General features: G+C 47.9%; 1 protein-coding gene across 1 annotated transcript; it reads left to right on the forward strand.

The window, feature by feature from the left end:
* Positions 1-34,477: 34,477 nt before the first annotated feature.
* Positions 34,478-101,886, forward strand: SMU1 (SMU1 DNA replication regulator and spliceosomal factor). The gene is made up of 12 exons (XM_075337789.1): positions 34,478-34,597; positions 35,862-36,072; positions 36,250-36,402; positions 38,352-38,462; positions 39,647-39,775; positions 47,079-47,198; positions 51,056-51,172; positions 59,032-59,159; positions 67,507-67,633; positions 86,196-86,363; positions 86,540-86,692; positions 101,516-101,886. The coding sequence occupies exons 1-12, from the start codon at positions 34,572-34,574 to the stop codon at positions 101,612-101,614; spliced, it is 1,542 nt and encodes a 513-aa protein (XP_075193904.1). The 5' UTR covers positions 34,478-34,571; the 3' UTR covers positions 101,615-101,886.
* The last annotated feature ends 26,332 nt before the right edge of the window (positions 101,887-128,218 follow it).

Below are 128,218 nucleotides of genomic sequence, written 5' to 3' on the forward strand. Positions count from 1 at the left end.
TGCATGGAGTTAATTAAATTCAGGGGATAACCCCTTTCCAAAAAGCGTTGTTTGGCTAACGAGATGTCGTTGGGGTCACACAATTCGTGACGCACATCCGGCCTCGTTAGCGACGTCGTTGCGTGTGAAACGCACGAACGACCATTAAACGATCAAAATGACTCACCTAATCGTTGATCATTGACCGGTCGTTCTAATCCTGATTATTGTTGCTGTTGCAGGACACAGATTGTTCGTCGTTCCTGCGGCAGCACACATCGCTATGTGTGACACCGCAAGAACGAGGAGCATCACCGTCCCCGCGGCCGCCCGCAATGAGGAAGGAAGGAGGTGGGCGGGATGTTCGGCCCGCTCATCTCCGCCCCTCCGCTTCAATTGGGCGGCTGCTTAGTGACGCCGCTGTGACGCCGAACGAACCTCCCCCTCAGAAAGGAGGCGGTTCGCCGGCCACAGCGACGTCGCTAAGCAGGTAAGTATGTGTGACGGGGACTAGTGATATTGTGCGCCACGGGCAGCGATTTGTCCGTGACGCACAACCGACGGGGGCGGGTGCTTTCACCAGCGACATCGCTAACGATGCCGCTGTGTGTCAAGCCCGCTTTAGTGTGTCCATGTCTTGTATGTGTTGCATGGGAGTATATTGTATGTGTTTTTAACTGAGATTAATAAAATTAGTATTTTAGGGGTTTTGTTCTTCGGTAGTTTCCGGTGTGAAATCTGTAATACTTTAGTTATATTTTATCTTTATATACATCATGACGACTAGTGGGGAAAATAAGTATTTGATACACTGCCAATTTTGCAAGTTTTCCTACCCTACAAAGAATGGTGAGGTTTGTAATTTTTATCATAGGTACCCTTCAATTGTGACAGACAAAATAAAAAAATCCAGAAAAAAATGGTATGATTTTTAAATAATGCATTTGCATTTTACTGCATGAAATAAGTATTTGATACAGTAGAAAAACTGAACTTAATATTTGGTACAGAAACCTTTTTGTTTGCAATTACAGAGCTCAGTCATTTCCTGTAGTTCTTGACCAAGTTTGCACACTCTGCAGCATGGATTTTGGCACACTCATCCATACAAATCTTCTCCAGATCTTTCAATTCTCAGGTCTTTCACTAGGCAACATTGAGTTTCAGCTCCCTCCAAAGATTATCTATTGAGTTCAGGTCTGGAGACTTGCTAAGTCACTTCATTACCTTGAATTGCTTCTTACGGAGGCATGCCTTAGGCGGGCTTTGCACGCTGCGACATCGGTAACAATGTGTTACCGATGCTGCAGCGATAGTCCCGCCCCCGTCGCACGTGCGATATCTAGTGAAAGCTGCCATAGCAATTATTATTGCTACGGCAGCTTCACACGCACATACCTGCCGTGCGACATCCCTCTGGCCGGCGACCCGCCTCCTTCCTAAGGGGGCGGGTCATGTGGCGTCACAGCGACGTCACACGGCAGGCGGCCAATTGAAGCGGAGGGACGGAGATGAGCAGGATGTAAACATCCCGCCCACCTCCGTCCTTCTCATTGCAGCCGGGAGGCAGGTAGGTGATGATCCTCGCTCCTGCGGCTTCACACACAGCGATGTGTGCTGCCGCAGGCGCGAGGAACAACATCGCACCTGTCGCTGCACCGGCATTATGGAAATGTCGGAGGCTGCAGCGATGATACAATAACGACGCTTTTGCGCTCGTTCATCGTATCAAAAAGGTTTTACACGTTGCGATATCGACTGCGACGGCGGATGTGCGTCACTTTTGATTTGACCCCATCGACATCGCACGTGCGATGTCGCAACGTGCAAAGCCACCCTTAGTTGCCCCGGTTGTATGTTTTGGGTCATTGTCATGCTGGAAGCCTCAGCCACGACCCATCTTCAATTCTCGTACTGAGGGAATCACAGCCGACAGGCCCTACTCCATGACCCGGCGGTGTCAATAAAGATGGAGGGGTTATTTACAGGGGAGTAGAGTTTGTATTTGTGATGCCACCTGTGGTTTGCGGCTACTATAGGAGCTGCCACTGCAGGAGGTATCCTCTGGGGCAGATGGTATCGCAGCTCAGTTGGTGCAGCTCTCCATAGGCAGAGCTCAGGCCCCAGGGATGTTGAGAGTAGTAGTTTCCTGCTGCCGTGCAGCTAAGGCAAGGATAGGGCGCGGGAAGAATTTGACGACACAGGGGTTGCAGTCAAAGTTCTTTACTCACTGAAGTATCACTGCCTCTGGAGTGCGGAACTCCGCTGTCATGGGCTCCAGCCAATCCTGGATAGTTCGGAAGCCAAGGCCGGTGCTTCTCCCTCTGTGTCCTTCCTTTTGGGTGTCCCTCCACCCCAGCGTCTGGCTAGTGGAACGGGTCACGGGTGCCTGTCGCACTCCCCGTGAGCCCTGGGATCCCTCTTTCTATCTGGGAACCCGGGTTGAGTGCTCCAGCTCCAGACCACGGGTCCCTGGCTTTTCTGAGTGCTCTTCCTATCCGTGTCTGTTGAGTTCCTCCTCCTGTCTCCTCTCCTGTGTGTGTGTGTGTGTGGCAGTTGTATGCACTTTTGGACAAAAAACATATATAAAAAATAAAAAATAAAACATTTTTCACTTTTTTTTTTCTCTGCGCCTTTGAGCATACAATTCTTTCTACTACAACTCTTGCCTTGTGTTCGTTGTGTCAGGTATATGTACTTCTAGACAAAAAACATATAAATCAAATATATAAAAAATAAATATTTTTCAACTTTTTTTTTTTTTTTCACTGCGCCTTTGCGCATACTACACAGTCTAAATAATAGATAGATCTGCGACCAGTAGGCTATAGAACATAACCACATCTCTTTGGCCCATTTTCATGCGTTTATAAGATCAATGTGTATCTAAGTAAATATCTTCCTTTTTGGCAATTTTTCTAGCGTTGTGTTTTACCGCGCCTTTACAATGTGAGTGCTAATAAGAATATCTGAGTATGACATACATTGTAAGGCCTTATACCATAACCGCCACTATTTGATTTGCCATTAGTAACTATGAGGGTCTTTCATATCTGAGAAGTGGTGACTGTGTTATATTCATAATTTTTTTTTTTTCACTTCTGCTGTGCATCTGAGCTAACACTCCTCTTTGAATATCACTAGCGCTGTGCCTGTCACACTTGCGTTACGTAAGCATCACACCATGTAATCATGAGGGTTTTGTCACTCTGAAATTTGGTTATTCTAAAATGTTTATAGTGTTGCATCTCCTGCACATGCGCATTTAAAGCATTACTTTCCCATATTGCTTTTCTCGCGAATGCGCAGTGCAAACAACAAAAACAACGCGATAGGTCTGAATCACTTGATTCAGCCAAGATGGCGGCCGCCATCAGCTTAACTATGCGCCTTGCCTCTCTAAAGCTACACACTGGTAAGTGATTACCAATAATGATGTCAGTTAAATAGGGCACACTTTGAATGGTTTTTTGCCCCTTTCTTTCCCCTGAGGAAGCCACTTCCCAAAGTGGCGATACGAGAGGGGTAGGGTAATCACGCCAGAACCCATCCTCTCTGCACTATCAGACCGGTTAAGTAATCTGCCTGGGCTAGTCTATGGATTTTTATAATGCACTATTTGGGGCATTTGGCCCTCTGTAGGCTTGCCTACATATTTCTGCCAGAGTAGCAGTGCTTTATGGGATCTCACATTTTGCTTGTTATTTTGGCCTTCTCAGTATGTTACCATTGATCTCTTGCTAGGACTGCTATTTTATATATTGCTTTATCGCAGGTATTCTAAGCACTATCTGGCTTAGTGAGGCATTGTATTACCTGGTCTGCCTTAGGTGTGAACAGTGTGCCATTGTGCATTTATTCAGTACTGTTTCCCATATACTGTGTATATACTTCCATTTCCCAGCCATTTTTTTGGTCTATATAAAACTGACTACTATCAGTCGGTATAGTATTATATCTTATTGGAGTATTTGATACACAAATTTGCACTTGTCCCATCTATTCCAATAGTGTTTAGTTCACACAGGACTAAGCCCTTGACCTAACCTTATATGTATTGTATTGTACTATAGCAGGCCAATACTAATTTGTTAGTCTAGCCAATGTGATTATATCCTTGCTATAGCTGTAACTGCATTAGTATATGTATTCTATCGGTCCCTTAGGCATTGACCTATCTATGTCTCTTCTGAGGAGCTACATGTGAACATTGCTATTCTGTATTTATTTTGCATCTTTTTTCCAGATACTATGTATAGTTATAGGCCTTAATTAATAAACATTTGTTTTTTTTTGCCTACCGGTTTCATTATAGAGAGGTTCCTACAAGCATTTTACATGCTATTATTTCCTCATAGAGGGTTCTGACTTTGAACTGTATGCCTGATTGGCTTTTTTAATTGTTTTTAATCTACATTTCTTGTGTGTCCCACACTGCCAGTGTGTTCGGTAGTGTGGTTTCTGTGCTTTCAAATAAAGATTATGTATCTATTTAATACATGTGTTTGGTGATCCCTTTTATGGTATACTCTTTTTCTTGATGGTCTTGTGTGTGTGGCCAGACATCCCCTGAAGATGCCCCGCCCCCGGGTAAGCTGGACTAGTGGGCAGGAGCCCCATGCCTCATGATGGCCACCCCACAGCATCCTGCCCTAACCCAGTCCCAGTGGGAGGGCAACTGACTGTGTGTTGTATGGATTGTGGTGTTTACCGGTAATGACCTCCTCCGTACCTGGGATGAATACCGCACCTCAGCTGAGGTGCAGTACCCAGTGGTGACTGAAGCCTCAGGGCCGCCACACTCCCCCACAGCGAATTCCAGCACATCCGCGGGCTGGAAAGAAAACAATACAGTAGTTATAACTGCAAAATTTTGTTATGCTGTAAAATATTAACATTTCTTCCCTTTATGGGAAGCACGGTTTCATAAACATTACAAACTCACATCATCATCTACATTAAGACAAGTAAAACCTTTAGTATGATAAAATGCAATAAAACATTAGCTTTTTTCACCCTGAATTGCTCTGACCAAGTGCAACAAACTAGTAGAAGACAAGCAGTATGGGGAATCTGCCTCAAACCCCCAACGTAGGCTCTGGGCGTGCTTCAGAGTGTTCCAAACCACTCTTCATTATTTCTGCATGCACGACAGGTTTTGGGGTCCTATGGTCATATTAATTCTGGTATGGAGCACAACAGGTGCCAATTATGTACAAGGCAGTCCTGGCCACACATAGTCCAGTGGCCCAGATGTCCATTTTACCCACACACTTATCAAAACACTATCAGCATACTGTTAAATAACTATTTACATTTCCACATTTGCTTCTTACTATCTTTTGGCTTCGGGTCTGCGGCTTCCCGGTTCAGGGTAGTCCACATGTCCAGGCATGCCGTAACTGAGGACAGGAGTCTGTGTCTCCTGGTCGCAGGACGCAGTCTTTGGTGTGAGCTGCTCCATCTCCTCATCTTTTATGAGCTCTGATTTTAGTGCACGCCACATTACCGGTGTTGCCGCTGGACAGCCAGGGGTGCATATTGCTTCCAGCTTCAGGTTGTTGGTTGCCAGGGCTCGCACCCAGTCCATCTCCTGCGCAGGAACTTTTTCCTCCTGATTCAACATGTTCTTTCCCCCCTGGTTTCTCTTGGGGAATCTGGGGTTAATTCCTCACCGCTGCAGGGGTGGGGTTTCCTTTCGTGCACTTTGCTGGGTTTCCGCACACAATGGCACACTCCCTCTTCCTCCCGCACCGCGTGGTTAATGGTGATAGTTGTTTTTAGAATATGCGTTTTTACACAGTTCTTGAAGGTGCACAGTACCAGTGATTGCGGGCACGAAATACTGTTTGTGACGCTAAGTTGACGTGGTATTCCCCTTTCTATCTGGAAACCCAGTCGAGCGCTCCAGCTCCAGGCCACGGGTCCCTGGCTTTTCTCAGTGCTCTTCCTATCCGTGTCTGTTGAATTCCTCCTCCTGTTTCCTCTCCTGTGTGTGTGTGTGTGTGTCTCCAGACTCCCCCTGAAGATGCTCCGCCCCCTGAATAAGCTGGACTAGTGGGCAGGAGGTCCCATGCCTCATGATGGCCACCCCCAGCATCCTACCCTAACCCAGTCCCAGTGGGAGGGCAACTTACTGTGTGTTGTATGGATTGTGGTGTTTACCGGCAATGACCTTCTCCGTACCCGGGGTAAATACCGCACCTCAGCCGACGTGCAGTACCCTGTGGCGACTGAAGCCTCAGGGGCACCACATATCAAATGCTTATTTTCCCCAATATATATATATATATATATATATATATATATATATATATATATATACATATACATATATATACACAGCTCCGGCAAAAGTTGAGACCACTGCACAGTTTTATAAAAAGCAGCTTCTCCACATGTCTGATAGCCATTCCGTTCCAGTATTAGTTGAATTCCAAGCAGAGTACACCTTTACTAGCAGAGGGATACAGTGAGCATCATGTTGCCTCCATCCTTAAAATTTCTAAGATGGTAGTCCATTACAACAAGGTCAAGCAGCAGACATTGGGAACAACAAAGCTACAGTCCGGCAGAGGGCAAAAGCGACTCTCCACTGACTGGGATGACTGTCATCTCATTCGAATGTCACTCAGCAACTGCAGGATGACATCAAGTGACCTACAAAACTGGCAAATAGCAGCTGAAGTGAAGTGCACGACAAGATTAGTTCATAACAGGCTCCTAGAGGCAGGGCTCATATCATGTAAAGCTAGAAAAAAGCCTTTCATCAATAAGAAGCAATGGAGAGCCAGGCTGAAGTTTGCCAAAGACCATAAGAATTGGACCATACAGGGCTGGAGTAAGATAATCTTCTCTGATGAGTCTAATTTTCAGCTTTTCCCAACACCAAAACACAAGATTGGGTGGACAGAAACAAACAGCAAATGAATCCCTTAATTACTCCAAAAAATTCGGCAAAAACGCATGGACAACCAAAGCTAATCAATTTATCTTGGCATCCTCGTTGTGTGGTGCATGAAAAGGTTTTAAGTATGGGATTGACTTTTTCTCCTAGCAAGGCTGTTGATAAGTTTACTTTAATTAAAGATCTGCATCTTTTTGTTAGGAAGATAATACTGAAAAAGTTACATGCTAAATCTGAAAGCACAACTGACTTTAAAGGGAACCTGTCATCAGATTTTTCTGTATTAAACCAAAAATATCACCCTCTGCAGCTCCTGGGCTGCATTCTATGAAGTTGCGCCTTGTTGCTGGCCCCCTTTTCAGACCTCCAAAACAACTTTATAAAATATTTACCTTTTCATATGCAAATTAGTTTGGTTGGCCAGATGGGCGGGCTCTATATTGCCTTCTGTCCCCCCGCGGGCTCTATTTCGCCTTCTGTCCCCCTTCCTGCCGCTGTTTGCCGTCCCTAGTCTTGATTTGCATGGATGACGACAGCCCCGTCATCCTCCACGCTGATGCCGAAGTCTCGCACAGGCGCAGTTAGAAGTGGACAATGTCGCGGGTCTGAGCAGAAACTATCCCTCTTGCGCGCCGGTGATGTATTTGCGCAGGCTCGAGATTATACATCATAAATCAGATTTGAGGATGTTAAAAATCAAAGCAATTGACAAGGTGGATCTACACATTCGGGGTGGGAATCTCTTTAAAGCACTCTCAAGAAGAGAGAGCTGGTGAATTTACAAATTAGGTTCCATTAGCCCAGTGGGTTTGAACGAAAGTTTTGGGTTTTCTAGTTATCTTTAATAGGATAAATTTGACCTCAGGTTGTGGATTTTTTAATGAGTAGTGTTTCGATTCAGGGACCAAGGAGGATCAAAAAAGTAACCAGAGTGGCTGGAACCTTAACAGACTGCAGACCTAATCCTGACACACAACTCGAAGTAGCAGTGGGACAAGGCTACGATGACCTAGTCGTCTCGACACAGCCGGAGAACTAAATATTCTCACAGATAGAAATATAAGAATTGCTAATCTGCCTTGGAGCAATCCCCAAAGATATAGATAGCCCCCCACATGTAAAGACTACGGTGATATAGGAAAACACAATACAAAGCTAGAAAAACAGGTTCAGCAAAGGTGAGGCCCAAACTATCTTTATAAGAAAGGATAGGAATGAGTACTGTCTGCAGCCGTAACAAGCCTAATAAATACCAGCAGTCTGATATGGCAAAAACCCTAAGACCAAACGGCCTCTCCCCCACTATATCAGCACTCTGAAGTTACTGGGATCCAAAAAACACTAATATAGATAAGGGACTGAATTAATACCAAGCATGACAAAACATAATACATTGCAGAATCATGGAGCTGGTTATACAGACACGCCCAGCAGGGAATGATCCAATTCCACCAGGAACTCCACACAAGCAAAATAGGAATCAAGGATTAGTATTAAAGCAGAAAAACAACAGGAAAGTGGAAACAAAAAGCAGGGATACAAGACCAACTTATCTGAGAGGAGTTCTGGTAGAGATCAGGGCTGGTTTCAGAATGTCCTTATAACACTCTGGATATCCATTGAGCACCGGCAAGTAACAGGAGAAAACTACTCAGCTATATAGCCCAATCAGAGAGACCTAATGGCCAGTCCTCCACAGGTGGCTTTCATTCCACAAATCAACTGCACCACCAGCACTGACCACAAGAGGGAGCCCCAAACTGGAAAATGTATTCACAACAGGGTAGGGTGTTTGTATTTTTTAACATGTTCTTTGCATTTTGTCTGAGAAATAATATTTGCTCATTTGTTTATGTATATATATTTGTTTCTATTTATACAGTTTTCTACTCTATAAGTGTGTGCGTTTTCGATGGTGCGATGATGCCCCTGGGCCTTTATTGAAGCCTAAACAGATATACAGTGACAGATGATGAATAAAAATTCAAGAAATTTCTTCAGGAAAATATTCAAGGAAATTTGATGTAATCTGTATCATTAACATGATTTATATGTAAATTTCATTCTAATATGGTTCAGTATTGTAAAATTATAAGTATAATTATAGCTTGTCATGAAGACAGATTATACTTGTTAAAATATATTTGGTGAAATTAATATGGAAGCAATATGTGAATTAATATTATGTTTGGATGTGGAAGAATAGTTATTGTTATTTCTATGACTGATGGAGCATGTGCATCGAGGGCTTCTTTATGATGGCTAATTTTGCGGAACTATTTATACATCTGCTGTCTTAATGACGGCTGGGTGTGTTGGTGTTGCGGCAGCTGCCATGTTGAGGTTCTCATAAATTGGTCTGCTGGCGGCACTTTTCATCCTGTCATTTATTTTTTCCTTTTTTTTTTACATATCAATAGCTTCTCTCCAGGGCACATGCGTTGGTGTCTGTTATGCTGTTTCTGGGCGGCATACTAGTTCACAATGGGACAAACTGAGATTGGGACGCATGCGCAGGAGAAAGGATTTTGCTGCTCCGAAGCAGATGTACTAAGGCGGGCTTTACACGTTGCGACATCGCTAGCAATTGCTAGCGATGTTGAGTGCGATAGCACCCGCCCCCGTCGTACATGCGATATCTGGTGCTTGCTGCCGTAGCGAACATTATCATTACGGCAGCTTCACACGCACATACCTGCTCGGCGACGTCGCTGTGACCACCGAACAATCCCTCCTTCAAGAGGGAGGTGCGTTCGGCGTCACAGCGACATCATCGCGACATCACTAAGCAGCCGGCCAATAGAAGCGGAGGGGCTGAGATGAGCGGGACATAACATCTCGCCCACCTTCTTACTTCCGCATTGCCGGTGGACGCAGGTAAGGAGATGTTTGTCGTTCCTGCGGTTTCACATACAGCAATGTGTGGTGCTGCAGGAACGACAAACAACACCATATATGCAGCAGTAACAACATTATGGAAATGAACGACGTGACACAGATCAGCGATTTTTTACGCTTTTGCGCTCGTTCATCGTCGCACCTAGGATTTACACATTGCGATGTCGCTACCGGCGCCGGATGTGCGTCCCTAACGACGTGACCCCGACGATATATCGGTAGCGATGTCGCAAAGTCCTCACGATGGGATTGCTATGTAGCGCCAGCAAATCAGATGAATCGCTCAATGATCATGTGACTGCACTCGTCACGGTGTGGAGGCGTCTCCTCCCTGGGATCACTATAGGCTGATCAGTTGCCTAGCAGCGGCACAGCAGACTTCACGTCTCCGGAGAGGAAGTATATATGTTGCTTGGTAACGGCTGGTCAGGTGACGGGTCCAATGTCATGTGACTCTGATTGTGAATACCAGCTGTAACACATACTGACGATCTGGAAGCCGACTATTAGCTAACTATGTGTATAATTAGGTAACTCCTTAGCCTCGACTTCAACCTCCTGATAAAAAGGTTTCCTTGAAACGTGCATCGAGGTGTCTGGGGGTTCTTTTTTACCTTGCTATTGTGTGACTATTGCACTGGTTTCAGTATATGCAGAAGGGCTGGGGTCCCTTATTGTAGGTATCCAGTTTTTGTTTGACCTAGCTGTATTTGATTTGCAACTAGTTGCACCTTTTTTGAACTTGTGTAGCTAGAGTGGTTATTTCACTATAATCTAATATATAAAGCTGAGTGTATGTATGTGTGTATGTCCACTAAAGGAATCCACACCGTCGCATTTACAATTATGAAATTTTGCACAGACACTCCATGTGACCCAGGGAACGTCATAGACTATGTTTTGATGGAAAAATGTAACCCCGCGCTTTACAGTTACTCTCCCAAATCCTGCCTCCATTAAACTGAATGGAGGTCGGAGCTACAGGCTATTAAGGGCAACTGTCAGTGGTTGCTATAGGAACAAAATAAACTGTTAGTATAAGAAGCTTATGTGTGAGGTAATATGATGTCGGTGGAGAGACTGATGCAGAGAGTCAGAAAAAGACAGAGACAGACAGAGATAGACAGGGAAAGAGACAGAAAGATAGAGACAGACAGAGACAGACAGGGAAAGAGACAGATCTGGAAAGAGACAGATCTGGAAAGAGACAGATCTGGAAAGAGACAGACGGGCAAAGAGACAGATGGGCAAAGAGACAGACGGGCAAAAAGACAGATGGGGAGTGAGACAGACAGACACACATAGAGACAGACACAGAGGTAGAGAGAGACAGACAGACACAGAGATGGAGACAGATAGACTGATATAAATACAGACTGAAAGATAGAAAAAGACAGACAGAGATGTAGACACAGACAAGGAAAGAGACAGACAGAGAGACAGACAGACAGCGACATACAGATAGAGACTGGGAGAGAGACAGAGAGACAGTTACTATCCCGGGCAACGCCCAGGTTCTACAGCTAGTCCAATATATAAAGCTGAGTGTATGTGTGTATGTATGTGTGTATGTATGTGTGTGTGTGTGGGTGTATATATATGTCCGCTAAAGGAATCCGCACCGTCGCATTTACAATCACAAATTTTTGCACAGATGCCTCATGTGACTCAGGGAATGTCGTAGACTATGTTTTGACAGGAAAATTTAACCCCGCACTTTACAGTGACTCTCCAAAAACCTGCCTCCATTAAAGTGAATGGAGCCTAGAACTACAGGTCATTAATAGGAGCTGTGGGTAGTTGCTATAGGAACAAAGGACATTGTTAGTATAAGAAGCTTATGTGTGAGGTAATATGATGTTGGTGGGGAGATGGATAGAGAGAGACAGAGAGAGACAGACAAAGAGAGAGACAGAGACAGACAGAGTATGAGACAGAGAGATAGAAACAGACAGAGAGACAAACAGAGACAGATAGGGACAGAGACAGACCTGGAAAGAGACAGATGGGGAAAGAAACAGAGAGATAGAGACAGACAAAGAAAGAAACAGACAGACAGAGACAGGCAGACGGGGAAAGAGACAGACGGGGAAAGAGACAAACGGGGAAAGAGACAGACGGGGAAAGAGACAGACCTGAAAACAGATGGGGAAAGAGAGAGACAGACAGACATAGACACAAAGATAGAGAGAGACAGAGAGAGACAGATAGACTGATACAAAGACAGACAGAGAGATAGAAACAGACAAACAGAGACAGACACAGACAGACAAGGAAAGAGATAGACAGAGAGACAGACAGACAGCGACACACAGAGACTAGGAGAGAGACAGAAAGACAGTTACTATCCTGGGCAACGCCCGGGTACTACAGCTAGTTGTGTATAATAATTGGCTGATCCCCATTTATACTTATATTTTCCCTATTTATTGATGGTTGCCAAGTGATATTTTTTGAATATTTATTCCTTTCTATATACCTTTGTAAAAATATTTATTGGAGAGTGGTAGTAGAGTTTACACATTTATTAATACGGTCAATATTGAATAATACGGTATTTATTAAGGGGTGTTGGATGTTTACATATATACTCATTCCACCAGTGCAATATATTAATATTTAATTTTTGGGGTGGGTGTGGGGATTTTGTTCTGTCTATGACTTTTTAAGTATAGAGTATTTACATATAATAATTTGATATTTTGTGGTCAGTTTATTTATTCACGTCCCTAATAATAATTTTTTTTCCCCCTTATTGATTTTCTTGTGTGGCTTTGTCTGTTTTTTTTTTTTAAAAATGTGTGTTGATTAAATAAATGTTGATTTTTTTTTTTGCAAAAATAAAAAAGAATAAAATGGTATAATATACTCGTTTTTCCTGTTGTTTTGATTATATATTTGGTATTGCTGCATTCAGAAACGCCCAATCTATCAAAATATAAAATCAATCTGATCGGTACACGGCGTGCCGAGAAAAAAAATCCAAACGCCAAAATTACGTTTTTTGGTCGCTGCAAATTTTTTTAAAAAGCAAGAACAGGCGATCAAAAAGTAGCATCTGCACAAAAATAGTATCAGTAAAAACGTCAGATCAAGACGCAAAAACTAAGCCGTCACTGAGCCCCAGATTCCAAAAACTGAAAACACTACAGGTCTTAGAAAATGGCGTCAAAAGCGCTACTCTATTTTGCACAAACTTCTGAATATACCCCTTAGATAAAAGTAAAAGTACACATGTTTTGTATCTATGAACTCGGACCGACCTGAGGCATCATACTGACATGTTAGTTTTACCATATAGTGGACTTAGTGAATAAAATATCCCCAAAACTTTTTTTTTCCAATTTCACCACACTTGGAATTTTTTCCCCCATTTTCCAGTACGCTATATTGTAAAACTAATGATTTCATTCAAAAGTACAACTCGCCATGCAAAAAATAAGCCCTCATATGGCAAAATTAACAGATACATAAAAATGTTATGGCTCTCAGAAGAAGGGGAGCAAAAAAACGGAAACGAAAAAAGGGTTAAGTTGCATTTCTGGACTTTGTGGGTCGGGCCTTCTTTATCTATTCCTCCCCTGGCTGCTTTCTTCCCCTTTGTTTAAATTTTACACAACGGCCACCGGAATAATTCCTATGGCCGGCACATGCACAGTGCTATGTTCACGTTGTAGATGAGTCATTCAATAAAATGTTACTTTTGCAGTTGCTATAGGCAACTAGAACGATCTTACTGGGAGGCAATTTTTATAAATGAGCCCCAGTTACTTCTGCAGTAGCTATAAGCAACAAGATTGATCTTACTGTGAGGTAATCTTCATAAATGAGGCTCCCATTACTTTTGCAGTGGCTATAAGCAACCAGAATGATCTTACTGTGAGGTAATCTTCATAAATGAGGCTCCAGTTACTTTTGCAGTGGCTATAAACATCCAGAATGATCTTACTGTGAGGTAATCTTCATAAATGAGGCCCCAGTTACTTCTGCAGTGGCTACAGGCAACCAGAATGATCTTACTGTGAGGTAATCTTCATAATTGACGCTTCAGTTACTTTTGCAGTGGCTAGAGCAACCAGAATGATCTTACTGTGAGGTAATCTTCATAAATGAGCCCATTACTTTTGCAGTGGATATAAGCAACCAGAATGATCTTACTGTGAGGTAATCTTCATAAATGAGGCCCCAGTTACTTCTGCAGTGGCTATAAGCAACCAGAATGATCATACTTTGAGCTAATCTTCATAAATGAGACCCCAGTTACTTCTGCAGTGGCTATAAGCAACCAGAATGATCTTACTATGAGGTAAGCTTCATAAATGAGGCTCCAGTTACTTCTGCAATGGCTATAAGCAACCAGAATGATCTTACTGTGAGGCAATCTTCATAAATGAGGCCCCAGTTACTTCTGCAGTGGCTATTGTTAGGACCAGGTGGACGGGTAGGCCCAGGAGGTGGATCCACTGGGCTGAACACCTCACCGAGGGCAAGGTGCCCGGTAGCCGGAGCACTACGGGTAGAAGGACAGTCTGTTCAGAGGAGTGGAGTGAAGAAGTCCCTGGGACCACGGAGTCTCTGAAGGTAGTCCGGGTGACGGAGCTCAGGTTCGGAGGCCGAGATGATGTCAGGCAGAATCCGGAACCAACGGAGCGAGGAGGTGGGTCACCACACGGATTCAGGGATCGGAGATGGTATGGACTGACGAGATGGCAGACAGTCACCGTTCGGGGTTCGGGAATCGTCAGGACCGGTTGGCGAGACAGGAGCGACTCTACAAGAGAGATAGGTAAGTATGGAACAAGACATAGGGAGACCTGACTCCTAGCTTAGCAAACACGAAGAACAGGCCCCGCCCACTTGGGAAGGATCCCCCTATATACCCTGTACCTGATTCTTCAATATCCTGTTGGAGGACACTGGCCCTTTAAGAGAGGGTCAATGACCGCGCGCGCGCCCTAATGCGCATGCGCGAGGCCCGGGTGCCAGAAGCCAGAGCAGGGAGCGGTGCACAGGAGGCAGGAGTGCCGGGCTGGCTCAGCGTTGCCGACGGGCGCCGGGAGCGGGGACCGGGCTGCTTGGAGATCGCAGGTGATGGGGCATGGAGGCTGTGGAGCGGGGGACCGGGAAGCAAGGCAGGGGAGCCGAGGACCATGGCAGGGGAGCCGGGGAGCATGGCAGAGGAGCCGGGGAGCATGACAGTACCCCCTCCCCCACGCCCCTCTCCCCGCAACCGGGACAGGAAGGCACGTATCAGGGGAGTACCCACATTCTCCCGGGGTTCCCAGGACCTATCCTCAGGACCATACCCAGCCCAGTCCACCAGGAAGAACTGTCGGCCCCGCACGGTCTTCATGGCCACGATATCCCTTACCGCATAGATGTCATCATCAGCAATAGGAGGAGGAGCAGAACCGGCAGCAGCGGAGAAGGGACCAAGGACAACCGGCTTGAGCAGGGAGACGTGGAAGGAGTTGGGGATTCTCATCGTGGCTGGGAGCTGCAGCTTGTAGGAGACATCATTTATTTTGCCGATGACTTTAAACGGCCCGATGTAGCGAGGACCCAGCTTGTACGATGGTAGCTTCAATCGGACATACTTGGAAGCAAGCCAGACCAGATCTCCTGGAGAGAAACACGGAGGATCCAGACGCCTCTTGTCTGCGTGTCTCTTCATCCGCAGGGAAGAACGTCCAAGGGACGTCTTGACAGAGTCCCAAATCGTTGTAAAGTCACGGACTACAGCAGCAGGGACATCCGAGGAAGAAGATACAGGTAATGGGACGGAAGGCTGAAGTCCGTAAACGACATGGAAGGGAGAGCTGGAGGAGGACTCACTGACGTGGTGGTTATGGGAGAATTGAGCCCAAGGAAGAAGCGTGGACCAGTCGTCGTGATGGGTATTAACGTAGTGACGCAAGAAGGAGGTCAGGATCTGATTGACTCATTCCACTTGGCCATTCTACTGAGGATGGTAGGCTGAAGAAAAGTCCAGAGCCACTCCCAGATGTTTGTAGAGGGCCCTCCAGAAGCAGGAGGTAAACTGAGTTCCTCTGTCGGACACAATGTGTGATGGAAAGCCATGCAAGCGGAAGATGTGCTGTATGTAGGCGTCAGCGAGTTCCTGGGCAGAGGGCAGTCCAGCCATAGGGACGAAATGAGCCATTTTGGAGAACCGATCCACCACGACCCATATGACTGTGTGTCCGGCGGACAAGGGCAAGTCTGTAATAAAGTCCATTGCAATGTGTTGCCACGGAACGGAGGGAATTGGCAGCGGCAGAAGGCGACCATATGGCAGGTGTTTGGGCGTCTTGTTCCGGGCACAAGAGGAGCAGGCTGAGACAAAAGACGCGACGTCCGTGCGAAGGGATGGCCGCCAGTAGTGACGTACAATTGTACTCCATGTTCTCTTCTGACCAGCATGGCCGGCTATTTTTGAGGCATGGCCCCAATGCAACACTTTTTGTCTGTCAGTCTCAGAGACATAGGTCTTCCCGGGCGGTATCTGGGCCAGAGTGACAGGGGCCACCGGAATGATTTTACTTGGGCAGATGATGGGCTGGGATGTATCCTCCTCCTGTTCCATGGGCACGAATGACCTGGACAAGGCATCTGCTCGCACATTCTTATTCGCGGGCCGAAAATGGAACTGAAAATCGAACCTGGCAAAGAACAAGGACCACCTGGCTTGTCGTGGGTTCAGTCGCTGAGCAGACCGCAGGTATTCCAGGTTCTTGTGGTCCGTGTAAATGATCACGGGGTACACTGCTCCCTCCAGAAGGTAGCGCCATTCCTCCAGAGCCAGTTTGACTGCTAATAGCTCTCGGTCACCGATGGTGTAGTTGCGTTCAGGCGCTGAGAAGCTCTTGGAGTAGAAACCGCAAGTAACCATCTTCCCGGAGGAGGACTTCTGCATGAGCACTGCTCCGGCTCCAGAGGAGGAGGCATCCACCTCCAAGGTGAACTGTCGGTTTAACTCAGGACGGTGGAGCACAGGAGAGGAAGCAAATGCCTGTTTCAGGGAGCCAAACGCGGCGTCGGCCGCAGGTGACCAGTCCTTTGGATTTGCCCCCTTCTTGGTCAAGGCGGAGAGAGGCGCAGTCAGGGCAGAGAAGTGAGGGATGAACTGACGGTAATAGTTCGCAAATCCAAGAAACCGTTGAATTGCCTTCAGTCCGGAAGGAGGGGGCCAGTTGAGAATGGAAGAGACCTTCTCTGGGTCCATCTGCAGGCCAGTATCGGAGATTATGTAACCCAGGAAGGGAAGAGAAGACTGCTCGAAGACACACTTCTCGTACTTGGCGTACAGACGATTCTCTCTCAATCTTTGTAGTACCAGCTGCACGTTCTCTCTGTGGGTCTGGAGTTCCGGAGAGAAGACCAGGATGTCATCCAGATATACCAACACACAGACGTAGAGAAGGTCCCGGAACACGTCATTCACCAATTCTTGAAAGACTGCTGGTGCGTTACACAGGCCGAAGGGCATCACACAATACTCGTAGTGCCCATCGCGAGTATTGAATGCGGTCTTCCATTCGTCCCCAGAGCAGATGCGGACCAGGTTGTAGGCACCCCGAAGATCCAACTTGGTAAACACATGAGCTCCTCTAAGCCGATCAAACAATTCGGGGATGAGCGGCAGGGGGTATTTATTTTTTACGGTGATTTGGTTCAATCCCCGGTAGTAAATGCATGGGCGCAGGTCGCCCTCTTTCTTCTTAACGAAGAAGAAGCCTGCTCCAGCAGGAGAGGAGGATCTCCGGATGAATCCCCTTGCCAGGTTCTCAGTGATATAGGCAGACATGGCTCTTGTTTCAGCAGGGGACAAAGGATATATCCGTCGAGGTGGTGTAGTTCCCGGGAGTAGGTCGATGGCACAGTCGTAAGGACGATGTGGCGGTAGTACCTCTGACTCCTTTTTATCAAAGATATCCGCGAAGGACCAATAGGCCGAAGGCAGTCCTGGTAGGGACTCCGGAACCAGAGGTCATCGAATGGGCTGTACAGACTTCAGGCAGTTCTCGTGGCAAGAGGAGCCCCATCGGGTAATTTCACCAGTACGCCAGCTGACCGACGGTTCGTGTGTCCGTAACCAGGGGAGTCCCAGCAGGATTTGATGAGACATGTGTGGGAGGACGTAGAGAGTGATGTTCTCGGTGTGCAGGGCACCGATACGTAGTTCTACTGGCTTGGTGATCCACGAGATGGTGTCAGAAAGGGGTCTCCCATCTACAGAGGCAATCACAAGGGGTTTGTCGAGTGGAGTAACCGGCACCTGGTACTTGTCCACCGTGGCCTGCTGGATGAAATTGCCTGCTGCCCCGGAATCGAGGTACGCCTCGGCCGTGAACCGCGTCTCTCCCGTTGTCACTTGAACAGTCCACGTAACCGGGTCTGAGAGAGTCCCAGCACCTAGGGTGGCCTCTCCTACCAACCCTAGGCTTTGGAGTTTCCCGGCCTCTCTGGACAGGAACGTACAGTTAGGTCCAGAAATATTTGGACAGTGACACAATTTTCGCGAGTTGGGCTCTGCATGCCACCACATTGGATTTGAAATTAAACCTCTACAACAGAATTCAAGTGCAGATTGTAATGTTTAATTTGAAGGTTTGAACAAAAATATCTGATAGAAATTGTAGGAATTGTACACATTTCTTTACAAACACTCCACATTTTAGGAGGTCAAAAGTAATTGGACAAATAAACCAAACCCAAACAAAACATTTTTATTTTCAATATTTTGTTGCGAATCCTTTGGAGGCAATCACTGCCTTAAGTCTGGAACCCATGGACATCACCAAACGCTGGGTTTCCTCCTTCTTAATGCTTTGCCAGGCCTTTACAGCCGCAGCCTTCAGGTCTTGCTTGTTTGTGGGTCTTTCCGTCTTAAGTCTGGATTTGAGCAAGTGAAATGCATGCTCAATTGGGTTAAGATCTGGTGATTGACTTGGCCATTGCAGAATGTTCCACTTTTTTGCACTCATGAACTCCTGGGTAGCTTTGGCTGTATGCTTGGGGTCATTGTCTATCTGTACTATGAAGCGCCGTCCGATCAACTTTGCAGCATTTGGCTGAATCTGGGCTGAAAGTATATCCCGGTACACTTCAGAATTCATCCGGCTACTCTTGCCTGCTGTTATGTCATCAATAAACACAAGTGACCCAGTGCCATTGAAAGCCATGCATGCCCATGCCATCACGTTGCCTCCACCATGTTTTACAGAGGATGTGGTGTGCCTTGGATCATGTGCCGTTCCCTTTCTTCTCCAAACTTTTTTCTTCCCATCATTCTGGTACAGGTTGATCTTTGTCTCATCTGTCCATAGAATACTTTTCCAGAACTGAGCTGGCTTCATGAGGTGTTTTTCAGCAAATTTAACTCTGGCCTGTCTATTTTTGGAATTGATGAATGGTTTGCATCTAGATGTGAACCCTTTGTATTTACTTTCATGGAGTCTTCTCTTTACTGTTGACTTAGAGACAGCTACACCTACTTCACTGAGAGTGTTCTGGACTTCAGTTGATGTTGTGAACGGGTTCTTCTTCACCAAAGAAAGTATGCGCCAATCATCCACCACTGTTGTCATCCGTGGACGCCCAGGCCTTTTTGAGTTCCCAAGCTCACCAGTCAATTCCTTTTTTCTCAGAATGTACCCGACTGTTGATTTTGCTACTCCAAGCATGTCTGCTATCTCTCTGATGGATTTTTTTTTTCAGCCTCAGGATATTCTGCTTCACCTCAATTGAGAGTTCCTTAGACCGCATGTTGTCTGGTCACAGCAACAGCTTCCAAATGCAAAACCACACACCTGTAATCAACCCCAGACCTTTTAACAACTTCATTGATTACAGGTTAACGAGGGAGACGCCTTCAGAGTTAATTGCAGCCCTTAGAGTCCCTTGTCCAATTACTTTTGGTCCCTTGAAAAAGAGGAGGCTATGCATTACAGAGCTGATTCCTAAACCCTTTCTCCGATTTGGATGTGAAAACTCTCATATTGCAGCTGGGAGTGTGCACTTTCAGCCCATATTATATATATAATTGTATTTCTGAACATGTTTTTGTAAACAGCTAAAATAACAAAACTTGTGTCACTGTCCAAATATTTCTGGACCTAACTGTAGCAGGTGTGTGCCCTCTACGCAGTAGAAGCAGAGACCCTTAGCGAGCCGTTCTGCTCGGCGTTGTTCGGACTGCCTCAGACGGTCAATCTGCATGGGTTCGTGGACAGAGACGCCAGACGATGCCGACTGAGGTACGACGGGCTTCTGCGGAGGAGAGGAATGCCGTATCGGACGTCTCTCGCAGGACACCTCTTTGGATCGTTCCTGAAAACGGAGGTCAACGTGGGTGGCTAGTGCAATTAGGGCATCTAGAGTGGAAGGAACATCGCGGCCTGCCAGCTCGTCCTTAATACGACTGGAGAGTCCTTCCCAGAAGGCGGCGGTGAGGGCTTCATTGTTCCACCCCAATTCTGAGGCCAAGGTGCGAAAGCGGATGGCATATTGGCCCACCGTCAAGGTCCCCTGATGTAGCCTGAGGAGTGATGAGGCGGACGCGGCGGCACGTCCGGGTTCGTCAAAGGTGGTTCTAAACGCCTGCAGGAAGTCCTGGATGTTAGCAGTTACAGGGTCTTCCCTCTCCCACAAGGGGTTCATCCAGGCAAGTGCCTTACCCTCCAGATGGGACATCACAAACGCCACCTTGGCTTGGTCGGAGGCAAACAGGTGCAGAAGCAGCTTAAAGTGGAGGGAGCACTGATTCAAGAATCCTCTGCAGGTCTTAGGATCTCCGGCATATCGGGGTGGAGAGGCCAAGCGGAGTTTAGAAGCTTCCGAGGAAGCCGCCACGGGAACTGCGGCCGTGGACTGTGCTGTAGAAGCCTGAGATGCCAGGGACGTGGCAGTTGCTTGCAGCGTGTTCAGGCGGGTATCCACCGAGGACATGAAGGCCAGCATGCGGGACTGGGTCTCGCGCTGTCGTCCGAGTTCCTGCTGCAAGTTGCCCAGCTGGGCCGCTAGTGCTTCGGCGGGATCCATGGCCTGTTCTTACTGTTAGGACCAGGTGGACGGGTAGGCCCAGGAGGTGGATCCACTGGGCTGAACACCTCACCGAGGGCAAGGTGCCCGGTAGCCGGGCTACGGGTAGAAGGACAGTCCGTTCAGAGGAGTGGAGTGAAGAAGTCCCTGGGACCACGGAGTCTCTGAAGGTAGTCCAGGGTGACGGAGCTCAGGTTCGGAGGCCGAGATGATGTCAGGCAGAATCCGGAACCAACGGAGCGAGGAGGTGGGTCACCACACGGATTCAGGGATCGGAGATGGTATGGACTGACGAGATGGCAGACAGTCACCGTTCGGGGGTTCGGGAATCGTCAGGACCGGTTGGCGAGACAGGAGCGACTCTACAAGAGAGATAGGTAAGTATGGAACAAGACACAGGGAGACCTGACTCCTAGCTTAGCAAACACGAAGAACAGGCCCCGCCCACTTGGAAAGGATTCCCCTATATACCCTGCACCTGATTCTTCAATATCCTGTTGGAGGACACTGGCCCTTTAAGAGAGGGTCAATGACCACGCGCGCGCCCTAATGCGCATGCGCGAGGCCCGGGTGCCAGAAGCCAGAGCAGGGAGCGGTGCACAGGAGGCAGGAGTGCCGGGCTGCCTCAGCGTTGCCGACGGGCGCCGGGAGCGGGGACCGGGCTGCCTGGAGACCGCAGGTGATGGGGCATGGAGGCTGTGGAGCGGGGGACCGGGAAGCAAGGCAGGGGAGCCGAGGAGCATGGCAGGGGAGCCGGGGAGCATGGCAGAGGAGCCGGGGAGCGTGACAGCTATAAGCAACCAGAATGATCTTACTATGAGGTAATCTTCATAAATGAGACCCCAGTTACTTCTGAAGTGGCTATAAGCAACCAGAATGATCTTACTGTGAGGCAATCTTCATAAATGAGGCCCCAGTTACTTCTGCAGTGGCTATAAGCAACTAGAATGATCTTACTGTGAGGTAATCTTCATAAATGAGACCCCAGTTACTTCTGCAGTGGCTATAAGCAACCAGAATGATCTTACTGTGAGGCAATCTTCATAAATGAGGCTCCAGTTACTTCTGCAGTGGCTATAAGCAACCAGAATGATCTTACTGTGAGGTAATCATAAATGAGACCCCAGTTACTTCTGCAGTGGCTATAAGCAAGCAGAATGATCTTACTGTGAGGTAATCTTCATAAATGAGGCTCCAGTTACTTCTGCAGTGTCTATAAGCAACCAGAATGATCTTACTGTGAGGTAATCTTCATAAATGAGGCTCCAGTTACTTCTGCAGTGGCTATAAGCAACCAGAATGATCTTACTGTGAGGTAATCTTCATAAATGAGGCCCCAGTTACTTCTGCAGTGGCTATAAGCAACCAGAATGCTCTTACTGTGAGGTATTCTTCATAAATGAGGCCCCAGTTACTTCTGCAGTGGCTAGCTTTTCTTTTAAAAAATAAGCCCTTTAGCCAATGAAACGGTTTGATCCGGGCTTCGGACAGAAGGATGCGTTCAGCATTATATAATGAGTATACAGTGCTGTAGGCTGCAGATCAGGAATACAAGTCTACCCTTTATACGGCTATAGGCATTGGTAATAATAAGGATTGTATTACCATAGTGCATTATGGGATTATACTAAGGACCAGGTTACTGACCCACCCTCTCATTCTTGTGCTAATGATCCTCTGATTTTATGTTTGTATGGAGTATTGTTAATAAAGTCATCATTGGTTTATATACACAAAAAATTGTGTTTTCCTGGGCATTTGGTTTCCGCCAATGGGATCTTCGTAGTTATGTCATACTAGAAGGTGGCCCGATTCTACGCATCGGGTATTCTAGAATTTACGTATTGTGTAGTTAATGTATGATTTTTGTTATATATATATATATATATATATATATATATATATATATATATATGTTGTTGTGTGTAGTTACCAAGTGTTTGTGTAGGGGCTGTACATGTTCTGGGTGTTGTCTGGGTGTAGCGGGGGGTGAGAGCGGTGTTGTTTGTGTGTTGCGTTGTGTGTCGTTATTTGTGGAGCGCTGTGTGTCTGTATCGTTGTGTATGTGTGTTGCGCGGTTTGTGTGGGTGTGTGTGTGTGTTTTGGGGGGAGGTATGTTTTGTGCAATGTGTGTGTTGTGCGGTATGTGCGTATATTTGTGTGTGCCGCGGTGTTTGTGTGTTGGGTGTTGTGTGTCTGCGGCATTGAGTGTGCGTGTGAATCTGAGTGTGCGTGTGAGTCTGAGTCTGAGTGTGAGTGTGCGTGTGAGTGTGCGTGTGAGTCTGAGTGTGAGTATGCGTGTGAATCTGAGTGTGAGTGTGCGTGTGAGTCTGAGTGTGAGTGTGCGTTTGAGTCTGAGTGTGAGTGTGCATGTGAGTCTGAGTGTGAGTGTTTGTGTGAGTCTGAGTGTGAGTCTGAGTCTGAGTGTGAGTCTGAGTGTGAGTCTGAGTCTGAGTGAGTGAGTGTGAGTCTGAGTGTGAGTGAGTGTGAGTCTGAGTGTGAGTGTGCGTCTGAGTGTGAGTGTGCATGTGAGTGAGTGTGCGTGTGAGTCTGAGTGTGCGTGTGAGTCTGAGTGTGCGTGTGAGTCTGAGTCTGAGTGAGTGTGAGTGTGAGTGTGAGTGAGTGTGAGTCTGAGTGTGTGTGAGTCTGAGTGTGAGTCTGAGTGTGAGTCTGAGTGTGAGTCTGAGTGTGAGTCTGAGTGTGAGTCTGAGTCTGAGTGAGTGTGAGTCTGAGTGTGTGTGTGAGTCTGAGTGTGAGTGTGAGTCTGAGTGTGAGTGTGCATTTGAGTCTGAGTGTGAGTGTGCATGTGAGTCTGAGTGTGAGTGTTTGTGTGAGTCTGAGTGTGACTCTGAGTCTGAGTGTGCGTCTGAGTGTGAGTGTGAGTGAGTGTGCGTGTGAGTCTGAGTCTGAGTGTGAGTCTGAGTGTGAGTGAGTGTGCGTCTGAGTGTGAGTGTGCGTCTGAGTGTGAGTGTGCATGTGAGTGAGTGTGCGTGTGAGTCTGAGTGTGCGTGTGAGTCTGAGTGTGCGTGTGAGTCTGAGTCTGAGTGAGTGTGAGTGTGAGTGTGAGTGAGTGTGAGTCTGAGTGTGTGTGAGTCTGAGTGTGAGTCTGAGTGTGAGTCTGAGTGTGAGTCTGAGTCTGAGTGAGTGTGAGTCTGAGTGTGTGTGTGAGTCTGAGTGTGAGTCTAAATGTGAGTCTGAGTGTGAGTCTGAGTGTGAGTCTGAGTGAGTGTGAGTCTGAGTCTGAGTGAGTGTGAGTCTGAGTGTGAGTCTGAGTCTGAGTGAGTGTGAGTCTGAGTGTGCATGTGAGTCTGAGTGTGAGTCTGAGTGTGAGTCTGAGTGAGTGTGAGTCTGAGTGTGAGTGAGTGTGAGTCTGAGTCTGAGTGTGCGTCTGAGTGTGAGTGTGAGTGAGTGTGCGTGTGAGTCTGAGTCTGAGTGTGAGTCTGAGTGTGAGTGAGTGTGCGTCTGAGTGTGAGTGTGCGTCTGAGTGTGAGTGTGCATGTGAGTGAGTGTGCGTGTGAGTCTGAGTGTGCGTGTGAGTCTGAGTGTGCGTGTGAGTCTGAGTCTGAGTGAGTGTGAGTGTGAGTCTGAGTGTGTGTGAGTCTGAGTGTGTGTGAGTCTGAGTGTGAGTCTGAGTGTGAGTCTGAGTGTGAGTCTGAGTCTGAGTGAGTGTGAGTCTGAGTGTGTGTGTGAGTCTGAGTGTGAGTCTAAATGTGAGTCTGAGTGTGAGTCTGAGTGTGAGTCTGAGTGAGTGTGAGTCTGAGTCTGAGTGAGTGTGAGTCTGAGTGTGAGTCTGAGTCTGAGTGAGTGTGAGTCTGAGTGTGCATGTGAGTCTGAGTGTGAGTCTAAATGTGAGTCTGAGTGTGAGTCTGAGTGTGAGTCTGAGTGTGAGTGAGTGTGAGTCTGAGTGTGTGAGTGTGAGTCTGAGTCTGAGTGTGAGTCTGAGTGTGAGTGAGTGTGCGTCTGAGTGTGAGTCTGAGTGTGAGTCTGAGTGTGCATGTGAGTCTGAGTGTGAGTCTGAGTGTGAGTCTGAGTGTGAGTCTGAGTGAGTGTGAGTCTGAGTGTGAGTGAGTGTGAGTCTGAGTGTGACTCTGAGTGAGTGAGTGTGAGTCTGAGTGTGAGTGAGAGTCTGAGTGTAAGTCTGAGTGTGCGTGTGAGTCTGAGTCTGAGTCTGAGTCTGAGTCTGAGTGTGAGTCTGAGTGTGAGTCTGAGTGTGAGTCTGAGTGTGAGTCTGAGTGTGAGTCTGAGTGTGAGTGTGAGTGTGAGTCTGAGTGAGTGTGAGTCTGAGTGTGAGTGTGAGTCTGAGTGTGAGTCTGAGTGTGAGTCTGAGTGTGAGTCTGAGTGAGTGAGTGTGAGTGTAAGTCTGAGTGTAAGTCTGAGTGTACGTGTGAGTCTGAGTCTGAGTGTGAGTCTGAGTGTGAGTCTGAGTGTGAGTCTGAGTGAGTGAGTGTGAGTCTGAGTGTGAGTGAGTGTGTGTCTGAGTGTGCGTCTGAGTGTGAGTCTGAGTGTGAGTCTGAGTCTGAGTGAGTGTGAGTCTGAGTGAGTGTGAGTGTGAGTCTGAGTGTGAGTCTGAGTGTGAGTCTGAGTCTGAGTGAGTGTGAGTCTGAGTGTGTGTGTGAGTCTGAGTGTGAGTCTAAATGTGAGTCTGAGTGTGAGTCTGAGTGTGAGTCTGAGTGAGTGTGAGTCTGAGTCTGAGTGAGTGTGAGTCTGAGTGTGAGTCTGAGTCTGAGTGAGTGTGAGTCTGAGTGTGCATGTGAGTCTGAGTGTGAGTCTAAATGTGAGTCTGAGTGTGAGTCTGAGTGTGAGTCTGAGTGAGTGTGAGTCTGAGTGTGAGTGAGTGTGAGTCTGAGTGTGTGAGTGTGAGTCTGAGTCTGAGTGTGAGTCTGAGTGTGAGTGAGTGTGCGTCTGAGTGTGAGTCTGAGTGTGAGTCTGAGTGTGCATGTGAGTCTGAGTGTGAGTCTGAGTGTGAGTCTGAGTGTGAGTCTGAGTGAGTGTGAGTCTGAGTGTGAGTGAGTGTGAGTCTGAGTGTGACTCTGAGTGAGTGAGTGTGAGTCTGAGTGTGAGTGAGAGTCTGAGTGTAAGTCTGAGTGTGCGTGTGAGTCTGAGTGTGAGTCTGAGTGTGAGTCTGAGTGTGAGTCTGAGTGTGAGTCTGAGTGTGAGTGTGAGTGTGAGTCTGAGTGAGTGTGAGTCTGAGTGTGAGTGTGAGTCTGAGTGTGAGTCTGAGTGTGAGTCTGAGTGTGAGTCTGAGTGAGTGAGTGTGAGTGTAAGTCTGAGTGTAAGTCTGAGTGTACGTGTGAGTCTGAGTCTGAGTGTGAGTCTGAGTGTGAGTCTGAGTGTGAGTCTGAGTGAGTGAGTGTGAGTCTGAGTGTGAGTGAGTGTGTGTCTGAGTGTGCGTCTGAGTGTGAGTCTGAGTGTGAGTCTGAGTCTGAGTGAGTGTGAGTCTGAGTGAGTGTGAGTGTGAGTCTGAGTGTGAGTCTGAGTGTGAGTCTGAGTGTGAGTCTGAGTGTGAGTCTGAGTGTGAGTCTGAGTGTGAGTGAGTGTGTGTCTGAGTGTGCGTGTGAGTGTGAGTGAGTGTGAGTGAGTGTGAGTCTGAGTGTGAGTGAGTGTGAGTCTGAGTGTGAGTGAGTGTGAGTCTGAGTGTGACTCTGAGTGAGTGAGTGTGAGTCTGAGTGTGAGTGAGAGTCTGAGTGTAAGTCTGAGTCTGAGTCTGAGTCTGAGTGTGAGTCTGAGTGTGAGTCTGAGTGTGAGTCTGAGTGTGAGTCTGAGTGTGAGTGTGAGTCTGAGTGTGAGTCTGAGTGTGAGTCTGAGTGAGTGTGAGTCTGAGTGTGAGTGTGAGTGTGAGTGTGAGTGTGAGTCTGAGTGTGAGTCTGAGTGTGAGTCTGAGTGTGAGTCTGAGTGAGTGAGTGTGAGTCTGAGTGTGAGTCTGAGTGTGAGTGAGTGTGAGTGAGTGTGAGTCTGAGTGTGAGTGAGTGTGAGTCTGAGTGTGACTCTGAGTGAGTGAGTGTGAGTCTGAGTGTGAGTGAGAGTCTGAGTGTAAGTCTGAGTGTGCGTGTGAGTCTGAGTCTGAGTATGAGTCTGAGTCTGAGTGAGTGAGTGTGAGTCTGAGTGTGAGTCTGAGTGTGAGTGAGTGTGAGTGAGTGTGAGTCTGAGTGTGAGTGAGTGTGAGTCTGAGTGTGACTCTGAGTGAGTGAGTGTGAGTCTGAGTGTGAGTGAGAGTCTGAGTGTAAGTCTGAGTCTGAGTGTGAGTCTGAGTGTGAGTCTGAGTGTGAGTCTGAGTGTGAGTGTGAGTCTGAGTGTGAGTCTGAGTGTGAGTGTGAGTGTGAGTCTGAGTGAGTGTGAGTCTGAGTGTGAGTGTGAGTGTGAGTGTGAGTGTGAGTGTGAGTCTGAGTGTGAGTCTGAGTGTGAGTCTGAGTGTGAGTCTGAGTGAGTGAGTGTGAGTGTAAGTCTGAGTGTAAGTCTGAGTGTACGTGTGAGTCTGAGTCTGAGTGAGTGAGTGTGAGTCTGAGTGTGAGTGAGTGTGTGTCTGAGTGTGCGTCTGAGTGTGAGTCTGAGTGTGAGTCTGAGTCTGAGTGAGTGTGAGTCTGAGTGAGTGTGAGTGTGAGTCTGAGTGTGAGTCTGAGTGTGAGTCTGAGTGTGAGTCTGAGTGTGAGTGAGTGTGAGTCTGAGTGTGAGTGAGTGTGAGTGTGAGTGTGAGTGTGAGTGTGAGTGTGAGTCTGAGTGTGAGTGTGAGTCTGAGTGTGAGTCTGAGTGTGAGTCTGAGTGTGAGTCTGAGTGTGAGTCTGAGTGTGAGTCTGAGTGTGAGTCTGAGTGTGAGTCTGAGTGTGAGTCTGAGTGTAAGTCTGAGTGTACGTGTGAGTCTGAGTCTGAGTGTGAGTCTGAGTGTGAGTCTGAGTGTGAGTCTGAGTGTGAGTCTGAGTGTGAGTCTGAGTGTAAGTCTGAGTGTACGTGTGAGTCTGAGTCTGAGTGTGAGTCTGAGTGTGAGTCTGAGTGTGAGTCTGAGTGAGTGAGTGTGAGTCTGAGTGTGAGTGAGTGTGCGTCTGAGTGTGCGTCTGAGTGTGAGTCTGAGTCTGAGTGAGTGTGAGTCTGAGTGAGTGTGAGTCTGAGTCTGAGTGTGAGTCTGAGTGTAAGTCTGAGTCTGAGTGTGAGTCTGAGTGTGAGTCTGAGTGTGAGTCTGAGTGTGAGTCTGAGTGTGAGTGTGAGTCTGAGTGAGTGTGAGTGAGTCTGAGTGTGAGTCTGAGTCTGAGTGTGAGTGTGAGTGTGAGTGTGAGTCTGAGTCTGAGTCTGAGTCTGAGTCTGAGTGTGAGTGAGTCTGAGTCTGAGTGTGAGTGAGTCTGAGTGTGAGTCTGAGTGTGAGTCTGAGTCTGAGTCTGAGTGTGAGTCTGAGTGTGAGTCTGAATGTGAGTCTGAGTCTGAGTCTGAGTGTGAGTCTGAGTGTGAGTCTGAATGTGAGTCTGAGTCTGAGTCTGAGTGTGAGTCTGAGTCTGAGTGTGAGTGTGAGTGTGAGTCTGAGTGTGAGTCTGAGTGTGAGTCTGAGTGTGAGTCTGAGTGTGAGTCTGAGTGTGAGTCTGAGTGTGAGTCTGAGTGTGAGTCTGAGTGTGAGTGTGAGTCTGAGTGTGAGTCTGAGTCTGAGTCTGAGTGTGAGTCTGAGTGTGAGTGTGAGTGTGAGTGTGAGTCTGAGTGTGAGTCTGAGTGTGAGTCTGAGTGTGAGTCTGAGTGTGAGTCTGAGTGAGTGAGTGTGAGTGTAAGTCTGAGTGTAAGTCTGAGTGTACGTGTGAGTCTGAGTCTGAGTGAGTGAGTGTGAGTCTGAGTGTGAGTGAGTGTGTGTCTGAGTGTGCGTCTGAGTGTGAGTCTGAGTGTGAGTCTGAGTCTGAGTGAGTGTGAGTCTGAGTGAGTGTGAGTGTGAGTCTGAGTGTGAGTCTGAGTGTGAGTCTGAGTGTGAGTGAGTGTGAGTCTGAGTGTGAGTGAGTGTGAGTGTGAGTCTGAGTCTGAGTCTGAGTGTGAGTGTGAGTCTGAGTGTGAGTCTGAGTCTGAGTGTGAGTCTGAGTGTGAGTCTGAGTCTGAGTCTGAGTGTGAGTCTGAGTCTGAGTGTGAGTCTGAGTGTGAGTCTGAGTGTGAGTCTGAGTGTGAGTCTGAGTGTGAGTCTGAGTGTGAGTGTGAGTCTGAGTGTGAGTCTGAGTGTGAGTCTGAGTCTGAGTCTGAGTGTGAGTCTGAGTGTGAGTCTGAATGTGAGTCTGAGTCTGAGTCTGAGTGTGAGTCTGAGTGTGAGTCTGAATGTGAGTCTGAGTCTGAGTCTGAGTGTGAGTCTGAGTCTGAGTCTGAGTCTGAGTGTGAGTGTGAGTGTGAGTCTGAGTGTGAGTCTGAGTGTGAGTCTGAGTGTGAGTCTGAGTGTGAGTCTGAGTGTGAGTCTGAGTGTGAGTCTGAGTGTGAGTCTGAGTGTGAGTCTGAGTGTGAGTGTGAGTCTGAGTGTGAGTCTGAGTCTGAGTCTGAGTGTGAGTCTGAGTGTGAGTGTGAGTGTGAGTGTGAGTCTGAGTGTGAGTCTGAGTGTGAGTCTGAGTGTGAGTCTGAGTGTGAGTCTGAGTGAGTGAGTGTGAGTGTAAGTCTGAGTGTAAGTCTGAGTGTACGTGTGAGTCTGAGTCTGAGTGAGTGAGTGTGAGTCTGAGTGTGAGTGAGTGTGTGTCTGAGTGTGCGTCTGAGTGTGAGTCTGAGTGTGAGTCTGAGTCTGAGTGAGTGTGAGTCTGAGTGAGTGTGAGTGTGAGTCTGAGTGTGAGTCTGAGTGTGAGTCTGAGTGTGAGTGAGTGTGAGTCTGAGTGTGAGTGAGTGTGAGTGTGAGTGTGAGTGTGAGTCTGAGTCTGAGTCTGAGTGTGAGTGTGAGTCTGAGTGTGAGTCTGAGTCTGAGTCTGAGTCTGAGTGTGAGTCTGAGTGTGAGTCTGAGTGTGAGTCTGAGTGTGAGTCTGAGTGTGAGTCTGAGTGTAAGTCTGAGTGTACGTGTGAGTCTGAGTCTGAGTGTGAGTCTGAGTGTGAGTCTGAGTGTGAGTCTGAGTCTGAGTGAGTGTGAGTCTGAGTGAGTGTGAGTGTGAGTCTGAGTGTGAGTCTGAGTGTGAGTCTGAGTGTGAGTGAGTGTGAGTCTGAGTGTGAGTGAGTGTGAGTGTGAGTGTGAGTGTGAGTCTGAGTGTGAGTGTGAGTCTGAGTGTGAGTCTGAGTGTGAGTCTGAGTGTGAGTCTGAGTGTGAGTCTGAGTGTGAGTCTGAGTGTGAGTCTGAGTGTGAGTCTGAGTGTGAGTCTGAGTGTGAGTCTGAGTGTAAGTCTGAGTGTACGTGTGAGTCTGAGTCTGAGTGTGAGTCTGAGTGTGAGTCTGAGTGAGTGAGTGTGAGTCTGAGTGTGAGTGAGTGTGCGTCTGAGTGTGAGTGTGCATGTGAGTGTGAGTGAGTGTGAGTCTGAGTGTGTGTGAGTCTGAGTGTGAGTCTGAGTCTGAGTCTGAGTCTGAGTGTGAGTCTGAGTGTGAGTCTGAGTGTGAGTCTGAGTGTGAGTCTGAGTGTGAGTCTGAGTGTAAGTCTGAGTGTACGTGTGAGTCTGAGTCTGAGTGTGAGTCTGAGTGTGAGTCTGAGTGTGAGTCTGAGTCTGAGTGAGTGTGAGTCTGAGTGAGTGTGAGTGTGAGTCTGAGTGTGAGTCTGAGTGTGAGTCTGAGTGTGAGTGAGTGTGAGTCTGAGTGTGAGTGAGTGTGAGTGTGAGTGTGAGTGTGAGTCTGAGTGTGAGTGTGAGTCTGAGTGTGAGTCTGAGTGTGAGTCTGAGTGTGAGTCTGAGTGTGAGTCTGAGTGTGAGTCTGAGTGTGAGTCTGAGTGTGAGTCTGAGTGTAAGTCTGAGTGTACGTGTGAGTCTGAGTCTGAGTGTGAGTCTGAGTGTGAGTCTGAGTGAGTGAGTGTGAGTCTGAGTGTGAGTGAGTGTGCGTCTGAGTGTGAGTGTGCATGTGAGTGTGAGTGAGTGTGAGTCTGAGTGTGTGTGAGTCTGAGTGTGAGTCTGAGTGTGAGTCTGAGTGTGAGTCTGAGTCTGAGTGAGTGTGAGTCTGAGTGAGTGTGAGTCTGAGTGTGAGTGTGAGTCTGAGTGTGAGTGTGCATTTGAGTCTGAGTGTGAGTGTGCATGTGAGTCTGAGTGTGAGTGTTTGTGTGAGTCTGAGTGTGACTCTGAGTCTGAGTGTGCGTCTGAGTGTGAGTGTGAGTGAGTGTGCGTGTGAGTCTGAGTCTGAGTGTGAGTCTGAGTGTGAGTGAGTGTGCGTCTGAGTGTGAGTCTGAGTGTGAGTCTGAGTGTGCATGTGAGTCTGAGTGTGAGTCTAAATGTGAGTCTGAGTGAGTGTGAGTCTGAGTGTGAGTGAGTGTGAGTCTGAGTGTGTGAGTGTGAGTCTGAGTCTGAGTGTGAGTCTGAGTGTGAGTGAGTGTGCGTCTGAGTGAGTCTGAGTGTGCATGTGAGTCTGAGTGTGAGTCTGAGTGTGAGTCTGAGTGAGTGTGAGTCTGAGTGTGAGTGAGTGTGAGTCTGAGTGTGTGAGTGTGAGTCTGAGTGTAAGTCTGAGTGTGCGTGTGAGTCTGAGTCTGAGTGTGAGTCTGAGTGTGAGTCTGAGTGTGAGTCTGAGTGAGTGTGAGTCTGAGTGTGAGTGAGTGTGAGTCTGAGTGTGACTCTGAGTGAGTGAGTGTGAGTCTGAGTGTGAGTGAGAGTCTGAGTGTAAGTCTGAGTGAGTGCGTGTGAGTCTGAGTGTGAGTGAGAGTCTGAGTGTAAGTCTGAGTGTGCGTGTGAGTCTGAGTCTGAGTCTGAGTCTGAGTGTGAGTCTGAGTGTGAGTCTGAGTGTGAGTCTGAGTGTGAGTGTGAGTCTGAGTGTGAGTCTGAGTGAGTGTGAGTCTGAGTGTGAGTGTGAGTCTGAGTGTGAGTGTGAGTCTGAGTGTGAGTCTGAGTGTGAGTCTGAGTGTGAGTCTGAGTGAGTGAGTGTGAGTGTAAGTCTGAGTGTAAGTCTGAGTGTACGTGTGAGTCTGAGTGTGAGTCTGAGTGTGAGTCTGAGTGTGAGTCTGAGTGTGAGTCTGAGTGAGTGAGTGTGAGTCTGAGTGTGAGTGAGTGTGTGTCTGAGTGTGAGTGAGTGTGAGTCTGAGTGTGTGAGTGTGAGTCTGAGTGTAAGTCTGAGTGTGCGTGTGAGTCTGAGTCTGAGTGTGAGTCTGAGTGTGAGTCTGAGTGTGAGTCTGAGTGAGTGTGAGTCTGAGTGTGAGTGAGTGTGAGTCTGAGTGTGACTCTGAGTGAGTGAGTGTGAGTCTGAGTGTGAGTGAGAGTCTGAGTGTAAGTCTGAGTGTGCGTGTGAGTCTGAGTCTGAGTCTGAGTCTGAGTCTGAGTGTGAGTCTGAGTGTGAGTCTGAGTGTGAGTCTGAGTGTGAGTCTGAGTCTGAGTGTGAGTGTGAGTGTGAGTGTGAGTCTGAGTGAGTGTGAGTCTGAGTGTGAGTGTGAGTCTGAGTGTGAGTCTGAGTGTGAGTCTGAGTGTGAGTCTGAGTGAGTGAGTGTGAGTGTAAGTCTGAGTGTAAGTCTGAGTGTACGTGTGAGTCTGAGTGTGAGTCTGAGTGTGAGTCTGAGTGTGAGTCTGAGTGTGAGTCTGAGTGAGTGAGTGTGAGTCTGAGTGTGAGTGAGTGTGTGTCTGAGTGTGCGTCTGAGTGTGAGTCTGAGTGTGAGTCTGAGTCTGAGTGAGTGTGAGTCTGAGTGAGTGTGAGTCTGAGTCTGAGTGTGAGTCTGTGTGAGTCTGAGTGTGAGTGAGTGTGAGTCTGAGTGTGAGTGAGTGTGAGTCTGAGTGTGAGTGTGAGTCTGAGTCTGAGTGTGAGTGTGAGTCTGAGTGTGAGTCTGAGTGTGAGTCTGAGTGAGTGAGTGTGAGTGTGAGTGTAAGTCTGAGTGTAAGTCTGAGTGTGCGTGTGAGTCTGAGTCTGAGTGTGAGTCTGAGTGAGTGTGAGTCTGAGTCTGAGTGTGAGTCTGAGTGAGTGTGAGTCTGAGTCTGAGTGTGAGTCTGAGTGTGAGTCTGAGTGTGAGTGAGTGTGAGTCTGAGTGTGAGTGAGTGTGAGTCTGAGTGTGAGTGTGAGTCTGAGTGTGAGTCTGAGTGTGAGTCTGAGTGTGAGTCTGAGTGTGAGTCTGAGTGTGAGTCTGAGTCTGAGTGAGTGAGTGTGAGTCTGAGTGTGAGTCTGAGTGTGAGTGAGTCTGAGTGTGAGTCTGAGTGTGAGTGTGAGTCTGAGTGTGAGTCTGAGTCTGAGTGTGAGTCTGAGTGTGAGTCTGAGTCTGAGTGAGTGTGAGTCTGAGTGAGTGTGAGTCTGAGTCTGAGTGTAAGTCTGAGTGTGAGTGTGAGTCTGAGTGTGAGTCTGAGTGTGAGTCTGAGTGTGAGTCTGAGTGAGTGAGTGTGAGTCTGAGTGTGAGTGAGTGTGTGTCTGAGTGTGCGTCTGAGTGTGAGTCTGAGTGTGAGTCTGAGTCTGAGTGAGTGTGAGTCTGAGTGAGTGTGAGTCTGAGTCTGAGTGTAAGTCTGAGTGTGAGTGTGAGTCTGAGTCTGAGTGTGAGTCTGAGTCTGAGTCTGAGTGAGTGAGTGTGAGTCTGAGTGTGAGTCTGAGTGTGAGTGAGTGTGAGTGAGTCTGAGTGTGAGTATGAGTCTGAGTGTGCGTCTGAGTCTGAGTGTGAGTCTGAGTCTGAGTCTGAGTCTGAGTCTGAGTCTGAGTGTGAGTCTGAGTGTGAGTCTGAGTGTGAGTCTGAGTGTGAGTGAGTGTGAGTGAGTGTGAGTGAGTGTGAGTGAGTCTGAGTGTGAGTCTGAGTGTGAGTCTGAATGTGAGTCTGAGTGTGAGTCTGAGTGTGAGTCTGAGTGTGAGTCTGAGTCTGAGTGTGAGTCTGAGTGAGTGAGTGTGAGTGTGAGTGTAAGTCTGAGTGTAAGTCTGAGTGTGCGTGTGAGTGTGCGTGTGAGTGTGCGTTTGAGTGTGCGTTTGAGTGTGAGTTTGAGTCTGAGTTTGAGTGTGAGTCTGAGTCTGAGTCTGAGTGTGAGTCTGAGTCTGAGTCTGAGTGTGAGTGTGAGTCTGAGTCTGAGTGTGCGTCTGAGTCTGAGTCTGAGTGTGCGTCTGAGTGTGAGTGTGAGTCTGAGTGTGAGTGGCGGCCAATCCGTGCGGGGGGGGGCGGATCCGAGGAGAGGCGAGCGGCCAATCCATGCGGGGGGAGGAGCCGAGGCGAGGCGAGCGGCCAATCCGTGGGGGGGCGGGGCCATGGCGAGCCCAGAGGCCAATCAGCTTTGTGTCACCGTAAGGACACAATTTTGGAGCATGACAGACAGACAGACAGACAGACAGACAGAATAAGGCAATTATATATATAGATATTCCCAGACATACACGTAGAGGCCCATTGTTTCTTAACATGTGCCAAGTATAAGATTGTGGGGGAATAATGTATAGCTATGGTTATCGTTATTTAGTAAGCGCATTATCAGCTGGACCCGTCACACGCACTGTATGAAGCATTAGCGCTCGGCTGCTCAGCCTCCGCCCACATGCGCGCTAATCCCTTGGGTTGTAATGTATAGTACGCCGCTCTTCCTGGGTTTCATGCTCCCCCTAGCGTTCGCACCATACAATTACAGCATAGCGCCGGAAATGACGTAAATGCCGGAGACGGCGCATGTAAGTGACGTCGTTGTTGTGAGTCCGGGCCTACGTTGCTGCTGCTGCACGTACTGTTACACCAGCGGAGTGCGCCAGGGAAGAATACAAGATGTCTATCGAGATCGAGTCGTCCGAGTAAGTGTGGCTCGTAAGAGTCCGCCGCCGTCCAGACGGACCCGTGCGAGCAGGAGCTGCCTGCCGTGTGTGCACAGACGTGGTGGCCGCCATTGACGCCTCATGAGCTGCACTGCATGCTCCGCAGCTATCGTGACAGAGAAAAAAGAGCCTTTGCTTAATCCGTGATTTTTTTTTCCTGTGAGGAGGCCATTACTGCTTCCAGAGGGTTGTCACTTCTATGTTGTGACGCCTGAACGTCCAGTCTGTGTGAGGAGCAGCTCTGGAAGCATGTGAATTTCCTGCTGGTTTCCACATTGCACACTTCTATCATATAGGTTATGCCTGAAAGGGGTTGTCCATTTACAGAAAATAAATCCTGGTCCCTGGACAGTTTGTTATAGAACAACTAATCTGTGCCTTATGCACCCTCCCCTGGTCTCGCACTTAGTCTCCGCTGCTCCCAGTATCTATTATTGACTTCAGCGCTCAATATCTGAGCTCCGCGGCTCTGTCCCGTTTATACAGTCACACCTACTAACGTTACTGGTGACATCATAGCGCTGCAGCCAATATCTGATACTGAGAGCAGTGGAGACGAAGCGCCAGACCAGGGAAGGGTGAATAAAGCTCAGTTTGCCTATACTATCACAAACTCCGTCCGGGGCCTGGGATTGGGATCAGCCCCTTTTAAGGGGTTACTCAGAGCCTAACAATTGATGATACAGGCATAGGATTTTTTTTATTTATTTATAGAGCACCATTAATTCCATGGTGCTGTACACGAGTTACAGTAGACAGACTAGTACAGAGGGAAGAGGGCCCTGCCCTTGCGGGCTTACATTCTATAGGATCATCACTTATATCCATCCCGGGGAGTTTTCGGTTGATCGGTGGGATGGCAGGCAGTGGACCCCCCACCAATCTCTTACTGGTGACTTATCCAAATAGGTTATGAATTATTAGGTCCTGGACAAACCTGTGAACGCTCCAGACAGAGGTCTATGTAGTGCATGGCTCCTTGGCGTTACATTATGTGCACAGCCTCAGACTCTGTGTACACAGGGCATAGTTTGGAGGACTTCACTGGAGGTTACTTTTCAGTCACCAGCTGCATAATTGCCCTCTTACCCAGGAAACCTTTTTTTCTTTTCTTTTTCTCCTGTGGTTGGCTTTTATTTCTTTTTTTATAGCTATCCACTTTCTCCCAATATATTGTGCACTTATGCTTTTTTTCTGCTGTGTTAGTAATACATCCATGTGCTGCCATCTCTTGTTTCTTCAGTGTCATTCGTCTGATCATGCAGTATCTGAAAGAAAACAGTTTGCACCGCACATTGGCAACATTACAAGAGGAGACTACCGTGTCACTAAACACAGTGGACAGTATAGAGAGCTTTGTGGCAGACATTAACAGTGGCCATTGGGATACAGTGTTGCAGGCGATCCAATCTCTTAAATTGCCGGACAAGACTCTTATTGACCTATATGAACAGGTAAGGAGGTTTTCTTTGTACGGGATGTATTTTCTACCTCAAATAGATTAAATTTCTTCAACCGTCATGAACACAGGAGTTTGCAGTGCACTCCTGGGTTAATTATTTGTGGTGGGGATCATATCTCTAGCACTCTTGCATGCTGTATATTGATGTGTGTATACTCTCTCATTGCAGGTTGTCCTGGAATTGATTGAGCTCCGTGAGCTGGGAGCTGCCAGATCTCTTCTGAGACAGACTGACCCCATGATCATGTTAAAGCAGACCCAGCCTGAAAGATACATACATCTTGAGAACCTCTTGGCTAGATCTTATTTCGACCCCCGGGAGGTAAGATTCATATTGTTCTCTGTTACAAAATCTACCAAATACAAGGCATTGATTGTATAAGGAATAGTTAACAGAACTGATTATGTCTAATGCAGTTGTGGCGTAAATGAAAAGTGAACAAGCCCTTTAAGGGGCATAAATGACATTTTGATCACTTTTTAGGGCTGTTTTTGTTTTTTTTTGGGGGGGGGGGGGATTGCAATGTCTGAAAGGAGCAAATCATTTTCTTTCTTATTGATGTGCAATTTACTGTTTCTGTAGCTTTATTTTGAAAGATCAGACCTTTTTGGGGGAGATAATGATATCAAATATTTAAAAAAAATGTTAAAATGTATCTGTTTTAAGTGGGGGTTATAACTATATAAAAAAAATTCACTTTTTTTTCGAGGGATTTTAACTGTTTTATTGCATATACTGCAAAGTCACAGTATTGCAATATATAGCAAAATTGTGGTTCTCCTATGGCACTCAGCCTGTGCCTGAGCTTCACTGGAGAACCAAGATGGCAGTTACGGAGGCCTTCAGCAAGCTCCTTGCGGCTATGGTAATCCATCGGTTCTCTGCGGGCATGTTACATGGTGGGGTGATGAAAGCAATGACGTTATTTAAATGTCACTGTCAAAGATTCAGCGCTGGAGTGGCGCTTTAAATGTAAGCCTCCTTGTCATATACTCCCCTTCTGGAGGCTACACCCTTTACCAACACAGCTCTGGTTCCGCGGCGCTATCTTGTGACTATAACTTCTGACTGGCCAGAAGTTACGTCACAGGCGCTCAATGCTGCATAGATCAAAGCCAGCTCCTTTTGTTGCAGTTACAGGCAGATGCCTGTTACAGTATATCACAAAAGTGAGTGCACCCCTCACATTTTTGTAAATATTTTATCTTTTCATGGGACAACAATGGAGATATATTTTGATACAATTTAAAGTATTAAGTTCTCTAACATCCACCAACTGAATTATGAAAAATATAATGGAAGGGGATACCAGTGGCTCCTGTAAAACTCTAGTGAATTCCATGCCCAAAAGTTAAAGGAAATCTTTCAGCAGGTTTTTGCTAAGTAACCTGGAGCTAGCATGCTGTAAGGGTTAATGCAGACAGTTCAGGCAAACCTGCTTTGTCACACTCCAATCTTTTGTTTATGTGCTATGTTTGTGTAAGCAGCAGGACCCTTATCATTACAGGACTAAAAATTCATGTGCCTGTCAGTCTGGCACACCCCCTGTCGTGACTGACACCTTGCTGCCAATATACAATCTCTATAGAGAGCCTGATGTGGGGAGGACAGCTCTCTCAGCTCTGCTACATGACTAAATCTAAAAATTCTGATTGTATCAGAACGGCTTTACCAGTAATCTAAGTGATACATCGATGGCATCAGAATCTCCTTTCCTACGTTATGCTGTTCTCAAATGAGGTAGCAAAAACCTGCTGACAAGATTCTCTTTAAAGCAGTGCTTAAAAATATTGGTGGCTACACAAAATATTGACAATTTGTCATTTTCACTTAGGGGTGTACTCCTTTTTGTTGCCAGCGATTAGACATTAATGGTTGTGTGAGTTATTTAGAGGGCACCAAATTTACACTGTTATACAATCTGTACACTGACTGCTCTACATTATATCAAAGTGTCATATCCTCTTTGTTGTCCCATGAAGAGATATAATCAAATATTTTAAAGTGTGAGGGGTGTACTCACTTTTCTGATATGCTGTATACAACACAGCCGAGATCTGCGATGAGAGGTTCACCTGCTGAGCAGATTCATGCTTTACTTATCGACTTTTGATGAAAATGTCCATTGTAGGTTATCAAAGGCTTGTCAGTTTTTGAACTATATCAAATAAAGTATTTCAAAAAGACAGAATGCAATTTTTTTTTTCAAAAAATGTATTTCACTTTTATACTTTTTCTGAAGTTGGATGATTTTATTTTGATTCGTGCAGGCATATCCAGATGGCAGCAGCAAAGAGAAAAGAAGAGCAGCCATAGCCCAAGCTCTTGCTGGTGAAGTGAGTGTGGTACCTCCATCTCGTCTCATGGCTTTGCTGGGGCAGGTAAGGAAATGACAAAAGCGTTAGTGTTAGGCCTAAGCCACACGGCGAGAAAATCTGTGCGAGTGGCGTGCGATAAAACATCGCATTTCACTCGGACCAATTCTAGCCTGTGTGTCAGTGCACATGAGCGATTATTTTCTCAGCCCTAATCGGACCGAGAAAACAATCGCAGCATGTTGTGATTGTAGTGCGAGACTCATTTCTCTCGCACCCATTCAAGTGTATGGGGTGAGAGAAAAATCGCACTGCACTCGCGGTACACCGGTATACCGCACGTGCAGAGCGAGACTCACAATAGCCGGCTACGGAGGAGAGAGGGAGAGAAATCCCTCCCTCTCCTCCTCTGTGCCAGCCCGCACTCCTGAGAGCCGGGCCGCCCCTCCTGAGCGCCGGGCCGCCCCCCCGCAGCTGAGGTCCGGTCGGACCGCAGTCGCAGGGATACTAGCATGACACTCAGCTCCTGCTGTGCTGCCAGCGTGAGCCGAGTGTCATGCGAGCATCGCAGTAGTGCCTCGTGTGGCCCCGGCCTTAAACTAGACATGGACCCTGTTCGGCAGCTATAATGAACGGCTTCCGTGTTTCTGGGAAAACTTTCCATTAGATTTTGGAGTGTATCTGTGGACGTTTCTGCTCATTCAGTAAAAAGAACAGTTACGGGCTTATGCACTTATGTTTGATGAGGAGATCTGGTTTGCAGTGCAGATTACAATTCATTCCAAAGATCTTCAGTGTGGTTGAGATCAGGGCATTAATTGGCCGTAGATTGTGCACAGGGGCACAGTCATGCAGAAATAAGGGGAGAATTTTCCTCAAATTGTTGCTATAAACTTGGAAGCATGCAGTTGTCTAAAATATCCTCTATTTTGTAGTATTAGCATTACCAGTCACTTGAAATGAGAAGTTTAGCCCAAACCATGAATTTATACCATACCAATATCCCTCCTCCACCAGATTCTACAGTAGATCACCTACTAGGTGTTCTTCATACATCCACCATACAGATTTGAGCATCAGACTACCAGATGGTGACTTGTGTCAGTCCAGATAGCACTCTTCCACTATGTAGATTCCAGTTCCAGCATGTCTTACGCCAGGAGAAGAAGAAAGGTGTTATATCTCTGATGTAGTAGTTCAGGCATAAAAACAGTGCACGCTTTGTTTCACAAATGAGATCTCTTTTCCAGGCTTTAAAATGGCAGCAGCATCAGGGACTGTTACCTCCAGGAATGACCATTGATTTGTTCCGTGGTAAAGCGGCTGTGAAGGATGTAGAGGAAGAAAAGTTCCCCACTCAACTGAGCAGACACATAAAGGTAAAGTAATGAATATATTTTGCAATTTCTCCACGATGTGTAAGTAAAGTCCACTGTGTTTCTTACAGCCTGAGTATTGCATCTCCGCAGCTCATGAACACAAAAAAACTGCAGCTGATAAAAATGCAAAGAAAAGCCACATGTACAGTGGTGCTTAAAAGTTTGTGAACCCTTTAGAATTTTCCATAATTCTGCATATAAATTTCACTTAAAACTACATGACATTTTTCACAAGTTCTAAAAGTAGATAACTACCGTATTTTTCGGACTATAAGACGCACCGGACCATAAGACGCACCCTGGTTTTAGAGGTGCAAAATAGGAAAATGAAAATTTTAAGCAAAAAATGTGTTCATGAAACACCTGTTATGGGGTGAGGATCTGCTGCTGACACTGTTATGAGGTAATGTCCCCAAATTCTCTACTAAGGTACCCCATCTTGGTAATGATCCTCCTGCCTTGTATATGATCCCCATCCTTGTGTATATGTCCCCCATCTTGATAAATACCCCCATCCTGCGATATGGCCCCATCCTGGTATATGGCCTGCATCCTGTGGCACAGAAAAAAAAATGTTTCTACTCCCCTTTCCTCACTCCCTGCAGCATCGCTCGTCTTCCTGTCAGTGCCAGCAGCAGCGCCGCTGACCTGTGCGGAGCTGGTCACCATTCCCTGCAGCATTGCTTGTCCTCCTGTCTGCCGGCTCGCTGATGTGTGTGGAGAGCGGTGCACTCAGGGATGACGTCATCGCTGTGCGCACCGCTAGTCTCCACACACAGCAGCGGGCCGGCAGACAGGAGGACATCGCGATGCTGCAGGGACTGGTGAGTATACCGTACTTATTCACTGCCCATCATCAGCGCGGGGGGCAGTGAATATAGCCACACATGATCACTCTAGGCTGTAGTTGCCAGGGGTGATCACACGGGCCGGCTGTTTAGCATGCGCACACCCCCCCCCGCCCATCATCCCACCCATCTGTCAGCGTCGGCTTCAGTGCTGAGAGATGATGGGCGGGAGGATGCATGCATATGAAATAAGCGGGCCGATGTGGTCACGGCAGGCACTGCTACAGCCTGTGCATGCTGCCGATGACCCGCTCCACCGCAGCACCCTCATTCCCCGCAGCCATGACCTACATTCAGACTATAATATGCACCCCCCACTTTCCCCCAACATTTGGGGGAAAAAAGTGTGTTTTATAGTCTGAAAAATACGGTAGAACCAAATCGAACAAATAAGTTATATATTAGACTTTTCTTTATCGTTCCTTTTGGGAGACCCAGACCATGGGTGTTTAGCTTCTGCCTCCGGAGGACACACAAAGTACTACACTTAAAAGTGTAGCTTCTCACTCTGAGCTTATACACCCCCTGGTAGCCAGTCCTAGCCAGTTTATCGCTTTGTGTTCAGGAGGTCATACATCCACACATGCATTCTCATCTGATTGTTTGACTTTTGGAAAGAGTTTGAAGAAAAGCGGGTCCATGTCTGGACTCCCGGCATGTCCCTTCTCACCCCACTGTGTCGGCGGTGTTGTTAAGGTTGATTTACAAGGCTGAAGCCTTACATGCCGCGCTCCTTCACCATCCCTTCTGGGCTCTGGCTTGAAGTGGGAGCCAGCACGGTCTCCATGCCTGGCAGGAGTCCGGTCTCCATCCACAGCCCCTTGAGGATTCTGTTGGACCAGAGCAATCATCCCCAGGGACATGGCCCTGCGTCTCAGCAGCTAAGTACCTGAGACGTTTATGTTGGGGGTCCCGGTTCTTTATTGTAAGGGGAGAGTATGCTGTATGTGATTGTTTTTAACTTTTCCGGCGGGTTCTCCAGCTTTTGCCCGAGTACCGCGCCGATGGTGCCTGCTTGTCGGCCTCGCCGCTTAAATTTAGGCCCTGGCTTCGCCGGAGGCCTAGTTTCGTTTTCCTGCCCTCTCATGTCACTCATGCTGGGGGACAGGTTCGGCTCCTCCCGGCGGCCGTTCTACACAGGGGAGGGACACTCCCCACTGCTGGGGCGTCTCTATAGCCCTCCAGTTCCCGCTCTTTTATAGGAACGCCCATAGTCCCGCCCCCTCTCTTCGCTCCGGCGGCCATTTCTCAGGCAGAGTTCACTCTGCTCTGGGACATCCTGCATTCTGCATCTCTGCTGAGGTGCTGCGCTGGGGGACCGGGCTTCGGGATCTGGAGGGCACACAACACCGCGCTCAGCGGTCTGGTAAGCCACAGCCGGTCTCCGGTTGTGGACCTCTGTATATTCTCCCTGGGGTTCATTCTCTGCAAAGCCCCCACTCCAGCAGCATGTCTCACACAAGGAGCAAGGCTCCAAAGCTTTATTCTGCATGCACTGCATGTAAGCTCCTGCTGCCTGAGCCGAGCATTTATCCACACTGTGATGGTTGCTCTAACTTGGCGGTGCCACAGCCTGGAGTCTCACCCCCAGTGGTCTCTCAGGCTGCTGCTGCACCTGTGATTGAACCCCCGGCCTGGGTAGAGTCCTTTTCTAGGTCCATATCCCAGTCATTTGCTGAGTCCATGGGACTTTTGTCCAGGACTTTGATGAATATGCATCAGCCCCCCTCACAGGGTGCCTCTAATACTCTTGACAGAGGACTCCTATCCTCTGACCTCCGTCCATCAGAGCTCACAGAGGATTCATCATCTGATCCCAGACCCCGTCCTTCTAAGAGAAGGCGCAGGGTTTCCTCCCCCTCCCCATCCCACGGCTCTGTCTCAAGAGCTGACTCTCAAGATGAGGAGGATGACCTCACTGGGGGCTCGGAGGCTATGTATCCCATCGATTTCTCTGAGGGTGACTCAGATCTTAGTGATTTGATTGCTTCTATTAATTCTGTGCTGGATCTCAATCCGCCAGTGTCAGAGGAGCAACTCTCTTTGGCAGAAAAACATCAGTTTACCTCGCCTAAGAGAGTGAAGAGTGTGTTCTTTAACCACTCCAGTTTTCAGACCGCTGTGACCAAACCCAGGGCCTGCCCTGACAAATGCTTTCCAAAGCGTGGTTCTGATGACCGGTTTCCATTTCCACCTGAGGTGGTCAAGGAGTGGTCTCACTCCCCAAAGGTAGACCCTCCAGTGTTTAGGCTATCAGCCCGGACCGTTGTCTTGGTGGCTGACGGCACCTCACTTAAGGATTCCACTGACCGTCAGATTGACCTTCTGGCCAAATCTGTGTATGAAGCTGCGGGGGCCGCGTTTTCCCCGACTTTTGCAGCAGTGTGGGCTCTCAAAGCCATCTCTGCTTCTCTAGAGGAGATGCATTCCCTCACCAAGGAATATATGCCTGAGATGGTTACCTTAACTGCTCAGGCTTCAGCTTTTTCATCTTATGCCATGTCTGCCATGCTAGAGGCTGCTCACCGCACTGCGGTGGCTTCAGCTAATTCTCTTGTTATCCGCAGGATTTTGTGGCTTCGAGAGTGGAAGGCAGATGCTTCTTCCAAGAAGTTTCTTGCTGGGCTCCCTTTTGCTGGTTCACGGCTGTTTGGTGAACAGCTGGATGAAATCATTAAAGAGGCTACTGGCGGGAAAAGTACTTCCATGCCACAAACCAAAACCAGGAAACCCGCCCAGGGTAGGAATCAATCGAGGTTTCGTTCCTTTCGTTCCTCCAACTGGTCATCCTCTAAGCCTTCCGCCTCGTTCGCTAACTCAGCCAAGGATCAGAAATCCAACTGGCGCCCAAAAGCGCGTCCACAGAAGACCGCAGGAGGTTCTGCCACTAAGGCAGCTTCCTCATGACTCTCGGCCCGCTCCAGCCACGTCCTTAGTCGGTGGCAGGCTCTCCCACTTTGGCGACGCTTGGTTAAAGCAAGTCTCCGATCAGTGGGTGAGAGACATCATATCTCACGGCTACAGGATAGAATTCTCTTCCAGCCCTCCAAACAGATTTTTTTCTCTCAACTCCCCCCTGCTCCAAGGCCGCCGCCTTCTCGCAGGCCGTGGCGTCCTTGCAGGCAAACGGAGTGATTGTCGTAGTTCCCGCTCAGGAACGGTTCAGAGGTTTTTTCTCAAATCTCTTCCTAGTTCCAAAAAAGGACGGTACCTTCCGGCCCATCCTGGATCTCAAGCTTCTCAACAAGCATGTCCGGGTGCGGCATTTTCGCATGGAGTCTCTGCGATCAGTCATTGCCTCCATGACCCAAGGGGAGTTCCTGGCGTCCATCGAATCCACTCTGACTCCGACTCAGAGTCTCACGTACCTAGGGATGCAGTTCGAGACTTTGCCGGCACTTGTGAAGTTGCCCTTAATCAAACAGCAGTCTCTCCGGCTAGCGGTGTGCTCTCTCCTGAGGCCCCGCCGTTATTCCCTCAGGCGCCTGATGCAGGTGCTGGGTCAAATGGTGGCTTCCCTTTGCCCAGTTCCATCTGCGTCCTCTGCAGCTTGACATTCTCCGCTGTTGGGACAAGCAGCCTTCCTCCTTACAGAGGTTAGTGGCTCTGTCGCCACGGACCAGGACCTCTCTTCAGTGGTGGCTTCGACCCCTCTCCCTGTCCCAAGGGCGCTCCTTCCTGGCTCCGTCCTGGGTGATTCTCACCACGGATGCCAGCCTATCCGGCTGGGGAGCGGTACATCTCCACCACAGAGCTCAGGGCACTTGGACTCCGTCCGAGTCAGCCCTTTCAATCAATGTGCTGGAAACCAGAGCTGTGCTTCTAGCTCTCCTAGCTTTTCACCACCTGTTGGCGGGCAGACACATTCGAGTCCAGTCAGACAACGCGACAGCGGTTGCCTACATCAATCACCAAGGCGGGACACGCAGCCGCCTGGCAATGTTGGAGGTCCAACGCATTCTTCAATGGGCGGAGGACTCCAAGTCCACCATATCCGCAGTCCACATCCCTGGCGTAGAAAACTGGGAGGCAGATTATCTCAGCCGTCAATCCGTGGACGGTGGCGAGTGGTCTCTTCACCAGGCAGTGTTTCAGTCAATCTGCCGCAAGTGGAGCACTCCGGACGTGGACCTAATGGCATCCTGTCACAACAACAAGGTTCCGGTTTACGTGGCTCGCTCCCACGATCCTCAGGCCTTCGCCGCGGACGCTCTGGTTCAAGACTGGTCCCAGTTTCGTCTGTCCTACGTCTTTCCCCCTCTAGCTCTCTTGCCCAGAGTCCTGTGCAAGATCAGAATGGAGGGCCGTCGAGTCATCCTCATTGCACCGGACTGGCCCAGGCGAGCTTGGTATCCGGACCTGCTCCAACTGTCCGTGGAGATGCCGTGGCATCTTCCGGACTGTCCAGACCTGCTCTCGCAAGGTCCGTTTTTCCGCCCGAATTCTGCGGCACTCAAATTGACGGCGTGGCTCTTGAGTCCTGGATTTTGACGGCTTTTGGTATTCCTCCTGAGGTCATCTCCACTATGACTCGGGCCCGTAAGTCTTCCTCCGTCAAGATCTATCATAGGACTTGGAAAATTTTCCTGTCCTGGTGTCGCTCTTCCAGCCATTCTCCTTGGCCATTTTCGTTGCCGACCCTTCTGTCTTTTTTACAGTCCGGTCTGCAGCTAGGACTGTCCCTCAACTCTCTCAAGGTACAAGTCTCAGCTCTATCAGTGCTGTTCCAGCGGCGTCTCGCCCGGCTGGCTCAGATCCGCACCTTCATACAAGGTGCGTCTCACATCATTCCGCCTTATCGGCGGCCCTTGGATCCCTGGGACTTTAACTTGGTCCTCACGGTATTGCAGAAACCCCCCTTTGAGCCTCTTAGGGAGGTTTCTTTGTATCGTCTTTCTCAAAAGGTGGCCTTTCTAGTTGCCATAACTTCTCTCAGGAGAGTCTCTGATTTGGCTGCGCTCTCCTCGGAGTCACCTTTTTTGGTTTTTCACCAAGACAAGGTAGTTCTCCGTCCGACCCCGGACTTTCTTCCTAAGGTGGTCTCTCCCTTCCACCTTAACCAGGATATTTCCTTGCCTTCCTTCTGTCCGGCCCCTGTTCATCGCTTTGAGAAAGCGCTGCATACTCTAGATCTGGTGCGTGCTCTCCGGATTTATGTGTCTCGCACCGCTGCGCTTAGGCGGTGCACCTCTCTTATTGTGCTAACCACAGGGCGGCGCAAGGGTCTCTCTGCTTCTAAGCCGACCTTGGCCCGTTGGATTAGATCGACCATTTCTGGTGCCTACCAGAGTACTCAGGTGCCTCCCCCGCCGGGGATCAAAGCACACTCGACCAGAGCTGTCGGTGCCTCTTGGGCTTTTAGGCACCAGGCTACGGCTCAACAAGTCTGTCAGGCTGCCACTTGGACTAGCCTGCATACCTTTTCGAAGCACTACAAAGTGCATGCTTATGCTTCGGCAGATGCGAGCTTGGGCAGACGCATCCTTCAGGCGGCTGTCACCCACTTGTGAAGTTAGGCTCCGCCTACTTCTTAGTTTTTTCTGTTTATTCCCACCCAGGGACAGCTTTGGAACATCCCATGGTCTGGGTCTCCCAAAGGAACGATAAAGAAAAAGAGAATTTTGTTACTTACCGTAAATTCTTTTTCTTATAGTTCCGTATTGGGAGACCCAGCTCCCTCCCTGTTGCCTGTTGGCAATTTTCTTGTTCCGTGTGTTATCACCGGCTGTTGTCGTGGACAGAGTCTCCGGTTGTTCCGGTTCTTACTCGGTTCTACTTGTGGGTGGCTATTCTCCTTCAGCTTTTGCACTAAACTGGCTAGGACTGGCTACCAGGGGGTGTATAAGCTGAGGGAGGAGCTACACTTTTAAGTGTAGTACTTTGTGTGTCCTCCGGAGGCAGAAGCTAAACACCCATGGTCTGGGTCTCCCAATACGGAACTATAAGAAAAAGAATTTACGGTAAGTAACAAAATTCTCTTTTTTATTGAGGAAAATGATCTAATATCACACATCTGTGAATGGAAACCATATGTGAACCTTTGTTTTCAGTATCTTATGTAACTCCTTTATGCTGCAGTGATGGAATCTCAACCTTTCTGGTAATTGTTGATTAGTCCTATACATCGGCTTAGAGGAAATTTAGCCCATTCCTGTCTATAAATCATCTTCAACTCAGTTCTCTGAATATTTTTTAGAATACACGCTCTCCCCACTTAAACAATGTAAAAAAATGATCCCTGTTCCAATACGCATTCTTATTGTCAGCTATGTGGCTGGAAGAGTCTATTGTTCCACCTAGAAGTAATAAATGTACTGCAGCTTTCTTCAATGAAAACTATCTATTGTACATTGTTACATGTATAATTAAGTGGCTTATCATTTGTGTAAGGTTTTGGTTTTTTGTTTTTGTTTTTTTTTTAATTGAAATGTATAGTTTACTCTTTGCTTTTACAGTTTGGTCAGAAATCGCATGTTGAATGTGCACGCTTTTCACCTGATGGCCAGTATTTGGTGACCGGCTCAGTGGATGGATTTATTGAGGTGTGGAACTTCACAACAGGAAAAATAAGAAAGGCAAGTACTTTGTATATAAAAGAAATGTGTGCTTTATTAACATATGGAAATAAATGTGGGGCTGTGGTCACATCTCGTGATTGAAATATTGTAAATGAGGGGTGCTCACACTGCTGCCTGCACTGCATCTAGTTGTTACCACTGTAGAGATGAACAGACACAGATGACCGCACAGGCAGTGTCTATCACAGTGTGTCTTCTGCATTCCACTCCAGACATCTACCAAACACAGATTGATTCATCAGTCCACCTAGGCTGGCCCTTGCAGAATTACAGTATAGTGAATGGTTTTCTTCCATATTTGTTAAAGGGGTTGTCTCATTAAGAAGGTACATTTTAACAAATAGATCTTGTAATACAAATGAAAAAATGTATTAGTATTTAAAAATAATGTTCCTGTTCTGAGATTTTGTATATGTGTCCCTGTTATGTACTGTGTAATGGCAGTGTCTGACTGTACAGGGACACGGTCTGACCATACCACATCTCCTGGTCCGGGAAAGAAGCAAAAAAGTATGCAAACATTATAGCACAGGATCACAGCTCCTTCTTTCTGTGATGTAAAACCTTTTCCTGACAGTTTTAATAACAAGATCAAGTATTTTTGTCGCATCTCCAGTCCCTCAAGCTCATATTAAATAAAATCGGTGGCATAGGATTTTTCAAGTGCTATTGACCTCTTAATGTCACTGACTTGATTTATGATGAGCTCACAATGCTGGAGATGTGGCAGAAACGCGCACTTATGCAATATGAGACTGGCTGGAGTGTTTTACCTCACAGGCAGCAGAAGCTGTGATCCCATGCTGTCCTGTCTGTATACTCTTTCTCCCTCCCCTGCCCAGAAGGTATGGTATCATCAGACCACGTCCCTGTACGGTCAGACGCAGCCATTACACTGTACATAGCATATTTATAAGATTCTCTCACATTCTTTTTTTTTTTTTTTTTTTTTTTTAACACCCACCCAATTGTGTAATTTATTATTATCCCAAGATCTATTTCCTTAAAATGTAAATTGATTGTGGGGAAAACGTCTCTGAAGCAGACTCTTATAATGCAGTTCTGGACCGAGCAATGTGAAAAGCTGAAAATTGGAGGACATGGGCCATGTTGCTGCCTATGTATTTAACAAACCAACAACAAAATATGCAACCGCATAGAATAATTAAATCTTTATTAAGTAGATAAAAAAAAAAAATATTACAAAAGAATGTCTCAAAACAATGGTAACTCTTACTGTGTCATATAAAATGACCGGACATGACAGATTTTACATCTCATCTGGAGGCGGATCTGGATGTTGACTTGTTCCGGAGGTGAAATTACATGGACTATGCTTATTGGATCACGGCACTATAAAGAGGGATCTGAACTGGGTTTCTACCACTCCTGGAAGAAGCACTACAAATTATTACCGGCAATGACAAAACAATATTTCGAAAATGTTTGAAATGTTTGTACTGGGCTGCAGATTCATCGCTGAAGTAGTGGATATGACGAATCCCATAGATGAGTCTTGAGATACTCCACAATTACTGTTAAGAAAGTGTGGACTGCAACTGTGTCATGTCGTGAGCAATCACTGATTAGTTATTATTAGTCAATAACTTTTCATAAATAAAAAGGTTTATAGGTTTTTGATTATAATAGACATTGCTAGCAACAATACAACTCTGTCAGGGTACTTTCACACATCCGGCTTGAGCTCTGCGGCTCAATCCGGCTGTGCAAGCTATGCAACGGATGCGGTGAAAACACCGCATCCTTTGCATAAGTTTTTCCCTTGCGGCCCGTCCGGTTTTTGCCGCTTGCGGCATGCTACTGAGCATGCGCAGTGGCAAAAACCGCATGCTGCGGCCGGATGCGGTATTTGCCGCATCGCGCCGCATTCGGCTGCCATAGGCATGCATTGAGAGATGCGCCGCATCGGCCGAATGCGGCGCGATGCGTTTTTTTTTTGCCGCACGAAAAAACGTGCCAGGCAACGTTCTATCCGGCCGCCGTATCGGCTAAATCTGCCGCATGCGGCAAAAACCGGATGGAACGCAAGGCCATGCGGCACAATGCGGCACTAATTAAAGTATATGCAGGAAAATCGCAACCGGCAGCAAAAAAAACCGGTTGCGATTTTCCTGCAAAGTGCCGGATTGTGCCGCAGAAGAAAAACCGGATGTGTGAAAGTAGCCTAACACGTGATAAGAATCTGAAAATCAAACACAAAATCAATGCATTACGCGCATAAATAACACCATGTTCAGTGGCATTTTTCTTAAACTGAGACTCCAAAAAAAAAAAGAAAAAAAAAATGTGCTCTTTCTAATGATATCAGAATTAATATATTTTAGGGGTACTCTTTTTGAGAAATTTGACCTAAAAATAGGTAAAATTCGTTTTTTTAAGTTTATCATATGTGGGTGTGAATATTTCCACAAATACATATGCTTTGACCGTGATATTGCAGCAATGCAAAGTCATGTAGATGTTTGGTGTACAGGGCAAAGCACCAGTTACTATTGGTTTTTGGTCTTGAGTTATATATGGGCAAAGTTAGGCATAAATTTTATGCGAGGCGTTTTACAAGCTACTTTGACACAAAATTGCAGCCGATATATTGTTTTGTCATAGCCGGTAATAATTTTATCGTGTTTAGCAGCAAAAGTTGAGTTAGTATGCCAAATTTCAGCATCATAGCCAGTCTAGAACTCTAATGGCTATGTGCCAAAGTTTGCAAAATCCTCTTAGCTGAAGCCGCAGGCTTGGTGGAACCTCCAGTGAAAGGTCAACAGTGCCCAATGTATTTGAGATCTGGCCCTAAAAATTTACAGAACCTCTTTTCAAACAAACATGTACATCCTTATAAATTTTCAACAAAATCGGAGAAGGTCGAGTGGGGACGATTTTTAAAACTGGTCCACTTGATGTGGAATGACCCCTGTATCGGGTCCTCTGAAGCAACAGGGTCCTACTACACTATACAGCAGCTTCTGTGTGGATGATAACAGAGACTGTACATGCAGGTTCTTTATAAACCTGCGACTACACTTGTGTGACCTTTAACACAGGTGCCTATTTATATGCGGGGTTTTGTTGAATATCAGTACAGACTTAGGCTATCAGCTGCAGTTTACCACCACTGCACGGTGGACCCTGACCTTTGATAACTGTTTACCCTCACCCTTTACCATATCAGTAGGTCCATCCGTAACAGAGGGATCGGTTTTTTTTTGTCTTTTTTTTTTTAGACATTATTAGTTTTGTTTTTGTTTTTTTTTAAATACAAAAGATCTACTTAATTATCCTGATTTAATTATTCTATGCAGTTGCATACTTTGTTTTGGTTTGGGAAAGTGGTTCTTTTCCCAATTTTTGTTTGTGCAATTGGTGGTGTACCTATGTATTTATTGTAAAATTTCTATTTCCACCCAGAAGATCACGCAGTCATTTCTATGATCCCTTAAAGGGAATATGTCATCAGGTTTTTGCTCCCCCATCTCAGAGCAGCATAATGTAGAGACAGAGACCCTGATTCCACCGGTGTCACTTACTGAGCTGTTTGCTGTCATTTTGATAGTCAATGTTTTCTCTGCTGCAGATCTAGTTATACTACCTGCAGCAGGCCAAGTATTTTTCTAATAATCTCTTGCTGATTAAACAGTGTTTTTATCAAAACTACACTAAGCAGCCCAGTAAGTGACACACCGCTGGAATCAGGATCTCTGCCCCTACATTATACTGCTCTCAGATTAGGTGTCAGAAACCTGGTGACAGATTCCCATTCATTCTCAGGGATAAAGTTCTACATTGTAGCAAACCAAATATGTAACACTTAGTTTTCTGTTTTACTGTCTCTTTAGGACTTAAAATATCAAGCACAAGATAACTTCATGATGATGGATGATGCAGTGCTATGCATGTGCTTTAGTAGAGATACTGAAATGTTAGCGACAGGAGCACAAGATGGTAAAATTAAGGTACGATCATTTTACATAATCAGGTGACCTATTTTCTTTTTCTTTTACAGTATGCAAGGCAAATATAATATGTAGCAATAGGAAGGAAAACTAACTAAAGTTTCCATGTGCTGGCTCTTACCTTTTTTATTTTCTGGATGTTTGTATCGCTGAACCACACTTGGATGGTTGAATAACAGTATGAGTGCTGTTTCTATAACATGCTTTTATATTTCAGTGTATGGGGATCTACATTGCTGTGCAAAAGTTTTAGGCAGGCGTGAAAAAAAAATGCTTCTTTTACAAAACTAGAACTGTTAGTAGTGTTGTGTTTTTTTTTATGTTACCAAAATGCCAAGTGAATGAACAAGAGAAATCTAAATCAATATTTCGTGTGACCATCATTTACCTTCAATACAGTATGAGTTCTAGACACAGTTGTACACAGGTTTTAAAGGACCTCTACTAGGAGATTCTTCCAGACATCTTGGCAAACCGATTACAGATCTTGTGTGGATGTAGCCTTGCACAAAACATTCTCTTGGTAAAATGGTACACAGACTTGATGAGTGCAGGGCTATGTGAGTCATATCATGACTTCCAGGACTCTTCTACTTTACAATGCAGTTACTGTATTTTTTGCTTTATAAGACTCACCTGATTATAAGACGCACCCCCAAATTTGGTGAAGAAATAGAGAATTTTTTAATAAATGGAGTACGTCTTATAATGCCAGTGTCCGTCTAACAAATCATATAGGGTATATGTCCCTCATACCCCCCCCCATCCTAAAATTGGCCCGCTTAATCTGGATATGGTCACCTTATATAGAATATAGCCCCCTTGTGCTGGCACACATCCCCCAGTGATGCCACATGTCCCCTATGACTGGCACACGGCCCCCTGTGTTAGATATCGCCTCCATGCTGCTGCTTTTAGTAAAATAAACTCTTTCCTTACCTTCTCCAGCACTGTCTTCCCTCGTGTCTCCCTCCATGGGGGTTGAGCTCCTCCTGTCTCCTGCACTTCCTACTTCCTGGTTCTCGGTGCGGTCATTGGATCGGCAGAGCAGAGAAATATCTCTGTGTGCATGATCGCAGCGGCAGCAGGGAGACACGCAGGAGGAGGAGGTAAGTAAAGAGGTTGTTTTTTTTTTTTTATTATTATTTTACTATGGGCAGCAGCATGGGGGCCATAGCTAACACAGGGGTGCATGTGCGATCAAAGGGAGCACAGGCAGATATAATATGCGCCGCTCCCGCAGCCCGTCACCGCGGTGAGGTTTCAGCACCACGGTGATGGACAGCGGCTGTGCATATTATATGAGCGGGAGCAGGAGATCTCCCGCTGTAGCCTTCCCCAGCTCACCAGCCTCCCTCAGCCTCCAGCATGGCTCCAGAGCGGCCCCCACCTCCCCTGGACCCTGCCGTATATAATCCGTATATTCGGATTATAAGACGCACCCCTTACTTTCCCCCAAAATTTGGGGGAACAAAAGTGCGTCTTATAAAGCGAAGAATACGGTAGTTCTTTATGACATTGGCTTATTTCTCTTTGACATTGGAAAAAGTTCAGTGGTGTTGTCAGCTCAGGATTGACAGTAATAAGTGGGACCCAGCAACAGCCGTCTAGTAATCAGAAAAGTGTCTGACCAAAGGTGGTCTGCATGGAAGAATTGCAGCTAAAAGTAATACCTTCAACATGGAAACAAGGCTAAGACTGCACTATGCATGAAAGCATTGTAATTGAGTTTGCAGAAAACTGGCAGCAGGTGCTGTGGACTGATGGGTCAAAATGTGAAATATTTGGCATAACAGCAGTTTGTTTGCAAAAAGCGTTAGAGACAAATACAATAATGTCTGCAGGCAACAGTGAAGCTTGGTGGAGATTCCCTGCTAGTTTGGAGATGCATTTTAGCAAATAGAGTTGGGGATTTGTTCATGGGCAATGGTGTGCGCAGTGCTTAGAAATACCGGCAGATACTTATCCATCATACAATACCATTGCGGAGGCATCAGATTGGCGCTGAACGTTATTCCGCAGCAGGAAAATGATCCCAAACATTAAGAACTACCTTCTTTTAAAGAAGGAGTCCCGGAAGTGATATGGGTTTTACCAAGCGCTGATCTCAGCATTAGGGCACGCTTACAGTAGCATATAAATCGTACGAGTGCAATGTGAGAAAATCTCGCATTGCACTCAGCCCCATGTTAGACAATGCTGCAGCTCAGCTATTATATTATACTAGAAGGTGGCCCGATTCTACGCATCGGGTATTCTAGAATTTACGTATTGTGTAGTTCATGTATGATTTTTGATATATATATATATATTATATTATATTATATAATATAATGTTGTTGTGTGTAGTTACCAAGTGTTTGTGTAGGGCGCTGTACATGTTCTGGGTGTGACGGGGGGGTGAGAGCGGTGTTGTATGTGCGTTGCGTTGTTTGTGAAGCGCTGTGTGTCTGTAGCGTTGTGTGTGTTGCGCGGTTTGTGTGTGTGTGGTGTGTTTTGGGGGAGGTATGTTTTGTGCAATGTGTGGTGTGCGGTATGTGCGTATATTTGTGTGTGTCGCGGTGTTTGTGTGTTGGGTGTTGTGTGTGTGCAGCGTTGTCTGTGTGTGTGGGTGTCTGTGTAGGGCAGTTGTTTGTGGTTCCCAGTGTGTGTGTGTGTGTGTGTGTGTGGTGTGTTATGCAGTGTGCGCGCGCGCGTGTGTGTGTGTTGGGGGGAGGTGTGCACTTCCCATCGTGCTCCATCCCCCATGCAGCGCACCCCCCATCGTGCTCCATCTCCCATGCTGCGCACTCCCAAACGTGCTCCATCCGCCATGCTGTGCACTCCCAAACGTGCTCCATCCACCATGCTGCGCACTCCCAAACGTGCTCCATCCGCCATGCTGCGCACTCCCAAACGTGGTCCGTCCGCCATACTCCGCACTCCCCATCGTGCTCCATCCGCCATGCTGCGCACTCCCAAACGTGCTCCATCCGCCATGCTGCACACTCCCAAACGTGGTGCATCCGCCATGCTGCGCACTCCCAAACGTGCTCCATCCGCCATGCTGCGCACTCCCAAACGTGCTCCATCCGCCATGCTGCGCACTCCCAAACGTGCTCCATCCGCCATGCTGCGCACTCCCAAACGTGCTCCATCCGCCATGCTGCGCACTCCCAAACGTGCTCCATCCGCCATGCTGCGCACTCCCAAACGTGCTCCATCCGCCATGCTGCGCACTCCCAAACGTGCTCCATCCGCCATGCTGCGCACTCCCAAACGTGCTCCATCCGCCATGCTGCGCACTCCCAAACGTGCTCCATCCGCCATGCTGCGCACTCCCAAACGTGCTCCATCCGCCATGCTGCGCACTCCCAAACGTGCTCCATCCGCCATGCTGCGCACTCCCCATTGTGCTGCATCCCCCATGCTGCACCAGCATCAGCCTCTCTGCCCGCAGCATCAGCCTCTCTGCCCGCAGCATCAGCCTCTCTGCCCGCAGCATCAGCCTCTCTGCCCGCAGCATCAGCCTCTCTGCCCGCAGCATCAGCCTCTCTGCCCGCAGCATCAGCCTCTCTGCCCGCAGCATCAGCCTCTCTGCCCGCAGCATCAGCCTCTCTGCCCGCAGCATCAGCCTCTCTGCCCGCAGCATCAGCCTCTCTGCCCGCAGCATCAGCCTCTCTGCCCGCAGCATCAGCCTCTCTGCCCGCAGCATCAGCCTCTCTGCCCGCAGCATCAGCCTCTCTGCCCGCAGCATCAGCCTCTCTGCCCGCAGCATCAGCCTCTCTGCCCGCAGCATCAGCCTCTCTCCTCCCAGCATCAGCCTTTTCTGTCCCCAGCATCAGCCTTTTCTGTCCCTAGCATCAGCCTCTCTCCTCCCAGCATCAGCCTCTCTCCTCCCAGCCTACCCCAGCCTCAGCCTCCCCCAGCATCAGCCTCTCTCCTCCCAGCATCAGCCTCTCTCCTCCCAGCATCAGCCTCACTCCTCCCAGCATCAGCCTCACTCCTCCCAGCATCAGCCTCACTCCTCCCAGCATCAGCCTCTCTCCTCCCAGCATCAGCCTCTCTCCTCCCAGCATCAGCCTCTCTCCTCCCAGCATCAGCCTCTCTCCTCCCAGCATCAGCCTCTCTCCTCCCAGCATCAGCCTCTCTCCTCCCAGCATCAGCCTCTCTCCTCCCAGCATCAGCCTCTCTCCTCCCAGCATCAGCCTCTCTCCTCCCAGCATCAGCCTCTCTCCTCCCAGCATCAGCCTCTCTCCTCCCAGCATCAGCCTCTCTCCTCCCAGCATCAGCCTCTCTCCTCCCAGCATCAGCCTCTCTCCTCCCAGCATCAGCCTCTCTCCTCCCAGCATCAGCCTCTCTCCTCCCAGCATCAGCCTCTCTCCTCCCAGCATCAGCCTCTCTCCTCCCAGCCTGCATCAGCCTCTCTCCTCCCAGCATCAGCCTCTCTCCTCCCAGCCTGCATCAGCCTCAGCCTCCCCCAGCATCAGCCTCTCTCCTCCCAGTATCAGCCTTTTCGGTCCCCAGCATCAGCCTCTCTCCTCCCAGCCTGCATCAGCCTCAGCCTCCCCCAGCATCAGCCTCTCTCCTCCCAGTATCAGCCTTTTCGGTCCCCAGCATCAGCCTCTCTCCTCCCAGCCTACCCCAGCTTCAGCCTCCCCCAGCATCAGCCTCTCTTCTCTCAGCCTCCCCCCTCCCAGCCTTCCCCAGGATCAGCCTCTCTCCTCCCAGCCTACCCCAGCCTCAGCCTCCCCCAGCATCAGCCTCTCTCCTCCCAGCATCAGCCTTTTCTGTCCCCAGCATCAGCCTCTCTCCTCCCAGCCTCCCCCAGCCTCCCCCAGCCTCAGCCTCCCCCAGCCTCAGCCTCCCCCAGCCTCAGCCTCCCCCAGCCTCAGCCTCCCCCAGCCTCAGCCTCCCCCAGCCTCCGCCTCCCCCAGCCTCAGCCTCCCCCAGCATCAGCCTCTCTCCTCCCAGCATCAGCCTTTCTCTTCCCAGCATCAGCCTCTCTCCTCCCAGCCTACCCCAGCCTCAGCCTCCCCCAGCATCAGCCTCTCTCCTCCCAGCATCAGCCTCTCTACTCCCAGCATCAGCCTCTCTCCTCCCAGCATCAGCCTCTCTCCTCCCAGCCTACCCCAGCCTCAGCCTCCCCCAGCATCAGCCTCTCTCCTCCCAGTATCAGCCTTTTCGGTCCCCAGCATCAGCCTCTCTCCTCCCAGCCTACCCCAGCCTCAGCCTCCCCCAGCATCAGCCTCTCTCCTCCCAGCATCAGCCTCTCTCCTCCCAGCATCAGCCTCTCTCCTCCCAGCATCAGCCTCTCTCCTCCCAGCCTACCCCAGCCTCAGCCTCCCCCAGCATCAGCCTCTCTCCTCCCAGTATCAGCCTTTTCGGTCCCCAGCATCAGCCTCTCTCCTCCCAGCCTACCCCAGCCTCAGCCTCCCCCAGCATCAGCCTCTCTTCTCTCAGCCTCCCCCCTCCCAGCCTCCCCATCCCAGCCTTCCCCAGGATCAGCCTCTCTCCTCCCAGCCTCCCCCAGCACGCCGTGCTCCTCTGCCGACACTCACAGATCCGATCGCATACACTCACACACACACCCGATCGCATACACTCACACACACACACCCGATCGCATACACACACACACACACACACACACACACCCGATCGCATACACTCACACACATTGACGATATTACACATACGCGCTCACACTCTTAACATCCGGAGATACCACATGCTTCTGGCCATGTGATCCTCCGGCAGGTCCTGGAAGCTCACAGCACAGTATCGCCGCCGAGAAGCAAGCGATATCCCAGGATGTTGTGAGTGTGTGGATGTGATGTGATGTGTGTGTGAGGTGTGTGTGAGAGTGAGTGTGATCTGATGTGTGTGTATGTGTGTGTGTGTGTGCTGTTATGTGTGTGCGTGTGTGTATGTTCCGCCGCTGCAGGACCTTGATGCGCTGGTAACTGCTACCATGGTTACCAGCGTATCTCGTCCCCCGCTCGCACGGGAGCCCACACCAGCATACGCCGGCCAGCCCCAGCAATGCGAGGGTATGTGTCGGCTGGTTTGGCGGCGTACGCTGATGTGGGCTCCCGGGGGTACAGTACTCACCTGGGAGTCGTGGCTCCGTGACCGTGTCGGTTCGGGGAATGCATGGGGGGGGCGGGGCCAGAGCTAGCGTGCATTGCGTGAGGGGGGCGGGGCGGGGCCGAGTTGCCAATGCCTGCAGGGTGCCGGGACGAGAGGCCAATCTGTGGGGGGGGCGGAGCCTGGGCGAGCGGCCGGCCAATCCGTGTGGGGGCGCAGCCTGGGCGAGCGGCCAATCCATGCGGGGGGGCGGGGCCATGGCGAGCCCAGCGGCCAATCAGCTTTGTGTCACCGTAAGGACACAATTTTGGAGCAAGACAGACAGACACAGACAGAATAAGGCAATTATATATATATATATATATATATATATATATATATATATAGATTATATATAATATATATATATATATATATAATATAAATATTTTTTTCCCTCCTTTTCTGCCCTAAACAGACTAAGGAAAAAAAAATCGCAGCATGCTGTGATTTTCTACAAGATCCGTGTCACTCGCACCCATTCAAGTGAATGGGTGAGAGAGAAACATCGGACTGCATTTGGATGTTATCCCAGTGCAGTGCGATATACGCGCAGGCTGACTATGGAGGAGATGGGCGGATTAACCCCTCCTTCTCCTCCGCAGCGCCTGCCCTCAGCTTCGCAGCGGTGACCCGATTGCAAGATCCGGTCACAGTCGCATGACACTCGGCTCACGCTCGCAGCAGAGCCTGAGCCGGGGGTCATTAGCATATCACATCCGTTGCTCTTGCATCGGATGCCATACCATAATGTGACTCCAGCCTTATAGTCTTTCTGGTATTGTAGAGACATGATAATTTTCACAAGCCTTCATCGACAGAAGATCTGTGATTAGTTCTCCAAGATGTTTGGAAGAACCTCCCTGTCAATTTTCCTTTAAAACCTGTTTGCAAGTGTACAGAGAAGAATTAATTTTTAATGCTGTTTTGAAGACAAATATTGATGTAACTTTAAATTTCTCCATTCGTCATTCACTTTACTGATTGCTAAGAATTAAACTATGAAGTTCTATTTTTGAAAGCATTCTTACTTTGCAGCCATTTTTCCACGTGTGCTGTTAACTCTTGCACAGTACTGTGTGTCCCACATATATGCAGTAGAACTTTCTTTATAATGAACCTTATAACACAGACTCGACGCCGGCTCATGAAAATCATGTTTTGCCCACAGGGGCATGATAACATAAAAAGAGGGATGGCCTTATTAGCATAGGAACAGCTAAGTTTATAAATGCATTTTTATACATTGATTTTAGTAAGCGGCATTATAAACAGCTGGTTAGGCAGGGAATTTTGGTATACACATGTGAATGCTGCTATGTTGGAGGGCATAAAGGATCTGAATGGTTCCCTTTAAGAACAATAAACAAAGTATCACCTGTCCATTACAGTGTAGTTCAAATGTGAGTGGGATAAGGATACTGCAGCTACTTATATAAATCACTTAAACCTATATGTATGTATACAATAGGGATACTTGAGCACCAACTGGTCAGTACTATGTAATATGCTGGGTTACAGAACTGAACAATGAGTGTAAACGTGACAGTAGATTGCAGCATAACACATAGGTAAAATGCTATAATATGTGTCAAATTGCCTGTAGTAGGGACACGGTGCTTATCTTCCAACCTCCACCTGCGTTTTGCATACTATTGGAGGTCTGGAGGAAAGTGCGTGTAATATAGAAGACTAGGAGCTGAACATTTTTTGGGTCATATGATAGATATGGTTTTATTTTGCCTTCTCAGGTGTGGAAAATTCAGAGCGGCCAGTGTTTGAGGAGGTTTGAACGTGCTCACAGTAAAGGTGTCACGTGCCTTAGTTTCTCAAAAGACAGCAGTCAGATCCTCAGTGCTTCATTTGACCAGACTATCAGGTGAGCGACTGTTTTCCAGCTTTCAACCCCCTAACAACACTATTCTAATGCGGGCGTCACATGGGACGATCTATCGGGCGATATGTTGTTGGGGTCACAGTTTTTGTGACGCACATCCGGCATTGTTTGCGACGTCGTCCCGTGTGACACCTACGAGTGACTCCGAACAAGCGCAAATCGGTTACAAATCGTATATCGCTTACACGTCGTTTATTTTTAAAAAATTGTTTATTCGTCTTTGCGCTGGTTGTTCATCGTACCCAGGGTAGCACACGTCGCTCCGTGTGACACCCCGGGAACGATGATCACCGCTTACCTGCGTCCTGCCGGCAATGCTGAAGGAAGGAGGTGGGCGGGATGTTTACGTCCCGTGCATCTCCGCCCCTCCGCTTCTATTGGCCGGCCACTGTGTGACGTCGCTGTGACGCCGAACTTGCCTCCCCCTTCAGGAAGTGGATGTTCGCCGCCCACAGCGGCGTCGCTCAGCAGGTAAGTACGTGTGACGGCAGTTTAACGACTTTGTGCGCCACGGGCAACTAATTGCCCGTGACGCACAAACGACGGGGGTGGGTACGATCGCACGATAGATCGTACCATGTGACGCCCGCTTAAAATTCACAAAGTAAAACCACAATGCCACTACTTATTCACAAATGCAGCGTTCATACTATGAATGCAGTAGTAAAATATATGCATACTAGCTGTAGTACCCGGGCGTTGCCCGGGATAGTAACTATTTCTCTGTCTCTCTCCCAGTCTGTATCTGTCTGCCTCTTTCCCTGACTGCTTCTGTCTGTCTCTCCCAGTCTGTCTCTTGGTCTGTCAGTCTTTGTCGGTCTGTCTTTCTCTGTCTTTCTCTGTCTGCTTCTGTTTGTCTCTCTCTCTGTCTCTCTCTATCACTCTGTGTGTCTGTCTCTCTGTGTGTGTCTGTCTCTCTGTGTGTGTCTGTCTCTCTGTGTGTGTCTGTCTCTCTGTGTGTGTCTGTCTCTCTGTGTGTGTCTGTCTCTCTGTGTGTGTCTGTCTCTCTGTGTGTGTCTGTCTCTCTGTGTGTGTCTGTCCCCCTATCTATCTTTGTTTGTCTCTGTCTCTTTCCCTGTGTGCCTTTTTTCTCTGTCTGTGCCTGTCTGTCTCTGTTTCTCTCCGTCTCCCCATTGACATCATATTACTCACATAAGCTTCTTATACTATGAATGTCCTTTGTTCCTATAGCAACTAATCACAACTGCTATTAATAGCCTGTAGGTCGCAGCTCCATTCACTTTAATAGAGGATTTTTGGAGAGTAACTGTAAAGCGCAGGGTTAAATCTTCCTGTCAAAACATAGTATATGACGTTCAAATTGGGGCATCTGTGCAAAATTTTGTGATTGTAATTGCGACGGTGCGGATTCCTTTAGCGGGCGCGCACACTCTCTCTCACACACACACACATACTCAGCTTTATATATTAGACTAGCCGTAGTACCCGGTGTTGCCTGGGATAGTAACTTTTTCTCTGTCTCTCTGTCTCTGTGTCTGTCTGTCTTGGTCTGTCTTTTTGTGTCTGTCTTTGTGTATTTATTGTATTTATATATTAGCTTTACACACGTGACAAATTGTGTATTAGATAAAAAAAATTACATGGATGTTCAGATAAGTAATATTATATGAACGGTAATGCGAATTCATTGAGTAACGATGCAGTATCTAATTAAGAAAGTTCATAAAAATATAACCTGGGAACCTGAAGACCCACCTCTTCCGACAAGCCTACAACCTGCTGTAACCCTCAGTCTGATATAGCACCGCACAACCAGCTCTACCCTCACCCAGGGCCGGCTCCAGGTTTTTGTGGGCCCTGGGCGAAAGAGTCTCAGTGGGCCCCATCCACACATAGACATGCACAGATACATACACATACAGGCACACGTACACATACTTATTTAAAGAGAAATTCACAAAAACACATAGACATAAATCTAGACACAGTCATATACACTGCCATACATAGATACATATCATACATACACACACACATTATTTTTATATATTTATCCTGTATATATATTTCTAATATTGGGAAGCCGGCAACAGCCTCATTCACCTCCCGGCTTGTCTAACAGACATGGCCGCACATAGGGCACACTAACACTGCTGTATATACATCACAAGAGAGGTCTGGGGTGGGGGGGGACATACAGCACCTGGGTGGAGGGGACATACAACTCTGGGGGTATAGTAGTATGCAGCCCCCATATTGTGTTATGAAGCCCCCATTGTCCTCCATATAGTATTATGTAGCCCCCATATGCACTATGCAGCCCCCATATAGCACAATGCAGACCCAGATAGCATTAGGCACCTTCATGTAGTATACAGCACACATATAGCACAATGCAGACCCAGATAGCATTAGGCACCTTCATGTAGTATACAGCACACATATAGCACAATGCAGACCCAGATAGCAATAGGCACCCTCATGTAGTACACAGCCCCTAAATACCACAGTGCAGAGCCAGATAGCATTAGGCACCCTCATGTAGTACACAGCACCTATATAACACAGTGCAGAGCCAGACAGCACAGTGCAGAGCCAGATAGCATTAGGCACCCTCATGTAGTACACAGCACCTATATAACACAGTGCAAAGCCAGACAGCACAGTGCAGAGCCAGATAGCATTAGGCACCCTCATGTAGTACACAGCACCTATATAACACAGTGCAAAGCCAGATAGCATTAGGTATCCTCATGTAGTACACAGACCTGTATAGTACAGTGCAGACCCAGACAGCACAGTGGAGAGCCAGATAGCATTAGGCACCCTCATGTAGCATACAACTTGTATATAGCATAGCCTGTATATAGCACAGTGCAGAGCCAGATAGCATTAGGCACCCTCATGTAGCATACAACTTGTATATAGCATAGCCTGTATATAGCACAGTGCAGAGCCAGATAGCAGTAGGCACCCTCATGTAGAATACAGTGATTAATACTCAGTGGCGTAACTAGAGTTTGATGGGCCCTGGTGCAAAATTTGGATCGGGGCCCCCCTCCACGTACACCGACACTTAGGGTGCGGGATAATGACACTGACACTCGCGGTACAGGATAATGATGCTGACACTTGGCTCTTACCCTCAGCACCCAGGTTTCCCGTGATCTGAAATCCCTCTATCAGTACCCAGCTTTCCCATGTTCTGATATCCATCTTTCCCTCAGCACCCAGCTTTCCCATAACAGAGTAAAGCTGGGTGCTGAGAGATGTATAGCAGAGCATGGGAAAGCTGGGTGCTGAGGGAAAGAGCCTTTTTTCCCTCAGCACAAAACATTCCCATCCCATACTTGTATCTTTGTCCTCCTTGTATATAGATCTCCAAATACTATAATGGCCCCCACATAGCCTTCCGTATAATATAAAGGGTCCCACATAACCCGTCATATATTATAATGCACCCCCATAGTTCTCCATGTATTGTAATTCACCCCATAGTACTCCATATATTATACTGCACCACAGTCCTCCATGTTTTATAACGCACACCCATGTGTGACCATGTGTAAGGTAGCCTCCATATTCCTCCATTTATTATAATGTAGCCCCCATAGTGCTATATGTATTATAATGTAGCGCCATAAATCATCATATTGTATTATGCAGCCCATACTCCTCCATGTATAATGCACCCCTAGTCCATGTATAAGGTGTCCTTCATGTTTATTATGCAGTCCCATAGACCTCCATGTATCATGGAGCCAGGCCCCTCCAGGCCTCCATGTGTCATGCAGCCAGCAAAATAAAAAACAAGTACCTCTCTTCTCCTTCCAACCCTGCGACTGCGGTAGTTACGCCCCTGCCCCCATATGTCACACACCCTGCACCCCCATATCACACACACTACACCCCCATATCTCACACACCCTGCTTCCCACACAGCCTGCACCCCCATATCACACACACTACACCCCCATATCACACACACTACACCCCCATATCTCACACCCTGCTTCCCATACAGCCTGCACCCCCCATATCCCACACACACACACTGCTCCCCATACAGCCTGCACCCCCCATATCCCACACACACACACACTGCTTCCCATACAGCCTGCACCCCCCATATCTCACACACACACTGCTCCCCATACAGCCTGCACCCCCCATATCCCACACACACTGCTCCCCATACAGCCTGCACCCCCCATATCCCACACATACTGCTTCCCATACAGCCTGCACCCCCCATATCCCACACACACACTGCTCCCCATACAGCCTGCACCCCCCATATCCCACACACACACACACACTGCTCCCCATACAGCCTGCACCCCCCATATCCCACACACACTGCTCCCCATACAGCCTGCACCCCCCATATCCCACACACACACACACACACTGCTCCCCATACAGCCTGCACCCCCCCATATCCCACACACATTGCTTCCCATACAGCCTGCACCCCCCATATCCCACACACACACACTGCTCCCCATACAGCCTGCACCCCCCATATCACACACACACACACACACTGCTCCCCATACAGCCTGCACCCCCCATATCACACACACACACACACACTGCTCCCAATACAGCCTGCACCCCCGATATCCCACACACTGCTCCCCATACAGCCTGCACCCCCCAGATCTCACACACTACACCCCCATATCTCTCACACCCTGCTTCCCATACAGCCTGCACCCCCAGATCTCACACACTACACCCCCATATGTCACATACCCTGCTCCCCATACAGCCTGCACCCCCCATATCACACACAATACACCCCCATATCACACACACCCTGCCCACATATCTCACCCTGCCTGTACCCCAACTTACCCCTCTCAAACACTCTGCACCCCTTCACATGCTTCTGTCACAGTCTGCAGCCCTCATATGCCCCTCACCCTGCAGCCCCCCTCACCCTCATGTCCCCTCTTTTCTTATTACCAGTCATCATGTGTCCAAATCGCCTTCAGTATCTTGCTTTCTGCCGGCCTCCTGTGTCTCCTTCCACACAGTCACATGGGCGTGACATCATCGCAGGTCCTGCAGGATGGAGTATTCCGTCTGCTGTGCAGGTCAGGAGCACTCCTGCAGCTCAGAAACGGCTGGTGGCCTCTCCAGGTCAGGGGCCCCTCTACTGACACTGGGCTCCGCTGACTCACAGGCCGGCCACTACACAGCGGCACTACACATAGGGGCCCGGCAGCCGGCTCTGCAGAGCGGCTGCTGGGCCCCTATGTGTACTAGTGCCGCTGTGTAGTGGCCGGCCTGTGAGTCAGCGGAGCCCAGTGTCAGTAGAGGGGCGGCTCACTTCTCGTTCGCCCGCTGATCCGGTCTCCTCGGCGCGTCGTCCATTGCTGTCGCTCGCTCTGACCTCTCAGCAGGCGCGCAGTGATGACGTCACCGCGGTCCTCTGCAGAGCTGTCAGAAGAACGCCGACAGTCACAGCGGGGAGAATGATAAGAGAGAGAGCGCCGCTCACTCTCTCATCATTGCTCTCAATTGTATCGGCACCTGCGATGCCGATGCAATTGAAAGCTCGATCCTCGGCGGGGGGGCGGTGACAGCGCGGCCACCGGGCCCCCCTGAGTAGCGGTGCGCCACTCCTGCCACCGCGAGTGGGCCCCCCCAGCAGCTCAGGGCCCCGGCATTTGACCGGGTTTGCCGGGTGCTGGCGCCGGCCCTGCCCTCACCTACTGTATCCTCACCTATCCCTTGTAGACTGTGAGCCCTCGCGGGCAGGGACCTCTATCCTCCTGTACTTGTCTGTGTCTTGTATTGTTTATGATTATTGTACTTGTCCCTATTATGTACACCCCTTTCACATGTAAAGCGCCATGGAATTGATGGTGCTATAATAATAATAATCAGAATAATATAAAGATAGTTTTCTACCTTTTGGCTATATGTTCCTAATGTCCAGTGAACTAAATCAACATATCAACATAAGGATGGATAAGTCCTGTTCTATGAGCAGCATATAAGGTCCAAAATATTGGAATATTAGTCCATGCTCTGAACTGTAGCATTTTAGTGACATCACTTGGTACTGCTCCCGTAACCTTCGTGTGGAAGGCACATTATTTGCTTCTCCTTCAGTAGATCTCAGCCGACCTTACATCAATATGGTCCATCTGACATTAAGATAATGCAGCTGAATATGTCGGAAGTTGTCATTTAATATTTTTATGAACATTGTTAATTAGATACTATGCTCTCACTCATCAATATTCTATCAGTGGTATTATTATCTAATATTATAGGTATAAATGTTTGAGTAGCTACAAAACGTACACATTTTGACATTTGAAAACGCAAAAAGCCATAGAAATTATGAAAGGGTACCACATTTTACAAGGTGGCCAATGTTTCGGTCCTCCCATTGGCAATTTTGGTAACCCTTAAATGTGATAAGCGGACAAAGCAATAACTTTTTTTTTTTTTTTTTTATGGCAACTAAGGAATGTCATCGTCATTCGGACATTTTGTGTGTATACTCATTCTACCACTGAGCACCACCATCTACTTGCAGTTGTCGTCATAGCCTTTTTAAACGTTGTTGTCTTGTGAAGTCTATTGTACTGAAGAACTATCACTTCATTACAAATTTGTCCCAGATCCATTTGCTTCTTTGCGCTGTGGTTACAAATTTCCTTTGGTACCCAGTTGGACGCCTTGATGACTAAGAACATTATTACGACTACATCTCTATTAGGGACTTTCTTTCTTTTTTATTTTTTAAGATACCCAGTTTCCCCGAAAATAAGACAGTCTTATATATTTTTTTTTTTGCCCTGAAAAGAAGCACTAGGTCTTATTTTCAGGGGGTGTCTTATTCTCAAGGAGAAATGGTTGGGGGGTAAGTTTACCCCCCACAAAAATCAGACCCCCCCTCCCCCCCCTTCCCAGGATCATCATACTTACCAGCCCCGGGTGTCTGTATGGCTCCCAGATCTCCCAGTGATCACACAGCAGCTGTGCTCTCCTACATCTGACTGACACTTGCATACAGCAGATCTCTCACTCACACATCACATCATGTTCCACATCATTCCTCCATGTGATCTCCCAGCAGCTGTGCTCCCCTGCTTCTGGCCTACACTCACACATCAGAACACAGTCACACATCAGATAGCATATATGTGTATGTGTGTGTGTGTGTATGTATATATATATATATATATATATATATATATATAATCTCTAAATCTCACACACACCTTTCACATCACTCCTCCTTGTGCTTTCCGGTGGGCTCTCCCAGCAGCTGTCCTGCACGCTGTCCTCCTCTGCCTCCTGCCGACACCCACAGATCCAATCGCATACACACACACACGATATCGCACATATGATATGCGTGGCTACACTCACAACATCCAGAGATACCACATGCTTCCGACCATATGATCCTCCGGCAGGTTCTGGAAGTCCACTGTACTGCACAGTATCGCCGCCGAGACGCAAGCGATATCGCTGGATGTGGTGAGTGTGTGGATGCGATCTGTTGTGTGTGTGTGTGTGTGTGTGTGTGTGTGTGTGTGTTCCGCCACAGGACCTTGATGTGCTCACCTGCTCCGGCGTCTGGTGAGTATGATCGGGGGTCTTCTCTCTTATTTCTTTAGGGGGTGACCGCTGTCTATAATGAAGTGTCCTGCAGTGTCTTTAACTCTTTTACCGCTGCATAACTCTTCATTATTGGACCGAGGCTAGGTCTTATTTTCAGGGGATGTCTTATATTTAAGCATCCCTGAAAACTCCTGCTAGGTCATATTATCGGGGGAGGTCTTCTTTTCGGGGAAACACGGTAAGTAGTTTTCGCATAATGTGGGGCTCTGCCACAAACGTATGATTACCAATCCCAGCAAACTTAAAGAGGTTGTCCAGCCAAAATAAACCTTAGTCTACAGACTGAATATGAAAAAATTAACAAAACTCCATCATACTCATTTACCGGCATCTACCTGGCTCCAGCTCTGTGGTCTGCGCAGAGGCAGAAAGTGGTGAAATGACCATTCCACCATCCATCCTGTGATTGGCTGCATCGGGCAGGTTACTTGTACGGCGCCTCATTGAATGTTTTAGGATGACACGCTGTTCAGAGTCCAGCGGCTGATAGAACAATGACATTACCGCTTCTTATCTGTCCCAGTGACAGAGATGCCTTCCCTGGAGTAAGGTTTGGGTTTTTTTTAGGGTTTTTTAGGGTTTTTTTTTTTTTTTTTTTTTTTACACATATGCTTTAAAGAATTAGACTGGTTGTTTGTTTTTTTTCCCCACATAATAACCTTAATATAAGCTCTGTTAAATCATTTGATTATTTATTGTGATACTTTCTTTTCAGAATCCATGGCTTAAAATCTGGTAAAACGCTAAAGGAATTCCGAGGCCATTCCTCCTTTGTGAATGAGGCTACTTTTTCCCAGGATGGTCACTACATTTTAAGTGCGTCCTCGGATGGGACAGTGAAGGTATAGTAAGACAGAAATTATTGGATGAATATTAATTTTTTCAGTTGTAATTTAATAAATAGCATAATATAATGTATACTAGCCTCTGTGGATTATGAATAGACTAGAAATGTCATTGTTGTCCACTCACAGCCTTGTTGAGATGGAGAGATAAATATAGCTACTGGCAAAAATTAAGACCACTTACAAATTTTCAGTTTTTCTGCTTTTTCTCTTTATAGGTATATTTTTGAGTAAAACGTAAATTGTTATTTTAATCTGTAAACTACTGACATGTCTCTGAATTTCCAAGCAAAAAAATTTGTATTTATTTTCTGAAAATGAGAAATGGTCAAAATAACAAAACGATGCATTGCTTTCACACCTCAAATAATGCAAAAATAACAAGTTCATAATGATTTAGAAACAACAATATTAATGTTTTTACCTCAGGAAGAGTTCAGAAATCAATATTTTGTGGAGTAACCATGATTTTTAATCACAGCTTTCATGCATCTTGGCATGCTTTCCACCAATCTTTCACACTGCTGTTGGGTGACCTTATGCCACTCCTGGTGTAAACATTTAAGCAGTTCTTCTTTGTTTGAGGACTTGTGACTATCCATCTTCCTCTTGATTAGATTCCAGATGTTTTCAATTGGGTTCAGGTCTGGAGATTGGGCTGGCCATGACAGGGTTTGATGTGGTGGTCCTTCATTTACACATTGACCTAGCTGGCATGGCGCATTGTTCTGCTAGAAAAACCAGTCCTCCGAGTTGGGGAACATTGCCTTAGCAGAAAGAAGTAACTGTTTTTCCAGGATAACCTTATATGCAGCTTCATTCATACATCCTTCGCAAAGATGTTAGTTTAAATTTCATTACCTAATTTTCAGCTTTGCCCAATACCTGGTCGTCTAATGGTTAGCCGGAGACCTGGAGAAGCGTACAAGCCAACAGTGGCTTGCACCCACTGTGAAATTTGGTGGAGGATCGGTGATGATCTGGGGATGCTTCAGCAAGGTTGGAATTGGGCAGGTTAATCTTTGCGAAGGACGTATGAATCAAGCCGCAAACAAGGTTATGCTGGATAAAACAGTTGCTTCCTTCTGCTCAGGCAATATTCCCCAACTCTGAGGACTGTTTTTTCCAGCCGGACAATGCGCCATGCCACACAGCGAGGTCAATCAATGTGTGCATGAAGGACCACCACATCAAAACCCTGTCATGGCCAGCCCAATCTTCAGACCTTGACCCCATTGAAAACCTCTGCAATGTAATCAAGAGGAAGATGGATAGTCACAAGTCCTCAAACAAAGAAGAACTGCTTATATTTTTGCGCCAGGAGTGGCATAAGGTCACCCAAAAGCAGTGTGAAAGATTGGTGGAAATCATGCCAAGATGCATGAAAGCTGTGATTACAAATCATGGTTATTCCACAAAATATTGATTTCTGAACTCTTCCTGAGAGAAAACATTAGTATTGTTGTTTCTAAATGATTATGAACTTATTTCTTCATCGTTCCTTATGGGAGACCCAGACCATGGGTGTATAGCTTCTGCCTCCGGAGGACACACAAAGTACTACACTCAAACGTGTAGCTCCTCCCTCCGGGCTATATACACCCCCTGGATGACAATCTAACCAGTTCAATGCTTTGTGTTCAGGAGGTCACACACACATGCATTCTCTGATTTTTAATTTTTAAGATTTTTTGATTTCAAAGATATGGAAGAAAAGCGGGTCCAATCTGGACTCCAGGCATGTCCCTTCTCACCCCACTGTGTCGGCGGTGCTGTTAAGGTTGACTTTACAAGGCTGGAGCCTTCACATGCCGCGCTCCTTCACCATCCCCTGGGGCTCTGGCTTGAAGTGGGAGCCATCACGGTTCTCTCTGCCTTGCAGGAGACCGGTCTCCATCCGCAGCCCTGTCAGGATCCTGCCGGACGGAGCGTTTAACCCCCCCTCAGGGACTTGGCCCTGCGTCTCAAAGCTAAGTATTGAGACGTTTTTCAGGGGTCCCGGGTACATTTATTAAGGGGAGAGTGTGTTTTTTGACTTTGCTGTGAATTCCAGCCGGTTCTCTGGGTTTTTCCTGAGAACCGCGCCGACGGTGCCTGCTCGTCGGCCGCATGTAAAAATCTAGGCCCCGGCTTCAGTTGCGGCCTAGTTTCGTTTTCAGCTTCCCCTGCATGTCATTCATGCAGGGGAACAGTGTGGCGCCGCCCACCGGCCGTTCAGCAGAGGGGAGGACACTCCTCTCTGAGGAGATGTTTCCCTCCCCTGTATCTCTCCTTGGCCCTCCGGGTTCCCGCTCTTGGGCTAATCCCCGCCCCCCCTCCTCACTCCAGCGCCATTTTATCAGCGTTCTCACACTGATCGGCGCTGGCTGCTGCAGCTGCACGCTTCACTGGGGGTCCGAGCTGTGGAATCCGGAGGGCACACTAAAACTGGTCTGGTAAGCCACAACCTCTGGTTGTGGGCTTTATTATACACTCTCAGGGGGTCATTCTACAGGAGTGTATTCTTTACTACAGAGGAACAAGCACCTCAGCAGCATGTCTGTCACTAGGAGCAAGAAAGCTGCTAAGCTGTACGCTATATGCACTGCATGTCAGCTCCTTCTGCCAGAACCGAGCACATACCCACATTGTGATGCCTGCTCTAACATGGGGGTGCCTCAGCCTGGAGCCTCCTCAGGGGTCCCTCCGGCTGCTCGGGTCCGGTGGCTGAACCCCCGGCTTGGGTAGCATCTTTTTCCAGAGCTATTTCTTTTTCGCTCCTAATTGGGAGACCCAGACAATTGGGTGTATAGCTATTGCCTCCGGAGGCCACACAAAGTATTACACTTAAAAGTGTAAGGCCCCTCCCCTTCTGGCTATACACCCCCAGTGGGATCACTGGCTCACCAGTTTTGTGCTTTGTGCGAAGGAGGCAACACATCCACGCATAGCTCCACTGTTTAGTCAGCAGCAGCTGCTGACTATGTCGGATGGAAGAAAAGAGGGCCCATACAGGGCTCCCAGCATGCTCCCTTCTCACCCCACTTCATGTCGGAGGTGTTTGTTAAGGTTGAGGTACCCATTGCGGGTACGGAGGCTGGAGCCCACATGCTGCTTCCTTCCCCATCCCTTTTTACAGGGCTCTGGGTGAAGTGGGATTCTATCGGTCTCCAGGCACTGAGACCGTGCTCCATCCACAGCCCCTGGTATCTGCTGGACATGGAGCGGAGTATCTTCAGGGACATGGCCCTGCTACATGGAGGTACTCTGTGTCCCTGTGGGGACCGCGCAGACACACGGCAGCACTGCTGGGTGTGTTAGTGCGCCAGGGACAGCGGCGCTGTCCGCACTAGTGCCATCGCACACCACAGCGTTGCTGGGTGTGTTAGTGTATTGGGTGACTACTGCGCTAACCGCCGCTGCCATTTTTATTTAAGGCGCCGCTGGGATTTGTGGTGCGCCGGGGACTTCCGCGCCGGCCAGCACTGATATGCCGGCTGCGCTTATTAACTCGAGTCCCCGGCTTCTGGGCCTAGTCTCCCTTCGTTACCGCCCACAGGCCTGACAGTCAGGGTAGGGGCGTGACGCTGCATAGCACAGCAGCGCTGAGAGCTGGAGTATGTTTTGCATACTCCACCCCTCTCACTGTGTGCACTGTGAAACCGGATTCCCGCACTTTCTCAGGCACGCCCACGGCTTCCTTCTCTACAAGGACGCCGGCAGCCATTAGTGTCAGTTTCTGTACGATACAGAGACAAGTGTGGAAGACCCTGGCATTCTGATAGTCACACAATCGCTGCAACAGGCGTTAAGCAGCACCTGTGGTGCTAACCCCATTAGTGCAGAAGTGCACTTATAGATATGCTTGTACTATATACATTGCACTGTTTGGTCGCACGTTGTATATACCCTCCTGGATTGTGCGGAGGAGTTATCAGCATATTCTCTGTGTAAAACAAAGGTGCAGAACCACATGTTTTTCTATGCAGCCGGTACAGCATGTACGGCTATACGGCCGGCAGGTTACATAGACCCCCATTATATCCAACTCAGCCGGAGTCTCTGCTAATGGCCAGAGGATGAGGACGGTGTCTGCAGTTTTTACTGACAGATTTTCTGAGACTATGGCTATGATACTAGAAGCCTAGCAGTCCGGACATGTCTCTCACAACATGGGCACTGTTGAATCATTGATCCATGGCCCCCCTCAGTGTGAACAACTAACAGCTCCGGGAATGTCACACGCATCCCAGAGTCACGGCTCTGCACAGACGTCAGTCCCAGACAGCCTAAGCGGGCTCACTATGAGCGGCCCTCGGTTTCATCAGGGTCCTAGCAGAAGGACTCTCTGTGTAATGAGGCGGAAGTAGCGGCTCAGGATTCTGATCATGAGACCGCTCTCAATCTGGATACACCTAATGGTGACGCCATAGTGAATAATCTTATAGCGTCCATCAATAGAATGTTGGTTATTTTCAGCTCCTCCAGTGTAGGAGTCAGCTTCACGTATTTTTCTGGACCACTCTGCCTTCAGAGAGGCAGTCCAGGAACACCACACTTATCCAGATATGTGCTTCTCCAAACGGCTTAGGATACACGTTATCCCTGCCCCCTGACGTGGTCAAGGACTGGACCCAGTGTCCCAAGCGGCATCCTCCAATCTCCAGGCTTGTAGCTAGATCCATAGTTGCAGTGGGAGATGGAGCTGCACTTAAAGATGCCACTGACAGACAGATGGATCTCTGGTCTAAATCCATCTATGAGACTGTCGGCGCACCGTTGGCTCCAGCATTCTCACCCTTGGGGCACTCCAAGCTATTTCAGCTTGTCTTACACAGATTGACACGGTTACACGTACATCTGTGCCGCAGGTGGCATCCTTAACCTCTCAAATGTCTGCATTTGTTTCCTACGCGATTCAGGTTGCCCTAGACTCTGCGAACCGTACGGCAGTAGCCTCCGCTGCTCCGTGTTTTTAAGCAGAGCCTGGTCTGCTCGTTAAGTGAATGGAAGGCAGATTCTGCTTCCAAAAAAGGTTGCTTAACCAGTTGCCTTTTTCTGCTGACCGACTGTTTGGTGAGCGTTTGGATGTAACCATTAAACAGTCCAGGGGTAAGGATTCATCCTTTCCTCAGCCCGGACACAACAAACCCCAACAGAGCAGGAGGCAGTCGTGGTTTCGGTCTTTTCGAGGCTCGGGCAGGTCCCATTTTTCCTCGTCCAATGTGGACTCAAAAGGATCAGAGGAGCTCAGATTCTTGGCGGGCTCAGTCACGCCCAAAAAAGAGACAGTCTGAAAACCCGCTTCCAAGGCGGCTTCCTCATGACTTGCGGCCTCCTCTCTCCGCATCCTCGGTCGGTAGCAGGCTCACCCGCCTTGGCGATATTTAGCTGCCATAGGTCAATGACCGTTGGGTGTGAGACATTCTGTCTCACGGGTACAGGATAGAGCTCACTTCTCGTCCTCCAACTCGATTCTTCAGAACTTCTCCACCTCCCGGCCGAGCCGCTGCTCTTCTGCAAACAGGGTGCACTCTATAGGCAGAAAGAGTGATGACCCCCGTTCCTCTTCAGGAACAAGGTCACGGTTTTTACCCCAAATTATTTGCGGTGCCTATAAGAACGGGCCGTTCCGTCCCGTTCTGGATCTAAAACTGCTCAGCAAGCTCGTGGACACCAGGCGGTTCCGGATGGAATCCCTCCGCCATGTCATCGCCTCAATGTCCCAAGGAGATTTCCTAGCATCATTAGGCATCAAGGATGCTTATCCACACGTGCCGATTGATCCAGAGCACTAGCGTTTCTACGCTTCGTTATAGGAGACGAACACCTTCTGTTCGTAGCTCTACCTTCCGGCTAGCGACAGTCCCACTGGTCTTCGCCAAGGTCAGGGCAGCAGTAGTCACAGTCCTGCACTCTCAGGGTCACTCTGTGATCCCATATTTAGACGATCTACTTGTCAAGGCACTCTCTTAGGAAACATGCCGACACTGCCCGAACGTTGCGCTGGAGACTCTCTAGAGTTTTGGGTGGATCATCAACTTTTTGAAGTCAGATCCGACCCCGACCCTATCGCTAACATATCTAGGCATGGAGTTTTCATACTCTCTCAGCGATAGTGAAGCTTCCGCTAGACAAACAGCATTCACTACGGGCTGCAATCTCTTCTTTAAGAACCAGTCGCACACATTGAGACGCCTCATGCACTTCCTACGTAAGATGGTAGCAATGGAGGCAGTTCTTTTCGCGCAGTTTCATCTGCGTCCACTACAATGTGACATTCTCCGCCAATGGGACGGGGAGTCGACCTCCCTCAACAGAGTCGTCTTTCTTTCTCAGGCGGCCAAGGAATCTCTACGGTGGTGGCTTCTTCCCACCTCATGGTCAAAAAGAAGGTCCTTCCTATCCCCATCCTGGGCGATAGTTACGACAGACGCGAGTCTATCAGGGTGGGGAGCAGTTTTTCTCCACCACAGCGCTCAGGGTACGTGGACTCAGCAAGAGTCCACCCTTCAGATCAATGTTCTTGAACACAGAGCAGTGTATCTTGCCCTACAAACCTTCCAACAGCAGCTGGACAGCAAGCAAATCCGACTTCAGTCGGACAACTCCACAGCGGTGGCATACATCAACCACCAAGGAAGAACGCGCAACCGGCAAGCCTTCCAGGAAGTCCGGCAGGTTCTGATGTGGGTGGAAGACACGGCATCCACCATATCCACAGTTCACATCCCAGGCGTGGAAAACTAGGAAGCTGACTTCCTAAGTCGCCGGGGTGTGGCCGAAAGGGTATGGTCTCTTCACCCGGACGGGTTTCAGGAGATCTGGCGCCGCTGACAGAGGCCGGACGTCGATCTAATGGCGTCACGGCACAACAACAATGTGCCAGCTTCATGGCACGGTTTCACAATCATCGAGCTCTGGCGGCAGACGCCTTAGTTCAGCATTGGTCGCAGTTCCAGCTACCTTATGTGCCACCTCTGGCATTGTTGCCCAGAGTGCTGCGCTAGATCAGGACCGACTGCGGCCGCGCCATCCTCGTCGCTACAGATTGGCCGAGGATGTTGTGGTTCCCGGTTCTGTGGTGCCTCACGGTAGGCTAACCGGGGGCACTACCAGACCAATCAGACTGGCTGTCTCAAGGGCCATTCTTCCATTTGAATTCTACGGCCCTCAACCTGATGGTGTGGCATTGAGTCCTGGAACCTAGTGTCGTCAGGATTACCTCAGGACGTGGTTGCCACCATGAGACAGGCTAGCATACCAACGTCCGCCAAGATTGACCACAGGACGTGGAAGATATTCTTATCTCGGTGCTCGGCGCAGGGTGTTTCTCCCTGGCCGGTTGCATCGTCTATGTTTCCTTCCTTCCTGCAATCTAGGTTGGAAAAAGGGTTGTCGCTCAGTTCCCTTTAGGGACAAGTCTCAGCGCTATCTGTATTTTTTCAGAAACGACTTCCTCAGGTACGCACGTTCCTACGGGGAGTTTGTCGTCTCAGCACTCCGTACAAGCGGCCGTTAGAGCCCTGGGATCTGAACAAGGTTCTAATTGCTCTCCAGATGCCGCCTTTCGAGCCTTTGAAAGAGGTCTCCCTTCCCGCTTTTCTCGGGAAGTGGCCTTCTAGTAACGGTCTCGTCTCTTAGGAGAGTTTCCGAGCTAGCAACGCTCTCATACAAATCTCCCTTCCTGGTCCTTCACCAGGACAGGGTAGTTCTGCGTCCGATTCCGGAATTTCTCCCTAAGGTGGTATCCCACTTTCATATCAATCTGGATATCACCTCACCTTCTTTGTGTCCTCGTCCAGTCCATCAATTTCAGAAGGATTTGCATCTGTTGGTTCTGGTGAGAGCACTCAGGTTCTACTTCCCGCATGGCGCTCCTGCGCCACCCGGATGCACTCTTTGTCCTTGTCGCTGGTCGGCGTAAACAGTCGCAAGCTTCTGAATCCACCCTGGCTCGGGGGATCGAGGAACCAATTCTTGAAACCTACAGTTCTACTGGGCTTCTGGTTCTCTCAAGGCTGAAGGCCCATTCTACCAGAGCCGTGGGTGCATCCTGGGCATTACGGCACCAGGCCACGGCTCAGCAGGTGTGTCAGGCACCTACCTGATTGAGTCTGCATACTTTTACCAAGCATTTTCAGGTGCATACCTACGCTTCGGCAGACGCCAGCCTAGGTAGATAAGTCCTTCAGGCGGCGATTGCCCACCTGTAGGAAAGGGCTGTTTGACGGCCCTATCACGAGGTATTCTTTTACCCACCCATGGACTGCTTTTGGACGTCCCAATTGTCTGGGTCTCCCAATTAGGAGCGAAAAAGAAGAAGGGAATTTTGTTTACTTACCGTAAATTCCTTTTCTTCTAGCTCCAATTGGGAGACCCAGCACCCGCCCTGTTTTCTCGGGGTTTTTCTGTTTTTTCGGGTACACATGTTGTTCATGTGGTATGGTTCAGTTCTCCGATGTTTCCTCGGATTGAATTGGTCTTTAAACCAGTTATTGGCTTTCCTCCTTCTTGCTTTGGCACTAAAACTGGTGAGCCAGTGATCCCACTGGGGGTGTATAGCCAGAAGGGGAGGGGCCTTACACTTTTAAGTGTAATACTTTGTGTGGCCTCCGGAGGCAATAGCTATACACCCAATTGTCTGGGTCTCCCAATTGGAGCTAGAAGAAAAGGAATTTACGGTAAGTAAACAAAATTCCCTTCTTCCCAGTCTTTTGCCGACTCCATGGGACAGCTGTCCCGGACTCTGCTGACCATGCATCAGCCCCCTTCTCAGGGCGGCTCTGCTGCTCCGAGCTCTGCAGAACCCTCAGAGCATGTTTTAGGACCCCGTCCTCCTAAACGGAGACGCAGGGACCCTTCTCCTTCCTCGTCCCACGGCTCTAAATCACGAGCTGAGGGGCAAGGCGAGGAGGATACTTTTACTGTGGGCTCAGACGCTACCTCCATGTACCCCATTGACTTATCTGAGGGTGATGCGGATGTTAGTGACTTGATTGCATCCATTAACTCCGTACTGAACCTCAATCCACCAGCGTCAGAGGAACAAGCCTCTCTGGTAGAGATACACCAGTTTACCTCTCCTAAGAGAGCTAGGAGTACGTTTTTTAACCACTCCAGTTTTCAGGCCACTGTTTCCAAGCCCAGGGCCTGTCCTGACAAACGCTTTCCAAAGCGTAGTTCTGATGACCGTTTTCCCTTTCCACCAGAGGTGGTTAAGGAGTGGGCTCAGTCCCCAAAGGTTGACCCTCCGGTGTCTAGAATCTCAGCCCGGACAGTCGTATCTGTGGCCGATGGCACCTCTCTTAAGGATCCCACTGACCGCCAGGTTGACCTTCTGGCCAAATCTGTATATGAGGCGGCAGGAGCCTCGTTCTCCCCGTCTTTTGCAGCAGTGTGGGCTCTTAAGGCAGTCTCTGCCTCTCTGGCGGAGATACATTCCCTCGCCAGGGACTCTATACCCGAGATGGTTGCCTTAACTTCCCAGGCTTCGGCTTTTTCATCCTACGCCATGTCTGCCATTCTGGAGGCTTCTCACCGCACGGCGGTGGCTTCCGCTAATTCTCTCGCGATTCGCAGAATCTTGTGGCTTCGAGAGTGGAAAGCAGACGCTTCTTCTAAGAAGTACCTTGCTGGGCTCCCCTTTGCTGGGTCCCGGCTGTTCGGTGAACAACTGGATGAAATTATTAAGGAAGCTACTGGCGGGAAGAGTACTTCCTTGCCACAAACTAAAACCAGGAAACCTGTGCAGGGCAGGAACCAGTCGAGGTTTCGTTCCTTTCGTTCCTCTAACTGGTCATCCTCTAAGCCCTCAGCTTCGTCCACTACCTCAGCCAAGGATCGTAAACCCAACTGGCGCGCAAAACCGCGTCCTCAGAAGAGCGGAGGAGCCGCTGCCACTAAGGCAGCCTCCTCTTGACTATCTGGCTGTGCCAGCAACGTCCTTGGTCGGTGGCAGGCTCTCCCACTTTGGCGACGTGTGGTTTCAACACGTCTCCGATCAGTGGGTGCGGGATATCATCTCCCACGGCTACAGGATAGAATTTTCTTCCAGCCCGCCAAACAGATTTTTTCTGTCCATTCCCCCCTGCTCCAAAGCCGCCGCCTTCTCACAGGCCGTGGCATCCTTGCAGGCCAACGGAGTAATTGTTCCGGTTCCCGCCCGGGAACGGTTCAGAGGTTTCTACTCAAACCTCTTCCTAGTCCCCAAGAAGGACGGTTCCTTCCGGCCCATCCTGGATCTCAAGCTTCTCAACAAGCATGTTCAGGTGCGGCGCTTTCGCATGGAATCTCTGAGATCGGTCATTGCCTCAATGACCCAAGGAGATTTTCTAGCATCCATCGACATCAGAGATGCCTATCTGCATGTGCCTATTGCGGTTTCACACCAGCGTTGGCTACGCTTTGCAATCGGAGAGGAACATTTCCAATTCGTGGCTCTCCCCTTCGGGTTAGCCACGGCCCCTCGGGTATTCACCAAGGTCATGGCAGCAGTGGTTGCGGTCCTGCATCTCCAGGGGTTGGCAGTAATCCCCTACCTGGACGACCTTCTAGTCAAGGCCTCATCCAGTGCAGACTGCCAGCGGAGTGTCTCGCTCACTCTCGCCACGCTTGTTCAATTCGGGTGGCTTGTCAATCTGCCCAAGTCCACTCTGACCCCGACCCAGGAACTTGTGTACCTAGGGATGCAATTCGAGACTCTGCCGGCACTTGTGAAGCTGCCCTTAGTCAAGCAGCAGTCCCTTCATCTGGCGGTGCGCTCTCTGTTGAAGCCCCGCCGTCATTCCATCAGGCACCTCATGCAGGTGCTGGGTCAGATGGTGGCGTCAATGGAAGCGGTTCCCTTTGCCCAGTTCCATCTGCGTCCTCTGCAGCTGGACATTCTCCGCTGTTGGGACAAGCGGACCTCTTCCTTGCACAGGCTAGTGGCTCTGTCGCCGCAGACCAGGAGCTCTCTTCAGTGGTGGCTTCGGCCCCTCTCTCTGTCACAGGGACGCTCCTTCCTGACTCCGTCCTGGGTGATCCTCACCACGGATGCCAGCCTCTCCGGCTGGGGAGTAGTATTTCTCCACCACCGAGCACATGGCACTTGGACTCCGTCCGAATCAGCCCTCTCGATCAATGTGCTGGAAATCAGGGCTGTTCTTCTAGCTCTCGTAGCCTTTCACCACCTGTTGGCGGGCAAGCACATTCGAGTCCAGTCGGACAACGCGACAGCGGTTGCCTACATCAATCACCAGGGCGGGACTCGCAGCCGCCTGGCGATGTTGGAAGTTCAACGAATCCTTCAGTGGACGGAGGACTCCAAGTCCACCATATCCGCGGTCCACATCCCAGGCGTAGAAAACTGGGAGGCAGATTATCTCAGCCGTCAAACCGTGGACAGCGGCGAGTGGGCCCTGCATCCGGCAGTGTTCAGGTCAATCTGCCGCAAGTGGGGCACTCCAGAGGTGGATCTAATGGCATCCCGGCACAACAACAAGGTTCCGGTTTACGTGGCTCGCTCCCACGATCCTCAGGCCTTCGCAGCGGACGCTCTGGTTCAGGATTGGTCCCAGTTCCGTCTGGCCTATGTGTTTCCCCCTCTAGCTCTCTTGCCCAGGGTTCTGCGCAAGATCAGAATGGAGGGCCGTCGGGTCATCCTCATTGCTCCGGACTGGCCCAGGCGAGCTAGGTACCCAGATCTGCTCCGTCTTTCCGTAGAAATGCCGTGGCATCTCCCGGTCCGCCCAGACCTTCTCTCTCAAAGTCCGTTTTTCCGCCAGAATTCTGCGGCTCTCAGATTGACAGCGTGGCTCTTGAGTCCTGGATCCTGACGGCTTCAGGCATTCCTTCTGAAGTCATTTCCACTATGACTCAGGCTCGGAAGTCTTCCTCGGCCAAGATTTACCACAGGACTTGGAAGATTTTCCTGTCCTGGTGTCGCTCTTCCGGCCATGCTCCTTGGCCGTTCTCCTTGCCGACCATCCTGTCCTTTCTACAGTCCGGTCTGCAGCTAGGACTGTCCCTCAATTCCCTCAAGGGACAGGTGTCTGCTCTGTCGGTATTATTCCAGCGGCGTATCGCCCGACTGGCTCAGGTGCGCACCTTCATGCAGGGCGCATCTCCTATCATTCCTCCTTACCGGCGGCCTTTGGATCCCTGGGATCTTAATCTGGTCCTCACGGCTTTACAGAAACCCCCCTTTGAGCCTCTTAGAGAGGTTCCTTTGTTCAGACTTTCACAGAAAGTGGTTTTTCTAGTAGCCATAACTTCTCTGAGGAGAGTCTCTGATTTGGCTGCGCTCTCTTCGGAGTCACCTTTTTTAGTGTTTCACCAAGACAAGGTGGTTCTCCGTCCGACTCCGGATTTTCTCCCTAAGGTGGTGTCTTCTTTCCACCTTAACCAGGACATTTCATTGCCTTCCCTTTGTCCGGCCCCTGTGCATCGCTTTGAGAAGGCGTTGCATACCTTGGATTTGGTGCGGGCGCTCCGAATCTATGTGTCACGCACCGCCGCTTTTAGGCGGTGCACCTCACTTTTTGTGCTAACCACGGGTCAGCGCAAGGGTCTCTCGGCTTCTAAACCGACCCTAGCTCGTTGGATTAGGTCGGCCATCTCCGATGCCTACCAGTGTTCTCAGGTGCCCCCACCGCCAGGGATTAAGGCGCACTCGACCAGAGCTGTCGGTGCCTCCTGGGCGTTCAGGCACCAGGCTACGGCTCAGCAGGTTTGTCAGGCTGCCACTTGGTCTAGTCTGCACACCTTTTCGAAGCACTACCAAGTGCATGCTCATGCTTCGGCAGATGCGAGCTTGGGCAGACGCATCCTTCAGGCAGCTGTCGCCCACTTGTGAAGTTAGGTTTTGCCTACTTCTCAGTTTTGTTTATTTCCCACCCATGGACTGCTTTGAGACGTCCCATGGTCTCTGGGTCTCCCATAAGGGACGATGAAGAAAAAGAGAATTTTGTTTACTTACCGTAAATTCTTCTTCCTATAGTTCCGACATGGGAGACCCAGCACCCTCCCTGTTGCCTGTTGGCAGTTCTTGTTCCGTGTGTTTCACCGGCTGTTGTTGTAGACAGAGGTTCCGGTTTTTCCGAGTTTACTCTATCTCTACTTATGGGTGGATGTCCTCCTTCAGCTTTTGCACTGAACTGGTTAGATTGTCATCCAGGGGGTGTATATAGCCCGGAGGGAGGAGCTACACGTTTGAGTGTAGTACTTTGTGTGTCCTCCGGAGGCAGAAGCTATACACCCATGGTCTGGGTCTCCCATGTCGGAACTATAAGAAAAAGAATTTACGGTAAGTAAACAAAATTCTCTTTTTTCTTTGCATTATTTGAGGTGTGAAAGCAATGCATTGTTTTGTTATTTTGACTCATTTCAGAAAAGAAATACAAAATGTATTGCTTGGGAATTCGGAGACGTCAGTAGTTTATAGAATAAGAGAACAATGTTATATTTCACTCAAATATATACCTATAAAGAGAAAAATCAGAAAAACTGAAAATTTGTAAGTTGTCTCTTAATTTTTGCCAGAGCTGTATATACCTCTAATAAGAATCTGGTTAGTAAAGTGTCGGTCCCTTTGATGCGACCAAAGATCTTATTCATCGAGACATGGGCACTTTTTAAAGGATATACTGATAATGGCTTGGTGCCAAATACCACAGGACACCGTAATGGTCTTATTTAGTCTGTTAACGATGTGTGGCCACTAGTGATGAGCAAGCAAGCATTACCATGCTCAGGTGCTTGGTACTTGACAATGAGCAGTTAGGCTGCCCAGACAGGCTTTACTAGAGTACCGGATATAATGGGAGTCGATGGGGAAACTCGAGCTTTTTTTCTGGAAGATCTTCCAGAAAAATGCTAGTGTGTTTCATTGACTTTTATTCAATACTCGAGTCGAGCCCATCCGATCTGCTCGTTTCAAGTACTGATCATGGTAGTGCTTGCTCATCACTAGTGACCACCCTTTTTAATTCAAGAAAACAATAGCCACGTACAAATTAATTAGCAGCGCCTAACTAATCTCTAGCATCCATCTTTCTAGCAAAGGTCCAAACTTCCGAGTTGTGGAATCCCATTTTGCTCTGTTATCTTCTACTTTTGTTGACAAGACACTCTTACCAGCCTTGGGCTATGAACCCCAAACATAGCAAAATACAATGCATTGTGTTCTGGTAATCTTCTTCTATAACTGTTATTTGTTTGTATATGAACCTCCTGAATGGTATAGCGCTGCGGAATATGTTGGCGTTATAGAAATAAAGATTTATTATTTTTTATTATTAACCCCATAGCGACGGCCTAACGTCTCAAGACGTCGGGAAAAACAGGGTACTTATTCTGTTCCGACGTCTTGAGACGTCAGGCCGGAAAAAGCTTGTAGCGCCCCCCCAGTGACGAAAAATCTCAGGGGTTTCAGCTACCGGAGGTAGCTGAGACCCCCAAGATTATGTATCGGGGTGTTTTTTTTTGGACCCCGATAATGTGATCGCCGGTATACACCGTATACCGACGTACACATAAAAAAAAAAATGGCAAATAATGCTGATTTCTTTTTCATCTGACATGATCAAACATGTCAGATGATAAAGAAATATAATCCTCTAGTGCCCCCAAGGCCCCCGGTACCGGAGAGTCCCCCCACCACCCCTACCTTCCCCCCCGGAGCAGTCAAAATGGCGCCGAAGCGCACAGAAAACTGCAGCCGCCGCCGGCTCTGCATTCATTTCCCTCCGATCTGAAATGATCAAACATTTCAGATCGCAGGGAAATGTCCTCCCCTAACCCCTCCTCCGGTCCACCGGAGTCCTCTGGTCCACCGGAGCCCCCTCCGGTTCTCTAGAGCGCTCCCCCTCCCCCCCCCTCCGGAGCATGCAAGATTGCGGCGCGCGGCCGCATTCATCCTGCTCTTTCTGCCGCATTTGACACGTCACATGCGGCAGAAAAGTCGTCCCCAGGTCCCCCAGTCAGTCCCCGGTCAGCCCCATTACCTGGCTGCTGCTCCGTCCCCGCGATCACTCTGCCTCCTAGAAAGCTGGCGGCGCATGCGCAGACAGCGGCTGTCAGCTGGATCCTTGTAAGCAGGGACGCTGACCTTGCTGCTGCGCTGTGGATCGGGGGAGAGTGAGTGCAGTAATCTGCACTTCTGGGGCGGCTGCGGCCTGCTATTTTTAGGCTGGGAAGAGTCCAATAACCATGGCTCTTCCCACCCTGAGAATACCAGACCCCAGCTGTCCGCTTCACCTTGGCTGGTGATCTAATTTGGGGGGGACCCCACGTTTTTTGTTTTTTTTTTTAAAAAAAAACGCCTGGGGAGCCCTCCAAATTGATTACCAGCCAAGGTGAAGCTGTCAGCTGTGGTTTGCAGGCTACAGCTGTCTGCTTTACCCTAGCTGGCTATCAAAAAAAGGGGCGACCCCACGTCGTTTATTTTAATTATTAATTTTTTGGGGGGCTAAATACAAGGCTAGGCACCCTTTAGTGCCACATGAAAGGCACTAAAGGGCGCCAGCTTAGAATATGCAGGGGGGTGGGACGTTATATATGTTTGACATCTATCCATTCATCCATTGTAGCATTTTAGGCTGTGCGCCCACAATCAGGGTTTGCAGCGTTTTGGGCGCAGAGTGTTTTCCCTGCGTCCATAGCGCTGCATTGTGCAGTAGAAGCACAGTGGAAGGATTTTTAGAAATCCTTTGCCCAATGTGCTTCTTTTCTCCGCAGCATAAACCGACCTGTGGTGCAGCTTCCCGAGCCTCAGCATGTCAATTTATGCTGCGGAGACAAGAGTGTTCTCTGCAGGTAGCATAGAGCTCCACAGCAGCCTGAACCCAAATCGTGGGCATGGGCAGCTGCGTTCTCCCGTGGACAACACTCACATCTCTGCAGGAAGGCTGACACTGTGTACTAGACGCCGTGTCGCTGGATCATGGCCACATAGCCTAAAAGTGAGAAATTTGTTGCTACAGCAACATTTTTGTGAAGTACCTGTGGATTCAAAATGCTTACTATACTCTTGAATAAAATCCAGTTTCCAAAATGGGGTCACTTGTGGGGGGTTTCTGCTGTATAGGTACCCAAGGGGCCCTGCTAATGTGACATGGTGCCCGCAATTTATTTCAACTTTTCTAAAATTCAAATGGTGCTCCTTCCATTCCAAGCCCTCCCATTTATCCAAACAGAGGTTTTTGGCCACATGGGGGGTATCCCTGTGCTCATAAGACATTGGATAACAACCTGTGGGGTCCACGGTTTGTTGTTGCCTCTTGAAAAAGTAAGAAATATGATGCTAAAGCAACATTTTTGTGAAAAAAATGAAAATTTTCAATATGGCAACCTAAGCTTATCAATTTCTGTGAAGTACTCTTGGATTCAAACTGCTCATTATGCACCTAGATAAAAGCCTTAAGGTGTCTTGTTTCCAGAATGGGGTCACTTGTGGGGGACCTCCACTGTTTAGGCACCTCAGGGGCTCTCCTAATGCAACATAGCGTCCGCTATTGATTCCAGCCAATTTTGCAGTCAAATGGCGCTCCTTCCCTTCCGAGCCCTGTCATGCGCCCAAACAGTTGATTTCCACCACATATAAGGTATCGCCAAACTCAGGAGAAATTGCACAATAAATTTCATGGTGATTTTTTTCCTGTTACCCTTGTGAAAAAAAAGCTACCTGGTTGAAATAACAATTTTGTGGTAAAATTTTATTTTTTTATTTTCATGGCTCAACGTTATAAAATTCTGTGAAGCACCTGGGGGTTCAGGGTTCTCACCAAACATCTAGATAAATTCCTTGAGGGGCCTAGTTTCCAAAATGGGGTCACTTGTGCGGGGTTTCTGCTGTTTAGGTACCTTAGGGGACCTCCAAATGCAACATGGTGCCCGCAATCTTTTTCAGCCAAATTTCCTTTCCAAAATTCAAATATTGTTCCTTCCGTTCCAAGCCCTCCCATTTGTCCAAACAAAGGTTTCAGACCACATGTGAGGTATCACCGCGCTCATAATAAAGTGGGTAACAAACATTGAGGTCACATTTTTGGAATTACCTCTTGATAAAGTGAGAAAATTGATGCTAAAGCAACATTTTTGAGAAAATTATTAAAATTTTCAATATGACAACGTAACGTTAACAAAATCTGTGAAGTACCTGTGGATCCAAAATGCTCACTATACCCCTAGATAGAAGCCTTGAGGGGTCTAGTTTCTAAAATGGCATCACTTGTGAGGGGTTTCTTCTGTTTAGGTACCTTAGCGGACCTGTAAATGCAACATGGTGCCCGCAATCTATTTCAGCCAAATTTGCTTTCCAAAATTCAAATATTGCTCCTTCTGTTCCGAGCCCTCCCATTTGTCCAAACAGAGGTTTCTGACCACATGTGGGGTATCAGTGCGTTCATAACAAAGTGGGGAACACGTTTTGTGGTCCATTTTGTTGTGTTATTTCTTCTAAAAGTGAATAAATTTGGGTTAGAGCAACATTTTTAGGTAAAATTTAATTTTTGCTTTTTTCATTCCACATTTGCTTTTGTTCATGTGAAGCACCTGAAGGGTTAATAAACTTCTTGAATGTGGTTTTGAGTACTTTGGGGGGTGCAGTTTTTAGAATGGTGTCACTTTTGGGTATTTTCTGTCATCTAGGCCTATCGAAGTCACTCACTTCAAATATGATGTGGTCCCTAAAAAAATGGTTTTGTAAATTTTGATGTAAAAATGAGAAATCGCTGATAAACTTTGAACTCTTCTAACTTCCTAACAGAAAAAAATTTTGTTTCCAAAATTGTGCTTATGTAAAGTAGACATGTTGGAAATGTTATTTATTAACTATTTTGTGTCACAGAAATCTCTGGTTTAACGGTATAAAAATTCAAAAGTTGAAAATTGCTAAATTTTCAAAATTTTTGCCAAAATTCAATTTTTTTCATAAATAAACGCAAAAAATATTGTCCTAAATTTGGTACTAACATGAAGTCCAATATGTGACGAAAAAACAGTCTCAAAATCACCAGGATCCGTTGAAGCGTTCCAGAGTTATAACCTCATGAAGTGACACTGGTCAGAATTGCAAAATTTGGTCTGGTCATTAAGGTGAAAATTAGCTCCGTCACTAAGGGGTTAATATTAGTTGTTGTTGTTGTTGTTATTTATTTACTATTAATAATAATAATAATAATAATAATAAATTATGGTACCTTCCCCTCTCATAGCATTATGGGTGGGTTTTAGCCATTTGTGTTATTACTTACTTAGGCGCCCAAGACCTTTTTGCTGGTTCAGCCGTTGTCCTTCCTTGGAACACGTTTTTGGGCACTCACAACTGCATGCTGGGACCACACCAAAGACCTGTCATTTTCTTTACATCACAATTTTGCTTTTATTAGTCATTTAGACACTTATTTTTGTCGATTTTTCAACTGACCACTTCTTACCTAATATATCCCTCTATAGACAGCAGTGTTGTGGGATAATCAATATTATTCCCTTGATTATTTCAGGCTATAATTGGTGTTGTTTCAGCTAATGCCATATTAATTTCTGAATCTTGTATAACGCTTGATTGTCTCACCATTAAATTTATTTATTAATCCAGGTTTGGAACGTAAAGACCACAGAATGTGCCAATACATTCAAGTCCCTTGGCAGCACTGCTGGAACAGACATTACCGTAAACAGTGTTATCCTTTTGCCGAAAAATCCCGAGCACTTTGTTGTGTGTAACAGATCAAACACTGTGGTGATTATGAACATGCAAGGACAGGTAAGAGTTAAAGTGCTGGAACATGGGTACTATGGGAGCTGCTTTTATCTAAAGAATGAGTAGTAGACATTTGGTTATAACCTAAGCTCTAGGAACGATGAGTTATGGATTGTTCTGGATATGTTGTAACACAAAACTGTAAGCTAATTGTAACTTTTCCATTTAATGCCGCATAGATTGTAAGAAGCTTCAGCTCCGGTAAGAGAGAAGGTGGTGACTTCGTGTGCTGCACATTATCGCCCAGAGGAGAGTGGATTTACTGTGTAGGAGAGGATTTTGTGCTCTACTGTTTCAGCACAGTCACTGGCAAACTGGAGAGAACTTTAACTGTAAGTGAAGACTCTTGTGGCCATGCCATTATTGTAAAATATGAGCACTGTTGTCCATTGTCTAAATCAGTGCTCAATAGTTATTTCTTTTTCATTATCAATATCTTTCCCATTACTGTTCTAAGCTACAGAGAATGTCACAGCCAGTGTCACTATTAGGGCTCGATTCCACTTGTGCATAGCTTCCGATGTGAGAGCATTGGAAGCGATATGCCATTGACCCTCTGCTGTGAGGTCATGCGACTGTGCTGTGATCTTGCAGTCGTATCACAGCTGCGGAGAAGAGGGGGTCAGTACTTTCTCCCTATCTCTGTGTACATCACACTGCGGTCGGATAGCATGCGAGTGCAGTGCGATGTTTCACACGCAGCCATAGACCTGTATGGGTTGTTATGTGTGTGTGTGAGCCGAGACTCGCTGCCAAACGCAGCATGCTGCGATTCATTTCTCATGCCAACATGGCATGTGAAATTATTAATCACAGATGAACACTGCCCCATAGTTTTGCACTGGTGCGAGTGCAATCTGATCTTTTATACGCAAAACGCAAGTGGATCCGAGGACTTATGCTATCACTTCACTATAAGCTATCTGGATGTTGTCATAAGAAGCTTACAGCAAATGTGAAAGACCTTGTAGTTCTAAAGCAGTTTCACACCTGAATATTAAGGCTATTTGCGCACGTTGCATCTTTGTGGTGACAACAAAGATGCACATTTTTGGTCCCTAAAAAACGCTCCCTTGGCATGCATTTCTTGCTGCGTTTTACGGCGTTTTTTACAGCGTTTTTTTGCCCAGTGTGTTTAAGTCAAATCTATTAACTGGAAGGGCTCAAAAACGCTGGCAAAAATACAGAAAGAATTGACATGTTTCATCTTTGTGATCACCTCAAAGACGCAGCCAAAAAAAACTGCACTGTGCGGACAGCAAAAATGAAATGTTATAGACTTTGCTGGGGAAGGAAATGCATGCAGTTTTGGGACCAAAACTGCACAAAAATGCAGCGTGCGCACATAGCTTTACTTCTGCTCTATAGTATCAGAGACCTTGATCTCTTATGTGCCTTTTGTTACTACTAATCCCTGTCTCTACCTCCTTCCTAATGTTAGGGTGAACTCTTGACCAGAGATCACTAGTTGCCTAATGCCTGGCCTAATTGGTATAGACCAAGTGCATGCGTAAATAATTCACACCAGAGAGTCAGATATGATATCTCTTCTTGGTCACAGTAAAAATGGCAGCCAAAGAGATAGAGAAGAAGCATGCGTCCTTTTTATATAGGCTAGCGGCGTACACAAGTTCAGATATACCCATTTAGTGGGACAGTTCGTGGGCTAGCCAATGGGGAGATCAGTGTTGCTGTTGATGGGCGGGTCTGACTTCAGTGGAGGAATCCATGATGTTATATGATCTTTAGGTTGGTCTTCTAGCTTGACCAGGGGTCTTCCCTTATATGGTGGTCTTCGTACATCTGGACATTCCTTGCATTCCAAGCAAGGTGTGGAGAACAGGAAATGGCAGCCATCTTTAAATCGGTGTCGTGTATGATCTGAAACCTGAATTTTGTAATGCAAATCAACATATTTCCCACGATCTCTTGTCAAGAGGTTAATTAAGTATTTCATCTTTTGGCTCTCCTCAACACTATCTCTAGAGGGATGTGTTTCTGGGTCATTCCATGGTAACTTACGTTACATTCACGAGCCAAAACCGGAGTTAATAATGGCTACAGACAGTTCTCTGAAGGCATGCACAAAAATGAGTGAATGTATATTGTACATTGAACTATTCTCAATAGATTTCAACACAGTTTGATTGTTCAACAATAGAAATTAAATACAAAATACAATGTTATTGCTTGGTACCTTACGTTACACGAAAAGTAACGTAAGTTACCAAGCAATAACATTGTAATTTGTATTTAATTTCTATTGTTGAAAAATCAAACTGTGTTGAAATCTATTGAGAATAGTTCAATGTACAATATACATTCACTCATTTTTGTGCCTGCCTTCAGAGAACAGTCTGTAGCCATTATTAACTCCGTTTTTGGCTCGTGAATGTAAAGCAAGTTACCGTGGAATGACCCTTCTCATGCCGGGCAGCAGATTGTGCTGTGTCAGTAGCTCATAAGTGTTTTCTGTGAAAATGGGAAGTAATTTCAACAGGACCTTACATTTTGTAATTAAAGGGAACCTGTCAGGTCCAATATGCACCCAAAACCACGAGCAGTTCTGGGTGCATATTGCTAATCCCTGCCTAAACATCCCTGTATACACTAGCATAGATAGAGATATTTAGAAAAAGTATTTGTAAAGATCTTTTACCATATGCTAATGAGCGAGGGCACTAGCCCCCTGGGCATTAGTTCCCCTGGCTAGTCGGTTCCAATAACAGGTTAGTACACCCCTGTGGGCGTGCTATCATGTTAATGAATGAGCAGCGTCAGAGGATGATCCCACTCCCCTCTCCGCTGTAATCGCGTCTGATGCTGGATTTCGGCTCAGTGCTCATGACCCTGGAGTTTGGGTCATGCACACTACTTCAGTTTGAAGTCAGGACGTGTTCACCCGGCTTCAAAGTGCGAAACTCCAGGTTTCCAAGTTTTCAACTTTTAATGTTTACAAAAATATTCAAGATACAATTGTATACTAATTATTTCTATAGTGCCAATATATTCTGCAACGCTTTACAATTCAGAGGTTCATATAGAAACAAACATAAGTAATAGTTATTGAAGATACAATAATTAAAGCAAAAATAAAGCCAACCTTTCTCCTGAGAGCTTACAATCTCCAATGGAGTGACGTGGGGGTTACACAAAGTTCAAATAGTTATTTACAACGGTCCAACCATCTTTTAAAAATGGGGGATAGATAAAGCTGCATGAACCAGTCATCAGCCAATCTTTGTAATGCATGTGGTATAATCAATAGGGTCATTCCACATCAAGTGGACCAGTTTTAAAAATCGTCCCCACTCGACCTTCTCCGATTTTGTTGAAAATTTATAAGGATGTACATGTATGTTTGAAAAGAGGTTCTGTAAATTGTTAGGGCCAGATCTCAAATACATTGGGCACTGTTGACCTTTCACTGGAGGCCCCCCAAGCCTGCGGCTTCAGCTAAGAGGATTTTGCAAACTTTGGCACATAGCCATTAGAGTTCTAGACTGGCTATGATGCTGAAATTTGGCATACTAGCTCAACTTTTGCTGCTAAACACGATAAAATTATTACCGGCTATGACAAAACAATATTTCGGCCGCAATTTTGTGTCAAAGTAGCTTGTAAAACGCCTCGCATAAAATTTATGCCCATCGGCCATGGCTCCTAGGCGATGGGGCTGCCAGTTCTCGAAAGACAGCATTATTACAATTCTTAATAGGATTAGAATACCAATTCTTAGTGAATTGGTTTTGGTATAACCACCATGGACCAACGCAAGGGTTTGAGTAGTGCAGTTACCATTCATTGCGTATTAATAAATAACACCAAGTTCAGTGGCATTTTTCTTTTCTTAAACTGAGAGACTCCAAAAAAAAATTACAATGATCCTTGTAGAGAAAAATGTGCTCTTTATAATATCAGAATTAATATATTTTAGGGGTACCCTTTTTGAGAAATTTGACCTAAAAATAGGTAAAATTCGGGTTTAAGTTAGTCATCATATGTGGGTGTGAATATTTCCACAAATACATATGCTTTGACCGTGATATTGCAGCAATGCAAAGTCATGTAGATGTTTGGTGTACAGGGCAAAGCACCCGTTACTATTGGTTTTTGGTCTTGAGTTATATGTGGGCAAAGTTAGGCATAAATTTTATGCGAGGTGTTTTACAAGCTACTTTGACACAGAATTGCGGCCGAAATATTGTTTTGGCATAGCCGGTAATAATTTTATCGTGTTTAGCAGCAAAAGATAGAGTTAGTATGCCAAATTTCAGCATCATAGCCAGTATAGAACTCTAATGGCTATGTGCCAAAGTTTGCAAAATCCTCTTAGCTGAAGCCGCAGGCTTGGTGGAACCTCCAGTGAAAGGTCAACAGTGCCCAATGTATTTTAGATCTGGCCCTAAAAATTTACAGAACCTCTTTTCAAACATACATGTACATCCTTATAAATTTTCAACAAAATCGTAGAAGGTCGAGTGGGGACCACTGGTCCACTTGACATGGAATGACCCAATATTGACTTAAGGTGCAAACGCACAGCTTTAGACCCCCTTCACACGCACGTGAAAAACACGTGCGTGTCTTACGTTCCGTTTTTCGGGTCCGTGTTCCGTTTTTTTGGGAGTTTCTCCGGTTCGTGTGACATCCGTGTGATGGCGTATGCTAGCCGTGTGTGTGTGTGTGTGTGTGTGGAATGTCCGTGTGTGCGTGAGATACGTACGTGTAATTTCCATGTGTTGTCCGTGTGAAATGTTCCGTGTGTGATGCACAATATCGATGCTACATGCCCGCTGATAGCAGACAGACAGTGACGTGCGATGAGAATGAACTCGGGTGAACTTCACCCGACTTCATTGTCATACCGCGGCTCTGTCTGTGTGTGGCGTACTGATTAGCGGTCACCCTTGAAGGACTCACTGGTGACAGCTAATCCCCTGAGTGACTGAAGTGAGCAGCGCAGTTAGTGCTGCTGCCACTCAGGCTACCCGCGGCTAGCTGGAGTCCTCCACCCGAAACCGCAACTCACCTGTGACTTCATCATCGTCACTCGGGCGACTTGCTGTCACAGTTGGAGGATCCAGCGGTGGCCGCGAGTAACCTGACTGACGTCATCGCTGATCATGCGATTCACTTCAGTTGCTGTGTGGTGCTGGCAAGAGCGGCGGTGTTCTACTGCAGCTCTTGTCAGCTTCATGTAGCAGAGCTGAGAGCGTTGCGGGACCTCTGTGGATTACACCGGACATGGAGGGGTTTTGGGGGTTTAATAAAGTGGTGAACGAGGGTGTTTTTTATTGTTTATTATTTCAAATAAAGGATTTTTTGACACTGTGTGTTTATTTACTTTAACTTACAGGTTAATCATGGAAGGTGTCTCGGGGAGACGCATGCCGTGATTAATCTTGGACTTAGTGGCAGCTCTGGGCTGCTGCCATTAACTACTTATTACCCCAATTTATTTATTTATTTTTTTACTGCTCGATATTGACACGCCCACCGGCAGCTGTGATTGATTGCCGTGAGACAGCTGTCACTCAGCGTGGGGGGGTGTCTCACTGCAACCAATCATAGGCGCCGGTGGGTGGGGAAAGCAATGAATACGAGATTGAATAATGGGCGGCCGGCATTTTCAAAATAGTAAAAGCCGCCGGAGCTTTTTTAACAGCTGTGTTGCGCCGCATCAGGGATCGGTGAGTATGAGAAAGGGGGAGAGACTGACCGACGGACTGAGGGAGATTGACTAACCTACACAGGAAAAAAAAGATTGACTGACATCGCTTCAAAAAAGCACAAAACGGACACTGACCAAACGGAGATACATCAGTGTCACATACGTGTGCTCACGGACCCATTGAGTTTAGTGGGTGCGTGTTCCGTGAGGAAAACGGACATGCATCTGTGTTTTACGGACAAACAAACGTATCGCACACACGCACCGTATGGAATAACGCACGTATAACTCCATACAATGATTAACATTGCAGTACGTGTGTCCGTGTCTCCGGTACGTGCAGGAACGAACCTAACACGTACCGGAGACACGTGTATGTGAAGGGGGCCTTAATTTGAGGTTAGTCACATCCTAATAAGGCTGGGGCCACACGGGGACTACTGCGATCCCCTTGCATGACACTCGGCTCATGCTGGCAGTACAGCAGAGCCGAGTGTCATGCGTGTGTCCTTGCAACTGAGGTCCGTTCGTGCGAGCAGACCTCAGCTGCAGGGGCCGGGCCGGCACACCGGTGTACCGCGAGTGCAGTGCGATTTTTCTCTCGCCCCATTCACTTGAATGGGTGCGAGAGAAAGAGTCTCGCATTACAATCGCAGCATGCTGCGATGGTTTTCTCAGTCCGATTAGGGCTGAGAAAATAATCGCTCATGTGCGCTGACACACAGGCTAGAATTGGTCCGAGTGGAATGCGATGTTTTATAGCACTCCACTCGCACTGTTTTTCTCGCCGTGTGGCTTAGGCCTTAGAGTAAGGGTTTCAGAATAACAGCTCTTTAGAGGAAACCTGTCACCACATTTTTCTCTATTAAACTAAAATAATCACCTTCTGCAGCTCCTGGGCTGCATTCTAGGAAGGTGCACCTTGGCCCTGACTCCCCTTCCAGACCCCAAAAATAACTTTAAAACTTGGCGTTTAGGTATGCTAATTACCTGTGTTGGCCATATGGGCGGGCTCATTTTCTGCTCCTGTCCCCCCTCCTGCCGCTGATCGCCGTCCTCCTTTTTTGATTGCTATATAATATGTAATTGATATTTAATATGTAGCTGCCTCTTTTTAAAGACCCCAAAAGTAATTTGACAATTATCTCAAAAGCTCCTTAAAGAAGTTGTCCAGTTACCAAAACTGATTTTTTTTTTTTTTTTCCTGATAAATCTTGCTAATATGTGCCTCTCCACACATCTATTATGTTTTTTCAGCAATATTACCTTTTATTGTGCTCTAGCAGTATATCCTCATTGCTGGCTCCAGCTCTGATGGGGTTAATCTCTCTTCTGACTTGCTGGGTTCAGTTCCTACAACTCCCATAATTCTTTGTGGCTCTAGGGCTGTATCTAACACACCACACCCACTGTGTCTAACACACCCACTCTCCTCTCCACCCAAACTCTCCTCCCTGCCTCTTCCTTGTGGATGCACTGAGAGCAATCACAATAGAGACAGCAGAAGCTTGCAGCTCTTCACAACCAGGGGAAGAAGCGTCTATCTTCTGCTTGTTCTCATATAGTTCTTTGTGAGTGTGTGTGTGTGTGTGTGTGTGTGTGTGTGTGTACAGAAATTAATTACCGTATTTTTCACTTTATAAGACGCACCTGATTATAAGACGCACCCCCAAATTTGGTGAAGGAATAGAGAATTTTTTAATAAATGGGGTCCGTCTTATAATGCCAGTGTCCGTCTAATTAGTAATATAGGGTATATGTCCCTCATAGCCCCCTCATCCTAAAATTAGCCACCTTAATCTGGATATGGCCACCTTATATTGAACACGTCCCCCAGTAACCGTTTGCGGGCCCACCGTTTGCGGGCCCACGGGCCCACCGTTTGCGGGCCCACGGGCCCACCGTTTGCGGGCCCACGGGCCCACCGTTTGCGGGCCCACAGGCCCACCGTTAGATATCGCCCCCATGTTGCTGCTTTTAGTAAAAATAAACTCCTTACCTTCTGCAGCAGTGTCCTGTCTGGTGTCACCCTCCTCGGGGTTGAGCTCCTCCAGTGTCTCCTGCACTTCCTACTTCCTGGTTCTAGTGCCAGTCATGTGATCGGGACAGCAGAGAGAGATATCTCTGCGTGCAAGATCACAGCAGCAGGAGGGAGACTGGGCAGACACGCTGGAGGAGGTGAGTAAAGAGTTTATTATTTTACTATGGGCAGCAGCATGGGGGCCATATCTAACACAGGGGGAGGGGGCATGTGTGATCAAAGGTAAGCACAGACAGATAATATGCGCAGCTCCACCAGCCCATCGCCGCGGTGCAGTTTCAGCACCACAGTGGTGGACAGCGGCTGTGCATATTATATGAGCGGGTGCAGGAGATTAAAGGCTGCCACCCGCAGCTTCACAAGCCTCTACCAACCTCCCCAGCACAGCTCCAGAGCGGCCTCCACCTCCCCTGGACCCTGCAGTATATAATCTGTATATTCGGTTTATAAGACGCACCCCCTACTTTCCCCAAATATTTGGGGGAACGAAAGTGCGTCTTATAAAGCGAAAAACACGGTATTAGCCGACGCAACATGTGAAAAAAATAATTGGGGGAAGGGAAAAAAATGAAGGGATCATGAGATTGCTTTTTCCCCTCTTGCCTAGTCTGGTTGTCGTCCGTATCATTCGTGTGGCATGCATTTTGCAGGCTACTTTCACATCAGCGTTTAAACGCAAACCGCATATGACCGGATCCTGTGGATTAAATGTGTAGCGCATGCAACCGTTATTTTACCGGATCCTTCTGCAGCGGGACACAGAATTTATCGGCCGGCACTGGAGTCAGCTGACTCCTGATCTCACAGCCCGCACACGCTGCAATCGATGCAGGTTAACAGCAGTCACTGCCTGCTGCCGATCACGTGTGACAGTGTGCGGGCTGTGTGGTATGGAGTTCAGCTGAGTTCAGATCAGCAGACTCCAGTGTCAGACGATCAGGCCGGGGCCACACGGGGATTACTGCGATCCCCTCGCATGACACTTGGCTCACGCTGGCAGTACAGCAGAGCTGAGTGTCATGCGACTGAGGTCCGACTGTGCGAGCGGACCTCAGCTGCGGGAGGCGGTCCGGCACTCAGGAGAGGCGGGCCAGCGCTGCGGAGGGGCGGGCGGGCCGGCACTGAGGAGGGGTGGGAGTTATTTCTCTCCCTCTCTCCTCCGTAGTCGGCTATTGCGATTCTCGCTCTGCACTCGCTGTACACCGATGTACCGTGAGGGCAGTGCGATTTTTCTCTCACCCCATACACTTGAATGGGTAAAAAAGAGAGTGTCTTGCATTACCGTTGCAGCATGCTGCGATTGTTTTCTCGGTCCGATAAGGGCTGAGAAAATAATCGCTCATGTGCGCTGATACACAGGCTAATATTGGTCCGAATGGAATGCGATGTTTTATCTCACTCCCCTCGCACCGTTTTTCTCGCCGTGTGGCTTAGGCCTTACTTGCTCTGTGTCCCCCTGCATCCATCGCAGCGTGTGCGGGCTGGAGTTCAGCTGAGTTCAGATCAGCTGACTCCAGTGCTGGACTGAACACAGGTGACATCACAGCCCGCACACGCTGCGATGTATGCAGGGGGACACATAACAAGCAATCGGCAGACACTAGAGTCATCTGATTACTTGTTCTGCTGGCTGTGTGGTCAGGAGTAGGCATGAGTGAGCAGTAAAATGCTCTGTCTGGTGCTCGATAGGCGAGACCCATGTCGATTTTCTTTTTTTTTTTTTTTTTTTTATATACAAGTTCATTAACAATAAATAAAAGAAAAACAAACAAACACATAACCCTAACCCTAGGGGTAAAAAAAAAAAAAGGTGTGGGCAGGTGGCATGCTGGGTAATAAGGGGCTATGTTTTACCAGCTGGTATAAAGCCCGAGATTCTTAATGTCAGGCCAAGTTTGACCCGGCCATTAAGAATCTATATATATAATTGCCTTATTCTGTCTGTCTGTCTGTCTTGCTCCAAAATTCTGTCGTTACCGCGACAAGCTTCTCATTGCCGCTCGCCTCGCCTCGGCTCCGCCCCCCCCGCACGGATTGGCCGCTCACTCAGGCTCCGCCCCCACACGCATTGGCAACTCGGCCACGCCCCGCCCCCCTCACGCATTGCATGCCCGCCCCCCGCACGCATTCCCCGAACCGACACGGAGCCCCGACTCCCAGGTGAGTGCTGTACCCCTGGGAGCCCACACCAGCGTACGCCGGCAACCCAGCCGACACATACCCTCGCATTGCTGGGGTTGCCGGCGTACGCTGGTGTGGTCTCCCGTGCGATCGTGTGTGTGCGTGTATGCGATCGGGTGTGTGCGTGTATGCGATCGGGTGTGTGCGTGTATGCGATCGGATGTGTGCGTGTATGCGATCGGATGTGTGCGTGTATGCGATCGGATGTGTGCGTGTCGGTAGAAGGCAGAGGAGCACGGCGTGCAGCACAGCTGCTGGGACCGCCTACCGGAGGGCACAGGCAGAAGTGGGGTGTGCGTGTATACTGTCTGATGTGTGACTGCAGCACGATGGGGGGTGCGCAGCATGGGGGATGGAGCACGATGGGGAGTGCGCAGGATGGGGGATGGAGCACGATGGGGAGTGCACAGCATGGGGGATGGAGCACGATGGGGAGTGCGCAGCAAGCGGGATGGCGCACGATGGGGGATGCGCAGCATGGGGGATGGAGCACGATGGGGAGTGCGCAGCATGGGGGATGGAGCACGACGGGGAGTGCGCAGCATGGGGGATGGAGCACGACAGGGAGTGCGCAGCATGGGGAATTGAGCACGACAGGGAGTGCGCAGCATGGGGGATGGAGCACGACAGGGAGTGCGCAGCATGGGGGATGGAGCGCGACAGGGAGTGCGCAACATGGGGGATGGAGCGCGACGGGAGGTGCGCAGCATGGGGGATGGAGCGCGATGGGGGCTGCGCAGCATGGGGGATGGAGCACGATGGGGGGTGCGCAGCATGGGGGATGGAGCGCGATGGGGGCTGCGCAGCATGGGGGATGGAGCACGATGGGGGGTGCACAGCATGGGGGATGGAGCACGATGGGGGGTGCACAGCATGGGGGATGGAGCACGATTGGGAGTGCGCAGCATGGGGGATGGAGCACGATAGAGACTGCGCAGCATGGGGGATGGAGCACGATGGGGGGTGCGCAGCATGGGGGATGGAGCGCGATGGGGGCTGCGCAGCATGGGGGATGGAGCACGATGGGGGCTGCGCAGCATGGGGGATGGAGCACGATGGGGGGTGCACAGCATGGGGGATGGAGCACGATTGGGAGTGCGCAGCATGGGGGATGGAGCACGATAGAGACTGCGCAGCATGGGGGATGGAGCACGATGGGGGGTGCGCAGCATGGGGGATGGCGCACGATGGGGGGTGCGTAGCATGGGGGATGGAGCACGATGGGGGTGCGCAGCATGGGGGATGGAGCACGATGGGGGTGCGCAGCATGGGGGATGGAGCACGATGGGGATGCGCAGCATGGGGGATGGATCACGATGGGGATGCGCAGCATGGGGGATGGAGCACGATGGGGATGCGCAGCATGGGGGATGGAGCACGATGGGGGGTGCGCAGCATGGGGGATGGAGCACGATGGGGGTGCACACCTCCCCCCAAAACACACACACACACTGCCACACGCGCACTGCACAACACACCACACACACACTTGGAACCACAAACACCGCCCTACACAGACACCCACACACACAGACAACGCCGCACATACACAACACCCAACACACAAACACCGCAGCATACACAAATATACGCACATACCGCGCAACACACACACATTGCACAAAACATACCTCCCCCAAAACACACACACGCACCCCACACCCACACAAACCGCGCAACACACACAGCACCGCACACAGACAACACTGCAGACACACAGCGCTCCACAAACAACGCAACGCACACACAGCGCTCCACACAAACAACACCGCTCTCACACACCCCCACCCAGACAACACCCAGAACATTTACAGCCCCTACACAAACACTTGGCAACTACACACAACAACATCTATATATATATATATAACAAAAATCATACATTAACTACACAATAAATTCTAGAATACTTGATGCGTTAGAATCGGGCCACCTTCTAGTCTCTAATAAAGGGTTAAAAAAAAAATCACAGATAAAAATACTTTATTAGAAATAAATACATAGACACATTAGGGACTCCATGTTTATTACTCCCTCTCACCCCTCCACGATCGAGAGATTTCTGTACTGACCATGCCAGAAGAGGGAGGGAAAAGAGAGGGGGAGAGAAGAGGGGGGGGGGGAAGAGGGGAGAGTATGGGGGGAGGGAGAGGTGCTCTGTCACCAACTTGCTCCACTCTGGGACTTGTTGTGCAGGTGAGAGTGGAGACAGTTGCTACTATGCAGCAGGAGTCAGAGTGGAGACAGTTAGTGACATGTATCATCCGGTCACCTGCACAAGTCCCAGAGTGGAGCAAGATGGTGACATGTAGCATCCGGTCACCTGCACAAGTCCCAGAGTGGAGCAAGATATTGACATATAGCACACTATGTGTCAGAGCAGAGCATGTCACCAACTGTCTCCACTCTGGGACTTGTTGTGCAGGGGAGAGTGGAGAAAATTGCTACTATGCAGCAGAAGTCACCGAGTGGAGACAGTTAGTGACATGTATCATCCGGTCACCTGCACAACAAGTCCCAGAGTGGAGACAGTTAGTGACATGTAGCACACTATGTGTCAGAGCAGAGCATGTCAGGGTCTCCACTCTGGGACTTGTTATGCAGGTGACAGAGTGGAGCAGATTGGTCCCATGCAGCATCCGGTCACCTGTGCTTGCTTGTAGGAGCACATGATCACACTGCCGACACCGCAGGCTTTCGTGACAGCTGAGCACAGCGGGCGGATAGTGTGATCACATACTTACGTGACAGGGGGGATTTCAGCTGAAGAAACCCCCCTCTGCACTCCACACTGGTGCCCCGTACCTCCCACAGCTGACCGATGGTAAGCGGCGCGCTCTGTCTTCACCGCTCCACACTAAAGCTCTCCGGATCCTCCCCTCGAGGCTGGGCTGTGACGTGCGATAGTCCCCGCCACAGCCCAGTCAATCAGTGTGAGTGGCGCCAGCATCCTCTGACGTACCCGTTAAGTTTGAGAGCCCGGAATTGACGAGACCTAAGAGGATACTAGCGGCCGCAGCACCAGGGGGTCATGTGACTGGCACTGAGCATGCAGGATAGCGCCGCTCAGTGCTAGAACTGGAAATAGAAGCCAATGGAGAAAACTCCTATAATAGTAAGTAACACTCATTGAGAAAATAAAAAAATGGGTGAACCACCCCTTTAATGGGCTGCTTGAGCTATTCTCTTTAATTAATCCATCATCAATTAATTAAAGTGGCAAAAAGTCTGGAGCTGATTCCAGGATTGGCATTTGCATTTGGAAGCTGCTGCTGTGAACCCACAACATATGGTTAAAGGAGCTCTCAATGGAAGAGAAGCAGACCATCATTAGGCGACAAAAAAAAAGAAATCCATCAAAGAGCAGAAATGTTAGGGGTGGTCAAATCAATAACTTGGTACATTCTGCAAAAAATAGCGCAGTGGTGAGTTTGGGCACGCAAAATGGCCTGAACAACCACAGAAGACAACAGTGGTGGATGATTGCAGAATCCTTTCCATGGTGAAGAAAAACCTCTTCACAACATCCACCCAAGTGAAGAACACTCTCCAAGAAGTAGGTGTTTCTGTATCTAAGGGGCACTTTGCACACTACGACATCACAAGCCGATGCTGCGATGCCGTGCGCGATAGTCCCCGCCCCCGTCGCAGCTGCGCTATCATGGTGATAGCTGCCGTAGCGAACATTATCGCTACGGCAGCTTCACATGCACTCACCTGCCCTGCGTCGTCGCTCTGGCCGGCGAACCGCCTCCTTATTAAGGGGGCGGGTCGTGCGGCGTCATAGCGATGTCACACGGCAGTCGGCCAATAGAAGCAGAGATGAGCGAGACGTAAACATCCCGCCCACCTCCTTCCTTCCGCATAGCCGGCGTGAGCCGCAGGACACAGGTAGGAGATGTTCCTCGCTCCTGCGGCTTCACACACAGCGTTGTGTGCTGCTGCAGGAACGAGGAACAACATCGTAACATTGGTATTTCCCAATTAATGGAAATGACCGAGGCTACACCAATGATATGATTACGACGCTTTTGCGCTCGTTAATCGTATCATAAAGAATTTACACACTACGATGTCGAGAGCAACGCCAGATGTGCGTCACTTTCGACTTGACCCCACCGACATCGCACCTGCGATGTCGTAGTGTGCAAAGTGCCCCTTAGTCTACTATAAAGAGAAGACTTCATGGGAGCAAATACAGAGTGTCCACCACAAGGTGCAAACCTCTAATCAGCCTTAAAAATAGAAATGCCAGATTAGTCTTTGCCAAAATAAAAAATCTAAAAAAAAAATTGAGCCCAGTTCATGAATAGCATTCTTTGAACAGATGAAACGAAGATCAACCTGTAACAGAGGGAAGGGCAGAAGAAACTATGGAGAAGACTTGGAACAACTCATGATCCAAAGCACACCATATCCTCTGTAAAACATGGTGGAGGCAATGTGATGGCATGGCCATGCATGGGTTCCAATGTCACAAAGTCACTAGTGTTTATTGATTGATATAAAAGACAGAAGCTGCGAGCCAGCGTTCAAAGGAGATTGTGATTTTTATCTATACATAGCATTGCTGATGCACTGCTCTGTATAGCACAAGCGATCGGACGATCGCAGCTTCAAGTCTCCTAAGGGGATTAGTAAATACAGTAAAAGTTTAAAAAAAAAAAAAAAAAAAAACATGAAAAGAGAACACAAGTTCAATTTGCACCTCTTTTGTCATATTGAAAATAAAAACATATACCCATATTTAGTATTGTTGCGTTTATTAAAGTCTGATCTATCAAAATATAAAATTAAGTAATTGGATCAGTAAAGGGCGTAATGAGAAAAAAATATAACCAGCAAAAATTTCTTTTTGGCCACCGGAACATTGCAATGAAATGCAATAACAGGCGATCAAAATATCGTATCTACCCGAAACTAATATCAGTAAAAATTTCAGCCAAAGTTGCAAAAAAATAAGCTCTCCCTTGTACTGCTATGGGGACAGAAAAATAAAAAAATATTGCTCTTGGAGTAAGGGGAAGGGAAATTGAATATGCAAAACCAAAAAAATCGCAAGGTAGTGAAGGGGATAATGAGCAAAATTAACCTCAGTTTTATTGATTCGGCCCTCCACAACAGTCATGGTCTCTTTTGGCCCCTCATGAAAATGAATTGCCCACGCATATTGTAGACTATACTGCAACACACCCTCCCCCCAATGTATGATTTTGGCAATAATTTACGTTTTCGTGACATTGTTCTTTTCTTGTCTAGGTGCATGAGAAAGATGTCATTGGAATTGCCCATCATCCTCACCAAAACTTGATTGGTACCTACAGTGAAGATGGCCTTCTAAAACTCTGGAAGCCATAATAAGAAAACCATCTGGTCTTGTGGAAAGAGACTTTTTTTTTTTTTTTTTTTTATAGATGACAATAGTATTGAATTGTGTTTGCGATTGTGTTTTGTTTTTTTTCTTAGGCAATACACAGCTAATGTGAATATTTTATGTCCAACTATACATTACATTTTTTTTTTTTTTTTGTTTTTTAAACTTCTGAATGAATATGAATACAAATGATCAATTTGCTAAGGTCCTTTCATCATTTTTAACATGGGAAAATATATTTAAAAAATGTAACCAATTCGAAGTTGTCAGTTTTCTTGTCTTCAGATGTATGCGTGTCTACCCCAGATTAGCAACATAAAAAATGCATGCATAGCGTGATGTATGTCATCACTTTTTTTCAGAAATGTTATGTTCTCCTGAAAAATTAAAACCATCAAATTTATCTCAAGTTAGGGGACCTGGCAGTTGGGCCGTCTATTCCGATCTGAGCACATTTCGTGTACTATGAGTCATATCAAACTGTCAAATACAATTTAACATACTAGGGCTTGGATGACATGTCCATGAAAACATAGACCGTGCTCTGATTGGAATAACTACCCTACAGCCAGGTTCTCTGAGCTGTGTGAACTACTCTAAATATGCCTAATGAGACTGCTAGTTCAGGTCAGCAGATTTGAACACTGCTCACGTTTTACGGGCAAGTTAAAAAGGTTGTCCATTTACAAAACTTTTTTTTCTCTCCTAAATCTTGCTATTATGTGCCTCTCCACACAACTGTTGTTATTTCAGCTCTAGCAGCACATCCTCATTGCTAGCTCCAGCTCTGATGGGGTTAATTCTCTCTCCTGAATTTCTGGGTTCAGTTCCTACAACTTCCATGATTCTTTGCGTGGGCTGTAGGACTGTATCGAACACACCCACTCAGCACTCCACTCAGCTCCTCCCTTCTCTCTTCACTGTGTCAGCATGTTATGGAAGCACTGACGGAGATCACAACAGTGACAGCAGCAGTTCCAAGCTCTGCACAACCAGGGGAAGAAAGCGTCTATCTTCTGCTTGTTCTCATATAGGGTGTGTGTGTGTGTGTGTGTGTGTGTGTGTGTGTGTGTGTGTACACAGAAATTATGATTAGGCAGTGCAACATGTGAAAAAAATGAATAATTGGGGAAAAAAAATGATGGGGTCATGAGATTTGCTTTTTCCCCCTCTTGCCTAGTCTCTGTGTGTCGTCCGTATCATCCGTGTGGCATGCATTTTGCAGGCTACTTTAACTTAAAGTGAACCACGGGCGCCCAGGGGCGGCGTCCTGAGGTTTGAAATCCAGCGTTCGGGGGCGGCGTAAATCGGCAGGAGGACAGCAACGTACATCAGGCAGCCCGCCCCCATGGAAGATTAAAGAAATTTGCATACGAAAAGGTACAAGTTTGTAAAGTATTTATTTTGGAATAAAAGGGACCACAAAAACTATAAGAAGCTTCCTAGAATGCAGCCCAGGAGTTGCAGAGGGGGGAACTTTTAGGTTTATAGCTAAATTTCTGATGACAGGTTCCCTTTAAGCGTTTTTATTGCCTAAGGGCAAAAAAAAATGCAAACCGCATATGACCGGATCATGTGGATTGAATGTGCAACGCATGCAACCGCAATTGTTGTTTTACTGGATACTTCTACTTCTACTTTTTATGGCTGCTGCGATGGATGCAGCAGGACACAGAATTTATCTGCCGCCACTGCAGTCAGCTGATCGGGAGTCAGCTGAACTTCTGTTCTCACTGCCCGCACATGCTACGATGGATGCAGGTTAACAGGAGGGGTCAGATTTACTGAATCTGATGGCTCTCGTCAAACACTCTATGCTGCAGAGAACAACCCGTGGGGGGCCCCGTGCGTCAAGGGCCACCCCCACTCCCCGCGCCACCCACGAAGGAGCCTTGTTCGTCAAGGGCCACCCCCGCGCCACTGACGTAGGGACCCTGTTCGTCAAGGGCCACCCCCGCTCCCTGCACCACCCGTGGAGGGGCCCGTTCGTCAAGGGCCACCCCTGCGCCACCCGTGGAGGGGCCCCGTTCGTCAAAGGCCACCCCCGCTCCCCGCACCACCCGTGGAGGGGCCCTGTTCGTCAAGGGCCACCCCCGCTCCCCGCGCCACCCACGGAGGGGCCTTGTTTGTCAAGAGCCACCCCTGCTCCCCGCGCCACCCACGGAGGGGCCCTGTTCGTCAAGGGCCACCCCCGCTCCCAAGTTCTGACACTTGGGGGTCCCGATGGGTTCTCTCGGCTTATGGAGCACTTACTCATGCTGCAAAGAATAACCCATGGGGGGCCCCGTGCGTCAAGGGCCTTCCCCTCGCCACCCACGGAGTCGCCCTGTTCGTCAAGGGCCACTTCCGCGCCACCGACGGAGGGGCCCTGTTCGTCAAGGGCCACCCCCGCTCCCTGCACCACCCATGGAGGGGCCCTGTTCATCAAAAGCCACCCCCGCTCCCTGCGCCACCGACGGGCCCTGTTCATCGTCAAGGGCCACCCCCGCGCCACCCACAGAGGGGCCCTGTTCGTCAAGGGCCACCACCGCGCCACCGACGGAGGGACCCTGTTCGTCAAGGGCCACCCCTGCTCCCCGCGCCACCGACGGAGGGGCCCTGTTCGTCAAGGGCCACCCCCGCGCCACCGACGGAGGGGCCCTGTTCGTCAAGGGCCACCCCCGCTCCCTGCGCCACCCACAGAGGGGTCCCGTTCGTCAAGGCCCACCCCCGCTCCCAAGCTCAAACTCGGGGGTCCCGATGGGTTATCCCGGCTTATGGAGCGCTTATGATGCAGAGCACAACCCATGGAGGGCCCCGTGCGTCAAGGGCCTTCCCCTTGCCACCCACAGAGGGGCTCCGTTCGTCAAGGGCCACCCCCGCTCCCTGCGCCACACACGGAGAACCGTTCATCAAGGGCCACGCACAGAGGGGCCCCGTTCGTCAAGGGCCAACCCTGCGCCACCCACGGAGGGGCCCCGTTCGTCAAGGGCCACCCCCGCTCCCAAGCTCTGACACTCGGGGGCGTCCCGATGGGTTAACTCGGCTTATGGAGCACTTACTTATACTGCAAAAAATAACCCATGGGGGGCCCCGTGCGTCAAGGGCCATCCCCGCACCACCCACGGAGGGGCCTTGTTAGTCAAGGGCCACCCCCGCTCCACCCACGGAGAGGCTCTGTTCGTCAAGGGCCACCCCCGCTCCCAAGCTCTTATATACTCGGGGGTCACTATGGGTTATCCCGGCTTATGGAGCACTTATGCTGCAGAGCACAACCCATGGGGGGCCCCGTGCGACAAGGGCCCCCCATGCGCCACCCACGGAGGGGCCCAGTTCGTTACGGGCCACCCCCGCTCCCCGCGTCACCCACGGAGGAGCTCTGTTGGTCAAGGGCCACCCACCGAGGGGCCCCGTTCGTCAAGGGCCACCCCCGCTCCCAAGCTCTGACACTCGGGGGTCTCGATGGGTTATCCCGGCTTATGGAGCACGCACTTATGCTGCAGAGAGCCACCCACCGAGGGGCCCCGTTTGTCAAGGGCCACCCCCGCGCCACCCTCACTCCCAAGCTCTGACACTCAGGGGTCCCGATGGGTTATCCTGGCTTATGGAGCACTTACTTATGCTGCAGAACACAGCCCATGGGGGGCCCCGTGCATCAAGGGCCTCCCCCGCGCCAGCCACGGAGGGGCCCCGTTCGTCAACGGTCACCCCCGTTCCCCACGCCACCCACGAAGGGGCCCTGTTTGTCAAGGGCCACTCCCGTTCCCAAGCTCTGACACTCGGGGGTCCAAATGGGTTATCTCGGCATATGGAGCACTTATACTGCAGAGCACAACCCACGGACGGGCCCCGTTCGTCAAGGGCCACCCACTGAGGGGCCCCGTTCGTCAAGGGCCACTCCCAAGCTCTGGCACTCAGGGGTCCCGATGGGTTATCCCGGCTTATGGAGCACTTACTTATGCTGCAGAGCACAACCCACGGAGGGGCCCCGTTCGTCAAGGGCCACCCAAGCTCTGACACTCGGGGGTCCCGATGGGTTATCCTGGCTTATGGAGCACTTATTTATGCTGCAGAGCACAACGCATGGGGGGCCCTGTGCGTCAAGGGCCTCCCACGCGCCACCCATAGAGGGGCCCCGTTCGTCAAGGGCCATCCCCGCGTCACCCACGGAGGAGCTCTGTTGGTCAAGGGCCACCCACGCTCCCTGCGCCACCCACCGAGGGGCCCCGTTCGTCAAGGGCCACCACCGCTCCCCACGCCGCCCATGGAGGGGCCCTGTTCGTCAATGGCCACCCCCGCTCCCAAGATCTGACACTCGGGGGTCTCGATGGGTTATTCCGGCTTACGGAGCACTTACCATATCAGAGTCCAGGTCATAGTCGACGCTGCTGCTTTCTCCTCCGTCCTAGTGCATTAGCACCTTGTCATTGTGTTCCCCGTTCACCTTGGAGTTTATGGCGATGGGCGAATCCGTGAACTTATCTGCAACGGACGACAAAGGGAAGAAAGTCAATTTCTGGACACTACTAAACTGAAGCAGAAGAAATTCAAAATTCTAATAAAAATGTAATGTTTAAAAAAAAAAAAAAAAGATGAAGGAACAAAGTAGCTTCACCGAGGGTGACGAGAGCCACTGGCACAAGGATCATCACTCACGTGTATGAGGACAGGCTGTTCACCCCGTTGTTGTCCTCATTGAAGTTGAACATCTTGTTGGGATCCCAACCATTACGCTGCGAGAGAGGAAGGAACAGGGGTCAGATTCACTGAATCTGATGGCTCTCCTCAAATACTCTGTGCTGCAGAGAACAACCCATGGGGGGCCCCGTGCTTCAAGGGCCTCCCCCACTCCACCCACGGAGGGTTCTCGTGCGTACAAGGGCCACCCCCGCTTCCAAGCTCTGACACTCTAGGGCCCCCATGGGTTATCGCCACTTACCATATCAGAGTCCAGGTCAATCAATTTGCTCCTAATTTAGACAAAGTAGATGGAAAGTTTAGCAACGAACTTGTACTTGTGAGGTCTGCCTATTTAATAACATGTGTAATATGTATTTCCGAAACTTCCATTTTATGATTTGCATCAACTAAATTACTTCATTATTTTAGAAGTAACGAGTACATACCGTATTTTTCGGACCATAAGACGCACTTTTTTCCCCCAAATGTTGGGGGAAAGGGGGGGTGCGTCTTCTGGTCTGAATATAGGGCTGCGGCCGGGAATGAGGGTGGTGCGGTGGAGTGGGTCATCGGCGGCACGAGCAGGCTGTAGCAGCCTGCCGTGACCACGTGGTCCCGCTCATTACATATGCATGCCCATCATCCCGCCCATTATCTCTCATCGCTAAAGCCGGCGCTGACAGGTGGGTGGGGTGGGGGGTGCATGCATAGTAAACAGCCGGCCGTGATCACCCATGGCAACTACAGCCTGGAGTAATCATGTGCGGCTGTATTCACTGCTCCCCGCGTGTCATCATCAGCGTGGGGGGCAGTGAATAAGTACGGTACACTCACCGGTCACTTCCCTGCAGCTTCGCGATGTCCTCCTGTTTGCCGCACAGCTGATCTGTGAAGAGAGCGGTGAGCACAGCGATGACGTCATCACTGTGCGCGCCGCTAGCCACGCAGGCCAGCTGATCGGCAGAGAGGAGGACGAGCGATGCTGCAGGGAAGTGACCGGTGACGGCTCCACACAGATCAGCGGCGCTGCTGCCGCCACAGACAGGGGGAGGAGCGATGCTGCATGGAGCGAGGAAAGGTGAGTATAAACATTTTTTTTTTTTTGTGATACAGGATACATGCCATATAGCAGGATGGGTGGGGGTATATAGCAGGATGGATGGGGGTATATACCAGGATGGCAATATATATCAGGATGGGGGTATATAGCAGGATGCCAGTATATAGCAGGATAAGGGCATATACCAGGATGGGGTACATATACAAGGCAGGAGGATCATTACCAGGATGGGGTACCTTGGCAGAGAATTTGGGGACATTACCCTCATAACAGTGTAAGCAGCAGATCCTCGCCCCATAACAGTGTCATGACCACATTTTTTGCTTAAAATTTTATTTTCCTATTTTCCTCTAAAATACGGTAATGAGGTGATCTACACCAATAGTATCCATCCATCTCTTGGACTGGGCACCATCAGTAGTGTTTATTAGGCCCCAGGTACTTTAGGACATCTCAATATTCCTTCTAAAAAGGCAGTCAGGCGCATTAAGTTAACTGGAAGAATATTAAAACATTAAGGAACAGTGTGACAACTACTTATCAGTGCTAAAGGCACCACAAAAGAACACAGCATGGTAAAACTCTTGGTTTTGACCAGTGACAACATACACGGCAAAAATGCATTGTAAACAAATGTACGTTTTGGCTCCAATATCATTCAGATTACATTAAATCTTGCTAAAAAGTGTGTGTGTGTCTTAGGCTATGTGCGCACGTTGCATTTTTTTACCCGAGGAAACGTTGCGTTTTGAACTGCAGCGTTTTCAGTCCAAATTGCATGCGTTCAGCTTCCCCAGCAAAATCTATGAGAAAGCTGAAAAATCAATGCACACACTGTGTTTGTAAACGCAGCGTTTTGGATGCCCAAAATTGCTGCGGGAAAAAAAAGCAGCGTGTCACTTCTTTTGTGCGTTGTAGCAGCGTTCTCCACCCATTGAAATCAATGATGTGGGTCAAAACGCAACCAAAATGCACTTGGACTGCATCTTTGTTGCGTTCTGCATGCTTTTTTGACAAGCAAAACGCAGGTCTTTTCAGTCTCTCTGTCAATGTCGGTCAATCTCTGTCTGTGGATGTCGGTGAATCTCCCTCCCTGTCTGTCGGTCTCTTTCTCTGTCAGTTGGTCGCTCTGTCTGTCTCTCTCTGTCGGTCGGTCTCTCTGCCTGTCCCCCTCTGTCCGTCGGTCAGTCTCTCCCCCTCTCTCATACTCCCCGATCACCGGCACAGCGCTGCACGGCTGTCACACTGCTCCGGCGGCTTTTCCTCTTTTGAAAATGCCGGCCGCTCATTATTCAATCTGGTACTCCCTGCTTTCCCCACCCACTGGCGCCTATGATTGGTTGCAGTCAGACACGCCCCCACGCTGAGTGACAGCTGTCTCACTGCAACCAATCACAGCCGCAGGTGGGCGGGTCTATATCGTGCAGTAAAGTAAATAAATAAATTAAAAAAAAAAAGACGTGCGGATGTGCGGTCCCCCCCAATTTTGATACCAGCCATGGTAAAGCCACACGGCTGAAGGCTGGTATTCTCAGGATGAGGAGCGCCACATTATGCGGAGCCCCCCCAGCCTAACAATATCAGCCAGCAGCCGCCTGGAATTGCCGCATCCTTTAGATTCCACAGTCCCGGGACTCTACCGGGCTCATCCCGAATTGCCCTGGTGCGGTGGCAATCGAGGTAATAAGGAGTTAATGGCAGCAGCCCATAGCTGCCATAAAGTCCTAGGTTAATCATGGCAGGCGTCTCCCTGAGATACCTTCCATGATTAACCTGTAAGTTAAAGAAAATAAACACACATCCAAAAAATCCTTTATTTGGAATAAAAGACAAAAAAAACACCCCCTTTCACCACTTTATTAAAATTGTCAAATACCCCCTCCAGGTCCGACGTAATCCACACGAGGTCCCGCGACGCTCTCAGCTCTGCTACATGAAGCTGACGAGCGGTCACAGACCAGACCATTCTCTGTCAGCTCCACGCAGCAACTGAAGAGAGCCGCGCGATCAGCAATGAAGTCACAAGTGAGTTGCGGTCTCGGGTGGAGGACTCCAGCTGGCCGCGGGTAACTTAAGTGCCGGCAGCGCTGATCACTTCAGTCACTCAGGGGATTAGCGGTCACCGGTGAGTCCTTCACAGGTGACCGCTAATCAGGACGCCACACACAGATAGAGCCGCGGTATTACAATGAAGTCGGGTGAAGTTCACCAGAGTTCATTCTCATCGCGCGACTGTCTGTGTCTGCTGTCAGCCGGCATGTAGCAAAGCTGAATTGCCGGGGGAACGCACTGTCAAAAATGCATCCAAAACGCATGCAAAATGCATGGAAAAAGCATCCAAAATGCATGTATTGTGGATGCATTTTTTTTTTTTTTACAAATGCAGTGTCCAGTCTGCCAGAGGGTGCGTTCTTTTCTGCACTGCAGAGAACGCAACATGCGCACATACCCTAACACTTCTAGGGGCAGCTTATTCTGATGGAGGAGAACGCTGATAGCATCCTTCCTGATCGCTGAAAGACCTATTCTCTCTCTTCCGGACCCTCACTGATCTGTGTGATCAGTGCGGTGCAGGAGAAAAAGATACCAAGACCTGCATGGATGCTGCACGTCCTGTGTAGCTAACGGAACCTTCAGCTCATGTGATCAGTCATATTCCTGGAAGGAATTTCAAAATGTGGTAATGCATAGAGTGGTTGTGTATATTTATGCAATAATCACTAATATTTTGAACATGATAAAATCCATAAATATATAAAGGGTTCATCATGGTGCTAATATTAATCAAAGCTCATTCTATCTGATGTCGAGATCGAATTCCTCTACGGTATATACTATATACATTGATTAACAAGATGACATGATGACTACCTGCTGCCACCACTAAAGTGTACGGTGTATATTGATTTATACTCTATGCAATTCTGTCAGATAATACTCAGTTTCTTCTTGAAAAGGATTGCAATCACAAATTCTTTGGTATTATTATCTTCATTTATTTTGCTTGCAATGAAAAAACACAAAAAAGAATGAAACAAAAATCAAATCATTGATCATTTCACACACATTTCACACAAAACTCCAAAAATGGGCCAGACAAAAGTATTGGCACCCTTAGCCTAATACTTGTTTGCACAACCTTTAGCCAAAATAACTGCGAACAACCGCTTCCGGTAACCATCAATGAGTTTCTTACAATGCTCTGCTGCAATTTTAGACCATTCTTCTTTGGCAAACTGCTCCAGGTCCCTGAGATTTGAAGGATGCCTTCTCCAAACTGCCATTTTGAGATCTCTCCACAGGTGTTCTATGGGATTCAGGTCTGGACTCATTGCTGGCCACTTTAGTAGTCTCCAGTGCTTTCTATCAAACCATTTTCTAGTGCTTTTTGAAGTGTGTTTTGGGTCATTGTCCTGCTGGAAGACCCATGACCTCTGAGGGAGACCCAGCTTTCTCAAACTGGGCCCTACATTATGCTGCAAAATTTCTTGGAAGTCTTCAGACTTCATAATGCCATGCCATGTCAGTTCTCTAATAGTCTGCTGCGCCTGCTACATTAAGATATTTATGGGGTTTGTAATCCCACCCCCCACGTGCTGATCATCATTCAGCGTTTCCTGTTTCAAATTTCCCTCCTCCTTGTTTGGGCGGTATGGTGCTAACACGCAGTCATACTCCACGGGGTCCACCCCCTGGGCAATGACCTCATCATCCAAGGTAATCCCCGTGGAGCGCTGCGGTCCGCCCCTCGCTGCCAAATATGGGTAGTGCCGGGGCTGGATACAATATTCATACTGATGCAAGTGACTGCCCGCCCACTAATACGTAGTCCGTGGGCGGTAAAATGCTGTAACGCACTTGCGTTCCACCTCCTTAACCAGGAAGTGCTGTGTATTGCAAAGCACTTCCTGAGTTCCATCATCTGTAGGTGGTAACCTTCTGGGACGCACTTTGCGTTCCACCCCCCACCAACGGATTGCTATATGTTACATATGCAGGCATTTCCCATAGAACGCACCTGCGCTCTGTCTGGTGCCTGTGTTAACCATGTATCCACTGTGGATCGCATGTACGCCCCCATTAGTCCCCAATTAGAACCATATCACGTCACATATACCATCCTTTCTACCAAGACCAGATCATATCATATTAACTGATCTTAGTATGTTTCTAAACTATACCAAGGCTATCCATGTTTTTTTTTGGGGGGGAGGGGGGGAGGGGGGAATTGTATCAATTCTTTACTGTATGTTTATGGATCAAGGAGTCATGCAGACTATGGGGATTACAGTTATTAGGGGTTAGGAGGAGTGCAATTCAGTATGTAATTCCTCAACCTGAGGACCATTATCAATTTTAAGACCCTATTATCGGGTGTATCTGCTGCATACAATTATTTCGGAGCTTTTTATATATATGTAATTACAGCGTGGATTAATGACACTTGTTAAATAAAGCTGGTAAAACTGAGAACTTCATTCAAGCCCCTGGGATTAAGTGTATCAAGCAGATAGGTCCATTTGGCCTCCCGCTGCAAGATTTTTTTGTCCCAATTGCCCTTTCTTGGAGATTTTGAGATGACCTCAATCACCTGAAATTGGATAGATTTCGGGTTACCCTGGTGGCATTGTATCACATGTCTGGCAATAGGTGTATCTCGTTTGTGTACTATGTCCCCCAGGTGTTCCCCTATCCGTACACTGAGTTGGCGTTTGGTTTTGCCAATATAGCTCATTGGGCACGGGCACATACATCTATAGACCACTCCCTCTGTTCGGCAGTTCTCAAAGCAATTTATGTAGAACATTCTACCCGTGGTTAAGTTAGAGAAAGTTTTGGTCTGATCTATATATGGGCAATAGCTACACATTCCACATCTAAACGTGCCAATCGGCTTTCGATCCAGCCATGTTCCCTCACCTCTTTGTGGCTCAAGATGACTGTGGACCACCATATCTTTTATCGTTCTCCCCCTTCTATAGGTGACACTTGGGTACGGAGTGATAAAGTCCTTCAGATCCGGGTCTGCATGTAATATCCCCCAATGGCGTCTTAGAATGCCGATGACTCTATCATTTTGATCGTCATACGAGCCTATGAGTCTTGTAATGGACTCAGATGTGGATCTCTCACGTGGGGTCAGCAAGTTTCGCCTGTTAGTGTCCCGTGCTGACCTAAGGGCTGTTTTGATGATGTGTGAAGGGTATCCTGTTGCTCGAAACCGATCCCCGAGTTGCTCTGCCTGCTTGTTGAATTCACTGAGGGATGAACAGTTCCTTCTAATACGAAGAAACTGTCCTTTGGGAATGCCTCTACGTAAAGGCAGGGGATGATGACTCTCCCACCTCAGGAGACTGTTTGTGGCTGTAGGTTTCCGGTGAATGCTCGTGCCCAACGTGCCATCATCATTCCTGACTATTTGTGTCTAAGAAGGCCAGACTGTCCCCCCCCCTATCTCATAGGTAAAGTTTAGACCCAACTGGTTGATGTTAAGGCTAGCCACAAACTCCTGGAAGGATCTCGCATCCCCCGTCCAGAGGACGAGGATGACATCTATGTATCGACCCCAGAATGTAATCTGGGGTCCCCAGATGACATCCCCATCCCCAAAGACCAACCTATCCTCCCACCAGCCCAGGAACATGTTAGCGTAGATCAGGCACAGGGGCTCCCCATCGCTGTGCCCCTGAGCTGGTGGTAGAATTGGTTACAAAATAGAAAATAGTTGTGGGTTAACACAAATGTGAGGAGTTGGATGACAAAAGTATTGTGTTCCCTATATTGATTCCCTCTTGCATCCAAATAAAATTTGACCGCCTCTAAACCCCTGTCATGTGGTATGCAGCTATAAAGCTGCTCTACATCAATTGATGCCAGAATGGTATTGGCATCCACATGTATTCCATCTAGTTTACATAATAGATCTGTAGTGTCTCTGATGTATGACGGTTGTGTTATCACAAAGGGGCGAAGTACTTTGTCAAGGTATATGCCCGGGTTTTGTCCCAGAGCACCCACACCTGATACAATTGGGCGTCCTTTTAAGGGGTGAATTCCTTTATGGATCTTGGGGGTCGAGTAAAACGTAGCTATGGTTGGGAATTTGTCATTAAGGAAATTGTATTCCTCCCTAGATAAAAGGGATTTATCAAGGGCCTCTGAGCTTATGCTTTCTAATTCCGACATAAAAACCCTAGTGGGGTCTGAGGGGAGGATAGCATAAGTGATTTTGTCTGACAAAATTTTGGAACACATTTTCACATAGTCTGTTGTATCCATGACTACAACATTTCCCCCTTTGTCTGAGGGTTTTATTGTTATCGATTGATTTTTCTCCAAGTTAATAAGGGCTTCTTTTTCATAGGGCATCAGATTGGGTTCACAGTTATTTATTATAGGTTTAATTTTTCCGGATCTCATCTGTCACTAATTTCGAGAATATATCCAGACTATTACAGTCCGTCACTGGAGGCATCCTTGTACTTTTCAATTTTAAATCGGTAAAAGGGCCTATACCACTTGCATTATTATCTGTTTCAGACAGACCTGCCAACAGTCTCACATCCTCAAGATCATCCAGGGGGATCCCAAGTCTACGGCACTCCGCCAAATCGCTATGTCTAAAAAACTTCCTCCATCTAAGCTTTCTCAGGAAAAGTTCGATATCCTTAATCCAGGTGAATGAATCAAAATGTGTAGTGGGAACAAAGGATAAACCTCTGTTCAACACACTTTCTGTCATTTTTGAAAGTCTGTATGTAGACAGGTTATAGATCTGTTGTCCCTCCCTTTGAGGTCTATTCACCACTTCCTCGCATTTCTGGGGTGTCTTTCCCTGAATATATAAGGGTATTGTGCCCCTAAAAAAGAGGCTGGTGCTGGTGCCGATGTCTGCGGAGTGGGGGTATAGGGGGAGGGTCCAAAGGAAGGTAAGGATAACGATGACGGTCCAGCTGTTCCCGAGGTCTGATATTCTGAGGGTCCCTGATAGTCCCTGCCTCCTGTTTGCTCCCATCGCTTCCTTCCCCCTCTCTGTCTCTCTCCCTTATTTCTATTGCCCCTTGGTCTAGGATCCCTTGGTCAACTCTCTGAATCTGAAAAATCTGAGGACGATATATCCCCAGTTCCTTCCTGGCAATTAAAGGCTCTCTTTTGTTTAAAGTCCTCGAGATCTCTAATGAACCGCCTATGTTTACGATTTTTTATATTTTGTTGGTATTTACAGTGCCTACAAGTAGTATTCAACCCCCTGCAGATTTAGCAGGTTTGATAAGATGCAAATAAGTTAGAGCCTGCAAACTTCAAACAAGAGCAGGATTTATTAACAGATGCATAAATCTTACAAACCAACAAGTTATGTTGCTCAGTTAAATTTTAATACATTTTCAACATAAAAGTGTGGGTCAATTATTATTCAACCCCTAGGTTTAATATTTTGTGGAATAACCCTTGTTTGCAATTACAGCTAATAATCGTCTTTTATAAGACCTGATCAGGCCGGCACAGGTCTCTGGAGTTATCTTGGCCCACTCCTCCATGCAGATCTTCTCCAAGTTATCTAGGTTCTTTGGGTGACTCATGTGGACTTTAATCTTGAGCTCCTTCCACAAGTTTTCAATTGGGTTAAGGTCAGGAGACTGACTAGGCCACTGCAACAGCTTGATTTTTTTCCCTCTTGAACCAGGCCTTGGTTTTCTTGGCTGTGTGCTTTGGGTCGTTGTCTTGTTGGAAGATGAAATGACGACCCATCTTAAGATCCTTGATGGAGGAGCGGAGGATCTTGGCCAAAATCTCCAGGTAGGCCGTGCTATCCATCTTCCCATGGATGCGGACCAGATGGCCAGGCCCCTTGGCTGAGAAACAGCCCCACAGCATGATGCTGCCACCACCATGCTTGACTGTAGGGATGGTATTCTTGGGGTCGTATGCAGTGCCATCCAGTCTCCAAACGTCACGTGTGTGATCTTGGTCTCATCAGACCAGAGAACCTTGAACCAGTCTGCTCATGATCACTTGGAGGACTCTGAGACAAACTGTAGACGAGCCTGGACATGACGCTTTGAAAGTAAAGGTACCTTACGGGCTCGTCTGGAAAGGAGACCATTGCGGTGGAGTACGTTACTTATGGTATTGAGTGAAACCAATGTCCCCACTGCCATGAGATCTTCCCGGAGCTCATTCCTTGTTGTCCTTGGGTTAGCCTTGACTCTTTGGACAAGCCTGGCCTCGGCACGGGTGGAAACTTTCAAAGGCTGTCCAGGCCGTGGAAGGCTAACAGTAGTTCCATAAGCCTTCCACTTCCGGATGATGCTCCCAACAGTAGAGACAGGTAGGCCCAACTCCTTGGAAAGGGTTTTGTACCCCTTGCCAGCCTTGTGACCCTCCACGATCTTGTCTCTGATGGCGTTGGAATGCTCCTTTGTCTTTCCCATGTTGACCAAGTATGAGTGCTGTTCACAAGTTTGGGAAGGGTCTTAATTAGTCAGAAAAGGCTGGAAAAAGAGATAATTAATCCAAACATGTGAAGCTCATTGTTCTTTGTGCCTGAAATACTTCTTAATACTTTAGGGGAACCAAACAGAATTCTTGTGGTTTGAGGGGTTGAATAATAAATGACCCTCTTAATAAACTTTTCACAATTTAAAAAAAAAAATAAAAAAAGAAATAACATTCTTTTTTGCTGCAGTGCATTTCACACTTCCAGGCTGATCTACAGTCCAAATGTCACAATGCCAAGTTAATTCCGAATGTGTAAACCTGCTAAATCTGCAGGGGGTTGAATACTACTTGTAGGCACTGTATCTATAGTGGCCTGCAGTGCCAGCTCCTTAGCCTGGAACTCAGGGTCCGTTTTAAATTTTAGGGCCTCTTCTCTAAGTGTATGTAGATTTTTTTGAGTTATCTCCAAAGTACTCCGCTCCTCCTTCAATAGTATATTCATAAACCTAAGGGAAGAGGCCAGTGATTCCTCCTCCCACCTCTTAACAATTTGTGGTGTCCTAGTTCTTTCTGCCGGTATTATATTCACCCTGAGTCCCCTGGGCACTATATTATGTTTAATATAGTGCTCCAGTGACTGGACCTCCCACCAGGATTTAGAGTTGTTGATGTAGGCCATTTGTAGTTCCAAAAAGACCGATTTAGGGTATGTGCGCACTAGGTGTTTTTTTCACGCTGCGTTTTTATGTGCGTTTTTGTCTCAAAAAACGCACCCGAAGCTAAAAAACGCGGCAAAAACGCATGCGTTTTTGCCGCGATTTGGTGCGTTTTTTGCTGCGTTTTTGCTCACTGCGTTTTTAATCAGTGCACAATGCCATTAAAGATTGTTGATGAAAAAAAAAAAAAAAAAAAAAGATCTGATGTCATTTCCTTCTTCAAAATGTTCATTGTATGCAGGAGAGCAGACAGCAGCTGCAGAACTACAAGGCTCAGCATCCTCCATTCACTAGTGTATGCAGGAGAGCAGACAGCAGCTGCAGAACTACAAGGCTCAGCATCCTCCATCCAGGACTGTATGCAGTTTTTTGCCCAAAAAGAAAAAAAAAATGACATGGGCTTCGCCATATTTTTGTATGCTAGCCGGGTACAGCAGGCAGGTACGGGCTGCCCCCAACCCCCAGCTGCCTATTTGTACCCGGCTGGGAACCAAAAATATAGAGAAGCCCTTTTTTTTTAATTATTTCATGAATTTCATGAAATAATTAAAAAAAAAAAATAACGTGGGCTTCGCCTAATTTTTGAGTCCAGCCGGGTACAACTAGGCAGCTGGGGATTGGAATCCACAGTGCAGGGTGCCCAATATTTCTGGCCACCCCCACTGCGAATTGCAGTCCGCAGCCACCCCAGAAAATGGCGCTTTCATAGAAGTGCCATCTTCTGGCGCTGTATCCAACTCTTCCAGCTGCCCTGAAGCCGGGTGGCTAGCTAGGTAATAATGGAGTTAGGGCTAGCTGTATATTATCAGCTAGCCCTAAGCCCGAAATTCATGGTGTCACGCCAATATTAGACATGGCCACCATGAATTTCTAGTAATGATAAAAAAAAACAAAAAAACAAAACAACACACAGAAAAATATTTTTATTAGAAATAAAACACAACACAATTAGTGACTCCATCTTTATTGAAATAAAGAACCCCCCTCCGCAGTAATCCTGGGTCAGGGTCCCGCGCCGTCCAATCAGGATCCAATATCATCTGATCGGTTTGCTGGAAGGCAAAGCGATCAGATGATGTGTCAGGTTCAAGTGCCTGAATCCCATCACACATCAGCTGATTGTATAAAAGCCGGTTATACAATCAGCTGAAAAAAAAAAAAATAATACTCACTTATGTGCTGTGCTGATTACCGGCAGCTCCTACAGCGATCGATTGGACAGGAGTCTGATCCCGTCCGATCGCTGCAGGAGCTGCCGGTAATCAGCTGATGAAGTTCCCTGACGGCAGGATCAGCTGATAGCCGGCCGGGCGCGAAAAAGCCGGCGAGACTACGATCAGCTGATGCGTCAGGTGACTGCATCAGGTGATCCACCACCAGGTCCTGCAAGCAAGGTCCTGCCCCGGGGAGACTGCACACAGCCAGAGCGGCGGGACCGAGACAGGGGCTGGGAGCGGGCATGGCACCGGGACCCTGCAGACAGGTGAGTATATATGACATTTTTTTTTTTTCACTGTTCACTTTGGTTTTCGCCGCTGCCTCCACCTCCCGCCCAGACATGGCACCGCACGGAGCTGACATGCACAGGACGGGAGGTGGACGCAGCGGTGACGGTAACTGGAGGATTCATGCTTCTGTGTTTACCAACAGAAGGAATCCTCTTCCTGTACACGTCACTGTAGTACCCACCCCTTGCGTTTATAGCTGCGTTTTTAGTCATAGAAACGCGGCTATATGCGTTTTTCATTGCGTTTTTAACATCTCATTGAACTCATTGAATTCAATGAGTGAAAAACGCAGTGGAAAACGCAGAAATAATTGACATGCTGCGTTTTTGTGGTCACCACAAAAACGCAGCTAAAAAAAAACGCTGTGTACGGACAGCACTTCTGAAAACCCATTGACATTGCTGGGGAAGCAATGTCACTGCGTTTTCAGCACAAAAACGCGGTAAAAAACGCCGCTAAAAACGCGGCAAAAACGCCTAGTGCGCACATACCCTTAAACTTCACATTTATTAATTCCATTAAAATTATCAATTGTAAAAACACTGAATTTATACCCAATTGTTTATGTCACTATCCAGTCGTGATATATAATGTGAGGTCCTGAAAAGGGAGAGGGGAGCAAAATAGTGGGCAAGGGACGTGTACCACCTGTGGATACTAAATGGATATGCTGATAGTGGGATAGGGGGATCTAATATTCCCTGATAGTTGTCCCTACCTTACAACGGAGGTAATACACCTTAATTTTTTGGGTGCCCCCCGTTCCTCAGCGGCTTGCCCTCCAGTCCCTGTCTTATATATAAACCAAGGTTTGTGGGAGGTCCAGTCACTGGAGCACTATATTAAACATAAATTATAATATATATAATACCGGCAGAAAGAACTAGGACACCACAACTTGTTAAGAGGTGGTAGGTGGGAGGAGGAATCGCTGGCCTCTGGAGGTGAGCTGCAGATGAATATGGGACTTGCAGACAGCATGGTGCTGAGTGAAGGAGGGGGGAGGGGTGAGAGCAGTGAGGGAGCTCAGGCCTGCATGGCAGAGACAAATTCCAGATCTCAGGCAGCACAGCTAGGGGAGCTGACAGGCACACAGAATACCCCTGAAGAGCCCACATTGAGAGACATCCTCACAGCAGTAATGCTATGCAGAGCATCTATTAATGAGGTGACCCAGCAGCTGGGGAGTCTCAGAGAAGACATGGCATCCATGCGGCACAAGCTTCATGAAGTGAGAGAACAGGAGAAGTTGAGCAGAGTCAGAATCATGGAGGACCGCTTGGCAGGATCTGACAGAGACGGGCAGCGTGCAGCACAGCAAATAGCAGCACTCCTAGCAAAAACGGATGACCTTGAAAATAGATCAAGGCGTAACAACCTGAGATTAATTGGCGTCCCAGAGAAAGTGGAAGGTACATCCCCAACTGAATTTTTTGAGGAATGGCTGAAAAGTAAAATTGGATCTGAGCATCTCACCCCTCTATTTGCGGTGGAAAGAGCCCATAGGGTTCCCACCCACCCCCTGCCTCCTGGACACCCACCGCGACCTGTCCTGGCCAAAATACTGCATTACAGAGACAGGGATAATATCCTGAAGCATGCCAGAGGACACCCGAACTTGATCATCAATGGCTCTAAGATATCCATTTTTCCAGACTACTCCATAGAAGTGCAAAAGCAAAGAGCCAAGTTCATTGACATCAAGAGAAGGCTGAGACAACTAAATCTGGTATACTCCATGATGTACCCGGCGAAGCTCAGAGTGGTAGCGGGAGGAACAGTGCACTTTTTCCTGGATCCTAAGGAAGCGCTAAGATAGCTGGATGGCAATGAACAACGCTTGCGGCGGGAAGGTCGTGAAGGGGAAACTGGAGACTGACTTTTGGGGACACCCTACCTCTCATCGCATGCAGTGGTGTAGAGGAAGAATAATATGTTATGGTTGCCGGGGAGGAGTTCCTGTTTGAAAATTTTAAAAAATATATATTTTTTTGTTTACCCTGGCAATCTAAATTTAAATCTACATTTAATGGACTCTAGAGGAAAGGGGTCTGCAAACACCACTGAGGATGGGAGGAAATGGAATCCTGGCTATGGAAAGGGACTTTCGAACTCATACTGGACTTGCAATGCATAAATACTGAATTGATTTTTATTCTCCCCCCCCTTTTTTGTTTTTCTTTTTCTCCCCTCTCCCTCCTCTTATTCCATTCTGTTTCTTTTTCTTATACTACCTTTCTCTTTCTCTTCTTTGTTTTACCCACTTTCCCTCCCCCCCTTTTTTTTTCTTCTTCTTTCCCATAACTTGCTTTCGTCGTTGTTCCCCCTTAATATTAATAAAAAAAAAAAAAAAAAAAAAAGGGGCATTGCGAGAATATGGCAGGACTGCAATACTGATCAGATGGACAGCCGGATACCGTGCACGACAAACAGGCGGGGTCCGCCCCTCCTTCTGGAGGTCCTGGTTCTGGTGTTATTGATGGTTGATTGGGCCCTGTCCGTCGTAAAAGAGGAAATGCGACAAAAGATGGACACGGTATCTGGCAGAGTTGCCAAGCCAAACATATGCCCTCCGACCCTGATACAAAGGGGACTGGTGGCGACAATGTTACTATGTTTATTGTTGGGGGGGTGTTTATATTGGGGGGCTAGGGGGAGGGTGGGCCAGTCGACAGTCTCATTTGGCCTATTAAGGAGCTCTGGGAGAACGAGAATTTGTCAATCATATGGCGGGACGCATTAAGCTAATTAGTTGGAATGTTAGGGGCTTAGCCGCTAGCATCAAAAGGCAAGCAGTATTTCAATTTTTACGCACAGAAAAACCTGACCTAATTTGCTTGCAGGAAACACACATGACACCGGAGAAGCTGCATCTACTGGATAGAAGGTGGCTCAGGGTATGGTATCATTCTACATATTCTGCATACTCCAGAGGGGCCAGTATACTGGTCCGCTCAGGCGCTCGGTTTGAATTTGACCTTGAAAAGGTCATCGTGGATAATGATGGGCGGTATGTATGTCTTTCCTGTAGGCTGGGGACAAGAGTCGTAGTAATTATATCCCTATACATACCTCCGCCATATTGCAGCAAACTACTTCACAGTCTGATAAATTTATTGACAGACTTTCCGGGGCTTCCCTTTATGATAATGGAAGATTTTAATAATATTCCGAATTCACATTGGGACAAAGGGAGACAAGAGGTACGAAAAATGGGGGGTAACTGTACACCATTCGGTAATTTTCTTAAAGAAACGGCGCTGATTGACCTATGGAGGACTTGTCATCCGAAAGTGTATCAATACTCCTGTTATTCGGCTACGTTCTCATCCCTTTCGCGCATTGATCTGGCCTTGAGCAATGAAGCAATGCAAGGTTTGGTAGTAGGTACTAAATACCTCCCCAGGACGGTATCAGATAATTCGCCCCTGTGTGTAGAAATAGACCTGGGGGAACAACAAAACCAAAATAGACCCTTATGGAAATTAAATCCCTTTTGGTTACAATTAATGGAAGAAGGGGGGGGGGGTATTAGTGATAGTTTAAAGGAATACCTTAGGTTCAATGAAGGATCAGCATCTATTGGAATGGTTTGGGAGGCAATGAAGGCATACTTGAGGGGATTGTATATAAGGGGTATATCTAAGGTAAAGACGGAGGCAAGAAGGCAGAATCAGCTTGCGTTTCAGGAATTGGGGGAGGCGAAAGATGCCTTAATATCAAACCTCACGCCGGCGGCAAAAGCTAGGATGAAGGCAGCTTAAAAGCAGGGCTGTGGAGTCGGTAAGCCAAACCTTCGACTCCGACTCCGACTCCGACTCCTCAAATTCTCTTGCACCGACTCCGACTCCGGCTCCGACTCCGACTCCGGCTCCGACTCCGACTCCTACATATATTGCTTAGTTAGGTGAAAAATTTATTGTAGTACATGAATATGTGTATGTGAACATCAGACATTTAATAATTTTTATGATACGATAATCAAGATATTTGGATAGAACATAAAATATATTTATTGGAATACAACTTTAGAACACAAAAAACTGTAATAAATTGTAAATATGTAATACACTATGTAATATACAGTAGATTACATATATATCTTGTGTGTGTATATACACTGTGTGTATATATATATATATATATATATATATATATATATATATATATATTACATATTTACAATTTATTAGTTTTTTGTGTTCTAAAGTTGTATTCCAATAAATATTTTATGTTCTATCCAAATATCTTGATTATTGTATCATAAAAACAATTAAATGTCTGATGTTCACATTGTACTACAATAAATTTTTCACTTAAATATAAGCATTATACTAAATGTTATTATTTAGTAAAATATTCAGCACATTCTGCATTGCACTCCTGTCCCCAATTTATTATATATTTTAGGAGTCGGAGTCGGTGCATTTTATACCGACTCCGACTCCGACTCCGACTCCACCAAAATGAGCTCCGACTCCACGACTCCGACTCCGACTCCACAGCCCTGCTTAAAAGATGGTTAATAGATTGACCATACAGGCAGCGGAGAGAAAGAAAATGTTCCAGACCATGCAGTCCTTTGAGAATGGAGAACGGGCGGGTCAACTATTATCAGTGATAGCTGCGGCACAGAGGGAATCGACATATATTGCATGGTTACAGTCAGTAGATGGAGCAGTTGTCACGGACAACTCGGGGATCCTAAAAGTACTAGAAACATTCTACTCTGATCTATACTCAGTCAAGGTGCAGCCGGAAGCGGGGGAGGTGGATGAATTTCTAGGCAGATCTCAGGTGCCAGTCCTCTCAAGGGAATCTAGAGAGTTACTAGAGGAGCCATTTGACTTAGAGGAGTTGGAGCTAGCTCTGAGTGATATGGCAAATGATAAGGCGCCAGGGGTAGATGGGTTTCCGGCTGAAGTATATGAGCAACATAGTGAGGTTTTACTGCTGGTGCTGCTTAAGGTATATAATTCATGTCTGGAGAGAGGAGAGCTGATGCCGTCTATGCAGGAGGCAATAATTGTGGTACTCCCTAAAGAAGGTAAAGACCCGGGTTTGCCAGCCTCTTACAGACCGATTTCACTATTGATGGTAGATGTAAAGCTCCTGGCTAAAATGCTTGCAAATAGGCTCACCAAAGTCATTACATCCCTAATACACCCAGATCAAGCAGGGTTTATGCCCAACAAATCCACGGCAACTAACCTTAGGAGACTGTACCTGAATATGCAGATACCGGCGAAAAATAAGGGGAGGCGGGTCATTCTCTCCCTAGACACGGCCAAAGCGTAGAGTGGGGGTACCTATGGGCTACGATGCGATCAATGGTGTTTGGGGAAGTATATATTAGGTGGGTTCAGCTGTTGTACTCTGCTCCTACGGTAAGAATTAGGGCAAATGGCAGCATGTCAGATAGATTTTCTCTCTATAGGGGCACAAGGCAGGGGTGCACACTGTCCCCCCTGTTGTTTGCTATCGCTATTGAACCACTGGCGGCGGTGATGCGGCGGGATCCTGGTGTAGTGGGTTACCGATATGGGAGTGTGGAGGAGAAAGTGGCCTTATATGCGGATGATTTATTATTGTTTCTGGGAGATGCAGGGAGTTCCTTGGAGGCGGTAATGAGGGTCATATCTAACTTTGGAAGGATATCAGGGCTCACGATAAATTGGGACAAATCGGTTTTGATGCCACTAGATGAAACGCCCTCCAATGTAGTGGTGACTTGTGCTCCGGTTCAGGTGGTGTCAGAGTTTAAATATCTGGGAATTATGATATCCAATAAACTGACTGAGTATGAACGTCTTAATCTCGCCCCCCTTTTACTTAAGTTCAAACAAAACATTCTGGCCTGGTCCAAACTGTACCTTACAGTGGTGGGGAGAGTCAACTTAGCTAAAATGATACTAATGCTCCAACTGCTCTATGTGCTCCATAACGCCCCAGTGTGGCTACCACAAAATAGGTTTTTATAAAATAAATTCTATTTTCCGAGGCTTAATCTGGGGAAGGAAGCGCCCACGGATGAGGTTAGAATATTTACAGAGACCAAAAGACGAAGGGGGACTGGCTCTACGTAATCCTTGGTGCTATTACTTAGCTGCCCAGAGTCAACACATGGTGGGGTGAGGTGTGACAGGTTTGGAGACCTCGGCGGGGAAAATATTACAGTATGTGATCAGAAAAGGTCCTGTGCTGGCAAGTCGAGGCGGGAAAGTTCCGTCCACACTCTGCATCATATCCTACTATACAGTTGATAAATAAAGTATGGGGTAAGATCAAACAGGTGAGACAGGTAACCGGGTTCACTAGATATACCCCCATGTGGGACAACGCCAACATTCTGGAATTTTTATCCCTTAAAGAATTTGGGCAATGGAGGAGAATTGGTATCTGGTACCTCTCCCAAGTGATGGATGGAAACATATTTAAGACTTTTGAAGTACTGCTAAAAGACTTCCCACTGGGACATAGTATGTTTTATAAATACCTGCAGCTACGTCACGCATTTGAATCGCAGAACAGAATAATACCAATTGTTATACAATCAGATAATGTTATTAATATATTGGGGACGCAGAGAGGGACGGCAGGATGTATATCGATGGTCTACGGGGGACTTCTGTCCATGTCAGTTGAGAGGCAACAAATTGGGGCATATGCAAGGTGGGTGGAAGATTTTGGAGAAATTGGGGAGGAGAAATGGGAGTCTATTTTGCAATATGTCATCAAAATATCTCTGAGCGAGGCAAAACGGCTATCGCAATTATATGTTATATACAGAGTATATAGAACCCCCTTGTGGATGAAGAAAGTGGAAGTGAGAACGGATTCCAAATGTCCAAAATGTACTGTGGAAGAAGCAGGGATCATGCACATGTTGTGGGATTGCCCGTGTTTACAAGGGTTTTGGATCACAGTGTTAAATTTAATTCAATCAGTGATGCAAGTGGACCTACCCAGAAACCCGCTGGTGTGTACTGGGCTATGTGGATGAAGTGGGGGCGGATGAACAAGAGAAACTGGCAGTGGCATGATTGTTGTATGCAGCAAGGAAACTAATTGCTTTGTATTGGCTATCTGAAAAAGCACCGACACGTAAGGAATTTGTTGAAAAAGTGAATTATATTATTTATATGGAGAAAAATGTTTATATTAAAAGAAAGAAAGAGAAATCAATATGAGAAGATCTGGAGCAAGTGGGTGGACTTTCCAGTTTTAGCGTCATTTGATCTACTGAAAGATAGGATATTTAGACTATAGGTAGGAAAGGAAAGATCGCAGTGGCTGAGAAATAAGGAGGGCAGGTCATTATGTGAATAAAGAGGGATGTAGAGAGTGGAGGGGTGAGACTGTCGACCGGAAGACGGTGGGGAGAGGGGGAGGGAGTATGTGTGAGGACTACCCTCACAATTTGTTGTTATGTTTATGAAAGTTTTAAAATGCAATAAAAATTTATCTGATTTAAAAAAAAAAAAAAAAGTTTGCCACAAGCCACCTGAGAGACACACCAAACGTGAAAGAAGGTGCTCTGGTCAGATGAATCCAAAATCGAATTTTTGGACACAATGCCAAACGATATGTTTGGCGTAAAAGCAACACAACTCATCATCCTGGACACACCATCCTCACTGTCAAACATGGTGGTGGCAGCATCATGGTTTGGGCCTGCTTTTCTTCAGCAGGGACAGAGAAAATGGTTAAAATTGATGAGAAGATGGATGGAGCCAAATACAGGACCATTCTTGAAGAAAACATGTTGGTTGGAGTCTGTAAAAGACCTGAGACTAGGATGGAGATTTGTCTTTCAACAAGACAATGATTCAAAACATAAGGCAAAATCTACAATGGAATGGATCACAAATAAACATATCTAGGTGTTAGAATGGCCAAGTCAAAGTCCAGACCTGAATCCAATTGAGAATCTGTGGAAAGAGCTGAAAACTGCTGTTCACAAACGTTCTACATCCAACCTCACTCAGCTCGACCTGTTTGCAAAGGAAGAATGGGCAAGAATTTCAGTCTCTCGATGTGCAAAACTGATAGAGACATACCCCAAGCGACTTGCAGCTGTAATTGCAGCAAAAGGTGGCGCTACAAAGTACTAACTTAAAGGGGACGAATAATATTGTACGCCCCACTTTTCAGTTATTTTTTTTATAAAAGTTTAAAATAAGCAATACATTTCGTTCAACTTCACAACTGTGTCCCACTTATTGTTGATTCTCCACCATAAAATTAAAAATTTTTTATCTTTATGTTTGAAGCCTGACATGTGGGAGAAGGTTGAAAAATTCAAGGAGGCCAAATACTTTCGCAAGGCACTGTGTATATATATATATATATATATATATATATATATATATACTTTGTGTATATATATATATATATATTTTTCAAACATTTTGGAGAAAAATAAGGGGTGCTTCTTAAAATCCAAATGCAGCTTACTGGGAGGTGGAGACTGGGCGCTGTGTTGGTATGCGGTTGGGGGTGTGTGGAGCAGGGCTGTGCTGGCTGCTTCGGGGGAGATTCTCTGTCGGCGGGGCTGTGTTGGCTGCGGTAGGAGCTGTGTGAAGCAGGGTGGTGCAGCTTGTAAGATGCTCTGTTGGTGGTGTGGAGCTCTGTGGAGCATGCTCTGTCAGCGGTGCGATTTTCAAGTAATTTCGCCAGGAGTCGGCGCGTGCGCATCTGAGATCTTGGATTGTCATTGAGCCAAGAGCTCAATCTGCGCAGACGCCGATTCCGGGGGGCATTTCTTTGAAGCCAACACCACCGGCATCTGGGACAGCAGCCACACAGCCAGCCACGCAACAGCCAGCACAGCCAGCTACACAGCAGCCAGCATCGCCCTACTCCAGCACCACTGCCGCCCCCCTACAGTAACACACCACTGGAGTATGACGGACCCGATGTTTTTACTTTTTGGTATTTTTTTTTAACCTTTTTTTATCTCTAAATTTGGAGTGCGTCTTATAATCCGGTGTGTCTTATGAAACGAAAAATAGGGTGTGTGTGTGTGTATGTGTATATATATATATATATATATACACACACACACACAGTACAGACCAAAAGTTTGAACACATCTTCTCATCTCTAGAACAACTATGAAGAGGAGACTTTGTGCAGCAGGCCTTCATGATAAAATAGCTGCTAGGAAACCAATGCTAAGGACAGACAACAAGCAGAAGAGACTTGTTTGGGCTAAAGAACACAAGAAATGGACATTACATAGTTACATAGTTACATAGTTACTAAGGTTGAAAAAAGACCTAGGTCCATCTAGTTCAACCTTCCTCCACCAGTTCTACACCTGGTCACCAAGTCATTTATAACCAACAATGTTGTGTGTACTGAGGAAATCATCCAGCCCTTTTTTGAAAGCTGTTATAGTATCTGCCATTACTACCTCTTGTGGTAGGGCATTCCACAGTCTGACTGCTCTAACTGTAAAGAACCCTTTCCTATTTAGCTGTCGGAATCGCTTTTCTTCCACTCGCAGTGAGTGCCCCCTGGTCCTTAGTACTGTCTTTGGTAGAAATAAGTCATGTGCCAGTCCTTTATATTGAACACACATGTATTTATACATATAAATGAGATCTCCTCTGAGACGTCTTTTTTCTAAGCTAAACATATCTAACTTTTTCAACCTGTCATCATATGGGAGGCCTTCCATTCCTTGTAGTAGTCTAGTTGCCTGCCTTTGAACTGACTCTAACTTCTGAATGTCCTTTTTAAAATGTGGAGCCCAAAACTGAATCCCATATTCCAGATGTGGCCTTACAAGTGATTTATAGAGGTGTAACAATACGTTGGGATCACGGGATCTAATCTCTTTTTATACACCCTAGAATCTTGTTTGCTTTTGCAGCTGCTGCTTGACACTGAGTGCTGCTGCTCAGCTTATTTGTAATGAGAATACCCAAGTCCTTCTCCTGTTCTGTAGTTCCGAGTTTACTTCCATTTAATGTATACGCAGTTATAGGATTACTCCTAGGTGCATTACTTCACATTTATCAACATTAAATCTCATTTGCCAAGTATCTGCCCATTCTGACATCTTATCCAGATCTTTTTGTAATATTATACTATCAAGTTCAGTTTTTAATATCCTACATAGTTTGGTGTCATCAGCAAAGACTGACACTTTACTATCAATCCCATCCACAAGGTCATTAATAAAGAGATTAAAAAGAA

This window comes from Anomaloglossus baeobatrachus, chromosome 1, assembly GCF_048569485.1.
Source record: "Anomaloglossus baeobatrachus isolate aAnoBae1 chromosome 1, aAnoBae1.hap1, whole genome shotgun sequence".
NCBI lineage: Eukaryota > Metazoa > Chordata > Amphibia > Anura > Aromobatidae > Anomaloglossus > Anomaloglossus baeobatrachus.

Coding starts and splice junctions, on each gene's coding strand:
- SMU1 (XM_075337789.1), top strand. CDS start 34,572: ATGTCTATCGAGATCGAGTCGTCCGA. Junction 34,598..35,861: donor ATCGAGATCGAGTCGTCCGA/GTAAGTGTGGCT, acceptor TTGTTTCTTCAG/TGTCATTCGTCTGATCATGC. Junction 36,403..38,351: donor CTTATTTCGACCCCCGGGAG/GTAAGATTCATA, acceptor TGATTCGTGCAG/GCATATCCAGATGGCAGCAG.